Source organism: Caloenas nicobarica, chromosome 19 (assembly GCF_036013445.1).
Source record: "Caloenas nicobarica isolate bCalNic1 chromosome 19, bCalNic1.hap1, whole genome shotgun sequence".
Lineage (NCBI taxonomy): Eukaryota > Metazoa > Chordata > Aves > Columbiformes > Columbidae > Caloenas > Caloenas nicobarica.
In genome coordinates, this window is record NC_088263.1 from 10,151,744 (window position 1) to 10,263,857 (window position 112,114).

The 112,114-nt window shown below is 50.7% G+C and overlaps 6 protein-coding genes across 11 annotated transcripts; 3 read left to right on the top strand and 3 right to left on the bottom strand.

Annotated features, from left to right (window-relative positions):
- Positions 1–7,741: 7,741 nt before the first annotated feature.
- LOC135996492 (carboxyl-terminal PDZ ligand of neuronal nitric oxide synthase protein-like) lies at positions 7,742–34,044 on the top strand. Its single transcript, XM_065648545.1, has 11 exons — positions 7,742–7,902; positions 11,007–11,078; positions 26,578–26,670; positions 27,329–27,387; positions 28,823–28,931; positions 29,044–29,185; positions 29,578–29,738; positions 30,546–30,713; positions 31,103–31,268; positions 31,510–31,867; positions 32,284–34,044. Exons 1-11 carry the CDS (start codon positions 7,798–7,800, stop codon positions 32,771–32,773), a joined length of 1,923 nt encoding a protein of 640 aa, XP_065504617.1. The 5' UTR covers positions 7,742–7,797; the 3' UTR covers positions 32,774–34,044.
- Positions 34,045–49,124: 15,080 nt separating this feature from the next.
- On the bottom strand, positions 49,125–51,343 carry NDUFA8 (NADH:ubiquinone oxidoreductase subunit A8). The gene is made up of 4 exons (XM_065648653.1): positions 51,232–51,343; positions 50,979–51,142; positions 49,830–49,995; positions 49,125–49,372 (listed from the first exon to the last, which is right to left on the bottom strand). The coding sequence occupies exons 1-4, from the start codon at positions 51,280–51,282 to the stop codon at positions 49,235–49,237; spliced, it is 519 nt and encodes a 172-aa protein (XP_065504725.1). The 5' UTR covers positions 51,283–51,343; the 3' UTR covers positions 49,125–49,234.
- A 74-nt stretch (positions 51,344–51,417) lies between these two features.
- Positions 51,418–63,580, top strand: MORN5 (MORN repeat containing 5). Its single transcript, XM_065648766.1, has 5 exons — positions 51,418–51,494; positions 51,560–51,707; positions 52,018–52,129; positions 52,978–53,109; positions 63,486–63,580. The coding sequence occupies exons 1-5, from the start codon at positions 51,418–51,420 to the stop codon at positions 63,563–63,565; spliced, it is 549 nt and encodes a 182-aa protein (XP_065504838.1). The 3' UTR covers positions 63,566–63,580.
- A 615-nt stretch (positions 63,581–64,195) lies between these two features.
- Positions 64,196–81,802, bottom strand: LHX6 (LIM homeobox 6). Of its 4 annotated transcripts, none has more exons than XR_010607283.1 (11): positions 81,695–81,802; positions 81,037–81,177; positions 80,588–80,770; positions 80,393–80,514; positions 74,736–74,956; positions 72,028–72,128; positions 71,853–71,948; positions 70,437–70,611; positions 68,812–68,915; positions 67,177–67,868; positions 64,196–64,543 (listed from the first exon to the last, which is right to left on the bottom strand). XR_010607283.1 is itself a non-coding variant. In XM_065648687.1 (10 exons), the coding sequence occupies exons 1-10, from the start codon at positions 81,767–81,769 to the stop codon at positions 67,848–67,850; spliced, it is 1,164 nt and encodes a 387-aa protein (XP_065504759.1). In that variant the 5' UTR covers positions 81,770–81,802; the 3' UTR covers positions 64,196–67,847. The 4 variants fall into 4 exon arrangements, 2 of the variants coding, with proteins under 2 accessions (XP_065504759.1, XP_065504757.1); XR_010607282.1 differs by having other exon boundaries at positions 64,196–66,955; XM_065648687.1 differs by having other exon boundaries at positions 64,196–67,868; positions 81,037–81,102.
- Positions 81,803–83,796: 1,994 nt separating this feature from the next.
- RBM18 (RNA binding motif protein 18) lies at positions 83,797–95,424 on the bottom strand. The gene is made up of 6 exons (XM_065648684.1): positions 95,320–95,424; positions 95,133–95,249; positions 89,984–90,110; positions 88,834–88,920; positions 86,955–87,040; positions 83,797–85,701 (listed from the first exon to the last, which is right to left on the bottom strand). The coding sequence occupies exons 2-6, from the start codon at positions 95,243–95,245 to the stop codon at positions 85,542–85,544; spliced, it is 573 nt and encodes a 190-aa protein (XP_065504756.1). The 5' UTR covers positions 95,246–95,249; positions 95,320–95,424; the 3' UTR covers positions 83,797–85,541.
- Positions 95,402–109,218, top strand: MRRF (mitochondrial ribosome recycling factor). 3 transcript variants are annotated; one of them, XM_065648681.1, is made up of 7 exons: positions 95,403–95,455; positions 96,320–96,519; positions 96,969–97,124; positions 98,363–98,481; positions 100,854–100,945; positions 106,420–106,579; positions 108,091–109,215. In XM_065648681.1, exons 2-7 carry the CDS (start codon positions 96,345–96,347, stop codon positions 108,166–108,168), a joined length of 780 nt encoding a protein of 259 aa, XP_065504753.1. In that variant the 5' UTR covers positions 95,403–95,455; positions 96,320–96,344; the 3' UTR covers positions 108,169–109,215. The 3 variants fall into 3 exon arrangements, with proteins under 3 accessions (XP_065504755.1, XP_065504753.1, XP_065504754.1); XM_065648682.1 differs by having other exon boundaries at positions 95,449–95,660; XM_065648683.1 differs by lacking the exon at positions 96,969–97,124 and having other exon boundaries at positions 95,402–95,455; positions 108,091–109,218.
- Positions 109,219–112,114: the final 2,896 nt, after the last annotated feature.

A 112,114-nucleotide genomic window follows, 5' to 3' on the forward strand; every position in this document is an offset into this window, starting at 1 on the left:
TTCTGTGTGGGGGAGCCGCCGCTAGAGTCGTGCTCCTGCTATGGAGCGGGGCTGGAACGGGACATTGGAAGAAACCATTTAAATGAAAGCAACATTTAAATAAATGCAGCCAAAAGTTGGGACTTCCAGCTAGCTGCGAGTCAAAATAAAAAGCTTGTGTCAAGACTGAGCTCCTGGCTGTGGATCTCCTCAGACCAGGACGAGATACGAATGTATCTTTTACTCTGCTAGATCAGGCTTTAGGTACATCTGGCTAAATATCCCACTTTCACCCCACATGCTCCCTGGTATTTTATAGAAACCGCAACATGAGACACAAGGTGCCAGTAACTGCGACTCTGTACATGTGGACCAAGTCAGCGGGAGTTTATAAAGTAAGTTCAATCACCAAGACACTGTCTTATTTCAACAACAAACTAGAGCGTCACCTGCAATCCAAACACTACCCCTATTTATTCAGTGCATCACCTATCTTCCATTTACCCTTGCAGGCAACAAAGAAACTAATTAATTACAGTGTTGTGTCTTACAGTGTGAAGTGACCAGGAAGGCTGAGGTCTCCTATTTTACTGCCGGGAACCCAGATGAACATTTTTAACATATGTATTAGAGATTTATCCTCACCAATGTCAGCAGTGCTGAAGAAAGCCAGGGAAATAGTTAAGATGGGCCAAGACATTAAGAGGCTTTGGAGCATGGGAAATACCAAACAAAATGATTGCAAAGGAGAAATATTTTTATATCTAATTATTATATATCCATATTTCTTACAGGCTAATAAGGTACTAGTTGTTTCTCTACCAAAGAAGCTGTAATATATCAGATACCTGGCTTGCACTGTATTGTGTGGATAAAACCTTAATTTCATGTTGAGATAAATAGAGACGGTCTGTAGTGTGCAGCATGAAGTCAGACTGTACCCAGTATTCAGGTACTGCAAGGTAGGAGAGTAAAGTATAGGTTGAGTAGTAGTGAGGTAGCAATGTAATGCAGGAGAGTATGTCCCGCTGAATACCGCAAGCTGGATCTAGCAGCAGGAAAGAAAAATATGAAACTTTAGATCATCTGTCCTCTGGGAGAAGAGGGGAAATTTAAAGCTACTGTGCTCTTAAACACAAGTTTATTTCCTGAGACTCCTGGTCAGAGGGAGTTGTTGACAGGAACAAATTGTTACTATCTTGTGGTACCAAGTGAACAAGATGTGTACTCTGTTTAGGAGAACCATACATCTGTTAGACTGTGTTGGGAAAAATATCGATGATTTTTTTCCTGAATCACTTTGCAGTGTCACAGTGGCGATGGTGTTTGTAGGCAGGACGGAACAACGTGTGCTCTCCTACACAGGACGGAATTTGGCAGAGTATTGGTACACATGTACATTTATCAGCACACTATCACATCCCTTCAAGAGATTTCAGTTCCAGCCTCACAGTATTTTGGCCTTGTAAGAGCCTTGATCTGACTCCTAATGTAATGGCCTGGTACTTTCATTAGTTAAATTCAGGATATCGAATATTGCAGAGGTGCTAATCTGATTTGATGGGAACGGGGATGGACACTGTTTGATTGTACAGTACTTTACTCATCTCTTAGGCCAACAACTTCACTCTCATTTATCCTAAATTGTAACTTACTGGGTCATTATACCACAACATGGTTAACCCGATGTTTGTGTGTGCAAATACACACCTTCCCATGATGTGCATAAGAAACCACCAGATCCAAGGACGAGTCTGATGATAAAGCAATTTTACAGATGGAGACGACCAGTGGATAACGTACCAGAGCATCATTCCAGAGACCAGCCTGTTCCCTGACCTGGGCCAGCAGGTACCCTGCAGGAATTTGCAGGAATATTCTCACTGAACACCTAACTCCTGAGAATTACACTTTCCCAGGCAGTAAACTGAACAGTAGGACCGCCCATCATGATAATGTGCTGATCCAAGCAACTTACACTGGAGGTTAACTGTACTGCCAGCTCACGGTATACAGAATTCATGAGTCGGACATGTGAACACATCAAGCTTATGAGTTTAGTAAGTAACATTTTTCCTACATAATAAATTTGACTTCTTCTAGTAAGCTTTTGGTTACTGAGTCCGGATCAAAATTTCTAGCTTTTCTCTAGCATCGTAAGGACAATAAACGTATTATTTTCTATTATTTTCTTTTTAAAAAGCCAAGACAAGAAAAACATTAAGTAGCATCTAATTTGCAAAAAGAACATACAATCTTTTTTTTAATAAAACTGGCCACCTGGCAGTGGCGAATTAATAATTTGCAGAAATACTTAAATGTACTATTTTGAAAAAGAACACCTTCGTCAAACTAGAAAGAAAAAAAAAGTTATTAAGAACTATCCATCTGTGTCTGAAGTTAATAGCTCCTTTTGCAATGATGGTATCTTCTGTCAGTTGTACTGCCACGAATCAATAAGAAAGCAATGCTCATAGAAGTCAAAAGAAAACATATCTAGTAAACAGACTTCATCTGGAAGATGCCGGTGGTGGTGTTATGCTTCAGATCGGGTTTAAATCTGTACACAGCAGCCCATGCCTCCAGTGCTTATGTTAGACCACTGAAGATTTGTGGTTGACCTACATCTGCAAACAAAACATTCGCTGCATACTTGGGGTGGGGGGATTTGCATCACAGAGGATGATGAAAATATGCATAATTGCCCGTGACATTTTTCATTCCCGCATCCCGCTGCACAGAACTTTGGAAGCGGCCATGCATGAAAGCGGCTTGCAATGGGCAGATTGCCGGGCCGGGCCGCTGAGCGGAGCCTTCAAGACATTAAGCTTCTGTTTCTTCTTGAGCAACACAGATCTGGTATAATCATCTAACCACGCAGACTCTGTGCACGCAGAGGACACGCATGACACGGCTGAGGGGGCTGAAACAATGACAGCTCCACATGTCACAGCTGCGTTCACATCGTGTGGCAGCTTCAGACTCACTTAAAGATTTTGTTTGCGAGTTTTCCCTGTTTTCTTCAAATCCCCAATACAACAGAGGGTAACATCACACAGTTTCAGCCAACAGTACCTAATTTATCTATTCTTGTCTCTGTATTTCATCACACAGCAGCATTTATAGGACGTGGTTGGTGCCTGCAGGCTTACCAGGTTAAACAAAGATTTTAATTTATCACCTAGTGATCATGAGTGATAGAGAGTTATCTGATGTAAAGCAAACAAGAGGAACTGCAGGTCAAAACACATTTCTGAACTACTTCATCTTTATTTTTATAATTAACCTAGACAGAAAAGTTCAGATTTGGCAATGGTTGGGGTTTCTGACTTGTTCCCATTTTTTCTGTTAAACTAAAGCTCAGGATGAATTCATTTAAATGCCCTTGCAGTAGCTTTGTATGACAACGTTTCGTGGTTGTGAAGAACTCCTGACGTGCTGTTCCCCTTAAGTCTGCATCTTAATTTTTTCATCACTGTCTGAAGATGTCAAGAAAAGCCAACAGATTTTGCTGCGTAGTAATACTGCTTCATTTTGCTTTCTTGAGTAAAGAAAGCAACTGTAAGGAAAGCAGAATGTGTCTGAAATGTTTGAAATCCAACTGCAATACCCAATTTTCTGCCTCTGCTAGCAGAGCACGTTATTCCCATAATATGCTGTCCTCCCCTTCCCCACGTCAGCTCATCCTGCTCTGTAGGAGGAGGGAACAGAAGCTGGTTGTTAGTATTCTGCATAAAAACAACTCCCAAACTCTTAAATGACTCTTATATATAACTGAGATAAAATCCAATGTCATGGAACTTAGTGAAAGGTTTTATTGCTTTGACGCACATGCCAGGTGATTCACCTGTATTCATCTGTCCTCTAAAGCCATCAGTAAGTCAGTTCAGTCCCTTTGGTCTTAATTGATGAAACTTTAAGGCAGTAACCGCTGTTTCTCAGTAACTATGAATGGGGCATACTCAGCTTCATTCTGCCTCTTTCTTAAGTGTATACCAAAAAATGCTGCATTCAAGCAAATGCCCATCTCCTAAGGAATGGCAAGTGAACTGGGCTGCTAAACCAGAGAGGGATGTCTGCTGGCACACGGCAAGTCTGCCGGCATGACAGTACACTGGAGACTTCACTCTAAAAATTGCACCAGCACAAGTGTTAATACTGTTGATAAAGTTGTATGTCAAAATCAGATCTGCTAAGACAGTAAACATGCATGGATCTCTCAGATCTTACAAGTATGATACGGAAGTGATTTCCTGTAACGGAGATTCTGTCTGCCGTTACTGGATGTCTCTCTGGTTGTTCTTGCTATGTCACATCGTACTTATCATTTAAAATCTTTGCAGTTGTGCTGTGCAGAAATAAGTGCTTAAAATGGTTAGCAGAAGGGAGGAAAATTCTTTGACATCAAGACCAGGTCTCCTTCGGAAGGCGTGCAGTGCCTCTGCACCTCCTTTGTCTGAGTTGTGAAGGTGGGTTTGGAAGAAACCTGCCAGGATCAGGCGGGAGCAACAGCGACCTGCCCTGCAAACCAACTGACAAAACAATTAAAGAACACTCAGCATGTAATACTCACTACCCGATTTACACCATATTCAAGGTCTCTTCAAACAGTTACGCTATATAGGAAGAGGGATTGCCATGCAGAGTAAATGTCAACGTAGACAGAAATGCGTATCCACGTGAGAGAAAGAAATTTTTGTAGCCTGGGCCTGAAAAAGAAAGCTGATATAAACCTCTTCTCTGTAAAAACACTTGAAGCTACGAGCCAAGAAGCTGTCTGTGGTGCTTCACTCCTACTGTGTTCAGAGAAATGGGACTTTCTGTGTGTGCTTTGCACATCAAAGGAATAACTAGCTCAGTACCTCCATCTGATGCAAACACCCACTATGGAGTTTGGCGTCAGGAAGGCGTAATGCTAGTAGGGGTTTGTTTATACTAAATCCGTGACGATGTACTGTGTAACTGTTTAATTCCACATATTTGCCCAGTTTTATTATCCAGAAGAAAAGGCATACAGCTTTCTTACTTGCAATGGAGTCAAAGAATTTTCTTTGCCCAACGAACAAATTAGAAAGTTAACAGCTTTTTAAGTTCAGCAGCCTTCGAGCTCAATTCTCAAACACAGATCCAAACCATTAACCTTAGAAGAGCTAAGCCCTACAAAAAGTTCACAGAAGTTAATGAACATGGAATATTAAGCACCTCCATTCAATTGTGATCTAACACAGTCTGGCACTGCAAGCTTTATTAAATCACAGTTGCCTGATTTTTCCCGGGATTCCTATGAGATGTTTCTTTCCCCCACCCAGAGAATTTTATAATCTGCAGGATACTGGAGAGCACCAGAATGGAAATAAAAAGACCATTCTTGTTATTTCATCCTGTCTTTTCTATCAGATTAAAAAAATGTAACTATCCCAAGCGAAGTCCATATGCTCCCACTCACATAGGAATGCTCTTGTGGCAATGGGAGCATAACGAGGAGCAACTTTCAGCAGCTCAGCACCACGACAGGTCCCTGCATGCCCCAGTTAGAATGCAGTATTGCAGAATCCATGGAGAGACTCACCAGTAGTGGCTGTGTTAGGTTTTTTTCCCCTTACTGGTTGAGTTTTGCTGGCGTTAGCATCAAAGGAAGCACAAGCATAGGCTGACCAAGTGGCATCTTCTCCTCTTTGGGCTTAGGAGAACCAAAGACCTGAATCTTGCTCAATCAATCCAAGGACATTTGCACACAAAATCTAGGTTATTCATTCAGGTCAACAGCTATTTTTTAAATCAAGATTCGTACAAGATAAGTGCCATTAAATGTTCTAAGTACACGCTAGACAACAGCATAAAGATCACACAAAAATCACCAACAAAGAGCTAAACTGATGAATCTGCAGGTGAGATGTGTATCTAGAGCAGCATACTGGACAGCAACCAATTTATGTATTTACATACCTGAAACAAAACCCATTTTGAGTTATGCTGTATAAAAGAGGGATTAGCATAAACACGTGAATATTTACATGAGAGGGTAATGCAAGGTTTTAACTTGGAAGAAAAAAAAAGAAGCCTGTTTGAGAACAGAAAAACTTCGCAAAGACAGGAGGCTGACCACAGAACCCACCCAGTACAAGTGTCAGAATGAGCTGCTAATACCACAAAATACTTGAACATGTAGGCTAACAGTCAGTGAACCAATATTAATTCTTTGGGCTTTCTCTCCCTCTCTTAATTATAAGTTTCTGGATTTTTGGCTCTTGCCCATCTCCTGCTGTCTTACAAGTACTCAGAGATGCCATGAAACTCAGGAAGATTACGCTCCTGAGATGGAGACAGGGAGTTTGGCGCTGTCTGCCCGTGGCCAACATTTTATCTCTTGCTAATGTGAAAGCCACACAAAAGGTGCTATCCAACAATGTTCAAGCATCCAGTTGGGGAGTTTCGTATGACAAAAAGTTGTAACTGATTACTCAAAAATTAATTCCAGGGAATGCAGATGAGATCAGTTAGAGCACATATGAGCCTCCACCCCTTGGATTCTACACAGTTCACATTTCTGATCATTCCTGTGAAGGGCCAAGAGCGACTCTGGGCTAACAGTCAGAAGAGGAGTCTTGGGTCTCGCCATCCCTTACCTGTGCTGGTTCCTGCTGAGAGCACGTCGAGCAGCCCCGAGCGGCAGCGCAGGACTCACCGGGCGCGGCGGTGCCTTGTCACCGAGACAGAGCTGGAAGGGAAGAACACCCTGAGTGCACAGGTACAGCAGTAACATCCCGCGCCCACAGCAAAAATCCTGACACGGTATTCAGTCAGTCAGTAGGACATCAACTGTGCGGCAGGCTTGTGACAGAGGGCACATACTAACAGAGCTGTAAGTCACGTTAACATTGGACATACCTAAGGGTGTCAGCCTACCCTTCCAGTGCGGGAGCTGCAGTGATATCCTACATCATTGTGTACACTGGTTTTTTAGAATTCCTAACACAGGAAATGGAGCGGGTGCTGCTGACATGATACAGAGTGCCCTACACTATCCAAAAGAGCAAACAATTTGGTTAACGTGAGGCTCCGTCTGTAAGCCGCACGGCGCTGCCGCTCACAGCCAGGGCACCACCATGGAGTGCTGGGCCAGCTCCTCGCTGTACACCCACAGCTGAGAACAGGGATCTGGTATTTTTGTGCCCTCAGAGGTTATGACCCGATATCGCTCCTCTGTATTAAAACAGCGGCATCAGGCCCGGATGGCCCCAGACACGCAGAAAGACAAAACCTCCATAAGCCAAACTTCAACAAGGTGCTTCAGGCGATTATTGTCAAGCCGACAGAGAAGACTTTGCAAGGTGGAACCTCCCAGAGTCACGGAGCTCCGTTCCTTAGAGGGCCAAGGCCGACACGGACCGCGGCATTACCCGAGCGAAGGCGCCGCAGGGCCCGGAGCGCGGCTGAGCTCACGGCGGGCGCCCCACGAAAGCCCCCCTGCCCCGCCGGGCACGGCCCCGGTAAGGCGGCACCTTCCCGGCAGCGGCCGGGCCGGGGCTCCCGGCGGGGCGGCCGAGCCGGGGCGGCCGCGGGCAGGGCGGGCTCCGGGCGGGCTCCACCGCCCCCCGCATCACATGAGGGAACTTCGGGCCAATGGCGCCGCGGCGGGGCCGGGGCCCCGCTCTCACCCGCGGACGCTCATTCAAAACGCGGCCAGGCTCGGGTGCCGGCAGCCCCGAGCCCGTGTCCCCGCTCCGCGCCGCCCGCCCCGGGGCTCCGCGGGGCCGGGCGCTGCCGGCGGGGATGTCCGGCGGGGCCACGGCCTGAGGCGGCCGCCCGCCCGCCGCCATGCCGGTGAAGAACCGGTACAACCTGGTGGACGATGGCTGCGACTCCCGCGTCCCGCTGCACAACGAGGAGGCCTTCCAGCACGGCATCCACTTCCAGGCCAAGGTGAGCCCCGGCCGCGCTCCCCCGGCCCCGGCCGCTGGCGGGGACGCCCCCGGCTGGCAGAGCCGCTCGCCCCTGCCAGGCTCCGGGGGCTTCGGCAGAGGCCGAGGCGGCCCCGGCGGGTTCCCCCGCGGCGCTGGGCCCTCCCTGCCCCGCCTGTTGCAGACCGGCCCTGGGCACAGGGACCCGCGGGCTGGGGCTCCTGGGCCGAGCAGGTGCCAGCGGCGGGGCCGGCGCTGCCCGCGGGGCCGGGCCAGCCGCACCGCGGGGCCGCGGCCGGGCTCGCCGTGCCCCCTCCAGCCCTGCCCCCGCTGTGTTTCTTGGCTCTGGAAGTGCCCCTGGCCCACGCAACTGTGTGCCAGATCTAAGGAAGTCTAAAGAAAACACCGATAAATTACGAAAGCCTGACATTTGATCATCACAATCAAACAGGTTCTTGCTCTTTTCCTAGTATTTTTCTCAGCTGTTTAATCCTCAGAAGCCACCTTGTGCGCTTCATTTGAGAAATGACCTGGAAAGGCTCCTCCTGCCAGCGCGGGGGATGCTGCCTGTGCCAGGTGCTCGTCCTTGTCCTTGCTCGATCCGTGCCCGTCCTGTCCCCACCGGGCAGGACCCGGTCCCTGCCGCAGCAAGGTGACAGCTCTGGGTCCCCCTGCAGACCAGCAGACTGCTCCGTGCTGCTTAAAACCACATCAGTGCCATGTTCCTTCTGACCTGTTCCCTGCATGAAAACCTGGGCAGGCAAGGTCTTTGTTTAAATGCATGCAGCCTTCAGGCATCAGGAAAAAAAATACCGATATTGTCAGAAATTTCGTATTGATTACGATGAACGATCTGGCAGCGCAGCTTCACTCTCAGAAAGTGACTCCATTGGAATTGACATTCTGTAGAGAGTGCAGGGAATGGGTTTATAATTCAGCTGACAAGAAGAACTGCATTTTGCTGGAGCAACTCTAGGGTTCCCTTCCCCTCTTTGCAGGTGGCCTAACACAGATTAGAAATGGAATTCACGCCTGCTGTCTCCTGAGCTAGAAAGAAGGGGCATATATATTCAAATAAAGCTTTGAAATGCGAATTTTGTGCATTTTGGCTTTCCTGCTAAAAGATCCGTAAGATTTAAGCAGGATCTAGGATAGATTTGAATAGGCAGTTAATCATGTATTTTAAAAATATCTCTTCCTTAGGGGAGAAAAAGAATTAATCTTTTTTTAAATTAACATTTGCTGTCCTGCAGACTGTGCTGAGAAGAAAAATCCATATTTTGATTTTTAAAATATGAGAAAACTGTTACTGAGTGAAATGGGCTTCTTCAGATTGACAGCTTCAGGCATCCAGAACTATTCAGGGAGTGGATAAGGCTGTGGGATGTGTGGGTCTGAGATGGGCTTTGCATTACCTTAGTAACACGCTCGCTCGGCTCTGCTGTGAAGTCTGTCTCTTCCAATTAGGATGCTCATTGTGGGCTCATCACTCGGCTGCAACTCTGGCAACGATGGGGCTGGCACTGCCTGCCGGGTATCTCGCACCAGGCCATCTTACTGACCACATCCAGCCTCTAATTTCCGCATACCAAGCTGTCTTACTTGCCCTGTAATCTTCAGGGCCAAACTTCAGGACTGGGAGCTGCTGGTGGGAAGGTTTACGCAGAGCTCTGTGGGCTGGCAGGGCTCTGCACGAGCCCCCAGATCCTGCGGTGAGGCCAAAGTGGGGAGTTTGGGAGAATCTCTTCTGGTGCAACAGTCACCAGCTCTCCTCCTACCCCTGCTATTAATTTATCTTTGGTAGCGTGGCCTGTTCTCGTTGCATCGCTGTTGTTCACCAACAAAAGGCCAGCCGGCTGCACTGAATTACCTGTGACTGTACCGACAGCCATCGCGGAGCGGGAAGGAGATGTCTGCAAACCAAAGAGACTGCGGATCTGGAGCAACGTGGATATGCCCTCGTCACCAGGGCTGAGAGAAATCCTGGCTCTGTCGCTCCCTTCCCTGCTGCCCTCAAGCTCTCGTGGTCTGAGTGGTTTCACTCTCTTGTGGTTTACCATAGGCTACGGCTGAACTGAACTGCTCTTAAAAATGCCATTTTGCAAAGGCATTTACAGAAGCGTCAGAAAAGCCAGATGACCTTTCCGATTGCTTACAGTGTTTGTTTCAAGGCAGAGGAAAGAGCAGTAAATACTGAGCCAAGAGAACTCATCTCTGAAAGCCCTATTAAGTAGAAGTTTTTCCAAGATAATACCCATTGCAAGCTGCAAGCGCTACAGTAGAGAAATAAAACCAGAACTATGTCAGTAACAGTGACAGATGCTCCTGGGAAAGTATTTTGTCTCCATTGATATGTATATCACAACAACCCACAACTTGAAACCATACACTCAAACAGACAAGATTCATGCACAAAATGCTCTTGAGAGGGGAACTAAGCTTTGTGAGCTGCCCCGTGCTAACCTGTGCCCGCTGTGCAACGATGGGCTGTGTTTCGGCAAGGGAGCCAACAGACCCTGCTCAGAACCCACCAGCGCTGAGTCCAGCGGGCGCTGCAGCTCCTGTAAGCACAGTTAAAAACAGCTGCTGTAGGACATGGATTTGAGGGGGTTTACCAGGATTCTGCAGATAGCTGAGCTGGTCAAGCCATGTGGGGACAGTGGTGTCCAGAGGGAGGATAGTCCAGACTGAAAAGTCAGGCCAGAACCATGAGCCTTTTCCAGAAGAGCTAGCTGCCGCACAGCCTGGCAACTTTCCAACTCTTATGTGCTTTTAGTTACGAGTATTTTAAAAGCAGATGTAGTGAGGAATGACAAAGGATGGACAGTCCAATTTTCAGACCCAAGGGATTGTAACTTGATTAGCAATAGATGCCGCTCTGCAAAGCGCAGGTAAAGGCACGTCCAGAATCTGAATGAGGTCAGAAGCTCACACCCAGTGTTAGAAATCCATTAACTTCTCCCTGATTCTGATGATATTATCCACAACAGATATTCCTGTCATGTTATGGGTCAAGAGAGTCTAACCAAACAGGGACTAAATTAATGAGGTGCTGTTTGTTTTGAAGAAGCCTACACCATTAACTTGTACAGTACTTCACAGACATCTCACTGTTCTGTCTTTCAGTACATCGGTAGCTTGGACGTACCCAGGCCCAACAGCCGCGTGGAGATTGTGGCAGCCATGAGGAGGATTCGGGTAAGTCCAACAGAGCCGCAGCCCACATGGAGTGAAAGGCTGTGTTCACTGGAGTGACTTGGTTGCAGCGCACTGTTCTGCATTCCCCTCCTCCCTTCCTGTCCGGAGCTCCAATCTCAGCACTATCGGGATTGTAGCACATACAGCAATTCCCAAGACATATTAGCACAGACCCATCCTCTGCTCTTTCCAAAGGGATCAGTTGGCAACACTCAACCATAAAACCCTAGTCTCTGCTGAGCAGGTATAGAGATTGAACAAAAGATGGTTTTTTTGCCCTGTTTGGGATTTTTGTGTGTGTGTGAAAAATGAGATGTATGCAATCTGCTCCACAAAAGCATTCAAACTCATTGACAGTTCCAAATATATTATGTTACTGTATATTGAAATATCAGTGGCCTGGCAGCTGTTATGGATGTAAATCCCACCACATTAGACTTTGTGGATTCTGCTGCTCATGGAATAATTTGCTGGTTTCCCCAATCCTCCAATACAGTTTTACAGTTCCTGTTTCTCGTCATCAAGTCTGCACTTTTCCTTCTCCAGCCCTTTATTCCTCAGAACAGCTTCTGAATGATCACCAGATTTAGCCACGATTAGCAGGGTGGGTAGCTTACATCTGCTTCGTGTATAACCAGTTCAAGTGTATCTACCCCAAACGGCAGTGCAGCTGTTGTGCCTGGCTGAAGTTTTGAAGGGGTCTTAATTCTGAGGCTGTTCACATGCCTCGCGTCAGCTGAAGCAGGTTTGAGAATCTTCCATTTAAAGCTTTGAAGGGATTATCCTATTTTCCCCTTCCCCCCCACCAGTGTTTAACCATCTAATTTTCATTTAGAATGGCACTTTTTAAACTTAGCCTGTGACTGGCTGGGGAGTTACTGTGTTCATCTCCAGCCAGGCTCAGAAATGACATTCCCCTGCTTTTGCCTGCTCAGACTATTAGCAAAGCTCATGCTCGGAATACAGTGCAGCAGCAATCTAAATTGCCTGGTTATTTATGGAACAGGTGAATATCTAAAGGAAGCAAAGGCAATAGGTGAGGACTACCGGGGCAGTTTAGATGCTGGCATAACTATTGGTAATTTTTGATCTAAGTCAGTATCGGATTTGACACTGCACTTCTGCTGATCTGTGACAGGATAACACCCTTGCAAAGAAAAGCAGGCAGTACTTTAATATCAGTTTCTAGAAGGTGTTGCATTCCATTTTCACACCTGCTATTGCCATGATGGTGTCCAGCTCAGAGCCTTGACAGTGCAGTAACACACTTGGGTGCTATGTGAGGCGTGTAAGGAGCCCCTCCACATTTGTGGATGCCATCAGTTAATTTTATCACACAATATTTTTTAACTAGGCATCTTGTGTTCTATACCGGGTTTTTAATCTTAGAAACCCTTTCCAAAAAGGGAGGGCTTCCCTTTTCATGGGCGTATTGTACAGCAGGATCTTATTCAGACACTTCCTGGCTGCTGAGCGGAAGATGCTCCTCTATTGAAGATAGTTAATTGGCACTGATCCTTAATTAGAGCATAAAGAATGAACTGGGAGGTCTTTGAAGAGAATTCTAGTGCATAGAGTACACAACCTAAGAACTGAGGGAAGATGGGGGTTATTTATGTAGCGTTCATTTGCATGCAGAGGCCTTGTCTATACTGGAGTTTTTTCCCATGGACTCTCAGCAGCACCAGTTGCAACTGGGAGGAGATACTGGAAGAAGCTAGAAACTAGTATTTTGCGACCATCTGATTGTGAGTGGCAGTGCCTGTTTGCACTGCAGGAGCAAGGAAGGTCCTGCAGCTCTGCCAAGCGCTGGCAGGGGCACATTGTGCTGAGGCTTTTGGCCTTCGTGCACTCCAGTGTTCCACTGGAAGTCTCTACTGGAGCGGAAGAGAAAAATCACAAAGTACAAGCCCTCGCACAACATTTCCTACACTGCTCTGTGTGCCCTGCAACATGGGAGGAAGCAGCGTGAGCCATCGCTGGAGCAGTCGGTGACAGAGCGTCTGAGCACGGGGACAGCCCAAAGCGCGGGCAGGGCGTTACTCATGGCTTCTGCCACCCCAGGAGGGGACCAGGGAGGAGGAGGAGGAGTCACAGCCGTGTATTTTGCCAGGCTCTGACAGAGCTGGTTACTCTAGTTACTCATTAGTAAGTTGATACAAGCTCTGAAACTGCCTTCCTGCTACCCTGTCTGATTCTGGTCTCCAGTCTGTGATTAAAAGCACTTGCCCCAGGGAAAATACCTTGAGCTACCCAGCACTCAAAGTTGTCCTTAGAGTGTGGGGACAGGGGGAAGGTGGTAAGCATTCCAGTTGTGAATTCCAGTTGCCAATTCTTCTCCTTGGCACCTTCCCGTCCTGTGCTTTGTACTGGGCTCTTTTGCCAGTTGCGTATGAATTATACCAGCGAACCTGGGAGCAGCTCAGGGGTATTCTCGCGTTAGCAGAGCAGTCTGCTTGCAGATTTGGGACATGCAGAGCAGACAGACTATAGGACATTACTCCCAGAGAGCCTCAAATGACATTTTTTAACATTAGTCTGCTGAAATCACAATCTGCTCTTTTGCATTAGGTATTTAAGATGCATTCTCATAGTAAAGCTTAAATCCATATTCCTGACTGAATGGATGCTTGTAGAATTGCTAGCAATACTCCATTAGTCACACACTAGATTCCCATTTCATAACAGACTGGAAAACCTTGTCTCATCATGTTCTATGCTTCCGCTGGAAGAAATGCAAATGCTGTAGGTAGCACAGGGAAGCTGCTGTTCTAAGCTTCCTATCATACAGAGCTAGACATCTTTAAGTTTGCTAATCCTCCCGATGGATTATTAGCTGCATACAGCTGCCATGTTATTATATGATCATCAGAGTTCAAACTAATCCCTCTACCTCCTCTCGCCCTGGCAGGGAAGGTGATGAAATTAGTTTGCTACTTGACGTGCCTGTCAGAGCCCAGTGTACTCACTCAAGGTGCTGTTTATGGGAGTCCAGCTCCAGGCACCCAGCGTGGGCAGGTTCCTCCACCTCCCAGGGAGAAGCGACCTTCTGTGTCTGCCGTCTCCTGCTGCCCGAGGCCATCCAGGTCTGGGCGTCTGGCAGCGCCTGCTCGAGCCCCTGCGCTCAGGATCAGCGTTCTGGTGGGGCTGGCTTTCTGCTGAAGTAGATTCATCTGGAGCTTTCTCAGCACTCCAGGGAGCTTATGTACAATACAAGATTTTTCTTCCTGCAGAAGTGGCAGATAACATGGAGAATATGAAAGTCCTTCTCAAGGGCCCAAACAGCATCCTGATTCAGCAGGGTCACCGTTTCCCTAGACGGATTTTGGATTATTTAATCATTTCACAAGGGAACAGCCAACTGGTGCTGTGCCCATCCAAGCACCAGGATGAACAAACAGGAGGCAGGCATCCAGACTAATATGTTTCTTCTGTTACCTCCACATTTCTTAGGCTTAATTTAATTGAGAAGTTGTTTTCTCTAGAGGCCAGTGTGCCAGAGAAACAGAAGCATTTCTCAATCTTGACGCAGGATACATCAGAAATGTCCAAGTTCTTGGCATGAGAACTGGGTTCTCACTTCGGCCTCCCTCTTATCCCGATCATTCTTGCTGCCTCCATGCTCTGAAGCAGAGCCTCAACGCTTTGCAATTTCTCCACCTGGTATTCTAGTGAGAAAGCACAACCTAGCTACACTGTAAATCACATTGACTGCCAAATAGCAACCGGTAGTGTTGAAGTGTGACATGGCACCAGTTTAAATCAGGATGAATAAAAGTTACAATCCTACAGTGCACCTTAGGAAGGCGAGGTGGCAGGGACAGCCACACAGAACTGGCAGCTCCCAGTCTGAGAGCTGGGCTGGTTTCATATGACAGCTTACACATAAAGCTGTGCCAGGCTGTTAATTGCAAAAAAAAAAAAAATTGGAAAGATGAGAGGACTTCAGAGAGACAAGCTTCCCCAAGCCTGTACATTGCTCTTCCTCCTTCTCCCACATACCAAAAGCACAATGTACGTAACCCAAAGTATGCTCCAAGGAGCATCTTTTTCTAGGACACCTTCCCTGCTTCTCTGGAGATCCATGCAAGGGTTACCTATGCTGATACGTATTAAACCTCCAGGAGAGAGCAGTGGGTTTAGGTATCCAAACCAAGTATGCATGAGCATGTACAAACTTGCTCTGATACCTTTTGCAGAAAGTCTGGTGACAGTTTTGGCTCTTCTCCAAAGCAGAAAGGCTCATGCAGCTTCACACAGCCAGTACATGATCAGACTATAGTCAATCCTCCCTCAGCACAGCCTACAAGTCTACTGAAAAAAACTTGAGGAACTTGCACTAGTGACTTGGAAGGAGATTTGCAGGCGATCGCGGATGGCTTTGTGTCCTCTGTCTAGTCTCTGAATCTTTCTCTACTTCTGTCTCCCTGTCCAGCAGCCCACACACCTTTGCTTGCAACCTTACCTGCTATCTACTTCATTTAGGGAGAATACTAGTCAACACAACAAAGCTACAGGCACAGAGAAGAGCAGTCAGGAGCAGACAAGCAGGCTAAGAAAGCCGAGACTGCCACGAGGGCATCAAGAGCAGAGGGGATGACTTGGCTCAAGACATTGTCACCAAATGTCCCTTCTCTTCCCCAGGCAGGGCTGTGTCCCATTACCTGACCCACTGGCAGGGCTGCTCAGCCCCAGGAAACAACAGCTACTGCCAGGGTCCCATCCATGCCAGGCATCTGAGGCAGTTCAAGGTTTCTACCATACAAGATTAAGTTAATTGGTTTTACCTTTCCAGGCCCTGGCAAAATACAGCAAGTGTTTTCAGGATGGTAATTAAGTGTTAATTGCAGCTAAGTTTAGCCCTAATGCCTCATTAGTTTGTTTTCCTCTATTTGTTGCAGCTATAGCAGAGTCTTCTGTACAGGGATGGGGATCAGGCTGGGCTTCCTGAGCAGCAGAGGGTTCCTGCAGTGTGCTCCAAGGTCCCACCTGAGCCCAGGACACCTCCTGCCCAAGAGAGGGAGATCTGGTGTGAGACAGAGGCCCTTAAACCTGAATGCTCCAATTAATATCTAGGCAGCAGCTCTGCAGGGGTCTCTGGTGCGCACAGACACACGTTAGACTCTTTTCATGATGAGGGGGATTTTGCATCCCTTCTATTACTCCTTTGCTGGAGCCTTCACCGCCACAGCCCCCTTAACAGGTTCTTTGCCCTCTCCCATGCCAGAGGGCTAGTTAGTGGGTTTAACAAGGGCAAGCTGTACTGAAGCTACTACTATTCAGTGCCCTGCTCTGCCAAAAAGCATTTTACTGTTCCACACTGCAAACAGCTCCTGAGTTTGGTTCCAGCTGTCTGTTTGCTGGTCTTCAAGAAGATAACAGACCTGACAGAGATGCCCTTGGGAGGAAAAGCCACCTTACATTAGGAGATGGCAGCCACATCGCAGGTCTTACCTTTCTGCAGCATGGCCAGAGGTGAGGAAGGTGGCAATCCCTCTGGCAGAAGGTCAGCAAGAAAGCATTTCTCCAGCCAAAATGAGCAGCCTCAGATTAAGGCTGCAGGACCCCATTTTACAACCAGCCAAGCTACAGCCTCCCAACCCCTGCTCCTCTCCCGCAGAGTTTTATAGCCTCTCTGCTTTCCCAGTGTGCCCTGCAGCCCTGATTAGCCAAAACACCAGGTGGGCCAGCATGTCCCGGAGGTCCCTCACCATGAAGGCCCAAGGAAGGGGGAACGCTGGCTGATGCAGGTGCAGCTCCTTAGGCCTCTCTACATGTGTTCTCCAGTCCATGGTCACCTGGACAGGCTCAATTGCTTTTCATGCGCAGGCTGCTTTACTAGCCTTACAAAAATGTTAATTTTCGTGAAGAAATGCCTTTAAAAACACAGAAGCTGCTTTTCTAGAATAATTGAGTCTGCCATATTTCAGACTAAGCCAAGCTTGTTTTATCCAGTTTCTACTCTTCATATTACCATAACGCAAAGGGAAGAAGCTCTTATCGAGATGTTTTCGCGGTGGTGTCATGCACAGCGTTTCTAGGCAGCGTTGCGCATCTGTGGTGGAGAACTGACTACTCTGCTGTGTGTCTTGAGGGGGAGGAGAGGAATAAACACCTCTGAGCTTACACGAGAATCCAGCCTTCTGCTCAGGGATGTCTCCCCATGCCATAGAGCTGCCCCACTGACTTAGAATCTCTTGCAGGTTTCCACCCTGCTCATCTCCAACCTCAATCACCTCTGGACTTCTTGCCACAGAATAATGAATTAGTTCTCTCCTGCCACTTCACTTCTGAGCTGAAATGAGCGGGGACTGGTCTGGCTGTGAACACAGCCACCATGACAGAGGGTGGCTTAGAGCTTTTCCAGTAGCCACACGCGATGCCCTAGTTTTTGAGAAGTGACGGGTGATTGTAGATGCCTCAGTTCTTGTGCCCTGTTCAGACAGTGTGCTATGTGTGATTGATAACAGATGGATGGAGGGATCAGTCAGTGAAATGTGTCATCTCTAAGCAACGGCGACCTTTCAATGCCTTCCGCAGAGTGCTGAAAACTGGATGGCTTCTCCAAGGAGGGGGTGGAACTAGTGAGACAGATTGATATTGTTTTTGCGTAAGAGTCATGATGGATTGGAGTTTAGTTGAAGGCTAATAAAGGCAGCAGTTAAACAGAAGCTAAATTAAAATGTTAGTACTAAATAAAACAAGACAGCTTTTTGTCTGATGCTAAACCTTGGCAATGAGGCAGGAATCTTTACATTGTAAAAGAAAGTGGCTTTAGCAATATTATCATTATATTGCTGAAGCATTTGATTTCACTAGCTAAAATATCAGAAATATCAGTGTATGAAATCTCTGCAAAGCTTTTAACTAGTTTGAAATAAAGTAGCTTTTTCAACAATTATGTTACTAGTTGTAGAGTATTACAGAGATAAAATATAATGGCTTTCAAATTACATTCTGGTGTAGAACAATCAGCCATGACTGAAAGCTGCTTCTTTATTGGCACCTGAAAAAAATTAACTGGGATGGCAACCAGAGTGGTACTGAGCACGCTAGATTAGCCTGTTAACAAGGAGGTGCCTTGACACATTTCAGGAGCAGGAACAAATCAGAATGGTCCATGAAAATACAAACACTTCAACCAGTCCCATGGGTGAAGCTATCTACATGCAGGGAAAAATAAAAAAAAAAAAAATAAAAACACAGTAGCTGTGGTGTAACCTTATGCTTTGACCTCGGCATTTCTGGTTCTTAGGAGGGTCCGCACTGGGCATGGAAGGCTGGACCTAATGCCACAGCAGCAGGGGCCGGTGTAGGTGTTGTCTGGGTTTTGTCCAGTGCAAGGGCCCTTTGTACTTTATGGTGCCCTGAGGGAGCATGACCAAAAAGCAAAATTCTGCATAGTAAAATAAGGTTTGGTAACAATAGCTTGGTTCTACCCATGCTTTCTTCATTCTGCTTTTGTTCTGCACTAAATGAGGCCTGAAGGCAAACAGAATTGGTGCTGCTTAACATAATACTTTGACAAGCTACTTCATGTTTTGACCAAATAACTCTATGATAAATCTACAGAATAAAAGTCTTGAATGGGTCCCTGGAGGGACGGATACTTTGATGAGGGAGTAGGGATTTTTCAAAGGCATTCTGGAATGGCTTGCCTTCTTTCCTGCAGCACTGATTAGACACTCTCTAAATGGCCTTTCCCTGGGCCAGATGGGTTATTTGGACTAATTGGCAACCGCCTGGCTGTTTTCAGGACACCCGAGTCGCTTGTCCCTTCCTCCATCCTTCTGTCACCCCTGCTGCAGAGACCCTGCCGCATGTCAGGGCTGCAGGAGGGGGATCGGCCCCTCGCGGTGCGCAGAGCATCGTGACCCGAATCGCCCGCTGCTGCACAGCCAGCTCCAGCACACCCAGGAATCCCACCAACCCTCCGAGCTCCAGGGTTTTCTTACTAAAACCAAATTTTGTCACAGGAAGAAGAGCAGTGGGACGTGTTCAGACTAGATGCAGTGCGGTGGAGGACTAGGTGTTTACAGCTGGCTGCAGGATGGTGTAAGGCCCACGGTTCCTCTTCAGGAACATGGGTCCTTTGGTGGAACCAGCCCAGATGCTGCTGTCTGCCACCAGCACCTGCTGCCTCCTGAGCACCCGGTACCTACCGCAGGGCCACACGCCGTTCCTGAGGCTCTAAGGTTCAGTGATCCCAAGCCATCACAGACCGGTTCAGTCCTGCTGCAGCCTGTGCTCCTGCTGTTAATGATTATGGGGCCTAAACTTCCATTTTCTTATTTTCATGCCGTTGCCCCACGGGCAATGCTGGTCTCCCACACATCTTGCTTCCTTGCATCCAAGGTGGAGAACCACAGTAGGTCACACGTGCCTCTCCTGGGAGCAGGGGCTGGGTTGATTTAGTTACTGGTTTGAACACGTGGGCCTTCTCTCCTCTGCCTTCTCCATCTTACCCTCACCTGCCCGTACAGAGCCTCGGGAGCCCTGGCGCCTCCTCTCCCTCCCCACACACAGAGCCGCTCTCGCTGCCTTCGCCCCCGGTTTGCCGTCCCGCTCCGTGTGGACTACCTGCACTGAAATAGCATCATTACGTCAACGCGGAGGGAAGTGTAGCATTACTTAGAGGCCTGAAATCCTGGCACCTGCCTCTGTCAGAGCCTCAGCATGGCAGCAGGATTAGGATTTCTCGCCGTCGCTGTGCCCTCGTTCAGCACCCCCAGAGCCCCCCCCACACCCTGCAGCTCCCACGGCGTGGCAGGTCCTGCTGGCTCCCATGGCCTGGACTGGTCACCTGGACCAGGTGTTGTACACCCCAAAAAACAACTGTCACAAATGGTCCTGTGAAGAGACACAGAAGAACTAAAAATTGACTTTTAATTGTTATTCTCTCTCTGAGCAAGCAAAAAATAGCTCCCAGAGAGAAAGTGAAGCCATCCCATTAATCACCCCGTCCCATCTTCCCCTCCTGCTTCTCTGAGGGCATCAGCACCTCTCTTCCCTCTGCACAGCTGAGCCATAACACCAAGAAGTGAGCAAGGAGCATCTCCCTGCTGCCAGGCTCATGGGGAGGGGTGGGAAGGGACCAAATGTACAACAGGGGTTTTGGAGCGAGCAGCAGAAATCCTCAGTTGCTCCCTGTGCGTGTCTGTACGAGCAGTATCTGGTGGCCTGGCTGGGTAACTGACACTTAGCGGGGGACTGGCCGTAATCAGAACAACTGAATGAATGCAGCAGAAAATCAACATGCTTGCTTAGGGGATGAGAAATCAACACACGAAATACTTCATTACCTTCCCACAGCCACATAGGGGGTCTGAGGCTTTTTCATGGAGCTCTGAGCCTGCTACAGGGTCCTGGCTCCTGCTCTTCTGAGCTTTGTTCTGTGAACATTGATGAACAAGGTTTAAAAGAATTCAATCTCCTAAGCTGCCTCTTGTCCTACATACCAGACGGGAGGGCAACTAGGATATGAAACATCATTTATACAAAAACAGGACCTTCTCTGCAGGGCCTCTTGACACATGTTTATGGGGAAATACAGAATTACTTGAAGGTATCACAGTGTATAATTGCAGTTTCACTTCTAAGGGTTATTTCAGGTGAATCTGACCTGCTTCTAATGAAATTAGCACTTTTTGTCTGCAGTAACCTAGCAGCTCTTTGAGGTAGGGATCGTTTTCATGCTCATGTGCTCTCAGTGCCTGGTGCATGAGACTCCATTGGGGTGGGGTCCCAAGACACTACTTCATTAGTCAAACTAATTAATCATCCAAAGCACTGCAGACGGAAAAGGTAATTTGTTTTCTCCTGCAAAGTGAATAGAGGTGGGGAGGAAAATTCCCTGGGAGCTGGGGCTGGCCTGCCCTGAGGACACAAGGACTGAAGGGCTGTGTGTGGGAAAGCTCCCTCATAAACCTGGGGACAGCAGGGGGTTCCTGGAAGTGACAGTCACACAATGGTGCTTTTGTCAGAGAGGCACCAAAGGCCAGATGATGTCACCTTGCACTGGGCTTCAGCGCTGCTTGTGCCCCCGGGATGGAGCTCGGCAGTATCGCAGTATCTCTGTAACAGGGAGAACGCCTTGAAAAGGCTGCTTTTATCCCACCCTTCTTTAAAAGCAGGCAAAGAAGCCTTGTTCCAGAACAGTCTGCCTGTTCTCAGAGGTGGAAAAGACTAATTAAAGAGCCACTGCTCGTCTCCCCACCAGCTCCCATCACCTGCAGGAGCTCTGCTCTCCCCCATGGGTGTACCTCCAACTGCCCTTGACTCCACATCCTTCTGACTGGCTCAGAGGAGCACCTAGACTCCAGCCACCTCCTTTGCCTTCACCACCTCACCTTTAGAGAAGCGCCACTTCCTCTGTTCCTCAGGCCGCGCGGTACCTGTGGCTGAACTGGAGACCAACACTCCTCCACTGGAGCTCAGGAAGGGCTTAGCAGTCAGAGCTGAGCTTAAATGGAGCTCGTGGGTGGGAGTGTGGGTGGAGGCCTCAGGTGCGGCTGGTCAGGACCATTAGACATCCCAGCACCTCAGCCACAACTCCAGGGTTGTGGCACAAACCTGCAAATGACACCTGGCGTTGTTGGAGAAGGGTCTGAGTCCTGCCTGGCTCTGCAGGCAGCAGCACCGCTGCTAAAGCACAGAACTAGGAATAAATAAATAAAGCCTGTGTGATGAACTGGGGTCACATCTCCTTGCTGCCCCTCCAGGGACTCCCACAAACCCATCGGGGCTGTGATCGCTCCGTGGTCCCCTTCAGCTCGCTGTGTGGGGAATGGGCTGCGGTATCTGCAGAGAATTTGTTGGATGGTGGAAGGAGCTGATTTAAATGAGAAAAAAAGACCTTGGGTATGTTGCCAGCATTCTCCTTGCCTATTGTACTCCCCCTTCGGTTTCTGCTTTCCACTGAACAGTTTTATGTTTCCAAGGATCATAAATTCTCATTTTTCCACCGGCCAGGAGGTGCGCTCCTGGACTCCACTGCTTCCTGCATCGCTTTTGTGTCCGTGTTGCCCAGTTACTGCAGCACAGACCCAGACTATGCCCGGCCGCATTCGGCCCAGCCGCGTCCCCGGGAGCGCACGCCCCGCCGCCGGGCACCGCGAGTTCAGGGCATTCAGACAGGCACATGCTTCCCGAGACGAACAAAGGCAAGGCCATAACCCAGCGGTTTCCAGCCGGAGGCTGTGAGGCTGAGGCTGACCGGTGAAACGCTGCAGCCTGGCGGGGCTGTCACGGGAAGGTGGGACATGATGCAGAAGGGGCCGCGGTGGCTCAGGGGGGATTGGAGGCTGGACCGCAGCCCATGGTCCAAAGGGTGTGGGAATGACGCTGCTGGTTTGTCAGGTCCCGGGTGGCACACAGCGCTGGGCTGAGCTGTGCTGGCCGGGAGAACGGGGGAGCTTTCTGCAGCTTCAGTTCCAAGCAGCAGCACTCCAAGCATCCGTAATTCAAACAGCAGTCGAGATAATGCTGTGTCCTCGTGCTGCGCGGGTCAGCTCGGTTTGAAACTAATTACATTCCTGAACATGAAATACTTGGATTCATCGTGGCTTTAATTCCTAAAATGGCGCTCGTGGCGTTGGTGGGTGCGCGCTGGGCGGGAGGGCAGGGTGTCTCCCACGCGGGGGACACGGGCTGACGCTGCCCAGAGCCGCGCTGCGGGGGGCAGAGCCCAGCAGATCTCCACCTCCCCGTTGCCATGCCTGTGTGTGTCTGTTGGGTGAGGTTTGGAAAGGGGCAGGAGACGCTCCCTTTCTTGGGGCTGTTTCTGGACACCCAGGTCCCGCCGCTGGCTGGGCTGGTTGAGGGGAGGCAGACAGCAGGACAGTGGCTGGGGGCTGCCCGGAGAATTTACAGCTGTGGGAAGAAGTCATCCCTTTCCAAGCCTGGGGCATCTTCCTTTGGGCACGCAAGCAAGCATGTGGGAGCACTGATGTACTCCTGTTTCAAAAGCCCAGAGAGCCTCTGCCTTGATTTCCCATGACTCAACGTGGGCGGCGCAGCAGCGAGCGCCGTGCGACCTGCGGCAGGGACGAGCCCCGGCTCTGCCGCCTCGCTCGGGTCTGGCCCTTCTGCTCTTTCATAATGGGGAAGATGCATTTTTTGGAAACAGAGACTGCCTCTAAGACTTGCAAACTCTCTATTTTATGACAGTTTTCATTTGCATAATGAAGGCCCTGATACCTTCAGTAATTAATCACATTAAGAATTGCTTCCTTGAATAACTCTTTTCATGCAAGTTGTTCTTCATGCTGGAAACTGCATATGATTTCCAATGTGCATTAGCCCATCTCTTTCATCAGCAGATGGAAGCTGGTAACTGCATGTGTAATTTATATCTGCTTGGTGGAATTATCAAATGAAATATGCATTACGTGGCGCCATTAACATTTCTAGTCATACAGTCTTCAGCTCTTGGGTATGTTAATATTACATGGCAACAGTGTGGGGGACTGTATGAAAGGCAAGGACTTGAACATGGGGATTTAAAAGCAGAAATGGAAAGTATTCCAGGTCAGATACATCAGAAATAGAATTAATGAAGCTGCTAAATTAAATGAGATGCACTGCCCTTTTTGACCTGCATTTTTTAATAAAATGTCCCATATTGTCTCCATAGCTAAGAAAGCTGCCAGGCTTGTCTGCTGAGTCGCCACTTGTAAGGGCAGCTCCAGATCCTTTAACATCTGGAAAGCTTTCCCCACAGGATAGAACAAGCAGCAAGAGAATAACAATTGAATCTCAGAAGGCAGCAGAGAAGATGAGCACTGCTGTGTGGGTTTGGATTTGTCGGTAACCTTGACAAATTTGGAAAAGAAAAAAAATCACATCAATTCAATAGTAAGAAAAAAAAAATCGGTGACTAGACTTTGCTCTCTGATGACAGTGCCACCTTAGCCAGGAGCCTCGAGCTTTGTTCTATGTTGGTCTATGCATGAACATTTTTATAGGGGATAAAGTCTGCTATCTTGGAGTGCATTTTTTCGTGTGCTTTTTTGTCCTTATATAAATTGCAGTTAATTAAAATACTGATTTCTGCCTGACAGGAAGCAATTAAATGACTGAAGCTGTAGCCCATTTGCCTCTTACATGTGGAGATGGAGAGCGAGCCCAATCCAACCGGTGCGGCTGTCGCCCAGCCCTGCTCTCGGGGTCAGCGAGCTCTCGCCCAGCTGGTGTCCCGGCTCCTGCTGCTCGGGGGCTTTCACCCTATGGAAAGGATTTTGGGGCCCAATGAGTTTTAACTGGTTTCAGGCCAAGCTAACTCTGCCCGTGGGTTGGACCCGGCTCCTCTGCTGTGCTGAGCGTGTTGGCCATCGCGGGTGCTCTGATGAGGATGCGGCAGCAACTGGGACGAGCAAATGCACCGGCCGCTCCTCACTCACGATGCCGCGGCAAAGGGCAGAGCCTGAGGGTGCTGCCTGCAGACTGTGAGGGCCAGAACTGCTGCAGACACCGTGTGTGGGGTGTGTGTCGCTGGGGCAGGGGAGAAGCTCTGAGCTCTGCTCCCACCCGCCCCGCGTGCCCCATGGCAGCAGCACAGCGTGCTGGGAGCTCACCCCGGCTGTGCGGCACTGCTCGGAGCTGCGGCCCCGTGCCTGGCCCAAAGTCGGGCTGGGGTGGTGCGGTGTAGCTGGCTGGGGTTCCCTGGGCTTACGGAGACTTGCCATCACTCCTGGCAGCACCTGGAGATGTGCTGCCGCTGCTCCCGATTGTTGCTTTCTGTCCAAGAGAGAGAGAAAAGGCATCTCTGCAAAATCCAGACTTGGACTTTGCTTAAAGCCTTTGAGTAAAGAGCCTTTTTTGAATGTAATTGCACCCCTGTTGCTACAAGGGGAAAATACACTGCATTGCTCTCTCTTTCTTGGAAAGCTCAGCTAGTATTTTCCCAGCCATTTGTGTATAAAGAAAGATAAATAGCTCTTTAGCAGGCAGAACAATCTATCCCAGTTTTATTGACGTTCATGCAAGCAGACAAGGAGAAACAGTTTGGCGGTGCTGAGCGTAGGGGAGGGGGAAGCTCCAGGCCAGGCTGGGCTGGGGGAGCCGGGCACGGGCGGTGAAGCCCTCTGGGGTGCGGAGCCCCCTCCCGCCGGTCCCCGCGGCAGGATGCGCTCACCACCTCACCCGTCATTTCACTCCTCCCTATAAATAAAAAACGTGTATAGCACATTTAGCTCTGGCTTCACACGCAATGGTGCTATAGATAGATTTTTTTTAAAGAGCTTGTCTCAGAGTAATAATTCATGGGGAGATCAAAAGGCTATGGCTTAATCCAGGGTCTGTCTGATACCATAAACCTTGCAGAGTGCTAAGAATTCAATGAGCAGCATCAAAAGCCTGATGAACATGAAAGCCACCCAGTTTTCTGCCTGTGAGGCTGACGGGTCTTATGATGGGTGCCGAGGAGCTGGAAAGACGCGGATCTTCTGTGGAGGGCTTGGGTGCCACACACAGTCCTGCACCTTCAGGTGTCCCCGTGATGTCCCCTTTGGCGAGTCCCAGCTCCGTCACAGCACCACTGGCGTTATTAGACTATTAAAACAGGGAATTTGTAACCTCTGCTTTCCAGCTATGGTAACTGCACATGGAGTTAACCAGAAGGGTTTATTTTTTTAATAAGTACATGGTGGCTGTTACTGTAGCTGCACTGACAGTAGTGGATGTGCTGGTTTAGATAAATTGGGGATCCAGCCCAAGAAAACTGGATTTCAGAGAGGGACTATGAAAAATATGAGGTATCAAAATGCCGTATTTGGAAACTGAAAATCGTGCCTAAAGCAGGGCCAGTGGGCACCCGCGCTGTAAACACGGGTCTCCGGAGTAGAAGGGCTCTGCTATGCTTCTAGCTGTCAGCAAAAGCAACATTTGAAAGCCAGCAGTTTAATTTTTAACACAAATGGAAGTGAGTTCAGACTGCAGACACCTGCAGGTGAGGAGCTGGGTTTGTCTCCTGAGCCCACTGAGGTTAATGTGATTATGGAAATGACTGAGGTATAATTGCATTATTGCCACCCATCTGGCCCTCCCTGCAATTCATAAGTGATTTTATATTCCCCATGCACTGCAGTTCTGTCACGCAAGGGCACTGACGACGCCATAAATCACTGCCTGGTGTTTGCTGCAAGTGCCATCTCCCCGTCACGCTGCTGGTGCGGAGTCCCCCTGGACAGGGCATGGCCAGGGCAGCAGGAAAGTCCTTCCCGGATCCGAATTAACAGTGTCTGGATGTAGTCCAGAGGATCGAGCTCTGCTCGTCCTCTCCCAGGGGATGCTCCTGACAAAGCCGGGATCCTGCCTGGCATCCCAGCTACAGCAGAGAGTGTCCCAATATGGGTTTTCTTAGCAGGATAAAGCAAATTCCCACTTCCCTCAGCACCTGGGATTAAACACAAAACTGACATTTTCATGTAAAACACCAGCTAATACTGCACACTGTCCCCAGTCCTGCCTCTCTTCTAACCTGGGTTTTTCTTCCCACCAGTACGAATTCAAAGCCAAGAATATTAAGAAGAAGAAAGTGAGCATCATTGTGTCTGTCGACGGGGTGAAGGTGATTCTGCGCAAGAAGCAGAAGGTGAGATTTCTCCAGTCCTGCCTGGGTAGGAGCTCTGGGCAGTACCGCTGCTCAGGATAGCCACACTTCTAACCAAAACTGGCCTTTTCTTAAAAGCTGCTCATAATTTTTACAAGAGAACACTGCATTTTTCATCAAACTAATGACAAAACCTTGCTGACAAAAAGAGTGGGAAAATTGTACTGTGGGAAGAGGATATTTTTTTTTTCCCTATCAAAAAATGTCAAGCTTTCAAGAAATACAGTTTCTTTTTCTTGTTAATACTGGTAGGCCTTTTCCACGCTGCCTGGGCTGAGCACCCTCGGCTCGTCCCCAGGCTGTGCTGAGCCAGCGGCTGCACCCATGTCTCCTAAGCCCTCGCTCGGAGCTTTCTTCCCCGAAACGTGTTACTCTTCTGCATATTTGATGCTATAAATTAATCTTAGGGGCCATTTTCAGCCCTGAAGGCTGTGATCAGATGACCAGATATGATAAATGATCAAAGAAATCTATTTTTATCCAAGATACTGATGAAACAGCCATTGTTCGAATAGTCAAACTGTAGCCTGGATTTGGCCTGGGATAAACACACCATTTTCCAGGGTTCCTGCCCATCAGCATGGTGGGGTTTCATTTTGACTTGACTTGCTGTAATTTTGTTTCTGCCTTCTGCTAACAGAGAAAGGAGTGGGCCTGGGATGAGAGCAAGATGGTGGTGATGCACGATCCTGTGTACAGGTACGCGGGAGGGTGTTTACACCAGCCAGGGCAGACCAGCCCCGAGCAATGCGCATCCATCCTCCCAGATGCTGAGTTACCTCCACCAAGGCTGCCTTTCCAAAGGACCATGAAAAATTAGCAAGATTGTAAAATTACTGCTGATGGGAAATCCTTTTCCTATGTTTTTGAGAGCGAGACAGACTGATGTAGCTTTGAAGCGGCTCTGCTTTGAGCAGGGGTTAGACTAGATGACCCTCAGAGATGCCTTCAACCCAAATTACTCTCCAATTGTGGCTCTGAAGACAGGCTTCCCGCGGTTTCCCTTCAGAGCGTGGCTCACTTCTGAGGAAGGGCCTTACACTAAGGTGTAAGCACTTACAGGGAATTAACCTGTACAGGGCACAGTGAGATTGTACTGACTTTCCATGGGATCTCAAAGTATTTTGGAGACCACAAGCCCCACCCAGAGGTTACACTGCACGTAAACTTGGTGCCTCGGAGCCATCAGGGGTGGCTTCCTTAAGGCAACCCCAGCGATGGTGCCTGCAGACACAGTTAAGAGCACAGGTGGCTCCAGGCTGTTAGATCTGCCAAGGGAATAATTGTACCATGAGTGCAAAGCCCACAGCCCTAGGGCTGGGATCACCAATGGTTTTCTGCGTCAGAACCCTTGGTGAGGAGATAAGGAGCAGAGGACGTGCCAATGCACTATCTGCGCCTACATCTCACTTCTGGGGTTCTTTAGGGATCACTACAAGGTGCAGTACATCAGCAATAATTATTCCAATTGCGAGTGAAACACAAAAAGATTCCAATGACAGCAAAGAATACAAGAAAAAAAACCCCACACTTTTCATGAATCCCTGTGGTTTCTTCTCTATTCAGAGCTGAACTCAGTTGTCACATTTTTACCCAATTAAATCAAACATACAAAAAGGTCTTCTAAAAAGGTTTTGCAGCACAAGGAGGAGAAAGAGTCAGCCTGAAGAGGGGAGAGAGAAACCCTCCGAGCACACTCAGCACCCCTGGGAGAGGCAGCTGGGGACGCTCTGGTTTTTGTGCTGTGCCTCCCACTGCTGCTGAGCACAGCCCTGCGCCAGCGGGACCTTCGCGGTGCAGGCAGTTGTGCCACGCTGCAGCCCAGGCGGGGATTAATTGCTGAGGCTAAAAATAGCCACACCGTTTCCAATACTATAGATCTTTTAGCTTTCCCAGAGCATCTTTAGAAAGCTTTTGCCTGCTTCGGAAACCAGAAGGTTTTCCATCAAGGCAGAAACACTCTCTAAATCTGACACGTCCTGCCTTGAAAATTGCAGGAGGGGCTCTGCACTGGCACCACCTCGTTCCTCCGACCCTGGGTGCTGAGAGCCAACCCACCCTGAGGACATGGGAGCCTCCGAGGAGACAAAGACTCCACCAGGTGTTTAATTCCCTTTGCCTCTCTCCCACCTAGAATCTTCTATGTGTCTCACGACTCGCAAGACCTGAAAATATTTAGTTACATTGCAAGGGACGGTGCTAACAACTCCTTCAGGTGCAACGTCTTCAAATCGAAGAAGAAGGTAGGATGTTCCTGGGGCTACGGCTGGGACGGGGAGCAGAGGAAAGGCTCCAGTGCTCCCAGCAGCAGCGTGGCTGCTGCGGGGCTGAGCGCCACGGGGGTTTACTCTGCAGAGCCAGGCCATGCGGGTGGTGCGCACCGTGGGACAGGCCTTCGAGGTGTGCCACAAGCTGAGCCTGCAGCACGCCCTGCAGAACGCCGATGGGCAGGCGGACGGGGCCAGCGACAAGTCGGCCGAGGAGCAGCCGCTGGAAGGTGACACGCGGGCAGAGCCCCGCCTCCGCAGGGGCAGCGGGGGTGCTTTGGGGTGAGGAATGGGGTGGCATGTCCCTCATGGGCCAGATCTAGTGACAGCAAGAGCTTCAGGCTCCTTCAGATGGGGGGCACAGGGAATCCACCCCATCTGCCCACTCGTGCTGGGCACTGGGAAGGTGGAGGCTGAGCCCCGTTGTCCAGCAGGTCTGCAGGCACCAGCACCTCGGCTGGCCCACTCCCCTCCTGCCCTTCCGCGTGCCGACCCTTGAAGCCAGCCCTCGCTGTTGTCCCTGAGCTGCCACCCTGGCTGCCAGCCCTGCTCGGGGCCTCGGCTCCTTGCTGCGATCTTGCAGTGCAGGAGGCTTGAGTTTATTTATCCGTCTCCTTTGAAGTTCACCAGATAAAGAGCTCCAAGGTCACGGATGCAGACGAGGTTGGCATCGACTCTGACGGCATCTGTGTGTCCGAGAGGGGACCCGGAGAGCTGCCTGCTGCCCGGGGTGACCTTGGCATGCTGAAACCTGGGCAAGCCTCAAAGGATAAGAACTGTCAGGTAACAGGGGGTGTGGTGGGGGACAGTCCATGCTGCTGGGGCCCCTCTGCTCGGGGACACTGTATCACAGCTCAATGAGGAGGGTCTTTCATGGAGACCCCATTGCAGACTCCCCTCCCGGCTCCCTGCTCTCGCAGCCCGTGTGGCAGGGCAGGGTGGTCAGCACAGGGTTTACGCACAGCCAAGCTGTGTCCTAGCACTGGGGCAGGGGGAGAGGAGAGGAGAGGAGAGAGCCGGGAGTGAGGCCATGGCACATTCGCTGTAATGAATAGCTGCTCTGCAGAGCTTCTCCCTGAGCGCTTCCCAGCGGCCTGAATGGCATCGCTTCATCTCACACAATTGTCTCGCTTGCAGGGCCTGGCTGAAAACAGCTGCAGTGAAATGCACTCCATGGGATTCATTTCATGGCTGGGAAGGCAGTGCTCTCCAGCGCTGCTCCTCCTGGTGCTGGAGCTGCCCAGGCCGGGAGGGCAGGGGACAGGGAGGGCAGCGGTCACAGGCCAGCTCCCAGCAGGGCACACAGCAAGGGGACCCATCCTGAAACATCCCTGCTGCCAGGGCAGGGGACGCGCTGCCCGGCTCTGGGCTGTGTGCTGAGACCTGGCGCAGACAGTGCAGCCCCATCAGCTCCCTGGGAGCGCGAGCTGCGCCAAAAGCTCCTGTGCCGGAGATCACATTGGTGTGCAGCGCCTGACACCAAACCCAGGGCTGCCCCCCTCAAATGGGATCAGTGCCGTGGGAAACCAGGGTCTAAATCCCAGCCCGAGCTGGTCCATCCACTCACCCTGCCCGTTTCTTTGTGCCCAGGACACCGAGAGCTGCTCCCTCCACCCGGCCAGCTCCCAGCAGCTGCTCAGCCCCAGCAGCCCCTGCTCCTCGGCCTCCATCACCCCGCTGGCCTCCCAGCACTGCCTGCAGCTGCTCCAGCAGCAGCTCCTCCAGCAGCAGCAGCAGACGCAGGTGGCCGTGGCCCAGGTACGTGTCCTGCCCTCCCCTCAGCACCACCAGCCCTTCGGTCCCACACCAGCCTCCGGCCAGGCTGGGCTGGCAGCGGGACAGGTGCCCTGTGCTGGGTGGGAGCGATCCGGGGAGCTCATAGCATCGCTCACAGCCTCCCCCGGCACCCAGCTGGCCGCACACACAAGTCGGGGGGCCCCACTGAGCCATCCCCACCCTGTGCCTCTTCCCCCAAACCAGCATCAAAGCGGGGAGCCCGGTCACCCCCCGGCTGGGCACCTCCCCAGCCCCTTTCGTGTTACCGGAGGGGCCGCGGAACCCCCCGCACCGCCCGGCCCGGTGCCGCGGCGGGGCCGGCAGGGGGCGCTGGAGCGCCGCCGCTCCCGGTCCGCTCGTCCCGTCCGCAGGTGCAGCTGCTCAAGGACCAACTGGCAGCAGAAACGGCGGCGCGGATCGAAGCGCAGGCCCGGGTCCGGCAACTCCTCCTGACCAACCGGGACCTGCTGCAACACGTCTCCTTGCTGGTGCGGCAGCTGACGGTGCTGGAAGCCCGGGAGCAGCACCGGCAGCCAGGTGAGCATGGTGCCCCTGTGCCGGGGTGAAGCCGGGGGCGGCGGGTCCACTGCTCCCAGCACCATCCCTCTGGACCATCTCTGCACGCCCCGCGGTCCTGGGGAGCAGCTGGGATGCTCCCAGCACCATCCCAGCAGGTTTGGGGAGGGCTTCAGAGCATCTCTGCACCCTGATGGTCCTGGGGACCAGTTGGGCTGGAGGTCCCCAGCTCTTCACGTGCCTCTTGTCCCTCTCTCACCAGTTGACCGCTCTTTGCAAAACCTGTCCCTGGCTCAGTCCCTCTCCCTGAACCTGAAGAACCACTACAGCCTGGACGTTCACCTGCCGTCCACCTCCACGCCCGCCAGCATCCTGGGCAGCCCGGTGGCCCCCGGCTCGCTGCCAGCCCTGGGCCCTGGGGACTCCTACCTCAACCTCATCAGCCTGGAGAGGGGCGGCCACCGCTACGGCAGCAAGGAGGGGGACGAGTGCCTGGCCGTGCTGGAGGGGCAGGACGGGCTCAGCCGGCGCGTGGAGGGCTCTGAGGTCAGCGAGCTCGCCCTGCTCAATGGGAGCAGCCGGCAGAAGGTGGACGACACAGACAGAGGGGAGGAGGACAGGTAGGATGTGACACCTCTGTCTCCCGCTGACTGGAGTGGGAACACCCCAAGCAGATCCCCCACTTCCCCAGCAGCGCTCGCGCTGTGAAGGGCTGGTGGCAACAGGGGCTGGGGAGGAGGCGCTGTGCTCTGGGCACTGAGGGACAGGCAGCCCTGGGCTGGGTGGTGGCTCAGGGACATTGAGCTGGGACAAGGAACCCCTATGTCCACCCATGGGGTCACTGCCTCCCCTGTGCCTGTCCCCCTGCCACAAAACGGTCATGGCCACATCACCCCAGCTCCAATGTTTGCAGGCAACAGGTTGCACTGGTGGGATCCAGCAAAGGTCTCTTGGAGAGCCTGGGGCAGCCAGCCCAAGCTCCCTCATGCGGGTAAGTACGTGCCCATCACCTCCTCCCTCTGCTTTTCTTTCGCAGGCGGCAGCAGCCTATTCCCAAGCTCAATCCACCGCCACCCATCCTACGCAAGAGGTCGAGCAAGACCTCCCCAAGCCTGGAAGCAGAGGTGAAGCCCGAGAGTGCTGCCCACATGAGCTTGCCCAGCCCCAGTGTCTCCAGCCTCACCAGCATTGCTGCTAGCTCGCTCACCCTCTTGGACCTTGAGGCAAGGACTCCCGTGCGGAGCGCTGCCTCCGACACGGAGCCCATCCCTGCCAGGACCTGCCAGCACGCTCTGGGCAAGGACAGGGCTGGAGAGAGCGGGCAGATGTCCCCCCTGGCCAGCATCCGCGACCCTGCAGCCAGCGAGGCCCTGACCAAGGACTTGGCGGCCCTGGCCAGCCCCACAGAGAGCACGCTGCCCTTCTCCCCTGCAAATGACACCTGCTTGCACATCAGCTTCTCAGAAGATGAGCTGCTTGAACCAGAGCTGGATGCTGCTGTGGGGCCCAGGAGGGTCCCCCCTTAGTGGGACAGCAGTAGGTGGCAGCTGGCTGGCAGGCAGACCTAGCAGCTCTGACCACCCCACTCCAGTAGCCCATGCTGGGCTTGGGAGCCCCTGTGCCCAGGCTGGCAGGCAGGTCCCTTTGCTGTCCCCGTCCTGCACAGCAGCTCGCCCTGCCACACACAGAGCTGCCACACAGGATGTGACCAGACCAGCCCCTGCCTCCAGCCTGCACCAGCTCACACTGCCATCCCGCTGCCCTGTCCTCCCATCTGCTGCTTGTGCAGACCCTGCTCATGCAGCTGGGTGCTACACGGGGTCCCTGCCATTCCCCATGGGATGATCTGGGGCAGAGACATTGCCGGGAGTGGAGCAGCAGGAGCCCCAGGGTGGGGGCACAGCGTAGGGCTGTGGACACCTGTACGCAAGGCTGCTGTCACCAACACGGTTCATCGGTAGCAGTGTGAATAGGGCTGTGCAGCACAGCCAGTCTGTCACCACGCTGCCATGGGCTGGGTCTCTCCAGCCCAGCCCTGCTTTTGGGACAGCAGCCACACCACCGTGTCCCCACGCAGCGAAGCCACCACTGCCTCCCCGACAGGTGCCTTTTCCCACAGCCCAGCACCCACTGCACACACTGGCTGGGGCCACCACCCAGATACCACTAATTGGGTACAGGGCTGGCCCTGGGACCCCACTGCTGCAGTGGGTGACCCCCTGGAGGGTGCACCTCGTGTCTTGGGGTTGGGTGGGAGAGCCCTCCCGTGCCTCTGCAGACTGCTGGTGGCCACAGGCAGGAGCTGCCCCATTGCGCTGATCTTAGTGTGTAACAATGTGGTTTGGGTTTGGTCTGGGAAGTGTAAATGTCCTGGGATGAGTTCAGGTTTAAGGAAGAAGCCCAGCCCTGGGTGAAGGGCAAGGCAAAGCCCTGGCAGTGCCACATGTCCCCTTTAGCCCGGGCAGGTTTTGGGGAGGGGCCAGAGAAGGATGCTCGTCTACCTCGGTTGTTTGCAAGAGGGCATTGGGAAAGTGTTGGAGGGTCAAGATGGGCAAGTGTGGAGCAGAAATAGAGATTTGGAGCAGCCATGCTGCCTGTGCCTGGCGCAGTGCTGCTCCCGCAGGGGGTGGTGGGACATGGACCCCACGGCCAGCGCAGCGATGCCAGAGCTGACCAGAGGACCTGGGTATGGGCTGGTGGCATCACCACCGGTGAGCGGGGCTGGGGGCTTGTGAACCTGCGGCTGGGCTGTCCTGTAGCGCAGTAGAGACAGACTGGCCCGTCCGTAGGAATACAATACGCTGCAGTTTGGTAACTGACTTTTAAAGAAAAAAATAATAAAAGGAGTCCAATTTGCAGAGCAAGTGCTGTGGTCTGTGCCCCACAGGGGCCTGTGCGCAGGGAGCCCCAAGCTGTGCTGCTGTCCCTGGGCGCAGATTGGGGACCCCCGGGTGTTCCCAAAGAAGGATCCCTGCACCCTCCCTGTCCTACAGCCCCCGTTCAAACAGCCTCATCTGCTCCCCCCTGCAGTGCCAGGGACAGCAGGACGTCCTGTGTCCCCTCACGTGCTGCCACATAGGAGACACGCTCCTTTGTCAGGGACAGGACCCATTTCCAGTGCAAACCCCCAAGCCCTGCAGCACCCACACTGTGTCTACAGCACCGAACGCTGCTGTCTGGCACAACCTTGCCAGGACGGGCAGGGCCCTGCTCACTGCACACCCCTTTTGCCCTTTCTTGTTCCCATTTCTGCTCCCAAAATAAATCCTGGCCCCAGCACGCAGGATGGGAGCACCACGAGGGGAGGAGGCAGATCACAGGCACAGCCCGCTGCTGCAGGACCAGCCGGGGGTGCAGGGACCGCGGAGGTGCAGGGACCGCGGAGGTGCAGGGACCGCGGAGGTGCAGGGACCGCGGAGGTGCAGGGACCGCGGAGGTGCAGGGACCGCGGAGGGGCTGCCCACAGCCGGGAGGGACAAGAGACCCCCAACCTCTGCAGCAGCCTGGCCCCTCTGAGGTGAGGAAGGGAACCCACAGGTGATTCAGCACGGAGGCTCCAGGACAGATGGGGGCCCTGGGAGATTGTCCCCCCATGCAGGAGGGGGCACCCAGCCCAGCCCTGGGTTGGAGGGACCCAGGACCCCCATAGGGGTCTCAGGGCCCCTCTGTCCCCCCGCGGAGCAGGTGCAGCCTCCAGCCCCACGGAGCCGGCAGTGGGGAGCCCTTCCCCAGACCCACTGCAGACATCTGCCTGGGGGGGCTGCCCACGCCGGGGGGAGCACTTCCAGCCCAGCATCTTATTATGCTTCCTTCATGGGAAGAAACTTTTTCCTCTGCTGTCTGGTAAGCTGCTAGCAATCATCAGGCAGGCAGGTGGTAAAGATTCATATCCATCAAACAATGCCATTTAGTTTGTAACCTGTGACTAAATCTGGTGTTAGCTTTAATTTCAGAGTCTGCTTTAGGGCTCGCTTGTTAATCTCTATGCAAAGCAGATGAAATGAATATGCAGCATTTTGGATGTAATTGTACGGCTTCAATTCAGCACTATAATTTTCCAAACAGGATCTTGCAATCAAGCTTCTATTCATTAGTGTATAAACAATTTAGTTTCTCAGCTCTCCAGTATGCCAATCATCTCAATGGAGTGAGCATCCCCAACAAAAAGAGGAGGAAAGTTTCCTTTGTGTAACAGAGGTAAAAGTTGTTCTGTACTTCAGACAATTCCCGCCTGGCAGATCCAGGCTGTTCCGGCAGAGGCGGCCGGTTCCCGGTGCCTCACGACACTGACCGGCTGCAAACAGCATCCCGGGGGGAGATACCCCAGGGAGACATACCCCGGTGGCCCTGGTGACCTCCCAGCCAAGGCAGCCCCAGGCCCCACAATTCTGTATGTGAAACCCCAACAGACGAGCGTGAACCCCGCAGGATCAGGTGGACGGGAAAGGTGCAGCCACGCAGCCCCTCGGCACTGCCCGGTGATGCCCGAGAGCAGCCCACGGCACTAGGGAGGGGACGGCCGCCCCAGCCAAAGCCCCTGCGTGTCCCCATCTCAAGGACAGGGCACTGGGGGACCCCCCACCATGCCTGAGGCTGACAGCAGCTCCACACAAGGGACACAGCCTGGCTGGCACGGAGGTGAGCGTGGGCAGGTTTTGGGTGCTCTCCTCGGTGGCGACCCCGGGGTGCCGCACACAACCGAGCGCATCGGGCACCTGGCGCATCCGCATCCCTCCGCGCCCACCGCTGCTCCTCGGCAGCAACGAGGGACCGGCCGGGAGCCTTGACAAAGGGAAGCGCCGTCGGCGGAGCTGCTCAGCACGGTCTCCATTTCCAAATGAATATCGACAGCGCTAATTACAGGCCGCCATGCAGACAGCTTATTAGCTCGTCACAAAAAGACGGTATTGAACTCCGAGCCCGCGGTATTCACAGAGCACAGCAAGACGCTCCCCAGACAGCACAGCGACCCAGGCAGCCGAACCACCTCCAGCAAAACTAATTACTTCCTGATTGTCTATGGCCACCCACTGGGTATAATAGTATAGACTAAATTTGGCATATACATAACTAAGCACTCGGCACCAATTTGGCATACAATAATCATCCTCTGTGTTGCATAATTAAAATCTGATCACTTGGAATAATTATTTCATATTCCTGGGATCGGGTGAGGATTGCATAATGCGACATGGCAGGAGCACGGGCCTGGGAGCCGCTTGCACACCCTGAGAAGGATGTTACAGCTCCGGGCACAGCAAGAGCCCTGCTCAGCACCAGCCGCCTCCAGCGGGTACCGATGTCCCCGCGGGAAGGTGCTGCGGTGCCCCAGTGTTGTCGGTCGGCACCGGCTGCGAAGGAGCTGGAATCACCGTAACTCTGCCCATTGTGGCAATGAGACGGGGCTGAGCGTGGCCCCTGCGAGCCCGCCCAGCAGGGGAGGATGCTGCCCCTCAGGACAGCCTGTCCCCATGTCCCCAAGCAAACACTCTCCATATTGACCTTTCCAGGCGGGCTGCTCCCCGCTGCCCAGCCGGGATGCTGCTGCCCGACCCCATTGTGCTCACGCGTCTGCTAAAGGCGTTTGGAAAGACACGGCAATAAAAAAATAAAAATCAAGTGGAACGTGTGTGTCTAATCCATTAACTTCCTTTTGCGGCTCCCCGGGGACCCGACAAGGAGGAGAAAGAATACGTGGATATTGCACGCGCCCTGGCACCTTGTCCCTGGGCCAGCCCTGCCGCTGGCTGCTGCCACGGGCTCATAAATCACGGCGGGCGACAGCGTTTCACAGCTCGCTTCCCAGCCAGGATACGGCCATTCCTGCTGATTACACGGCCAGCGCGCGGGGGAAGCTACATCTCCCACTTCCAGGAAGGGAGGATCCGCAAGGAAAACGCATTGATAAAAAGAAGAACGAAATCAGCTTTGTTCACGTTGCGAATCTCCCATTGTTCCTGCTGCGGCCATCAGCCCTCACTGGAGAAAGTATTTCCTCAGCGATAAATCTCCTGGGCTCCTCGCAGCCCTCGCCTTGGCACCGGATCCTCCTCGGGTTGTTTTGAAAGAAAAAGCAGCTTTTGCCACAGCTGCCCTGTGAGATGTGCTGGGCAATTTGTGGTGTGATTTTGGGGGATGAGGGGCATCCCTGGGGTGGAGTGACGGGAGCTGGTGCCCGTCCTGGGGGTGTCCAGCCCGTGTCCCCAGCCAGAGCCACACCAGGGACCTGCATTGCTGCTGCCAAAAGCTCTGCTCTGTTCCCGTCCCACAGAGCCCGTGTCCTCCCCAGCACGGGCTGGGGAAAGCAAGTCTGACCGCGGCCGCACTAATCCCAGTGCCAAAACACGGAGCTTGCAGTGGCCAAGCACATGAAATACGGGAGTCAGGCTGACAGTCGTACAAGAAAAATAGATCAAGTTTCCAAGAAAACAGAGCCGAGCTGATCTGATTTTCATCAGCATCTTCAGCCGCCTCTCAGGAAGCCCCAGCCCGCTCCTCATTCCTGCTCTCCGCTTTACAAACCACTTAATTCCTTGTTGCTTTGGAAACCCTCACAAAGACCCTCTGCATCCCCCAAAATAACGAGCAACAGATGCTGCTTTGACCTCAGCAACTTCCTGGAAACATACATTTGTCAAAATAAAAATAAAAAGATTAATGTGAGGAAGGCTCTTAAATTATAAGGAAATAGCAGACAGAGAGCCCGGCCATTGGTAACGGCCGAGAAACCCGGGGCTGAACAGGGAGCGGGTGCAGGACCGGGGGTCCCCACGCCCCGGGCTGTCCCCGCACCCCCGCTGCCCCCAGCCCCGCGTGGGGACAGCGTGGGCTGAGCAGGCACCGCGGGGTCCCTGCCCACCCTCACTCTCTGTGTCTGGAGAGGCTTCAGTTCAGGAGCAGCAATCCACGGTCTTGCTTCAAGTCAGGTTTGCAAAATAGTTTGAGAATAAACACAAAAACGAATGCTTTCAGCATGAAACCTGTCTCTGAGCAACGCCCATCAGCAGAAGGACCACGGTCTGGCAACACCATCCGTAGCACAAGTTACACCGGGTGTGGGCTCAGTTCTCATCCCTCCCACAGTCCTCAGTTTGCAGGAGTAACTGGTCCCTTCCACAGAGTTTTAAGTCCCCTTTGCACATCCTGCTGGTGGAAGATGTGCAGACAACAGGTAACGAGGAACTTGTTGGTTTTGAGCGCTTGAACACGAGCAGGTTTCGACCTCCCCCTCTGACTGCGGCCAGCCAGCATGTCCTCGAGGACAGGGCTCACGCGTGAGACAAGCGTCTGCCAACAGCACACAATGCCACCAACAGACACAGGCTCATGACAGCCCCGCTGGTGAGTGACACAGTGAGTGACACAGTGAGTGACACAGTGAGTGACACAGTGAGTGACACAGTGAGTGACACAGTGAGTGACACAGTGAGTGACACAGCCCGACCCACGGCACAACCCACCCCCTGCAGCCCCAAACCCGCAGCACTCACCAGAGCCCCAGGCAGGGAAGGAGGATCCACAGGCTCCATGCAGGTGAAACCCCTTTTCCCTCCCAGCTTTATAGGATCAGCCAGAAACGAGCTGCCGGCCTGGTGGGAGGTGGACTGGGTGGTCCTGGGCTTTGGGGCACCTGGAGCGAGAGGGTCCTGGGCACACTGGGCATCCCCATCCCCACCCATGTCCTGGTTGCACCCGGCTTTCTGCTGTTGTGGGACAAAACGTGACTGTGGGACCTGAGGGCCATCCCTCCCATGAGGGTGTTTTCTCCCTGGGGACCCCCACGACCCAGCTGGGGGTGCACCCATCCTGGCGAGAGGCTGCAGTGCCCCGTGGCTGCAGGACGCGGCGGTGGCAGCGGGGCAGGCACAGCCCGGCTGCTCCCCCGCCAGCGCCGCGGGGTGCACGGGGTGCTGCTGTGCCGGGAATGCACATCCTGACCCGGGCTGGGCCGGGGGCTCTGCCTTCCCCAGCACCAGCCAGGATTCCTGCCGTAGCCATGGCAACGGCCATATACATTTACATATTCTTCCCGTTAATCATGGGGACATCCAGAGCAACTGTCTTCTCTGGGGAGTTGTTTCCACCCTGCCAAAGGAGGGCTGCAGCATTGCCCACCTCGTACCCATGGCCACTCCCCGATGCAGAGCAAGTCCTCTGTGTCCCCCCGTGCGGGGAAAGCCCCCCAGGGCCCTGCCCGCCCCCGGTGCCCGGCCTGGGCACTGAGTTTCCGAGCCGAAGGAGCTGCGGGGTGACCGTTCCCAGCGTGGAGGAGACCCTGTGCCCAGCAGCTCATGGGGGACAGGGTGGGGGCCCCACTCAGCCACTTCACTCTCAAAAATAACCTCGGGGACCAAATGAAAGCTGGCAGGACCCAGAGGGTGCAGAAGTGCCTCCCAAGCTGGAGCAAAGCTCAGCAGCCCTGCCTGCTACCGGCTGGAGCGTGGCGCTGGAGCCCATGTGCATGGCAGAGGGGAAAGAGCCCAAAAAATGACTTTCCATCACACTAATGAGAGCCAAGAAATTGCCGGTGAGCTTGTTGGTGCCGGCAGGTGCGTGTGGGCTCTGCCAGCTCCCAACAGCAGTGCCAGAGGCCTCCTGTGCCAAGGGATAATGAGCACCATGCCGGAGCGCGGGCACAGCCAGCCTCGCTGGCTCCGATCGCGGCTGCATGTGCCGAGGGTGCTGGCTGAGCCCCTGCTGCCTTCTGCATTGCTTACCCAGAAAGTTTCGCCTCGCGGGTTACAGCTGGCAGCACCTCTGCGCTGCCAGGAGCCAAGAGGTTGAGTCCCGAGCCAGGACGGGGAGCTCCTTTGGCGAGGTACAGGGAGGAGGAAAGCCACGAGAGTGGGTCATTCTCACTGCTTGCTCCCTTGCGCGGTGCATCGCACAGAGCTGTGTCTGCAGCCACGAGCATGGCTGGGGAGCAGAGCTGGATCCCGCGGCAAGGTGCAGGGCGCTGAGCACTGCTCAGGGACACCGTCCCTTCTGCTGCCTCCTGCCCTGGCTCGCGGGTGCTCGAGGGGCAGCACGGCGGCACGCTGCGAGCGCGGCATCGCCTGCAGCACAGCCTCGGTTCCCAAAGACACACAAACGCTGTGGCTCCCCGTGCTGTCAGGCACGGCAAATCCCTCCGGCCATGAGCCACCGCGCTCGCACCGAGGCAGCTCAGGGCTTTCGGTGCTCCGCTCGGCCCGCGGGCTCTGCAGGGGCTACAGCATCGCAGCCCCGGCAGTCCCGTGCAGCAGGAGCTGCTGTCACCGCCGGCAGCCCCCGGGGACACTCGCTGGCTGCTGCCCTCGCCCCGAGCTCGCGGCGCGCACCGCTCACATTTTCCATGTGGAGGGCTGGGAGCAGCCCTGCCCCAGCCCCACGCTGCCAGGATTTAAGACCCACCAGTTTCCTCTGCCCTTTCCATTGAACCAACCTGCAGAAGGTTTTATAAACTTGAGGAAACACAAGTCAAAGCAGAAGGAGCGCAAAGCCGCACCAAAGCATGACCTCGGCAACCTCCCCTCTTTGTCCAGCCCGAGACCTCATCATTATCTGTCAGCATTTGCTGAGTCTCCTCCTTCGAGGGACGCGCCAGGCCCATCCGGAGGAGCGGGGCCTCGCCACAGCCTGCGCCCCCATAATGGCTCTGTTATCTCTGCCATTTCCAGCTCCGCTTCCCTCGGCCGGCGGGGGGGTGATGCCTTCCTGGGCTGGCGTCCCAGGGAGCAGCACCCCAGCCCCCGCCTGCCGGACCCCGCGGGGGACAGGTCCGTCCTGCTGGTCCACGGGGGCTGGGACCACGGGATGCGGCTGTCCCTGCGCTCGGCAGGGCAGCGGGTGCGATGAGGGTTTGATGCAGCAGCTCAAGGCTCAGCTCTTTGCCAGCTAACGCTGTCCCATGGCTGCTACTCCCATCCCATCTCATCCCATCCCATCCCAGATAGAAGGGAGGCAGAGCCCAACAGAACAAGGGCCGAGAGAAGATGGAGCACAGTTTGCTGCCTGAAGCACTAACCTGCCTGTCTGACACGATGGCAGCAACAGGCAGGGAGTGTTTAGTGCAAAGGAAGGAAATGGAAGAATTAAATCCACAGAACTTCCCCGCTTTTGTTCTCCCTCCCGCCTCCGCTCTCCTCGGCCGCTCACTCTTCTCGCTGGATATGTATGGCTTGATACTACCCGAGCAAGCTGGAATCAGGGTATATCAGCTGAAAGCAATTTACTTTGAAATCCAGCTGCCAGATTTTCCTTCATTTGTTTACTTTTAAATGCTTTTTTAAAAGCCAAAGTACACAAGGCAGCCAAATTGCTGACATGTGTGCCGGCCGGTACCCCGCAAATGTTGCATTCTTTCATGTCCTCCTGGGCTCAAATCCACTCATGTTTATTTAAAATACGTAGAACACTTCAGCACTATTAAGGACCATGTTTTATAGTAAATGGAAAAAGATTTCTTTGCAGGCCAAGGGGAGAGGAAAAGAATCACTTCAATTCAGTTTTGTTCCGACAGCACTCTGCCTGCCACGCCAGGGCCCGGTCACCCACGTCCCACCGGCTCGGCCCAGCGCCAGCACCCAGTAGCTCTGGTTGCTCCTCGGGAGCTGCTGGTGCTCTGGAAATGTTGGAGACAGGTGGACATGGGGGTCCAGCAGCACCTGTGGGGCTTGGCTTTTCTCCCCTTAGATCCACGGGGCAGTTGGCTTGTGACGACTGAAAGAAACCGCAGGACGGGGCTTGAAGTTATGGAGGTTCTTGGTGGCTTTGGAGTCTCGTGGGTGTCACGCCGCCACCTCCACCCGCCAGCTCTCAGCTTAGCCCAGAACCCCCTCTCACTGGCTTCCCACTTCTGTACCTTCACTCCTCCCAGCTTCTATATAAGCACGCAGAATTTCACACCTATGAACTGTGGATGCTAAAGCCATCGGTGTGACACCAACCCGGGCCACCCCAGCTGCAGGTCCTGGGCAGGAGCAAATCACCAGGAGACGAGAGGGCAGCACAGGTGCAGGTTTGCTGGAACACCGAGATGGAGCAGAGAATCTGCACACCGCGGAGAATGAGACACCAGGGACTTATTACAGATGAGATGTAATGACACATCCTCTCAAAAATATGATAAAGATGCCGGAATGGATAGCAACTACATATTTTAAGGACAATAGCAGCTAAATGGGATTACATATGGAAGCAGATATTCAAACGCAGATTTTAAATTTATTGTTAAAATAGGCATTTTTAGAGGGATTGAGGGTGGAAGGGACATTTCCAGGTAATGCTGCCTGTCATCAAACCATCCCTCTGCAGCTGACACGAGCTGAGCTCCACGGGGTAACATAGGGATGCGCATCAGAAAGTGAAAATGTCAACAAACAGCAAATAAATCCTGCTGGCTTTTGTCACTGCTCAAGCTTAAAGAAATGCAGAAAGGCAACATACAGAGAAAGGAGCAAGGAAGGGACTTACATTTTTCATCAAACGATCTGCTGTCAGCAACACAGAGATGGGCAGTGGCTTTGTGAAAATGTCAGCACGCCTCCGACAGACCTCCTTCCTCAAAGAAAAGGCCACTGATGGCCCCAGAATCGGTCTGGTTTGTTTCCTAGCAAAAAGCACAAGAAAGCAGGAACCCCCACTTATTGACTGTGAATCATTTAGAGTGCAGCACCTTCGCTGTTTTATTGTAATTAGCCAGACTAGTAAATCTTCAAAAGGATTCCTCCAGCGGAGTCCCAGGCTCACATTATGTCATGCCCTGAGCACAACATCCCACGACTGGTTTCACTCATGGTTAGAAGAAACAAAGGCTCCAAGCAAGTGATGATGGGCAGCAGAGCGGGGTTTGCAAGGACAAGCACTGCCGCTACATGTGTTTTGGGGACTTTTGCTGCTGTAACCCCTGCCTTGCTCTTTGTTCCCTGTCCGCAGCCATTTCCACACACCACATGTGGTGTTCAGAACTGGGAAATACCCTGTCCGGGCTGCTCCGAGTGACACTTCTCACCTCCCATCTCTCGGGCAGCGGGATCTCCATTCGCCCTCCCTGCTGCCATGCTTAGAGGGCAGAATGGGCAGAGTCTGTGGAGGAAAGCGTTTCAATCAGCGGGGAGCTGCTGGTGTGAGCGGGGAGGGGAGGGCGATGGCTCCAACGCTTCTCTCTTGGCTGCAGCTCCCCTGAGCCGTGGGTCTGTGCCCGCCCTGGCCATGCAGAGCTTCCCCCAAGCCTCCTCCAGGGCATTCTACAAGGACAAAGACGAGTAAACAAGCAGAGAGTGCTCAGTTGGGTGGAACCAGCCCATGGCACGGAGGAGCCGGGCAGAGAGGGAAGTGACATGGTGACGTGCCCCAAGGCCACACAATGAGATAGTGCCGGGCAGGAAAGGGAAGCCGGGCTGCCTGTCCCCCAGCGCGGGCTCTGCCCTCCCGTCTTACTCCTTTCTTTCCCCTCTGCAACACGCTGGTGCAAAAGACAGAAAACAAACACACGAAAGCCTATAACAATAAAGAGCCCAATAACTGATAGTACGACTCCAGCAGCTGTAGGGAGCCAAGAGCTTCTTGGAGGGGGTTGGATGGAAGCTGAGTTTCCCTCCCTGCTTGTATTGTATTTCTTTCCTCTGCCAAAATGTGCTTCCTGAGTCTTGGGCAGAGCTCTGTGCCGCTGACCCTCACCTTCCTCTGTTTAGCCTGGCCGCGGGCTGGCCACGAGCACCGGGGCCGTGCCGGGGGACAGGCAGAGCCTCCCGCCGCGCACATGGCCGGGGTCAGCGCCGCCGTCAGCGCCTTCCTGAGAACCAGAGCCAAGTCGGGCCACACCTGAGCATCCCGCAGGAGCACCGGGCAGCGCTCAGGGGCAGGGCGGGTGGGCTGGGGGGAACAATGGTTACGATCGAGGTGATTCACGTTTAAGGGCTCCGTCCCGTCTTTTTCTCCCAGACAGGGCTCCGTCCCGTCTTTTTCTCCCAGACAAAGATGGGTCAGGTTCCACTCTCTGCACAGCTGTAAATGGGAGGCAGCGAGAACAAAGCAGAGGTCAGACGGTGCTCCAATCAAAGGGGTAATTCTGACTCCATTAAAATTCTCGCTCCCATTTGCATGGAAGCAGAAGGCTGTGTTACTACTTATAAAAAGCTGAACCACCCTCAGAGTGACTCATAGCCCTTAACAGAGCTGCCATGCTGATTTTACAAATATTAGAGCAGTGCCTCGGAGTCAGTGTTTTGTACGGTTTAACCTATCAACTTGGGAGCAGACCCATAGCTCTTTTATAAAGCTCCCCTTCCCCGTATTTTATTTCCATTCTTGGTGGCAGAATTGGAGCCAAAGCCGAGCTTAACAAAGCAACAGGCATGGCCGTTCTTCCCAGCCCTCATTTCCCCTGGTGAGAAAGAAGAAATTAATTTAAACCCTATCAAAACAGCAAAAGCTTTTCACCATTTTGTGCTGCAGAACACAGCGTGAACGAAACACTCACTTGAACCATCTGCATTTGCCAGCCCAGCCACGAGCACAGGAACACGCAGGTTGGAATCCTTTTGTTCAGGCATCTGCAAGAGACAAATGCAGACAAACGTGATCTGAGCTATTTCACAGACAGCAAGGGCAGCAGCAACAGCGAGATGCTTGGGACGCAGGTGAGATAGAAGAGCTTTTACCTTATTAAATGCTCTCGTTTCTTTTCATTGAGCCCTTATTCCTGGATTCTGTCAGGTACAGCAAAGCTCTTCACGTCCCAGCGTTTTCTGCCCCTGTGGCAGCTCTGGGCAGCCGGGCAGGTCCGGACACGGCTCCTTGTCACCCACTCTCGCCAAGGACATCGCGCACAGCAGGAACCCGCGCGTGCCTTAGGCTGGCCGGAGCGTTTGCAACACATGTAGGGGAGTGGAGAAACTTTCATTGAAGCAGAAAGAAACCAAACCCAGGAACAGTCCCTGCACCGCCGGGTGAACTGTGCTGCTGCCCTTGGGCTCTGGGAGCCACCCCCTTTCAGCAGCCGCTTGTGCTCGCTGCGCTGAGTTACTGCCTTAACACCCAAAATAACGCTACAGGCTTTCTGCTTCTACTTTGCCGTTCTGTGTTTTCTCAGATCTTCTCCCTTTGTCAAAGTACTATTTGTACCACACTCGACTGTGCAGAAGCCATCTTGGAACAGACTCAGATCAAGTCCCCAGCTAGAAGGGCTCACATGAAAAACCACGAAACTATTAACAGAAGGGCAAGGTTGCATTATTGAGACCATTCAATAAGGTCATGTCTATTCCTAATAAAAAGAAAGAACATGTTTTTACACAAAGTTAAATGTTGCAATTAACCTGCCTGCCATGTTTGCCCATCACACTGTGAGCACTGGCCCTGCAGTTTCAGATCGCTCCTGTTCTCTGCCGCACCAGGGACTCCCCCTTTCTGGGTTCAGAGAAGCAAATATCATCTGCGCCGGGATTTCCCAACCACCTCCAGCTACTTTGGCTCTGCCTTAACTTCCTTGAGTCACATCAAATGCGAATGAGGTGATCAGGTTTTCAAAACATTTGTCTTCCTCTTCTCGCTTCATACTGAATTCAGGAGTTTTCAGACGTAGGAAAACTCAAGTTGAGACACCGTTCTAGTGAATTTGGTAGCGGAGACAAAACACCTCATCAAGTTTCTCTTTGCAATACCGAAGTAGCCTCAGGACTTTCATGATGGCAAAATCTTCGCAGAGACACACAAAATTAGCTTAATGCAGCCACAAGAGGGAGTCTTAAATCTGCTGTTTATATACGTGTGGGTTCTGGTTTCAAACCGCTCCTGGTCCAAGAGCACACAGCAAAGCTTTCAAAAGGATTTTGCAAAGTTATCCTGAGCTCCAAATTTCTTCTCTGGCTTTATAGGAGTATCCTTGTTCTGAAGGTAAAGTTTCTTTAAAATTATGAATCCTTGGTATAAAGATGCAGGTTTTTCTTATGGGGGGGCTAGGGTATTACCTTATTTATCCATTCTAGAACCATGTTGCAATTGAAGGCAGAGGGAGAGGAGTGCACGAATGGTTTTTGCCTCAGCCAATCTCAGCTTGCAACTGCTTGAAAGGCTAGTTCCACCTGAAATGACTTCTGGAAGTCTCTTTTTCGGCTTGGATGAGAATATGGCTAATGACACGTAACAGAATTATAAAACTGGCAAGAGAGCTAAATAAAACCAATTGCTTCCCCCGACTCGCTCGGATGCGGTGGCTGCGAGCAGAGCGGGAGTCGCTGTGGGTCTCCAGGCCTTTTGGCTGACCGTGGACCTTCTCCAGCCGTCACCTCGGGTGCTGAGCAGAACCCTTGAGAGCAGGACGTGCCAAACTGCCAGATGTGTGGGAGGAAGGCTTGCTCTTCAGGAGGATGCTGTCCTGCTGGTGCCACACGGCTCTGCTGCACCAGAAACGCACACTCCCACCTGACCTAGATTAGAAACCGCTCTGGGATTTTACTCTTCCCATCCATAACGTGAAAGAACAGAGCAGGTTCTGCCTAATCTAACCCATGCTGTGGGAAGTTATAATGACACTGGCTTAAAATTTTGTTAATTCAACACATGTGATTAGAAGCTCTGGCAGAGCTAAGAGCCTACAACATAACAAATAACACTTCTCACATCGCCAGTAAAATATCTGCGTTGAATCTGTACGTGTCTGCTCTCCATCTGCCAAAAAAATGTCAAGATACATTCCTCAAAAATACTTTTATGGTCTTTACTCAGTCTTGACATTCACTTGTTCTAAGGTTTCCAAGAAAACATTACAGCTCCAAAGGGGGCACCTACATTTGAGTAAAGCCACAGGATTTTGAACAGAAATAGCTACACACAGGCACTGTCCAAAGCACCAGGAAACAGATCTCTGGCAACACTTTCACAGAGATTCAGCCAAGAGATAAAGACAAGAGGATAATGACAGAAGTGCTGACGGCACAGCTGAATTCTACTTGACTTCATCACTTCATTGTCCTCCTCTCCTTTTCTTTTCTGTACATTCACCAGTCCACTCCTGCCTGAAACTGAAGTGGGAATCCAGGCGAGCAGATGGTTAATTTTGACTTTTAAACATGGCCAACGCATCGTTACTGGATCAACCACCTCTGACCCAAGAGGTAGTAGATTTCAGCTGTCACGAAGCAGACAAACAATCTTAAAGCTTTGAGGCTGCAGCATAAATCACAATTTTTTTCCCCTCTTACAGTACTAGCCAACTTAAGGGTGGGGTTCATAAAAGGCTGTTTAAAAAAAAATTGCTCCCCTATTTATGCACGTCATTCTCTTCAGAAGCAATTTAATGGGGAAAATACTCTTTAATTATGATTAGGGGCTGACTACTGGAATGCCCATGTCTGTTTATTCAAAAGCAGATGTTCAGCAGTGCAATGTTTCATACATTATGCTGACAATAGTAAGTTATTAGCAAAACATAGCAAGTCATATCTAAAAAGTCTTTCTGCGAGGTTGCCTAACTATTGGAGTAGGTCAGCAACAAAAGATCAGATGTGACACGCGTTAACTTCCCAGAACAATTTATCCTCTACTCGGCCAAACCTCATTTCACTCAGCTGAATGTAATTAGACCTCGAGCTTGTCCTAATTTCAATCTCTGCAGCAAAGAGGCTATTTTTCTTCAGCGATATGTGGCTGCTCTGAAATGCTGGCAGTGACCTGAAGGAGAGGCTGCAAAGGTGCGCACCATCTCACAGATTTAGACATGGAGCTGGCAAGACCACACAATACATACATTAAAATGCAAACACGTATGTCACAGCACCTGCTTTGACTCTCAGTCAACACACCCAGGCAGAAAGCAGCGAGAACCCGTGAGCCACATGGTGCGGGAGCTATTTTTAGATAAACGTTATACAATTAGCCCTCTAGCTCCACGGATCAGAAACACATGCTGCAGCTCCAAACCCATTACAGTTTAATCCTACCCCAAACAAGGAGATGGTAAATCTTCAGATCCTAATAACTGCTAGGCTACTCAAGGAGCAAAGCACGACTCAAGTCTTCACAAGATCAACTGCACATGGCTTAGTGAAAACAAGTTCATTAATTTTTTTTTCTGGCCTTTGTAATAAGGCTCTTGCTATTGGGTGGAAGTGGAAGAAAGTCTAGATCTACTTCCTATGCAACATACAACCTTTAGATATTGCAGAAAACATAAAGTTGATTTACTCCTCTATCAAAAAGAATACCATAGTGAAACAATGAGAAGGATCTGCCCCAAACTCCTCAGGTCAGGTCCTTGAGACAGAAGACAAGCCACCTTCTTACACTGCTTAATGGGACACGAAGATCCTTTAGGGGATCATTTTTCCTTGAAGGTATTGAAAACGTAGTGTGATTATTCTGATGAAGTAGCTTGTGTTCTTCCAATATTTTTTTTTTTAATGGAAGCAATTAACCTACTTGCATGAGGAACGAGCAGCTGGTAGAACAAGAACCTGTGTGTCAGAATCAGTACTGACCTGGTACCCAGCAAATGCCACAGACTCAGACTAAAACCTTGTTCCGAGACGGATTTTAGGTTACGCCTATACAAAAGGAGTCCCTTGGAAAAAAACACACAATTATCAGTTACAAGACTAAGAGTAAACATTAACAATGTGTTTGTTCTGAAAGTTTCCTTGATCCAAGTGACAGTGTTCTCACCTAGTAAATAAAGTCCCACGCCAGTTTGTGATTGTTTGAAGCAGTCGTCAATGACTCAGGCTACAATTATACAAATCTTGGACAAGCCTGGAAGTTACTATCAAGCACCTGACATTAGTGTTAAGATTGTCCTGGGGCTGTATGACTGCAAAGAGCACTGTGCAAAACAGGGTAATACATTTTCTTTGGTTGCTATGATGTGTGAGTATGTTCAAAGAAGTCTACTAAGCCATATAGGAGTTTGAGGTTCTTTAATCATTAAAGTCATACCCAATGCATACTGGACAATTTACATTTGCAAGCAATAAATCTTTGCACTTCAGTTACAGCACAGTCTGCCCACTTTACCAGGACCAGAAAAAGAGCCGACTGCCAAACAGAGATGGCTTCAGCTCTCCTTCAATGGGTGGGTTTGGCTCTGGTCTAGGCCTAGAGTGATAGGCATTCTCAGGAAAAGGACGGTCTGTCTTCACTTTTGTAACCTGAAAAGAAAAAAGAAGTGATACGACTCACAGCATTTAATAGAAAAGCTAGATTGAGTCAGAACTTCAAGGAAGAACTACCAATGAGTACCAAACGACGCTAAGGACACATTATTGATCTCATGAAAGCTCCTGTCTCCAGAGTACTTCTTAAAAAAGGGGCAGGGAGGGACATTTCTCTTTTAACCACACAGTAGTTCCACATGTGTGTGAACTTCACTGCTACAGGAAAGGTCTCTGTGCTAGGAAAAGCAAAAAAGAGGCATTGCCTAAGAAAAACACAAGTCTTTTGGAGAATGCCGACAAAGTCTTGACTTCTAGTAAAGTCCACAAGTGTCCCGTGTTGAGTTCATGAATCACCTTCTGGCTGGGAGAAGTTTGCAACCTGGTCTGGACGAAATGTCCAGAAGAAGGGAGAGAAGAATCTGACTTTCCCATCAGGAAGGTGTGAAGTTACCTTAGAGAGGTCTCCCAGGTCAGGTCTCACCCAACCCAACTTCTCCAGCACACAGTTATCGAACACCGCCTGCTGCTTTCGGCACCGACGGAGCTCCTGCAAGTTGGTATAGTCAATGCACGTCCAGTACTCGGTAAATGGCTCCGCACAGTGCGTCTTAATCTTCCTGTAACAGATCACAGAAAGAAAGTTGCTAGCAAGTGTTATAATTGTAATGATTCTCTCTCATTCATTCAAACCTCAACTTGTGATAAAGTGGTTTTTGTAGTTTTAAGGTCCTGGGAACATTTAAAGCCTTCAGAGAAGTCAGTATTTGAAGTATCATAAACAGAACTTGATACCGATACCAGTAAAATATGTATCGCAGTAGCTACATGTACGGATAGTAATAACCAATGTGTGGAAGGTCTTCTTGCTAGGTTGATGCGCATAGCTCCTCCCTTTGAGATCCTTGTTTTGCAAAATAATTTAGTGTACATTATACAATGTCCTAATGCTTCCAAATTAATTTGACCTGTCAAGCTCAAGAAAATGTGTTTAGAACACACGTTTCTGACTGATAGCTACTATAGTAGAAGTGGACATGCTTTGAGCTAATTAAACTAAACCTTTTACTTAATAACATGATACTGGCACACACCTTGGGTCTACAGTTTTGGTCAGAAGAGGCAAACGGTGCATTTAATCAAGGTTTCACAGTAACGTGAAACAGCGAGGGCAGATGGGGCAAAGCTTGGCTGGGTTTCCTGGAATTCATAACACAGTCGCCAGGCGGAGAAGCAGCAAAACCTTCCACCACCCCCTGCACTCCCCTGCCAACCCAACCAAAACCCAGGGCAACTCCCCTGGAGCAGACGCCACAGAGATGCACACGAAAGGACACATTCACGTATAAATAAATAAAACAAAATACACACGGCCTCCATCCCCAAGAGTTAGAAAAGCAATAATAAAGAGTTTGAAGGTCGTGATGGCTGCATTTTAAATTAAACCGAGTTGCTGCCAGCGCTGGAATACCAAAGCCCGGCAAGGGCACCGTGCACCGTGCACCGGCACAGCCCGAAGCGGCCCGGACACAGCCCGAGGCGGGCCCGGCAGAGCCGCTCCGGGGCTGGGGGGCAGCGGGGTCCGCGCCGGGGTCCCGCTCACCTGAAGAAGTCGAGGGCGCACTGGTTGACCTGCCGGCCCTCCCGCAGGCACCTCCGCGGGTCCTTCTCCTCCCAGCGGCACAGCATGAACTCCTTGTTGGGCCGGTCGCACTGCGCGCCGTAGTGGTGTGCGGCGGCCTTGAGCACGGCCGAGCTGACCGTCACCTGCAGCGGGGGCACAGCGGCAATGGGGGCGGCCCGGCCCGGCGCTGCCCCGCGGGGGAAGGGCCCGGGGGCGGCGGGCGCTCACTCACCTCCTGCACATCGAGCTCCTCCAGCGACGGCACCCGCAGCGAGCCGGGCATGGCGGCGCCGCTCTCCTTGAGCGTCCCCCAGCGCCCGCCGCACCGCGCATGCGCCGCCGCAGCGGGGCGGGCAGCGCGCATGGGCGGGGGGGCGGGGGGCGGAGCTTCGTGTCCCCGCGGCGCCCCGGCGTTGCCATGGAGACGCGGCCGCGCCGTCGGGCCGCCATGGAGCTGGCGGGCGGGCGCTACCGCGGCGGCACCGTGCGCGGCAGGTGGGCCCGGCGGGGAGCGGCGCTGCCGCCCGCCCGGCCCCTCCCGACCGCTCTGTCTGTTGCAGGATGGAGGGCCAGGGCTCCTACACGCTGCCGACGGGCACCGAGTACCGGGGCGAGCTGAAGGACGGGATGTTTCACGGCGAGGGAGAGCTGCTGTTCCCCGACGGCGGCACTTACCGGGCGCTCTGGCACCGCGGGGTGCCCACGCAGGTACCCCGGGCTGGGGGGGCCTCCACCACCGGGGAGCGGCCTCGCCGGGAGGCCCCGCTGCGGGGGAGGTTTTGAGGTGAAATAAGCGGATTTCTGAGCCAAGCCGGTTTTTTGTCCCCTCGGCACACCTCGTCCCCAGACGCTGCTCGGGGCCGCGCATCCCGCAGATGCGGTTCCCAGCGCTGCGCAGACCCGAGCTGTGCTCACCGTGCGCAGCCAACGCGCGGTTTTGGCAGCGGGAACACTGGCCCTGCTCGTGCTCGACCCATCCATCATGTTTATTAACTCTGTGCTTGAACATGTTTTGCAGGGGAAATACACTTTTGCAGATGGTCTCAAATACGAAGATAAAAAATGGCATTACTGCGACGGCTACGACAGAAGATTTTACACAGAAATCTGTTTTGGTCTTAAAGCAGCAGGTACTGAATTGCGTTTGCGATCCTAAGAATCTGGAAGGAATTAAACTAACAACTTTGCTTAAGAAAGATTAATTTGGCTACATGAGTAACATGGAGCAGAAATGCTCTGGCTAATTTCAGGCCCCGGCCGTCGGACGCTGCCAGAAGAATGCTGACACCACCTTCCAGCAGCGCCGAGCGGCCGCGCGGGCTCTGTTATCCGCAGCTTTCGACATCCTCATTAACCCTTTTGTACATCTCACCTTCACTGCATTAGCAGTGTGCTTTTAGTACAGAAAACTTGAGCAAAAGCAATTCATTTACACCCAGAAGATCAAATAAAGTTTGAATGCGTCGGTTTCATGTAGCCTTTTAGTAGATACCAATATAAACATTTGTGTCCAGTCTATATTTCTGCTAAAGACCTTTGTAATATTGTTATTTGCCTGTAGTCAAAAGGTGAAAAGATTTATGAAGAACAAGTGACTAAAATACATAATGCAATACATAAAATATTCTTCTTTATAGAGAGAATATTTTGGCGGTGACGTGTAGCTGTGCTGTGAGGCCAGCAAGTCTCCTGGCCCCGTTTTGGAGTTTGGGGGCAGCTGTGTAATGTTCGCTCAGTGGGCTGAATCACAGGACTGTGAATGAGGAAATCAAAGTGATATCTTTTTATCACACACTTTTTGTGTATGGATTTTTCCATTTTCACTTTGTCTATCTTCAAAACTGGCAAAAAGTTTTATAAAATTTATTGTAAGGTAACCACATTGTTTTTATAGCAAATGCAGTGGAAATGTAATATTTGTTAGTTATCTTGATCGAAGGCACAAATGCAAAAGAAATGCTGTTGTTGTTTTCTTTAGGCATTTCTCAGCTTACAAACCTGGATCCTCCCAGAAAAATCCCACAAGGATGTTACGACTGTGGTGATGGATTCTATAATCCTGAAACCAGAGTTGTTGTTGACTACAAACTCAGGTTTTTGAGAAACGCAGGTATGATTAACTTCTTCTGAAAGGTAAACTAAGATGAGTTCATTTGTCATATTATGTTCTGGGATGTGTGAGATTAAAGGTAAAACATTAAAAAGTCCACGATTTGGTTCTGTTATCCCTGACTTAAAATATTTTTTACTTATTTATTTTTATCAGTGATTTCTGTATCCCCAGAGTTGTATAAATCATATTTTGCAAAATTACAATGAAGTATTCCCAAGCAGATACGAATAAACATATTTTATTACTGTTTGGTATGTTAATCTCAGGAAAATGTTCAGTCTTTCCCATTATGATCTCAGGCAAGGGAGTGGTTGTAAGGTGCGCATCACCGGTCCTGAAAGGATCTGTGTTGTGAACCAGCGAAGTGCTTGAGCTTGTGCTTATCTCTAAATGTTAGAATAGACCATTTTATTGAAATGAGTCTTAGGGCTATGTATGGATCAATACTCAAATTAATAAGCCTTAGGGCAAATTAGTTCTCATCAAGGCAAAAGAGAAACTTTTCAAATTAAAAACACACAGAAGCGAGATAACTCAAAAAGCGTAATCTGACTTGAAAAAACTCTTTGTGTTCCGGCTATTTAACCTTTGCGTTTATCACCTTTTTAGTGTGGATTTTTAAAAAAATATTTCTGAAAGCGAGCATCCGCCCGCTCCACTTTTTTTTTTTTTTTTTTCCTCCTTAATGTCCAAATTTCAAGATTTGGTGATTCTAGAAGACGGAACATTTCCATTTCAGTTTGACACAGTTTAACAGTTTTGTTGCTCAGAAACTCCATTTTTTCAGTGAATTTACTATTTGTTGAAAAAAATTCTGCTCAGCTCTACTTTCAGGAGCTTTCATATGTATGCACTGTGATATTGGAGGAGGGAAGTGAAGGGGGGGTTAAATGAATTGGAGATACCATCTGCTATAAAATATACCCTATGATACATGGCCTGGTTTATAAACGTTGAATAAAAACTGATCTAGATTATTACAAATGGCATTGATCCAAAATACTGGAATGCAGTGGGCCTACTGATGAGGAAGATAAGCAACATGCTTTCCAAAAACACAGGAACCTACACAGATTAGTACAGGAGGGAACGCCTTGGAATTCAATTTATTGTTTTTTAATCTGTTCTTTGAACTCATTGTCCTTTATGACATTTATCTCAAACCCTACAAATTATGTCAATCAATATTTGCTAAGCAGAGCAGCGTGCAGCCCGGCGGAGCTCTCGGAGAGGTGCTTTGCGTGGCTGTTCCGTTGAGAGCCCTGTACACAAAGTTAAACTTGTTGATGTGAGTGTGAAGAAGGAATGTGTCATGTGGGCCAGACCCTTCCTCTCGAGAACGCGAACACAATTGAAAAACCCGGCACTTGCTCAACATCAGAGGAACTCCTACCGCCCCAGGAGAGATGATTCAGGACACAAGGCCACCGCAGTAAAGAAAAAAAAAAAAAAAAGAAAAGAAAAAAACCCAGCTGTAAGCAGAAGAAACTGAGGAAGAGGCTGGGATGACAGGGAACAGATCCAGAATTGCTCCATTATAGGTTGGGCAGGAAGGAGCAGGAAAACCTCCAGGCTTCCAGCCAAGCCTTGAAAGCATCAAAAGCAGATGGTAGGAAGCATTCAGGAAGTTCTTACAACAGCTTGACAGGTTTACCAAAATGACACGATCTTCCTCAGGTCTGGCAGCAGGCGTTCAGAACGCTCCGGTTCTCACCTTTCACCCCGGGACGGAGCAATTTCTGATTGTTTCTCGTTTGTTTGGGAAGGAGGGCGAGGAAGCGCACGGCCTTGGCGCTGGCTTGCGGCCAAACGGGCAGCGTGCAGGTACCACTCCACAAAATAAGAAAAGAGACGCCACTTGAAACTACTGAGTTTGCACCCCCCGCTTCTTTGTCAAGATGAGCGTGTGTAGAGGACCGGAGAGGCTGCTGGTGAATTTGGCAAGCCTTGCGCTTCGCGAGCGTGGAGGTCTGATACTCATTTACTGAAAGAGCTCTTACTGCTAAAGCAGTGCAAAGGCCCATCGTGAAAACATAATCAGGCCCAGGGAATTAAATGACAGCAACGGTTTTGTTAAGCGTTTTTATCTAGCAAAGTTTTCCAAATTCTCATTACAGTCTTGCAGTTATTACTCCAACCCTAAACCTCTGTTTCCTCGGGGATGCTCAAATTTCTCTTGATTCTCCATGTGTTCTTCAGTCTTTTCTTTTTTCCAGTATTGTGAAGTACGCAAAATTGGACACATAAATACGAATAAGAATGCTCATTTGTAAGAAGATAGGTTGTTTATTTTGAATAGATGCTAGGACTAGACTCCTGTTTCACTAGGACTATTACATTTTTTTTTCTTTTCAGAAATAGGACTCCTGGCACCTTTGTAACAGTGTTTGGTCAAAAGAAAGATGGCAAGATTTCCCAGTTTGTCAGTGAAAAGTAGAAAATATATTATGTTATTTTTAATGCAAAGCATTAGGTACAAGGAGAGCGGTGACATTCAGATTTTAGGACCCCCAAACCTCAAAGAAGCCTATAGCTTTCAAAGAGAAAATACAATCAGTAATAGGAATTTTCTTCTACTGGCATGGAAGAGATTACAGGAGATTGCCTGGGTCACCTCTCTTTTGATGAAAGGCAAAGACACTTGCGATGAAAATCACTCTGTTTCTCTTCTGGTTCTCCCCAGGATGGGTTAAATCATATAAAAGACACAAAGCCTGCCTTTACCCTGAGAGCTCAGGCAGGTAACCGAATTAACACGTGTGTTATTAAGAGCAGGATTAGGCCTGGAAAACCAGGACAAGTGTCTTATTAGGAGGAGAGTTTTTGGTGTTGCTGCAATCCCAAGCCAGCCTGCAATCAGCTTGGGATTTCTACAAGCCTGAAAGTCTTGTCAAAAGCAGCAGGAAAAATCCTGCTGCTTCAGGAATCATTATGGTCTGAAAAGGTCAAGATTCAAGAACATTATTTTATTCTAGTTTAGAAAAGTCTGGAGTTAGAACGTCTGACGTCCCTTCATTGCGAGGCTGACCCAACTCCGCAGGCAAGGGTGCGAAGCCATTTTAATTCTAAGCTTTAGTAATCACAGACTGTAGTACAGTTTCCTCACATTGTTACCTTGGGATGAAGGTTCTTATACTTGGTCTGAAAGAATTTAGAAGCAAAATTTTTTTGAAAGTGCACAGCAACATATTCATCCATTCTGGGTTTACCCAAGTGTGCAAATCCATGAGATAAATCTCCTACATTTAGATGTTTTTATCTTACAACTCAGATCTGACTTGCACCAAGTGCTTTTTGGGAAATGTAGACTTGTCTGAAAAATGTAGTTGAGAAACAGAGCCATAACCACTCAATAATTGCACGGGGTAATATTTCTGTACCTACCCTCATGTACCCCAAATACATGCAGATGTTTGCGTGCTCTTTCTCATAAACTACTGGAGAACTGGGTGTGGGATGAAGACCTGGCAATTTTTCAGGCCTGGAGTATTTCTGGAAAGAAGACAGCAAGTTTAACTTCAAGTCAACTGTGGTGCAGGAAGAAAGATTGACTGCTCTTGGGGCTCGTGCGTGGAGCTTTATTCCCTGTTCTTCTTTGAAATTGCCCGTTCTGCTGATGGAGGGAGTGGATGAACAGTCTGATTCCAGGCTGGTCCCTACTCATTGCCTAAGAATGTAAGAGTTGTTTTGGCAGATGCCCTTAGCAATGGAGAGGAGAGCCCCAGCAACAGACTTACAGAGGGAATATAGTATTTTTGTTCGAATGAATTTAGCTTCCCATAGATTTAAATGTCTACTTATAACGCAGGACCATTTAGTCTTTTGTACATTTGTTTCTTTTTTATTTGACTTAAGATACTGAATTTAGATGAGGTTTAGTTCCTACATATTGAAACTCTTAAAAGCTCTTCAAATAATTGTTCTTTGGATACTTGTTAAGCTAAAGAAATCAGTTTTGATCGGCAGTAAAAGTTCATGCTATTTTAAGTGCAATGCTATAGCTATTTTCTGTTGTATATTTAATCATTTTGAATTATATGTCATGTAAAAGATTTTAGCTCTGGGGCATTTGCCAGATGGCTGATTCTGCATTTCACACAACAAAAGAAATAATGTTTGTGTAAAGCTCTTAAAAATAGTTGGTAATCAGTATATTCTACAACGAATAGGATCCAGACCTGTTTGGAAAAATCCCCCAGCTTTTGCAGAAATTAATTTAGAGGATTTGGTCTCTACCTCTGGGCTCTGAACAAAACAAATTGTGTCTATTGTTTGCTGATTTTTTAACATTTAACAAGTTAACTGAATTGTAAATTTTACTCATTTTTATGTTAAATGCTGTTTCTTGCAATCCATTGATCTTTTTCTCTTTACTTTGGCTGACAAACTTATTTCTGAAAACAGGGTTTTGTAGAACAGAGAGCCAATACTACTCTCCATTTACAAAAGTAGAGCATACAAATGTGAGTAGCCATTTGCTGTTCTTGAAACAGCTGAAGTGCTTGTCCTTTTTACTGCTAACTCCTCTCTCTGGCCTCTTTGATTCATATTCCTCCAAAATACCATTGCAAAACATATTTTCTCTCTCTACCATGGCACTCAGCTTGTTTTCTTTGCCCACAAAGCTCTACGCAAGTCTGTACAACTTCAATTTTTGATCTTGTCTCCTCTGTCTCCCACATACTTTTTTCTCTTGTGTCTAGTCCCAGGACATTGGGGGTTTTTGCCCACATTCATACAATTCCAGTTTTCTGGTACTTGCTTTCCAGATTCATTGCTTCTACAATAGTCAGAAGATTTGAAAAATATTACATTAAGGGAAAGGTTAGAAATTGCATCATAGCTCTTTCATCTGGATCTCCAAGCGTCGCTCATCTATCTCTTCCTGTTTTTTAGTTGGAGAGCTTTTGTCTTGAGGTGAGAGTTTTGGACCTAAATAATCTTCAGTGTTTAACAAATAAATTAGTCGAGGAGCCAGATCTTAGCAGAAGGAGAGGCAGAACGTTAGCAAGTGTCCGACCGGGACTGCTGAGGGGGAAGGCAAATAACGAGTGTGGAAGTGGAGATGGCAGAAGGAAGTGGAGTCTACTTAAAGATCCCAGACTCCTACAAGAAGTAGCTTCATGTCTTTTCTTACTCTACCCCAAACACTTTTTAAAATGTTGGACCAATTCTCCTACCCATCATATGCTCTCTTTATATATTTTTATATAGAAATGAATCAATATTATTTATATTCAAGACTATAGCCAACAATGGTAATATCAATATATGCATCATGATATAAGTTACTACAGTAATTTCGGTAGCTATAGCTTTTGCAGATATGTTGTTCCTTGTGGCTTCCTGGTCTTAAAATACCTATGGTTTTGAAAACTGTGAAAGTTTCGATTCCAAATAGTGGCATGCCAAGAATAACAACTTTGTTTATGTGCTGGCCATCCTATTGTGAATCCATTAAATAGGTTACACACAAGTCTTATAGGCACTTATATTCAACTATACGGTTCATGTGAAAACAAATTTTTAGAAGAGATGGAAAGTTCATTTGGAGGCCATTTTGGAATTACAGTAATTAGAAGTAAATGGAAGGGTGAGAATTTGTGGGTGGAAGCAAAGGTTAATTGAAAATGTATTTTCCATTTTCTTGCCAGCCCTGATGTTGGTGGGGTCAGGTGCAGTAAGGAATGTGGTGCTGGGGACACGAGAGGGCGGTGGAAATGAGAGGGGTGTGCCAGGCAGGATCCATGGCCGAGATGCTATCACATGTGAGGGGAATTGTGCAGTGGAAGAACGCGATAAACTGCACTGCGGGTGATGGGAGGAGGCCGGCACGCAAAATAATTAAATGACACCGTTGTTTACAATGGTCTGCGTGTGCTTGGCCCTCTGCAAACAGAGAGGAAACTCCGCTCTCGGTCAAGGATTGTCTGTTGTAAACACAGGCTCCTACAAGCCATGGCAGACACCTAGGGATGCGGAGTCCTGAGGAGTCTCTCATGGCTGAGGTTTCCACAAGCAACACAGAAATGCAATAGCTCGAAGCAAATAATTCTAAACTTTGCAATATGCATTTAATATAGGAAGATTAAATGCACCTAAATTACAGTATATTTTCATGTCGTCCCTTGGAAGCACACTGAAGCAAGCCCACCCTGAATTTTCAGCTGTTTCTAATCCCGGCTGAGAGATAAATCTGCAGTGTGTAGTTGGGAAAGTCTCTTCTGCCACTACTTCTAGACTGAGCATTGAAATTTAGACAAGTGGTTTTGCTTTGCAGAGATGTTGAGCAGAAATGCACTGATTTAAGTGGGCTGCAGTCTGAGCTTGCTGTGGAACACACCTAACAGCATTTTTGACAGATCCCTGTTTGGACGTGGAGTTTGGAGCTTCCCCTAAAGCCGCTCAAACCAAGGAAGAAACTTGCAAAGCCATAGTTGTTGAGAAGAACAGATTTTGAAATGGGCTACTTACAGGAACATAGGACAACCAACACATTTAGTTGGGTCTTATTTGCCTAAAAAGCCTCTATCCGAACTGACCTGTTGACTGTGCAGCCAGTGTCCACCAGCAGATCAGAGAGACTTGCAGCCCTGGTTAATCATCTACCGTGGGCAGGCGCTGCTTCTGGGCTCGGTTGTGCAGGTGGCCACCAGGGCTGGCTCCGATTGCCTCTGCCTGCTTAACGAAAACAGCCTGAATTAATTACAAAAATTAAAAAGAAGCTATCCTGGTTTGGGCTGGCTGAGGATCTGGCCCACAATATTCAAAATATGTTTTGTGGGTGCTAGAAAACTGTTCTTATTTTTGACTGAGACAGAAGAAAATAATTCAAAAGAATCAGTCAATACTTACATGTATTCTAACAGCTCATACATTAAAATCTCTCACTATCTCTGTTTCAAGATTTCAATGATATGTCATGATAACAATATTTCATTAACTTTGGAAGAAATAACTTGTTAACCTTTACTAACTGAATAGGGATACAGCAGATTGCAATAAAATTTTCAGACAAAGCTTTTTTCCTTTGCCTTCAGATATCAGCATGGTTAGTCCTCAGCAAAGTCTGTTCCATGAATGCATGTTTTACTGAGGAAAATCTAAAAAAATGGATAAACTTTTAAAGATAAACATGCTGACACAAAATTCAGCACACAACATGAAGAACCCCACACCACCTAATTGTGCACAGGGTGATAATTTACCACTGATTAAAGAGTTTGGGGTTGGTTTTTTTTTTCAAATCTTTTTTAAAAGGAAAATTACTCCTGAAGGTGAAGATGTGCTTAGACAATCATATTAACATATTCAAACAATTGCAATTTGCAAAATAGTAATTACAACTCACTATCCGGTAGCATTAATCAAACTTCAAGGTTTAATTCCATTTTAAATATTGATGAAATGTGATTCTCCAATCTAACCCTGGTGTTGCAGGGTTATGGAAGCAGCCAGTGACAGAAAGAGAGGAACGTGTAGTTAACAAGCAGCTGCCACAAAGAGGGATCGGCATCTGTGATTTAAATTGTTAGCTGCACAGTCAGGTAGAGTGTAAAAAGGGTAGTCAAGAGGCTGTTAAGTCCATTGCTGCCAATTACTAACAATCAGGGAGGAGCTTTAAGACTTGTTCAGTACAATAAACCCAGTTTGTCTTGTTTCAGGGGTTACTACTGAAGAGGTTGCAGCTGCACTGATTCAAATAGCCCTAAAACTACAGTAATTATCAACCAGTCTTCTTTAGTGTAGCAAAAGTATGTTTTACCATAGCTTAACTCTTTACATTCTAATATTTCCCTGCCTCTTCTCGCATAGCTAGCCCTGGAGCCATTCTCATCTCTGGGTTGGTTCTGGATCAGTTCTTCCGTTTCCCCTTGCCTGGCACAAGGAGCAGTAGTGCGGTACGCCTGCCTCGGACGGCAGTTCTACAGATTTGCTTTAGGATATTTTTTGGAATAGTGAGTCATTACATCCATTTTTCCTTTTCCTATAGAAAGTTGAAATTCATATAGCTCATTCAGCTTTTACATCTGATTAAACCATATGCACGTTAAGCAGTGCTTACGAACATGTATTTAATTTGCACGGGATCAGATCACTGCGTGAACCAAGACATTTTGGGATAGGTCCAGGGAGCTAAAATCCTTAGAGCAACCTGCCTTGTGTGCTTTCCTCGGAGAGCAGGAAAACACGCAGTACAGCAGGAAACAATCTGGGCAAACCAAGTTCGCCTTTCTTAGCGCTCCTCCCCGCGATGCTCAGCTGAGCGGGCGCTGTGGATTCTCCCTGGCAAGGCAGGCTGGTGATTTCTGGTACTCAGGTGAGCCATATATATCCGTACCCAAACACCGGCTAGAGTGCTGATGTACAGCATGTGTAAGTTTTGTTTATTCCTTCACCACGGCAGAAATAGACAAAGTTTCATTTTCTTGCAATTATTACAAGCTCAGATAAACTATTTTTCTTTTTCAGTTAAGGCGCTTCCAGCTAAAATCACAGAGATAGCGAGGCTGGACAATATCTGTTCTAGCCGAGGCTCACGTGATCACATCATTACTGCGCCAGAACACCTAGTGCATAGAACAAAAGCCAGCACATTGATTATGGCTTTGATGTTGTTTTTAAGAAAGCTTAAGGACCACATTTGCATTCCTGCTGCAGCCCTCAGTGGAATCGCTGCCTCTGTCAGAATTGCCTGGTCTTGAAGCAAGATTCAGCACGCATCTTTTTAATTTCCCTTTTAGCTTATTTTTCAGCATTTACTTTCTGCTAGCTCATACCCAAATAAGAAATGTGCCATTCCAGACGAGGGATGATGCCTCGGCACGGGCGGTGGCCAGGATGCCACCAGAGCTGCCGGCCAGCAGCACCTTGGGACAAGCCAAGGCCAGCGCTCAACTCACTGCGACAGGAATGAGCAAAAAGGGAGCGTAGCGTGAAAAAAAATTTAAAAAATTTTAAAAGGAAAGACAAAGCGGATGATTCAAAACCCCCTGCAGCCAATAAGAGTAACCCCCAAGCTTGGAGACTTGTGCATCAGACCTAATTTGTCGCACACCCTTCTCTGGACTTTCACTTCTCAGATCAACACAACTTCGTGCCCAGGACCTTCCTACATTTTGCATTTCAGATGCTATTATGTCGCTTTCCCTTAAAGGTACGAGTCCACAGTCAAAAGATTCCCATGAAAATGGGACTCCTTACAAGCAACAACGTGCTGCTTTCTACCTAGGCAGGGAGCTCAGCTGAGCAGGGCAGCTGTGTAAATACAATAAATGGGATTATGTGCTATGCCAAGCAATGGTCCCAGCACCGGGATTACAGCCCCCTCGGCTCCATCCTGCCCACAATCATCTATTCTTTCAGGTAATAAGGGCTGCTAAAAACCCCTTAAAATTTAAATGGAGGCAGGTTAGAAATACACATCACAGGCAGCTGATGTGAATTTGCTAAGACAGTGGTAAACACAAGCAGCAGCTCTACTACATTTCATTTATAGAAAAATAAATACAGGTATTGTTGTAAGTAATACTTTGATTTTTTTTCCAAGGCTCTTTGAAGTTTGTTTTTCCTGGTCTGCACAGATCTCTTTTCCTCTACAAAAACACAAAAGAAAAGGCTGCAGAACAGTTTTTGGAGACAAGACTGTTTAAATCCCTGGAATTAAGAAGCCACATCTTAACATTTGCCAAGTTATTTTTTTCCAGTCATACACAAAATTTCTATTCAAACTTTGCTGGACAATTGTTTTTTCCTACATTGTCTTTGATTTTTTTTCTTTCCACACTGTCATTATGCTCTGAGAATAAATATGAAAGACATGAATGCTAACAAGGGACACAAAAGATGCTCTAAAACATGTCTATCAGCCACTATATCTGCTTATCGATACCTGTCATAACACACATTTCAAAAACAGCACTGAAAAAAAAGCTGGAAGACAAGAACCCAGGCTTTGCCTATGGATTTTGCTTTACCTTCACTTTTCATAAACCGACAAGCAGTGCAGACACGGAATTTTAAAAATGTATCTTCATTTCTGATAGTTTCAACATCTCTCCTGCACATCTGCCAGAAAGTCAAAAAATAAAATATATAGTTGTAAATCTCATCGTTTCACCCAAGCTAATATTATCAAACAGACGAATAATCAGTCTCATTGCCATAGATCCAGCATCTCCTGCCTTGTCAAATTCCAACAGAACAGCACACAGTCCTTTAAAGAAAAAAAAAAAAATGTATTCTAAGAGATGCCAATGGCTAAAAATGGATTTATTTCTCAAAGGAAAAATTGCTTGTTTGAGCTGGACCCCAGTGATGCAAAAAGCAGGTTGAACATGGTGATATTTGGCATTTCTTTCTCTCTCTTTTAGATGATGATGAGCATGAATGGATCATTCGGACCTGCCGGAAAGCGGGGTATAAAACAACTGAACATAAACCGAAACCATGAAAACAGTTTTTGCTAGACGATAATATTCCAAAGCAGGTAATCTGATTCACAAAAGATCTAGTTTGTCCTTCTGGATCTGTCTCACCCTTTCCCTCTACAAGAATATAACCTTTTTGTCATCTTTGTCAGCACAAACAAAAATGGAAATAATAATTTAATCAGTCATGCTGGGAAAAAGCCATGGAAAACAGCAGACTGTACGCACAATAATATTCCTGAGAGGTGTGTAGTGTAGTACATACACACGTTATTAAGCCTGAAAACAATTTGTTAAAAAGAGTGCCTCAGATTCAGTGTTGAAGTCATTCAAATCCATCTTAATCAACATTATTTTCCCAGATTTTAGTTAGCTGTCCTGGTGAATTCCTTTCCTCTCTTTTTGCTCAGTACTTTGATATTGATTGATCATTGTAATAATGTACACCAGAGGTATTCTTTAATGACTGGTTTGCTAACTAGGAAATTATATCCATTTACTACGAACGTTTGTTGAACTCTCCTGAAGCCAGAGTTTAACAAAATAATAAAAGAGGAAAACTGGGTGGGTTGCTGCTTGATTAGTAAGCCAGAAAGTATTTAAAAATAAAATAAAATGGAATTACATCATTTTCTGGATGTAAGTGCCAGCACTTCTACTTGCATTAACTTTATTTATTACACAAATAAGACATTTACAAAGCACAACATTAAAAGTATGTAACAAAACAGACATTGGTTTTACAAAAAAGTGCTTACAATTTAGTTTTACTTTTTTTAAAATAAATATTAGTGTTGACTGTCCACTCATTCAGAGAAATTTTTTTTAACCATTGTAGCCAAGACATGCAGAATTGCAACATGCTACAACAAATGATTGGCAGATGAAATCAAACCGCTGTGTCGATAGTTGGCATCTTGCAGATACATCGCTGCTAGCGCAGGGTTGGTTCCCACTCCTGTCCCAACGAGCACGTTGTGTCAGCACCTTTAGCTCGGGCACTGGGGTTAACCAGCATGAGCCGAAAAAAACAAAATCAGTAATAAAACTGTAAACCATTCCACTTTCAGACCCTCGCCATATTTAGTTACCTTGTTAAACTTGGGTGAAAAGCCTTTCACTGGCTGTCTTCATTGGCTTTTGTCTGCAAAAAGTTTTGTAAATAGCAACTGCAAAAGTTGAGTACACAGAGCCTGCATTGCTGCTCCAGAACCCATTTGGCAATTACTGAATAAACTAAGAAAGTGAGAATGATTTTAATTTTATTTTTTTTTTTTAATCTACAGACAGGAGATGAATGCAAATGACCTGAGATAAGGTTTGGTTCAGTGGCAACAGTCAGTGTGAAATACGTTGTGAAACAATGTACTGAATAAATTAGAGGATTTCTTACATTCTTGGTACAGTTGAGTATTTTCCATACACATAATTAGCTCTAAAACTGCACAAGCTGAATTGCTTCCAGTTTTTGCAAACAATTTGGGCTTAATATAAACAGAGCCTGATTTCTGAATTAGCAAAGCTGCTCCTGGCTACTCATGGGGGGACGTGCCCCCGGCAGAGCCGGTGCCCCCGGAGCAGCACCGCACCCTCGGCCCCGCGCTCCGGCCCTGCCGGCGGCGTCCGTTACAAAAACCTCGAGGTACAGTACATTTCACAAGTGGGCTTTTTTTGACCAGTAACTGAGTTCATATTTAGCAGGTACATATTTAAGAGTTTCCCTTTCATCGCACTGCCGAGACAGAAGAGAAATGCAACCAACCGTTTTCTCCCTCAACCAAACAGTTGTGGAAATCTCAAGTACTGTGGGATGTCAGGTCGAGCTAGAGCCTGAAGTCTCTCCTTCAGTCTTCAATGAAATAGCTACGCACTCATTTATGGCACTAATTCCACAACTAAATGGTCATTAGCGTGTGCGAGCACAAATGGAGAAGAGCGCTGGGCCCCAGTGACCCTGCTGACCGCCAGCAGTGTCCAAAGGCTATTGCGTGTGGACACCACAACCCACTGCAACCTCATGGTCACAAATGCTCCAACAGCCAACGAAGGGAACGCCCGTCCTGCTCTCATGGCTACAGACACGAAGAAAAGTGACCGCGACGGGTTCAACTGGTGGCTGTCCCCTCCCCGAGGGGACACTTGGGCAGCGGTGGTTCCAGCCAGGGCAGGCGGGCAGGGGCGCCTCGTCACTGGCTCACACTGCAAATGGGTATTTGCACATCAGGAGGTAACAATAATACCTTGCAAACTTAATTTCTTCTCGACTTTCAAATGTTATTTTAAATTTGGGATAGAGCTGCTGACTGCTGGCTGCAATGAGGCAGAATACTGACCCAACCAGCCGAGGTATTACCATCATTCTCTCTCTCTCTCTGTATTTTTTTTTTATATATATACACACACAGAGGTATGTGTGTATATACATATATATTTGTTCTGACAAGTATCAACGCATGCTTGCATTCAGTTACTTCTCAGACCACGAGGTCTTGGTGGCCACCTGGGCAGACTCATGCTGTTCCCTGCGCAGCCGGAGTGGCGAGCGTGCCTCACCGTCACCGGGGCCACGTGTCCAGCCGCTGGTGTCACACAGAGCTCGGGGACACGGGCAGGAGAAGGTTTGCCATGTGTGCAACACAGACTGGCCAAACCAGCGGGGTGGCCGCCCACCCGGCCGATGCTGCGGAGTGATCCAGGATCTCCCAGAGAGAAAACCACGCGTAGCTACAGTTCCAATTAAAAACAAGTTGTGCGACGGATGGCTCCGTGTCTTCTGTTCCCCAGGCACAGTTCGGTCACGTTACGTGCTAATGGTGGCTCGGAGTGGCCTTTCACATTGCTGGAAGCACAGCCTCACAGACACCGGGCAGCAAGACAGACCCGTGTGCTTGCACAGAGAGGTCTCCTTACAGACCCGCTCTTGGCCAAGCACAAACTGAGAAGGGCTGGCAAAGCTTACTTGTTTACTTTTTGTTATTCCCGTCAATGAAGGATCATTTCGGGAGTTTTTCCCGGATTTGGGGCCGAGTGCTTCCTTTGCTGCAGCAGCCGTCCCCCCGCGCTGCGCCTGCGGTGGGGGCTTGGTGGGAGCAACACGGGCCCCCGGCGAGGGACAGCACCGGGACTCCGAGCAACACAGCAATGTGCCATCACCTTGCTGTCCGCTCCGCTAGCCGCTGTTCCTGCTGGCCTTACTGCGGTTTTCACCTTTTTAACTGGTCTCTGGTTTCTACCCCACCGTTTCCACTGACTGCACTTGGGTCCACACCAGGGCAGAACATTTCTACACGTTTATGGTCAGCTTCCATTGAGGATTTCCCAGTCCCAGAGTATGGAGTGTCTAAGAGTTTTGTGTAGGTACATTCTGAAATCACTCATTTGTGATCCAATGTGACTCCAAGGAAATAAAGTAGCTTGTTAATAAAGAACAAGAATAAAAAAATTTTTTAAAAAAGATTTGGCAGACGGCTGTGAGAGGAGAGAGATACTCAGTGCTCTAAGAACAAGTCGGCAATCAAAAATTTCAGGGTGCTAAACTTGGCTCTGCCACCAACCCCCACGGTTCCTCTCAGTTTAGGACATCTCAGTTTCCCCTCCTATAAAATGGGGGGAAAAAATACTAAGATTTACTTACCTTGGAGTAAATCAAAGGACATGTGATTCTAAAGCACTTCGAGGAGGAAGAAAAACTGCCTATTTCCAGCTGGCATCATGTTTTCCACTTAGTGGAGTCTCAGCTACCCACGAGTTTGGCTCAGGAAGGTCTGTGTATATATCAAGTTGCTGAGCCAAAAAAGCCCATTTCAGATTTCACACGTGCAAGTGGAAATAAGGAGGGATGTCCGGGAACCGACAGCGCTTCACTGGTGCAAAAAGAGAATCAGGCCAAACCACGTAAATTCCTCCTTCCTTCATATTCAGAGGTGATCATCGACCCCCCTGAGACTCGGCATGTTCTGGTTTGTTCATATTCCCATGGGTTTGGGAGCAAGGTTTGCAAGCACAGCAGAGTCACTAGTTTTGACTGTGTCTGGCATTGCCCTGGAGAGACTCACGGCCATTCTACAAGTCCACAAGAAACAAGTGAAAAATGTAACTCTGCACTCAACACACACATACACAGAGTGTCGCTGGAGAAATTAGAGTGGATGTGAGGTGCTGGTCAATGGAAAGAACTGAGAACGCTGGATCGGAGCTTGTCCCGCGTGACCGACAGCCGTTGCCTCGGGCTGGACGCTGCGTTTCAGCGGCTGAGGGGCAGCGGTGCTGGTAGCGCCAGGGGCAGGTGAGGAAGAGTTTGCGCAGTCAGTACTGAAAGAGGATGACCTGGTGGGAAAAAACGGGAACGGAGCGTTAGCTGCTTGCAGAGACAGACGCTGACACCAGTGTTTATTTGCTCTGTGATACAGCAGCTACCAAGAAAGATAAAAGCCATTGCTAATGGTCCTTACTCTACCCGCTAATCCCCACAGCCTTCCCTCAAACCGCTCTACCTCGCTGCTCTGCAAATACCAGTAAGAGGTGCCAAAGGCTCGGTGTTTCCTCAAAAGGAAGCCACTTATATTGGGATCCTAAACAAAGTCTTCTGAGCCTTAAGCATGTTTCAGAAGTCTTGCCCCCAAATAAGCTGTGTGTTAGAACAGACAGATACTCTAAGTGGTGAACAGAAAAATATCAATATGCAATATTGTTTCCTGGCCAGACATTGTGAAATAACATTCCTATCTCAGATACTGTAACAGCCAGTTGTTATTTTTTTAAGCAATACTGGAATGCCCAAGAAATTAATCTTTCTTATTAACTCATGGAAAACTGGAAAGTCAGTGTATGCTAAAGGTCCCCCCTGTTCTGTTGTTAACAGCTGGTCACTGTTCACACCAACAAGGTGTGCAGACGGCTGAGGAACACAGCAGGACAACAGAGCAGAACGGAGCAGAATGGAGCAGAACGGAGCTCATCGCACACAGGAAGGGAGAAACTAGAGAGGAGAGTTGAGGCAGGAGGATGTCAACAGCCCTCAGTGAACGCAGGCTCAGCATCCCAGCACATCACAACGGGGGTATTTAGTGAAGAACAAAGTGATACCGTTTTGACCAGCAGTTGGTACATCAATCTACAGCCACCAAAATTAAGAAAAGACACATGAGCGGGTAGCAGCTACCAGAGATGAAGGGGAAGCAGTGATGCTGAGAGGAGACAGCAGTGGCAATGATGTTACACAGAACAGTTGAGGTTTGGCCCTGAAGGCTGAAACAGAGACTCCATTTACCTTCTCACCCCTATTAGACAGTGGTCCTTCCATGTCTGCTTTGAGGTGCACTGGCGGAGCAGTGTAGGGAAGTCTACAGTGCACTTGTCCACACTGTACCTGACCTGTGGATGAGAACAGGCGTCAGCCTCTGGTACTGCAAACAACACCCCACATTTTCCTACGGCCCATGACGGGGGGGAGAAGCCTCACAAGGGTCATGGAACCAAAACCTCCATCCAGGCAGGACCAAAGCTGCCCACCACCTGCAAACGAGTCACCAGCACTTGGCAACTGTTAGAGAAAGCAACTCTGAACTTGTCGACAGGAAGGAGACCGCTTGAGCACCGAGCTCAACAAGGCACATTCACACTTTTTCTCCTTGACAAAGAAAACACAGGAGGGCCAAGGACCAGGCAGGTAAAATCCCAGCAGTGACTTTCCTGGGGATGACATATGGAGGGAAAGAGGCTGCAGCAGCCCCCCGCTTCCCCTCCATCTCCCTTCTGGGGCTTCCCCATAAATGGCCCTTCAGAAAATCCCAAAGACAAAGTTCATCTGACCAGGAGGAGGAGGAGCAGCACACGCACCAGCCGTGAACCCACAGTACAAGGGCATTTTTGACAGTGCTTTGTGCCACGGTGCTACCGCCTGCTCCTGGGGAGCACCCCACTGCTGTTCCCAAGCACCTCACTGCTGTCCCCAAGCACCTCACTGCTGTCCCCAAGCACCTCACTGCTATCCCCAAGCACCCCGCTGCTGTCCCCAAACACCCCGCTGCTGTCCCCAAACACCCCGCTGCTGTCCCCAAGTACCTCACTGCTGTCCCCAAACACCGCACTGCTGTCCCCAAGCACCTCACTGCTGTTCCCGAGCACCCCGCTGCTGTTCCCGAGCACCCCGCTGCTGTCCCCAAGCACCGCACTGCTGTCCCCAAGCACCCCGCTGCTGTCCCCAAGCACTGCACTGCTGTCCCCAAGCACCCCGCTGCTGTCCCCAAGCACTCTGCTGCTGTCCCCAAACACCCCGCTGCTGTCCCCAAGCACTGCACTGCTGTCCCCAAGCACCCCGCTGCTGTCCCCAAGCACTCTGCTGCTGTCCCCAAACACTCTGGTGCTGTCCCCAAGCACCCCACTGCTGTCCCCGAGCACCCCACTGCTGTCCCCGAGCACCCCGCTGCTGTCCCCAAACACCCCGCTGCTGTCCCCAAACACTCTGGTGCTGTCCCCAAGCACTCTGGTGCTGTCCTCAAGCACCCCACTGCTGTCCCCACGCACCCTGCTGCTGTCCCCGAGCACCCCACTGCTGTCCCCAAACACCCCACTGCTGTCCCCAAACACCCCGCTGCTGTCCCCAAACACCCCGCTGCTGTCCCCAAACACCCCGCTGCTGTCCCCGAGCACCCCACTGCTGTCCCCAAACACCCCGCTGCTGTCCCCAAGCACTCTGCTGCTGTCCCCAAGCACCCCGCTGCTGTCCCCGAGCACCCCGCTGCTGTCCCCAAACACCCCGCTGCTGTCCCCGAGCACCCCACTGCTGTCCCCAAACACCCCGCTGCTGTCCCCAAACACCCCGCTGCTGTCCCCGAGCACCTCACTGCTGTCCTCGAGCAGCCCGCTGCCGGAGCCCTGCAAGCCGGCACTTACTTTCAATGTATCCGTGCAGCGTTACCATCCGGGCCCGCTCCGGGCTGCTGAAGGGCGAGTAGTGAATGTCATCCGAGAGCGAGGAGGGGATGCGGGACGGGGGGGCTCCCGAGGGTGGCACCGTGTGCTGGGGGGTGTGTTTTTTATGGCGGGCTCTGCAGTTTTGAAACCAAACCTGAAACAAAAGCAGCAAACCCTGTGTCAGGGGAGAGACAGTTCAACTGAAGCGTGGTTCTAAACCCTACAATGGGTCTCTCTTCCAAGTGTTTTTTTAAAAAGGAATCAAATGGAGAGGGTACTGTGGGATACAGCCCTGCTCCATCTGAGCAGCAGGTATGAGCCCTCTTACCATATCTCACTGCCTCTAATTAGAGAAATGGTTAGGGGTTAAAACATGCACAGAGGGGGGTTCTATGCTAATATGGTGATTTCTTTCTTATGCTTTAATTTTTGAAAGATAGCCGAGAGTAAAAATCTTCTCCAAGGCTGAGAAGATCAGCTCTCCGAGTCTCTCCGAGACTGTGCATGCTGGACCACAGAAAAGGAAACAGTCGTAAGTATTTGACAAATTGTTTCCTGTTGAAAGTGCCTTTAAAAAATATCCACATAAAAAATAGCCAGTGTACAGACTGCTTGATCTTTAGCTAAATGAAGAATCTTAATAACTGAGGCTCGAGCCAGATTTTCACACACGAAATTTAAATGTTTAATTGGCAAAACAATCCTGGATTGAAGTTCCAAATTTATTTTAATTGCTCGTGTTTTCATTGTATGCAGAAAGTATGTCAGCAGAACATTAAAATGAAGAGTATAAATGCCACCAGGGAGCAAAGCTGGGCTGTCTGCAGGGGCGGCGAGCCGGGACCTGCAGAGGGGACATTTCTCTCGGTCCCTACGGCACCGCTCTCCCTCCTGAGGAGCACAAGTGCAGGGACTTTCATGCCACCGCTTCTCCTGGGGCTGCAAAACCCATTTTCCTTAAACTTCTCAATGCCAGTGCTTCCCAAAGCTGCCGGCTTTGCCCGCTCCCTGCAGGAAGCACCCACGCTGCTGTCAGGGCTGAGCTCCAGGCAACACATTAAGGGCGGCTTCTCCACCCGGCAATTCATTGCCACTGGCTGGGGCTGTATGGCTTGGGTTTTTTTTTTCATTGCATCATAAGAGAGAAAAACAAATAGAAAACCCAAAAACGAGACAGAGAAAGGACAGTGCTGGCATTGCTGCAGGACCCGGTGAAGCCAACACACTGGTGAGGCAGCATGAAGCTGCCGGAGACGGCAGGTGCTGGGGTGGATGTGCGGGAGTGAGGGGCTGCGGGGACATGAGTCCCATCTGGCATCAGCTTTTTGGGGCTCCTCCTCTGCCCCCTCTTCAGCCAACAGTGCCTCACCCTGCCCGATCCCGGCTGCCCCTCACCTGAATGACTCTCCGACTCAGCCCCGTCATGTCCGCCAGCTTCTGAAGCGTTTGTGCGTCGGGGTTGTTGTCCTGAGCAAACTGTGCCTGCATGACCTGGTGGGGAGAGGAGAGAGGGGTGAGGATGAGGCCGGGGAGCCACAGCCCCTCCAGCCCCCCGGCCCAGCCCCGCTACCTGCAGCTGCTCGGCGGTGAAGGAGGTGCGGGCTCTCTTGGCCGGCTTGGGCTGGCTGTCCTGCTCCGAGGGCACAGCCCCCTCCAGCGTGATCCCGTTGCCTGCAAGAAAGAAGCCCCGCGCACCACGGGTCAGGAACTCCTCTGCCCACGTGCTGCCCCCACTACAACAGCTGCTTGGCCAGGGGAACACACACCTGACACCGTGGGGCACCCTCAGCATCCCGTGCTGCGAGCAGCAGCACAAAGAGCAGAGCCAGCACCACCGCTCGGGAGCTGCCCCGGGCTGCTGAACCACTCCAGGAGACACCACCGGCCCGAGGAATTTACCATTGAATTAAGAAAAATGCAGCAAGTTGATGGAAGATGCGGGGAATGAGGGGTGGGGAAACGGCAGCAGGAAGATGGGTTTTGAGGCGATATCCCTCTGGCCCTGATTCATGGCCACGACTTGGCCGTGTCCTCCAGCAAGTGGCTCAGAAGGGGATGCTGCCTCTGCTGGGCTCACCAACATCCATCATTCTGCCCCGTGCTGCTCCCCGTGACCCCACCTTCCCCTGCAGGCGCTGCCTCCATCAATTGTTTCATTTGCTCAGGGCGTTTCAATGGGGTCTTTGCTCCTTTCCCTGGCCCCAAATCCTCCCAGCACCCCAGCCTTCTCCTCCTGAGTCCCAAAGCAGCAGCAGGAGCAGCACTGTCTCCACAGACTTGGGGTGCTGGTGACCCCCCGCAGCGTGGTGCCCAGGCTCTGAGCAGCTACCGCACTGAAGGAGGGTGTGCCGGGAGGAGACTGTCCACCCGCTCCCCAAACACGGCACCGGGGTGAGCCCCGTCGTGCTCGCAGAGCTCTGGACCCTGCTGCAGACTGCTGGAGACAGGGTCCCTCGTTCCTCACTGGGGTCCCTGCTGCAGCCCGTGTCGTGCCCAGCCACTCTCGGCAGTGGGGTGAAGCACCAAGGAGTGATGGATGAGGGAGGATGCCTGAGCGGGGCCGGTGCTTGTCCCACTCCCAGGATGTGCCTGCACAACCCGATGCTCACTCTGCAAGCTGGACTGGGCTGTGATTGTCTTGGCTTGAGTTGAAGGACTTTCTCATATAGTTTGACTTGTTCTTTTAGGATGATGAATGGGACTCTGACTTCAGCAACATCTGTTTATTTTTCTTGTATGTAAAACCTCATGTGCAGAAGAAATTGCTGGGTAATTACTGGAGGGGGGAAGCGTGGCCATCCAACTCTGCAGCAACTGCTGCTCTCCAAAGTGATTCCACCCCCTTCTCAAAACCAGGGGACACCTGGACACAGGTACCCATGCAGGACGCTCACCATGTGCCCCAGCACTGCCCTGACACGGTGGGGTTCAGCCCACACCAGCGGGACGCTACAAGCAGCCACAAACCCACCTGCCCAGCCCTCAGCTGGGGTAACAACTCTGTGGGATGCCCCAGTGTCAGAGCCTGCCATCCTCACAGCAGCCTGCTCCCCCAGGCCACACAGCTCCCCCTCCATCCCTGCTCCCCACCGCCTCGCTCGCGCCTCCACGGCAGCCGACCACATGGGCCGACATACTGCAAGCCGCATCCCGAGCTGGGACCCTCCCAGCCCGACCGGGCACTCTGTTTTCATCCTCTTACTCAAACACTGTAAACAGAAACACTGATTATTTTCATGTCAGGTTGTTAATGGTTTCCACACGCTGCACAGGGCAGGACACGGTGTTTGCCTCCCCGTGCCCACCAAGGGCTAGCGAGGGGCAAGCTGGGCTGGAGCTGTGCTCCCAGCCAGGGGTGATGCCCCAGCACAGCCCCGGGAGGGTCCTGGGTGCAAGGGCCTGTGGGATGGTGGCCCCGGGTCCTTCCCTTGGTGACTCTGTGGCCGCACAGCATCCCTGGACAGCCTCCCCATGCCAAATGCAGCACCCATGTGATAAAAGCAAACAGCCTCGCAGCCACCGTGGCCATCGGTCCCCACAGGCACAAGCGCAGGAGAGGGACGGACCCCGGCACGGCTGACCACCCGCGGCACCGAGCCCAGGAGCCTGCCTGCTCCCCCAGCTGCCGTCGCTGCCTTGTCACCCAGAACAGCCCTGCCTGGCCTCCCTGTGCACCGCGGCAGATCAACACCACTGACTCCTTCCTCTGAGCGTCACTCTGGCCGCAGCCACGAAGGAGGATGGGGCTGAGGTGTCAAGGGGGTGGGGGCTGTGGCTCTGCGTGACCTCGATGTCACCAACTTGACTGGAAAAGCAGAGGCTGGCCGGCTGCTCTTGGCATGCCATGGCGGGGACAGCAGTGTCAGCATGGTCCAGCTGGGAGCGGCACGTCCGCAGGCGGGCAAGGAAGATGGAAAATGATGGGGAGGTTTTGTCAGGTCTCCAGCTTTCCCACCTTCTAGATTCATGACTCACAGCCTCCAAATCCCAGCGGCTCCCTCACTCGCTGCACACAGCACACTGGGCTGTGCAGGACCAGGGGCTTGTCCTTGGCATTGGCCGTGGCACATGGGTGTCCCATGAGCCACAGGCACTGCTGGCACTGTGGCCACCCCCAGGAGCCCTCTGCCAGCCCAGGGTCTTGCGCTCAGCTCCCCCATAGCCACCCATCACCCCCTTTTGGCAATGACGGGACCCAGCACCCCACGATGGGGGCCAGCACGGGGGACAGGGATGACCCGCGGTGAGGCCACGACCGCGGCGCTGGGGCTGCATTACCGTTTTCTGCCGCTCGCTTGAGGTTCTCAATCATGGTGTCGTAGTGAATCCGGCACAGCACCTTCTCCTCCACCAAGCCGAACTCCTCGCCAGTGGAGAGCTGCCGCTTGCAGGAGAAGCAGGCGAAGCAGGCGAGGTGGTAGGCGTTGCCCCGCGCTCGCCGCACCCAGTCGCTGGCGTAGATCTGCCTGCCGCAGCGGGCACACTTGGTACCGAACCGGCTGTGGGGGAGAAGAGACGGGGTGAGGGCAGGCAGGGTGACACCGGGGTGCGGGTGCTGCTGCTGGCCCTACCCCTCGCCCCATCCAGCCCAAACCCCACAACACCGATGCAAGGCAGGGGCTGCAGTGATGCCGCCCTGCCGGTGCCGTTCCCCACGGCAGGGCACGGGCAGCGGTACAGGCAGGAGCGGGGCGTGTGGGCTCGCTGCGGGCCCAGACGTGGCCAAGGGGCTAAGGTGACACAGCGCCATGAGTCAGCTTCCAGGCCCGTGGGCTTTGTATTTTGATAACAGCCCGTGAGAGACTTGGATGGAAACTGTGTCAGAGCTGGTTCTCTCCCTTTGCCATAAATCAAAACACGTGTTTTCTCCTCACACGTACAGGCGCATGCATCTGCCTTTTCCTCCTACAAGGAGTCTCCTTGCTGCGAGAGGATGATGGTTGCGCTTAAATGAGTTATGCTGGGAAGTACCTCAGCGCAATGAAGAGACAACAAAATGGCCAGGATTCCCACACCAGGCACTAGGTGTTTGCACGCACTTCTGAAAAACCTCATTTCTGCCAGGACGCAGCAGATGTGACCCCCCGGCCCTGCACCCCCAGACCGGCACCTGCCAGGAGGTGCTGCCAGCGCAGGCAGGGTCAGGCACGGCCTTGGTTTGGCTTCTGCATTTCATATCACTGCTGCTTAAAAGAATAACTGCAATGAGCAGCAGCAGCAAGAGCAGCAGGGGAGAAGCAAACATCTCCTCTGTCACCGCAGCGCCGGTGCTGGCTCCGACACAGCCCTGATCGCAGCCGCCGCGCTTCCCCGTGCACCCACCGCCTCAGGCTCCCCGGGGGCTCCCCACGGCCCCCGCCGCAGCCGGGGAGCGGAGCCGTTGCCACCCCTGCCCCAGCAGCTCCAGCATCTCTCAGCACAGGCACAACACACCAAGAAGAGACCACAGCAAGCAGCAGGAGACACCCCGCACCGCAATCCCTCAGCTTCAGCTGGGCAGAGCAGCCCTGGCAGGTGGGACAGCCCGGGGCAGCCCAGCACAATCAGCAGACGCGGCCCCTGCCCGGCCCTGCACCGCAGAGCTGCCGCCCGCCGCGCGCTCAGCGAGATGCAGAAAGACCGTCCTGTGCTGGAATTACTAATTGCAAAACTATTTGAGAGGAAAAGAAAGGTTTAAATTTTTCAGCTTGACCATAGCTGACCAAAAGGAAAGAAAAAGAAAAAAAAAAGAGGGCTGCCTGAGAGAGGACATTTCTGTGCTGAAATTATACAGAGACTTAGCTAAGAGACTTCACTAATTTACTTCAGATGGGAACATTGTAAACTGACTTTGTGCCAGCTAGTTTATATAAACGCACAAACAAAAGAACTGTATTAATTTTTTATTTAGAAGTAAAGATCATTCCTGTAAATTGAATTACTTTGAACAATGTGCTATGTAAACAGTCATACTCACTGAACAGTATCAAACGAGGGGCAGGCGTACCCGAGCTAATAGCACGTGGTAATCACTGCTCCCCGCTCAAATCACATGTCCCCATCACACACCAGCTGGGATCTGGGGGAGACACCCAACTGGCCCCAGACCCACAGCACAGTGTCCCCCCAGGGCCAGGCGGGCCCCCCAGGTTGGTAGCAGATCCTGGGGAGGGGGCAGGGGCTGCCGGGGGAGCAGGCACTCACGGGAACACAGCAGCCAGCGCAGGCGGGGGCTGATGCTGCTGTCGCCGCGGAGCCACCACACGAGCAGCACCCGGAGAGAGGCTGGGGCTCAGCAGCCAGACCTGGGCACGGGGCTGCACGGGCTGTGGCACCGGCAGCTGCTGATGCTGCGCCCACGGCTTTTGGCCAACACCTGCCTCTGGTATCAACCACAGCGATCGGGTTTTACAGAAACCAGGCTGAGCTGGGGCTCAGCACGAGCACCCGCTGTCACCCAACAGGGACAGTCACCGCATGGACCACCACTGCCAGCGACACAGGAACAAGGAGAGAAATGCCTGTGAGTTGGCTGCCCTGACCTGCCACCACTGGAAATAACGGCTCAAAAATAAAATAGACTTTAGTTCACCAAGCTTGCAGGATAGCAATAGCCCAAAGAACCCTGTCCACTGGAGGTGTCAGAGCACCAGGTGAGGGGCTCCCGCGGCTCCTGCCACCCGCCTGGCAGGGGTGGCGATGGGGACAGGGCCGCACTGCAGCAGGAGACTCCGAGCCAGAGGCTTTGCCCAAGCCCAGCACTGAGCAAAGGCTGAAGCATCACCAACATCTGCTGGAGCCATCAGCTCATGCCCCACACGCGTGGTTTGTGGTTGGGTGAGCAGACGCTGCCGGCTCTTTGCAACCGTTAGTGCCGAGAGATGGAAACTGCCAACAACATTACCAGGAAAGACTCATCCCAGAAAGACTCATTCCACCTCCCTCAGGGGTGGCTGCAACATCTGGGGCACAAGGAAGAGCAGTGGTGGGAGGAGGTCTTGGTGTGTCCAGGCTCTCACATGCCACTTGTACCCAGGTCCCGTAGCTCCTCGAGCCTTGCTGTCTATCCCTGCCCACAGGGACAGGGCAAGGGACACAGCTCCAAATGTCTCCATTCCCTCCTGGGCCTGCTCTGTAGGAAGCCACTTGCACAGCCTCCAAAGTCAACTGCGGCTTCCAGACATCATTCCAAATCGCACAGCAGACCAGCAGTGAGTGGCCACAATGACTCCATGGCCACGCTGAGCCACGGCGATGCTCGAGCAGGAGCATCATCCCAGTGGGCTGCAATGGCAAAGGGCAACAGAGGCCACGTGGGCCACAGCCAGGCTGCAGGCGCTGGCCCACCCACCACACAGCTCTTTTGCTGTCCTGGGCCCCAGGGATGCTCACTGCGGCCAGCAAACCCATGCTGATGTGCCCAAGGACTGCCCAGCGAGGCAGGGAGCCGCGAGGCCACAGCAGGGTGCTGCGGCAATCACACCCAGATCATGCCGGGCCTCTCTGCAGCCGCAGCCGTGGGAGCTTGGCCGTAAGCAGCCCTCGCATCGCCCAGGAACACAATGTTCTGCTCAATGAGCTCCAATTTTAATTTGGTTCTCCTTGAAGCGCTGAAGCCCTGGATGCCAAATGCAATTATTTGACAAGACACAGGAAACAGCAGCGTTTGCTTAAAAACGCACACGAGGCTGCGGAGCTGCGGCAGCGCCAGCACTTACACAGCCCCTCACGTGAATGGGGAAGGTCGGACAGCCCAGGCCAAAACACGCTCATCGGCGGGCAGCGGGGCAGTGCCCATGGACAGCCCCAGGCCTGACAGCCCCCCAGCCCTGGCAGCCTGCGAACAGCCCCAGATCCTGAGGAATTAGCGCTGGTGCAATAAAAGCCACCATGTGCTCCATGCAGAGTGCAGCCTGCTGCCCCTTCCCATCTGCCTTGGCTCCAAAGATCCGCACGTGTTAGGATGGGTTTTCTGCTTTGCTTAAAAAAAAGAAAAAAAAAAAAAAAAAGAAAGACACACTTCATCTGCAGCAAATAATAAACACCAAAAAGAAAAAAAAATCTCAACAGTCAGATTTGTCCTCTGCCAAGTGCTGGGTCCCCGCTGCCCCGGGCTCATCAGACTGCGGGCCAGGATGCTCCCGGGGCCCGGACGGGCGCAGGACAGGAACGGGGGCGGGCGAGCGGCCCCCCAGCCGGGTTTGCCAGGGGCTGCCGGGGGCTTCTGCCCCGACCCGCCCCGGCCCGCGGCTCCCGGCCTCAGACCCGCACCGACGGCTGCGGCTGCGCGGCTCAACCCGGCGGGCTCCGCCGCGGCTGCCCCGGAGACGGCGGGAGAGACCCCCGCCCGCCGCACCGCGTGGGGACCGGCCGGGGCCGGTCCGAGGGTCGCAGCGAGTTCCCGGAGCTGGGGGGAGCGGGGCGGCCCCGAGCGCTGCCGCTCCCGCCGCGCGGCGTGTCACCCAAAGGTAACCAAAAAAATAAGAAGAATCCAACCCATATTTTTCAACACAAAGGCAAGTGCGAAGTACGATCCGGGAGCCCCCCCGCCCCCAAACCTGCTGCCCAGGAATCGGACGCGTCCTGCGGCCACTTCAGCGATTTTCGTTTTAGTTTTCCTTTGGCATCCCTGGTCGCCGGCGGGCAAAGACCCCACGCCGGGATTTCTAGCTAAACGGGTTCATATTTAAGAGCTGTTATTCACTGTGTTTGCTCGAAGGCAATTTAGAGATCCAGTCGCTACTTTAAAGCCGTCTTTATAAAGGTCCACTCTTAAATTAAAAAAAAAATATAACGAAGTCGGAACGGTTATTAATTAAAGAAAAACGCTTGAAAGTGCCTCGAAGCAGCACAACGGCACCGCGGACTTCCCAAAACCTTTCTGCTGAAACTGAATGAAATTTCGGTGAAATCACTAAACAAATAGCAGTTTCAAAAATAATCACAATAATAACCGGGCAGGACGCGGAGCGGGGACCAGGAGCCCGAGGAGCCGCGCACCCCGCGGCGGCATCGAGCCCAGCGGGGACGGCGGCTGAGCCGCGAGAATTTGGAGAACCTCACAAGAACAACCGCTAGAGAAATATCAAAGGATTCTCCCCCCTGCCCGCCCTGCCCACGGCACCTTTGTCCGCGCAGGCAGCCCTGACCCGCTCCCCGCGGCCGGACGGTGCTGCCGAGCCCCCCGCGCCCCTCGCCGGGGTCATTCTCATTTCCTGCCCGCGATTCCCCTTCCACCGGGGACAAACAGTATTCCCGCATCCTGAGGAGATGGGGAAAGTCAGAGCGGGAAGGCTCTGATGTTCAGTTTAAACCTCAGTGAGAAGATCAGGATCCTCCATCCCTTCCTGTCTTTCTTTCGGAGGAAAATTCGTGGTTTAAGGTTTATAACTAAAAGGCTGTCGAAGCCAGAAACGGCCTTCCTGCAGGACACGCTCCCCCGGGGGATCCAGGTCCAGACCGAACCCGACGGCACCCCGCGAGCCCCGGCCCGGCCGCAGGGGCTTGCGCTGCCTGGAATTTGTTTCGGTTCTTTAACACACTCCCGCCACGGACGCTTCGGCGTTTGTGATGCTACATCGCAGACAGAGGTTTCTGAAAGCCGTTCGGAACCGCACACCGTTGGGTACATATTTACCCTCCTGCCAGAAGCCGGCGCGACGTCGTTCAACCAGCAATTCCCCAGGCGAGGGGACAATTCCCGCCGCGCAAGCCCCGCGGGGCCGAGGGGCGCCGGGAATCGGGGCGGCCCGCACAGCCCGGCCCGGGGATCACGAACCCCTCCGGGGCTGGTGCAGCTGCACCCCAAATCCGCTTCCTCCCCATGCCCCGAGGGGACACTTCGCCGCCGAGCTGCTCTGGGGAGCCCGGCGACTTTTTCGAACCTTCTCCCCACCGGCACCGGAGCAGCCCCGGCACCGGCCCTCAGCAGCTGCCCCCCAGCCCGTCTCCCCTACCTGAAGTAGTCCATCTTGCAGAAGATCTCCTTGTTCTTGATGTAGCAGCTGTGCTGCTGCCGCAGCGAGGTGCGGCACACGGAGCACTCCAGACAGCGGACGTGCCAGATGAGGTTGTTCACCTGCGGCAGGGAAGGCGTTGAGACCCGGGGCCGCCCGGAGCCCCTCGCCGCCCCCGCCGCCGCGGCCGCTCACCTTGAGCAGGTACCGGTCGAGGATCTCCAGCCCGCAGCTGGAGCAGACGTTCTTTCCGGCCGACGGCGTGGAGGAGGAGGAGGATGGCGGGGAGCAGACAGACGGGGTGGAGGGTGTGCTGGGCGCTGAGCGGGCGTCATCCTTCTCCAGGGCGCCGGGCAGCGGCTCCCCGTCGGGCTGCGACTGCGGGCAGAGCCGCCGCGGGGCCGTCAGCCGGGGCCCCGCCGCCCTCCGCAGCCCCGGCCCGGAGCGTCCCGGTGTGTCCCCGCATCCTCCGGCTCGATGATTCCCGACGGGTCCCTACAGTCCCCGGTACACGCCGCCGTTACCCGTAGCCCCGGCCCGAACCGTCCCGACGGGTCTCCGCAGCCCCCGGAATCCCCGGCCCGGTGCGCCCCACAAACCCCGGTGCGTCCCGGCGGGTTCCCGCAGCCCCCGGCCCCGCTTACCATGGCGCGGGTGTGCGGGTCGAGGCAGCGGACGCTCCCCTTGGGCAGCGGCTCCGGCGGCATCACCTTGCGGGAGAGAGCGGGAGAGGGAGGCTGCGGCTCCATGCGCCGGGCGAGCGCGGGGCACCCTATATAAACCGCCTCAAAACAATAAATAAGAACTTTCTAGTGGCCATTTAAATCCTTTGCAACAAAAGCTGCGTCTCTTTAATGAAGCAATTTGAATGTGGATTGAATTCTCTCCCTGCCTGCACTTAACCCGGGCCTCTTGAAGTAATCGCTCGGTTCCCATGCGAGCCAAAGCGCTGAAAAAAACCCACAAACTACCTGCAATTAGAAATTGCCGTAAATGCCCGAGATAAGAGGTACCCAGAGTGTCAATTCCGCCTGTCAATCAGGGAATCCATCAGGCCACCCAAAGAATTGCAAATTTGATTTTTTTAATGGTAGTAATTAAAAATCGAAATTCTTCCCCCTCTCCCTACGCCGAGCACAAAACGCCCCAGAAAACGCCGGGATGGAAAATCCTCCCCTCGGGCGCGGGAGGCAGCGAGCGGCCCCGGCCCGGCTCCGGTACCGGCCCCGCGCCCGCCGCGGGGTTCCCGGCCCCGCTTCTCGCCCCGCTCCCGGCCCCGACGGCAGCAGCGGCGGCGCTCACCTTGCCCACCTCGGCGCCGGCCCGGGCGCGGCGGCCCGGGCCTCGGGGCTGCCCGCCCTCATGGCTCCGGTGCATGGGGCGGGCGCGCCCCGCTCCGCCCGCCGCCGCGCTCCGTGCCCGCGGGCGGCGCGTCCCGCGGCCGCAGCAGGAAGGGCGGGGAACCGCGCCGGCCCCGCTCCCCAGCCGGGGGCGGCCGCGGGCCGGGCAGGAAGCGGCGCCCCCCCGCCGCGCCCCGGGGGCCGCCCGCCCCGCCGGGCCCCGCTACCTGCGGCGGCAGCGGCACCGGCGCCGCCCGCGGGCGCGGCGAGGGGAGCGGGGTCCCGGTCCGGTCCTTCCCCAGCCGCAGAGTCGCCGCCCGCCCCGACGGGGCGCACGGGCCGGGTCGGCCCCGGGGCAGCACCGCCCCGCACCGCCGGGACCGGCCGCGGCCCCGGAGCTCCCCGCTGTCCGCGGGGCGGGATCGGCAGCGGGGATCGCACCCACCGCCGCGGTGTCTGGCCGCCCGCCTCTGCCCGGGCTTCATTAGTAACCTGATAATTCCCCAGCAAAGCCCCGGCAGCGGTTCCACCGCGGAGTAATTGCAGGACGGTAACGTGAGCTGATGGCGGCCGGGGATGGATCCTCGCCGTTATTGATTTTGACAGCTAAATTGTTAACCGAGAGGGAAATCAGATGAAAGCCATTTTAGAATAAATACAAGACATTAGGTTTAAACATCGAGGTTGCAAAAAAGCCCAAGCGACCCCTAGGAAACTCAGCCTAAGCCCCACCAGCTCACACTGTCTCTGCAGAGGCAGAGCAGAGGGGGCACACAGACAAGTGCAGAGGAGCAATGGTGGGAGAGGACAATTTAAACCACTCATCCACAATGACAGGGTCTGAATTAGCTCTGACTGCTCCAAAAGAAACATGTAGTTTTCACAGACACAGCCATGGAAGCTGCCTGCCCTCTGCACAGCACTGGTCAGAACAGGGCAATGTTTGCATCCAAGAGCAATGCAGGGCTGTAACAGCATGGAACATCACACCACAGTCATGATGACAGCTTTCCCTACTCTCATAGTTACAGACCAGGTGCTCTGGGCCCCACAGGCATCTGCCCTCCCTGCCTGCTGGGAGAAGGTGGATCTCCAGTGCGTGAGTTACATGGCCCATGCAGTGCTTGTGGAACGCAAAGCAGAGCAGTTGCTGGATATTAGCACCAACTTCATGCTCCCTTTTACCCCCACATCCTCCCTCCCACCAGCGCTGAAGCTCCTTCACAGCAGCAACAAGGGGGGTATGTGTGAACCAGCAACCCTGCCAGAATCCTGAAATTTGGGGCTGGGCGTGTTCTGTGTTCCCATGGGTATGATTTCGTACCTGTCCCGAGTGAGGGAGTCTCATCAAAGGCAGGAAGATTGTTGAAATACTGAGGGAAAAACCCACATTGTGGTCACGGTGAACTTCGTCCTTGGTACCTCACCTTGCTCCCAGGGATTTGCTGGACATACCTAAGAGGATAGGACTGTGTGCCAGCAGTGAGAAACAGCCCCACACTCCTCCTTTGGGAGCTGGTGCCAAGCCCAGCTCCTTCCCCCTGCCAACCTCCATACTCAGCTCCAGCAGCATCCTCCACCGCAGCGATGCCGTGCTTCCTGCTGCCTATTTGTGACGGTCAATACGCAAAGCCCCAGAACTGACGCTCACGAAAAAAAAAATGATATGGAGCATTTACCTCCTTGCAGCTCCAGGGTTAGAACCTCTGTGGTTTTGCTGCCGAGGAGGTGCGGGGCCTTGGGGAAGCTGCAGCGTTCCTGGGGAGCGTGGGCAGCACCAGCAGGAATGACACAAACACCCACCTGCAATAAAGCTCCCCCAGGTCTGAGTCTGGCCGAACAGACAAGGCACTTCTGTCAGGGACTGTGTAGTGCAAAAAAAAAAATAAATTTTTTTTTTAAAAAAAAAGACTACTATTGTACCCAGCTTTGTATCAGTGGACTTCAGCTGATGCCAAGGATCTACCACTCTCACTTCCTACTTGCCACCCTCACTTTCCTGGAGGAAAACATGCATTTTAAGTGTTTATTACAGTTATTATTACAGTTCTAAATAATTTCAACAAATTGTATTTAAATACAAATAAATATCAAAGTATGTTTCTGATGGGAACACAACCACATACCAAATTTGAGTCTAGGTATTTTCTAAATTTCTAATAGAAACAGAATTGATTGCTGTTCTAAATAATGCAGATACAGATCTGGAAGACTACACACACTAGACCACACAAGAACAAAATACAGGCTGTTCACAGAGAAATATAAATGGGTGTTATTGACATTCATAGGCATACAAACTCGCAATGATAATACTTGTGTCTTTACTCAGGGAAACAAAAACTAGAAAGCAAATATCTAACAGCACAAGACCTACTTTTGAGCAATTCAGGCTTTTAACGATCCATCACGCGCACACAGCTCCATTCCCGACACTCGGTTCAGGAGCAGGAGGGCTCTGCTGGAGGTGGGTGTGTCACTGCAGGAATACAAACCTGTGCTGTGCCAGTGAGCAACACCTGCACACAGAAACCAGGGGCTGGCTAACAATTATTTTCCTCCTCTTGTTTGAGACCACTGTTAACTAGCTTGGGGAAGCAACCCAGGAGTGAATACGAGGTAAAGATTCACCACTGACAGGACTAGAGAGAGCAGACAGCAGCAGAAGCCAGACCGGTGTCTGCTGGACCCAAGCACACACGTTCTCCAACACCACCTTGCACACGCAGCCACTGCACATCCTAAAGAGAAAACGCTGCCAGACATGGACTTTTTGCCCCCCTCAGATTTCTACTTTGCAGATAACTTTTGACAGGGGCAGAAAGGCTGCAGGTGAAATGGTTTAAGCAAAATTCCACCCATCGGACTTGTGAATTAAGCACCTGGGGCAGGTAATCCTCAGCACAAACACTTGTGCCACGTTATACCAAGAGGCAACCGACCACCTTCACCAGGCAGTAAAACCAGCAGCTGGACAGGCTGGTGGGCGAACCCCGAGGTCACGTGCGTGGCAGATGTCTGCGAGGCTGCAGGGTTATTCTCACGCTGTCACATCTGGTTTATGAAGAGCTACCACCAAAGGGATTACTGAATGCAAACATCAGAAGCACCACTGCTGCGCAGAAGCTTACAGCACAGCACAGACCTCCGTGGTGGGTAAAAACACTAATTCCTACATTGAGATACATACCTACAGCGTAAACGACACTAGGAATACCTGGCCTGTGTCATGTCTTATCTTAAGGTTACCATATCATAAACTAATACCTGAAATTTTGCAAATCAAAATGCAAAATAAATTTTCTTTGGTGCATATAAAATATTGCATGCACAGTTACTAAAAGTGTTGCAAAATCTATTTAAAATCAGTTTTATTGAGACAAAAAAGTTTTCCCGTGGTGACTACAGAATGTTCATCAAAACCGAGTGCTTCCCCTCCCGTTAAAAAACACAAATCGGAATATTTTTTGTTCCAAAACACTTTAAAAAGTAATCAGTTAAATGGAGTATTTTTGGATGTGCTTTACTCCATACACTAGTTACTGTTTCTAATCTTGCTAATGAATGCACACTAACAAGAGGTTGTCTGCATGTTCATCAGAGGCTTTGAAGGGAACCTACTTCTCTGAACAGCGTTCAGCTGCGCGGGCAGCGAGGAGCGCTCGGCAGCTCACCCGAGGTGTCACAGACACCCTGCCACGCACAGCGCTCAGCTGGCGCATCCTTCGCACTCGACAAAGTACAAAAGCATTGGAGGACTCCAGGAACACAAAGCAGTGTTTCTTGCTACTATTATCCATTCATAAGCATCATCTTCTAGACTTCCAGGCAGCTCTGGAATAAGGAGTAGTCCTTTTCTTATCCGACGGTTTGAAGTAAGAATAAACAGGCGCTGCTGGGTATTCGGCATCTGGATTTTCTGCCATCATTTTCAGCTTGGCTTCAATGGCCTTTATTTTTGCACTGACACTGGAAAGAGGAAAAGCAGAAGGGAAATTGAGTTTGATCTGAGCATGGCATCAGACTACAGCAATCCAGAGGTTTTGTTGACGTGCGAATACTGAGTCACACGAGGAGGGGCTGGGCAGCCCCCGCTGCTGCATTCGCAAGCCGCGTGAAGACAGGAGGCAGGAATCTGCTGCTTAAAGCCCACACTGCTTCATATCAATCCTCAGCACAGATTTGCTGAGACAAGGTCCTCCAAGATAAATCACAGCACCACAAAATAACGGTCCTTGCACCTACTCAGCACTTTCTTGAGGACACTGAGCGAGACAAGTACACAACAAGGCTTCCTACTCCATGTAAAATGATGTCATTTGAAGAGGTCTGAGCATGTGCAGCAGAGTGCAGCTCAGACGAGGCTGCTGGAAACAGCAGAGAAATGAAAGCCAGACTTCCTCCCAGCTACAAGACTGCTCGGGATGGGAAAACCCCAGACTCTAATTAGGTCGGGAAGAAACATTATTTCAGCATTAGCAGGGTTTATCCCAAAGGGAGAAGCTATCCCAGGTTACACCCCAAATTCCGAGGACTTTTGTTATTAATTGTTCTCCACTGGGTACAGACAGAGGAACATTCCCTTCTCTGCTGTGGCTTCTTGCAGCATCCAGCCTCACTAGAACAACTCCTCTGTGCCACTGACATAGCTGACAACCTGCATGACTCAAGTCTCTGCTCGTTACTTCCTTGTGTGTTACTTCTGAATTCCAAGTTCATTTTATCTGTAGGCAAACTCATTATCCCCTGTCCTGGTTCCTTTCAGGGTTCCACTGACAGAACACAGAGGAGAAAAAAAAAAAGTAGTACTATCTCTGATTTTGTTTTAATTTTTTACCACTATAATAGAAATTCTTGCTCACAAGGATTTTGCTTAATCAAATTACTACAGTAAAATACCTCTCACTAAAATTCATATGCAATGTGCAAAGCACATTCTCTCCAAATAAGCTGGAATGTTACACATTCCCAGTTCCTCTCCTTACCTCTTCTCCTTCCTACTGCCCCAGCAGCTTCACATGTTAGAAAATGAACTTCAAGTCTGAAGCATCCCACATCAAATGAGTTACTTTGCAGCATGCTGCCCTTCTAAAACCAGCTTGCTGTCACGTTAGATTTTTAGCACAAACATAATGCCAACAACTCCAGATCTCACTGAATTTGAAGAGTCAGTTCCTGCCACTTGCGCAGTTTGGTCACCTCTCAGCCACCCCATCTCCTACCTGAGGTTTGACTGGGGCGGCTCCGTGCTGGACGACGGCTCCAGACTGATTGGAAGGATCTTCTCATTTTTATTGTGATCGTATCTCTGTGAACAAGAGAGCAAGGATCGAAGTCAGCTGGAATTACGAACAGAGGAACATTTGCCCACAGATACACTTTAAAGTTGGATTAACATAACCTCATATTTTGTGCAGTTTTTGCTAAGAATTATTTTAGTGGCCAAGCACTGAAACAAATCCCAACCTCAGTATTCGTTTAGTACCAGCATGGACTGTTGATTCTGATACTGAACACTTACATGCACTGTACTATGGATTCTTAAACCTTATCCTGTCTTACCACATCTTGTCGCCCTCTATATAAAGCATAAAGCAAAGATGGTAAATTTTAAGGTAACTACTGTACTGTATTGCTATGCTCTTTACCCAGACATTGTGCAGTCAGAAGGTAACCCAAGCACACGACTGCACAGAATCGTACAGCGCTAGGAGAAAATCTAAAAAAAGAAAAAAGACCAGTTAGGAACCATCTCCTTTCTGTAGAAGGCAGCTTGTGAGTCTGTCATCTCTGCAGGCAACGGGCCTCCTGAACTCTCTGCAGTGTTCTGCTTCCTTACTTTGCTTGGCACAAAGTCAGGTTTGTTTTTCAGCAGAGCTGCTCAAACCGACAGTGTCTGGTAAGCCTTGGCCACTCATCTTAAAACTACTTAGCACGGTGCTGGTATTGTCTAAAACAAACACTTGTTACAATAAGCCGAAGTTTTGTGTTCTTAAATCTTTCCATTCACAATTAGACAAAGCCGTGCAAACTGAAGTAGTTATTTGCGTTGTTCCCCGTACCCTGGACAGCCAGCGCAGAGCTGCCCACTGCACTCCCAGCTGAAACTCCTCGTACGGCCCAATCGCTGCCCAGGCATCCGGAACATGTGCTGCTCTGGGAGCTACAGAGCTGACGAAAATGGAGACTGGATGTGCACCAGCCTGGATGTGCTGACAAGCGCCTGGAGCTCCTGAAGCCAATAATTAAAACAACATGGTCTCCTTTAATGAAGAAACCCATTTGGGCTTTTTTAGCATCCAAAACAGATGCACTTGTGTACTTGATAAGAGAGAGGGTAGAAAGCTGCTTGTGGGATAAACACCACATGCTAAAAGCAAACTAGTCAAAGGGAAACAGGAACAAGTGGCTCCCCCCACCTCTCCCCAAATCCATTTATCTGCAAAGAAAGTTATTCAAAATAAATTGCTTTATCAAATACTAGACAGTAAATAACTGCAGGAGAAATAAGACAATAATTTTAAAAAATTAAAACAAGGACATTCCAAGAAGGTACTGCCTAAGTAAATATTAAAAACTTGATGTTTTATGCAGCAAACCAAGCAATAAAAGGATATTTAGCTTAAATGTGAAATATGTTGCTTTAAAGTCAGAAGTAATTAGGGCTGTTGCCACATAAGTGCTTTCAGAAGTAGAACAATGCACTCGGTAACTGGGGATTTCCATGCATCTCCTATCCAAAAAGGGGTGAAATCACAAAGGGAAGGATTCAGACTTTCAGCCAATCACTCACTAACTTCGGGAAAAGTTGAAACATGGACATTTATAGAAGTAATTTGTTCCCACCTCTCTGATCAGAAACTCCCTTACAAAGAACATCAGATTAAATGGCCTATTATTACTCACAGCTCATCCAGCACAGTTTAAGTAGATAAGAGAAGTGGTAGATCCTTAATATCCTTTCTATAAGACTTATTTCCTAGAACTGACTGAAATTATCTTGCCAGGCTAAGACAGCCTTGATAAGAATTGTTACTTTAATATTAAAGTTTTTCAATTTTGCAAATTAAAAGCAATTCTTTCTTACAATGAGCAGCTCACCTTGACTTGTGCATGTGCCCACCGCACCACCAGTTTCTTGGAAAGGGCCAGCTTCCCATTGAGACACTGGATCGCCTTTTCTGCTTCCTGCACAGGAAGACAGTTCAATAAACAAACCGAGTCTTTAGTCAAAACCGACTCAGACATAAAGAGCCTTTTTTTCTTTGTTAGGCAGCCTTCTGTAAGTACAGCCAACTGACAAAGAAAGTTTATCCCACTGTATCCCATGCTACAGGAGTTTCTCTAGAACACACTGTGACTCATTACAGTGATGACCCGTGTCTCATTAACACTGGTCTATGCCTACTCCAGATCCTGCTCATGCGCACCAGGGACATCATCCGCTCGGTCCTGTTCTAGACTCAGCAGTGGAATCCCAGTTTGGGGACTCTCCCATAAAACTTCATTCACAGCAGTTGAAGATTTATGTTGCAATGCTGTTCCACCTTCCCATTAGTAATTTTCTAGAGCTAACATGCTGTGTCAGGGCTCTTCGGACATCCTTACTGGCAATTGCACAGCAAAAAGATGAGGTCACGCAAACACAAGCAACCTCCAAACATGCTGTTATTCCTAACTTTTGAACAATTTTAGCAGAATTATGACAAAATAATGACAACTCTGATGTTGCAGGTGAGCATGACTTGAAATTTCTGCTTTGAAACAAGAGCTAAAACCCCAACTGTGCAGCCAGGGGCAGTTCACTCCAGGATGCTGCTGATGTGTCATGTTGTACATTTGGCAGCATCACACAAGTTGGTGCTTGTATATTCATGAAGAAAAAAAAAAAAAACCAACCAAAACAGGAGGACTTGAGAGCAGTTCTGGATTTCAGGCTGTCTGGCGGGCTGATCCGAGGCTCTATGCAGATCACAGCATCTCTACGGTACAACTCCATGAGCTCACAACAAAAGTGGACCAAAGAACTGGCCCTCTCCAATTAGCATTCAGGAAAAGTCAGCACAAGAGAAAGGAAATCACTATTGGTACTTCCAGGAACAGTCACAGAGTGGAGCTGTTAGAGCCAGTGGGTTTGTGTAGACAAGGTATTTAATTTATCCCTTCCTGTTTTAGCTTTATATTAACATTAAAAAAATATCAGGAAAGAAGCCAGTCATTTAAATGAGAATTTTAGATAAAAGTAACATACCTGTTTGGTTTCAAAGTTCACAAAACAGTAACCCCTCGGCTGCCCCTCCAGAGCACCAGACTTGTGAAAGAGAAAGTCAAATTGCTTTACTTTGCCAAACTTCTGAAGGAGTTTGAGAAGGTGGTATCTGAATGGGAGAGAAGACATTTATGAAACCTTCCACCACTCTCAAAATGAGGAGACAGAGGAATCCCCGACACACACACACGTATCAGAGACAGTCACACAAGCTGTTCAGTTGTGTCACACGTGTATTCCCAAACACCCATCGAGCTGGGTGCCCTGTACAGTGACCCTTCAGCGTCCATAGCTTTGAGCCACATTGTCAGTGACTGCTCAAAAACCGCAAGGAACAAAGTTTGCCTCCCAGCGGTGCCAGCTGAAGGGCATGAAGAAGATCTATTCATAGTTGGCTTCTGGGCAACCATGCAGTGGTTTGCTAGGAGTCTGGGAGGGCTTTGCCTCCTGCCTCCCTAAATCACACCTACTTTCAAGCGTAAACCTTGGTCCCCCCATAACACAGAAAAGCAATCACGTTCCCACTCACCTGGCAGAGCTGGGGAAGCAGCAGAAAAAGCTGCAACCAGGAATTGACAGTAGGCCAAAGAGGCACCAGACAGACCCCAGTATCATCCAGGCCAGATCTGCCAGTGTTTTTGGCTCAGACAGTTTTCAGGGACAGACACATGAAAGTCAGAGACCTATTTAGCCACTTATCTTCCTGCCATCCAGTTGGGAGTGTGCTGGTTTTGATGAAACTGGGAAAAGCCAGAGTAAATCTGTGTGCTCAGTATCTAGCGCACTGAGCAACTATAAATACAGAGCACATTTGCTGTACAAATCACATCTAATTCTAAAAGTTCTTTGCAGCTTTTCTGGTTCCCCAGATCAAAGCGTTTAACACCACCAGCTGACCCAGAAGGCAAATGACACCTGTTACTACTTCACTGTCTGATCCCAGCTCTAGAGTTTAAGGATTGTCTAAGGGTTTAATAAAGGTGTCTTAGTCTGGACTCATCTTCTTCTGATCAGTTGTACAGCATTTGTTAGCAAGCCACATAGTCTAAGCCTAATTTTCTGCTTGCAAGATGACATTCAGCACTCGGCACGCATGTAGAGCACCAGGTGCTGGATGAGACCTTGCACGTCCAGACATCAACGGTCAGCAGTGGCCCAAGATGGCCAAACGTACCAGGCAGCTTTAGGGACAGCCCAAATAGGAAGGGTAGAGAACATTTTTCCTAATAAAGCCCGATAGGATGTTTGAGAAGGGCCACAGCCCTTTGTTAAGCTTCAGGAGCCAGGCAAGAAAGTTCCAGGAATGTGAGTCATCTCACAGGATGGTCACGGTGGACACTCAGGATGTGCACTTTTAAAGAGGTGAAGGTGCAGCAAGTGTTCAGACGAGCAGCACAGAAAGGCCAAGTTATCTCCCATGGGAACAAACACATTGTAATTGATTATGGAAGGCTTCCTACAGCCTTCGGAATACAGACTGTGTCTTCCAAGAGGCCTAGGAACCCTCAGGCTGTGCTCAGAAGGCAAGGGAGACAGAAAAGCAAGAGCAAAGGAAAAAGAAAAAGGAGCTGGTTACACAGTAGATAAGTTTCACTGCTGTACACCAAGCTATGAACAAGCAGGCACAGACATAAAGGTAAAAACACTAACTTTGGAGCCATGTGATGCATATAAAACCCCACATGTTGAACTTTCAGAGCCTCCAAAATATATGAATGCACCTCAGGTTTGTTTCTGTAAATGTATTGTTACAAAAAGCACTTGCAAGTTCAGCAGTATGAAAATAAAGTCCTTGCCACAACTAGAATGCTGTTCCCCATCAGCAAATTACAGAGGCAGTAGAAGGGCAACAAGGACTCATCTCATTCTGTTCAGCAACAACAAAAGCCCTGAGCTCCCCTTCTAAAAGGAACCCTTTGTAGTTTGGCATTTTGTTTTTTTTTTTTTTTCCTCTGAGAACCTCTGTATGTAAGTAATACTCTTAGCAGCAAAGTTGCAGTTGTTCCTTTAAAACAAGTTTCATTAAGAGTTTAGATGCAACCTATGTAATCTATTTTATTCAGAAACTTTAGATCACAGATGATGCAAACACTATTTTCCAACCACGAATGCAGTTTTTACAACTGCAGGTCACCTGCTCTCCATGGAATAGCTTGGGACTGAAGTCTTGTGTAACTAGAAGTTTCAGGCTGTATGATTCATTATTGTTAATATAGTGAGGGCATTAACAGTAACTTGACAAGTAGTTCTCCAAGCCAAGAGGACTGCAGTCCTGAAGGAAGATCTGTGAAGGAAGATCTGTCACGGAAAACCTTAAAAAAAAAAAAAGTGGTAACATGTAAAAAAGCTTTACTATGGCAACAACTTGGGTTGTCCAGAGCTTGGAAGTTATTCACACAGATGTGGCCCCGCTGTGCTGTACAGATCACCGCAGCCAACCGCAATTTCCACTTCCCGTCATCTGATGTGAATGCGAGACAAACCAGCAGCTCCCCCATTTCCTTTTCCTCCGCTCTTCCTCCTGGCACCCCGAGCGCTATTCAAACGCAGGCACGGCTTCCTCTGAACAATGCCGTCCCAAGGATACCGCAAAGGTACCGGGCCACATGCAAAACCTATTATTGCAAAGAATTTTGCCCCACTGGGAGTCAGTAGGAGTCTGTAACAACAACTTATGCACACATTGTTTTCTGGGTGAGACTCATCAAGATGGGATCCCAGACAAGCAGCAGAACAGCCAAGGAAGTTCAACACCCGCTCTTTCATATCTATGGAAAATGAATGGTCATTCAAGGGCTACTGGAAACTAGAGAATACATATGTGTAATTGTAGAGCTGGAAATGAAATTTTTGCCTGTCCAGAATGTTGAGAAGTCTCAGAAGGCTTTCCAAACAGAAGTGGGCAGAGGAGGCAGTCCTGCTCCACTTGCCACACAGGAGATGTAGCTGAAGTATAAGGAGACAGTGTCCTACATCATGAAAGTTTGATGTGCTTGTGCTCAAATGTGTACATTACCTATTAACTCTCTTGTGCTCGATTGCAGCTATAGGTTGCTCTCTAAACAGAAGTCTTGGATTAAATCAAGACTTTCTGAACTCATTTCTGCTTGAGAAAGTCACAACCAGTTATTAACCCTGCTAACAACTCAATCAACTTTACTCCATCTTAAACAAATCTAGCATCTTTAAAAAAAAAAAACAGATAAAAGCAGCAAATGAAGAAACAGCTGTTTAGTTTTCAGGCACATGTCTTTAGTCATGTGATTACTAAACTATCAACAGGGATAATTCAAATGAGCAACTCGGAGCAGAGATGTAAGCCCTTATGATAAGAAAGTAAGGGTCAAGATGGTTTATATACACTCACTGACCTGACACAGAACCTCACTTTCTCTCTACAATGAGAAGGTGTCAAAAGGAAATTCCTCTTTTTTTATTCACAAGAAAACAGAGATTACAACATAGTTTGCGGGAGAAAATTGCCATTTTTTAAAGCAAGACACAGCGTTATAAGGCCTGAAATACACAAGCACTGTCATTCATCACTGGGCAAACTTTAAACATTTAGTAGCATAGAAGTGCTCTGGGTTTGATAATGCTGGAGAACGAAGTCCCTTGGCCACAGCTGTGATGCTGCTCCAGACACAGTCCCAGCAGCGAGGGCACCCAGGCGGCCATGCCCACCCCAGATGCCCAGTTCACACAGCTGCAATAGGTTATTCAAAAAGGAACAGCCCACCTGTGCAAGAAGCCAACTGAAACCCACAAAACTCATTTCACCCAGCCTACGAAAATAGTAAATTTTGACATACAAAGCTATTACTTCTCTGGCCTAGATTTAGAAGAACAACCTGGACTGAAACGGTCTTTAAAAACACCACTAACAATCACCCCAGGGAAGTGAAGGATCTAATGCACTTACAGACACCTGCTATTCTTCCCCTCACACTAACCCAGTTTCCTGAATCTTTAAGGACCCAGGAAACAACATGTTCAAGAACTGCTATATCTAATTTTATGTGGTCAGTGAATGTGGACAAACCAGAGTAACATAACTGTGGGATAAAAATGGTAATTAATGCAGAAACCACCCAAAGCTGAATGGCTGAAAAGCACAATGCACTAGTGATTCCATTTAGAGGCTATTAGAAAACGGCTCTGTTAAGATGAACCACATTTAGAATAAAAACCGAGCACCTGCACACACACAAAGAGAAGCAGGAAGAAAAAAGTATTCCATGACAGGCATACACAATAGTTAATCAAAAATGCTTGTTTCTTAGAAGTGTATAAACCCCAAATGGTTTTGGTTTGGGTTGTGGGTGGGGTTTTTGTTTGGTTTGGTTCTGGTGGGTTTTTTGGTTGTGTGTTTTTTTGGTTTTTGTTTATACATAACCTAACGGTTTTTCAACACATGATCCAGATATTGGGCAGCAAGTCACTATTCCTTGACCACGTGGCTGTTCAGATATTATGTTTGCTCAGAAGATAATTACGTGTAGTCTGCAGAAAACACAAAATGCACACACATGTGTTTGATTTGTGCACTTATCCACCACAGGCAGCCAGTCCCACCGTGCCCTACCTTTTTACCACTCAGTTACTCAAGTGAGTAACTCATCTCTGTTCAACGTACATTCCACTGCTGACACGAGCAAAATAAGGAAATAAGGCTCTTGGTCATCCTGGAATTCTCCAGCCTACAATTCTAACACTTCCTTAGTTTAGAAAACAAAGACCTTTACAACCCCTGGGCTTCCAGCCGAGCAGCAGCTCATTGAAATGCTGCGGGCCGTGCTTTAAGCACCTGTTTCTGGGCCTCTTGGTCCGTGGGGCCAGCGCAGCCCTGGAGACACCCCCAAACACGCACCCCCCCCAAACTGTGACCTGTCCCACAGAGGGGACGGGAGGTGGGACCAGAGGGGCCGCCAGCGGTGGGGGTCACACCGGGGCGGGGAGATGCGGCACCGCCCGGGTGCTGCGGCTGGTGCGCGGGACACACGGCCCCGGTACCGGGGAACGGGGGGGCGGGGGGAGGCTGGGCCGCGGAGGGGGCACCGGGAGGGCCGGGGGGCACCGGGAGGGCCGAGTAGCAGTGGGCCCGGGGCAGCGGCGCCGCTCGGTCACTCACTCGGTGATCTTGGGGTCGAGGTTGCCGATCCAGAGGCGGTGCCCGTCCTGCAGGGAGCCCTCGGAGAGGATGGACGCGTTCTCTAGCGGCAGCGTCTGGCGCGCCGGCTCCATGGCTCTGCGGAGGGCAGCAGTGAGAGCGGGGCCGGGACGGGGGGGGCAGGGGGGCCGGCCGGGGCCGCACTCACCATGACACCGGGGACCGCGCGGGCCGCGGCCGCTCCGTCCTCACGCAGGCCTCGCCCCGCCCTTGGCGCTGTTTTGTGACGTATCGCCAGGGCGCGGCCCGATGACGTCGACAGGCGCGTGCGGCGCTGCGCGGCGGTGAGCGGGGCGGCGGGCACCGGCCCTCCCCCTCCTCCCCCTCCCCTCCCTCCCCTCGCCGCCCCCGGTCCCGTCCCCGGCCCGGCCCGGCGGGCGGAGCGGCCCGACCCTCCGCGGGGCACCGGGGGCGCGGGCGGGGCGGGGCCGGCGCGTCCTGAGGAGAGCGGGCCGGGGGGCGGGGCCTTTGTGCCGGGGGCGTGGTCAGGTAGGGGGCGGGGCAGCGCGCGGGGCGGGGCTGTAGTGGGCGGGGCCTGTGCGCACGTGCGGCGGGGCCGGGCCCCGGGGGGCGCAGGGACGCGGCGGGCGCAGGGACCCCGCGGGGTCCCCGCCGGGCCGGGGAGCAAGGGGACAGTCGTGCCCCCGGAGCAGCGGAGCGGGAGGCCGGTCCCTTCCGTAGCCGCTGGCCGCAAGCAGCTTCCCGGCTCCCGCCGGACATCGCGCCCTTGTCTGAACGGACCCGCTTTCCCGTCCGTGTTTGTGCAGCTCTGAGCACAGCAGAGCTGCAGAAACGCCTCAGAGCCCCGGACAGCCCAGTGTGAAATACATCCGGTGAACGTGGAGGGGCTGGGGGCCCAAAACCTCGTGTAACAGTTTCTCCTGGGCTGATGTGCAAATCCCAGGTGCTTTGATGAGCTGTTCCTGCTTTGCCAGCATGGCTTTTGCGTCCCAGGCCCCTCTGTGCAAAGGCCACACAGATCCCGCAGCACGAGCTGGCTGCCACCAAGCCCCTTCCACCAAATTCAGCCCTTGGTCTTTGCAGAGCGCTCAGACCTGCTCCTCACGCCGCTGAACCGTCACTTGCACCGAGAGGGACACTGCTGCTTTTTAGCACACAGTAGGCCACCTACTTTTTCTCTTTTCCAGGTGAATTAGAGAAGAGCTGTAAGCGATGGCGATGGCACTAAGATGCTTCCGTCACCTGCCCTCCCTGCTGCATCGCTCTCGGTTGGCAGCGCTGCGGGGGCCACCGCGGGCCCCCCCGGGCTGCCCGGCCCTACTCCCATCTGGCTGCAGCCACTGCGGCCATCGGATGCTGCCGAGCAGACAGCTGGCTACCAAAAAAGGTAACGGCAGCAGCCTTTTTCCTAGTGTTTGCAACCCCACAGTATGTTGCCAGAATTTCTTTTCTTATCCCTTTTATCTCCTGTACCAGTATTGGTCTAACTCAGGCAGGACGCAGCTCTGGAGAAGCTGGTTTGACGGTGTTGCAGTGTGCAGGAAAGCTCAGCTCTTCCCCAGGGAGAGGAACCATGTGGAGCTGCTGCTGTGCAGGGGCTGGGGTGGCAATTGTCACAGTCTGGGCTGGAGTCAGTGCCCACAGCTTGACCTACAAATGTATTTTGGCTTATGTGCTCAAGTGCTGGGCAATTTACTCATTAAAAGATACGGTTAATCCAGTTCAACTTAGACTCAATTCTGAAGCCAACAGTGGGTTTGATGTCTTCTTTCTACTTTCTAATGCAACAACTAACTGTTGTCAGAAGCAGAAATTAATTTTATTTGTGATCTGCAGCTAAAGGTAAAGGGCAGTCTCAAGCCAGAGTGAATATCAGTGCGGCCCTAGTTGAGGATATTATCAATTTGGAGGAAACCAGTGAAGACATGCAGGCAGTGGTAGAAGCTCTGAAAGAAGATTTCAGCAGAAATCTCAGTGTTAGAACCTCACCAGGTTGGTAACTTTCTCATGTGATGCTCTATTGCCTGTAAATAAGGACACCAGTCCCAGTAACGGAGAACTCTGAATTTTTCAAAACTGATTTTATTTTTATTGAGTTATTCACTGTGCACACAATTACTACAACTTTGACGTCCCCAACTAAAGGCTTTTTTCACCCTGAGCTTGACCAGGAAGAATCCATTTTTGTTAATAGCTTCCTGGAAATAGCTTTTGTAAGTGGGAGATGTCAAAAGTGTCTAACTGAACTGTTTGCAGATGTGATGAAGAAGCAGGTTGTCAGCTAATGGTGCAGTAGGGCAGGAAAAATCCAATTGCCATTAAATTAGCCTTTTGGAAATTGCCATCAGGCTGGTGTCTGGTATATACAAACTTTTTTTGCTGTGCGTCTTTGTGGTTAATGACCTTTATGAGCCTTCTTCACTTAGTGAATTTTGTGTCTTAGGAAGAAATGTGAATATATTTGCCTAAGCTACAGTTACTATAACACTCTGAACATACGGATTTATGAGTAGTATCAAGTTTCAGGGATAAAATTTAACATTAAACAATGACCAAACTTGAATCATTCACCACCCCAGCTCTGGCAGGGGCACTTCAGTCTTTAATGGAGTTGGAAAGCCTAGCTCGGTCTCTTAACTATTTATTTTAACCATAGATATTTTTTTAATTGCACTGATAAAGTACCTCGTCCCATGTGCCTTTTGGCCTGTTAACATTTTGCAGCAGAAACTAGAGAGCAGATTAAGAGTAGCTCAGGGAGAAACCGAATACCTTAAATTAGTCAGTGTACTACACCTCCTCTTGGGACCTGGAAAAAAAGATGAGGGGTTTAAGAGAACACTGCTAAGTTAAAGACAATAGTTGTCTGGATTTTTATAACAACATTTTGGTTTTCATTAAGTTCTAAGAATTAAAAAATAGCTATTTCCTTTCAATTCATAACAATCTTGCTTGTTTTCCTATTCTAGTAACAAAAACAAACGAGTTTTGTTTTCGCGTTTTTGTGCTTTAGAGTAGCACTGAAATATTTAGCTTGCAAGTACCACAGGGGATGCATGAACACAAACAGCACCTGAAGGCTGAATAAACATGTGTTGTTTTTTTTTTCTTTTGTAACATCTATATTTTGCATACCAGAGGTAAAGTGGGACACTGCATATGTGTTATTCTTCAGCATCGCTGTGAGCTGCTGGCACATACTGAAACTCCCTGTGTTTGGTTGTTTTGAGGGGCCCTCGATCACATCATCGTGGTGACAAAAGACGGGAAGTTTCCGCTGAACCAGCTGGGGCAGATCTCACAGAAGTCACCACAGCTCCTTATAGTGAACATGGCCAGTTTTCCAGAGGTAAGGACACGCTGCCGAAGGCATTGTGAGGGGAGATAATTATAATGGGTCATTTCAGTTCCTTATGAAGACGTGGCCATGCACAGAACCAGACGTGGTTGGAATAGTCTGGATTTGTGCCGGGACATCATTAAACTCCTGTAAAACTTATTTATCACCGGGGCTGGTAACCCCCCTGAGCGCTCATGGAGGAAGCTGCTGACGTAGCCTACAAACTTCTGCAAAGCCACCCTGGTAGGACTAAGCCAGGCTTGTGCTAAGTGCTGTCACGGGGCCTGACTTCAGCTCTGCTGAGGTTTGCAAGCTCCTCCCTTGGCAGCACCTGCAGGTCAGAACCCGAATTAGATGCTTAGACCTATCCCATGGGAGAGCCAACTTCCCTTAATTTTCTGCAGGGGTCCTAGTTAGACTTGGCCCTAAATGAGGCAGCAAATCCAAACCCCACCTTAGGATCAAACGCTAGCGGTGCCCTGCAGCAGGCTCAGCCTGGAGCAGTAGGGAGCGCAGGGTTAGCTGCTCATCCCACTCCAGGGCTGGAGGGTTGCCAGAGCTTATCTCTATTTATTTTGCAAAGGCTTTCCCCAATTAATTAAGTCAGCAAAGTCTCAGGAGGTCAGTGTAAGGCACTTGATGCCTGAGTGTTTCTTAAAGTGTACCCAGCGTGTATCATGGTGTGAAGGGTGACGGCCCCTCATCAGCGAGTGCCCCAAGGTCCCTCGGAGTGCCAGAGCTGAGAGGGACGGGGACATCACTCCATGACATACCCCACGTCCACGCAGGAGCTCAGACTGAGAAATGGGCACATGAGAAATGAAATAACCACAGTATATATACCATTGCCTACATTTGCTTTCTAAGCCAAAGGACCATTTTTCATTTGAACTAGAGCTAAAACTGTTTCTCTCAATGTAGTTGTTTTATACCATAAGTGTTCCACGGATAGACTGAACTCTTTAAAACCATCACACACACACGTTCACTTGATATCATTATTGACAGCATACAGCCAGTGCCTCATGGCATTGGAAAGCAAATAAAAATGCCTGAAGGGTCTGGGAAAGAAAATAATCATAGAAAAGGACTTGCTGGGTCAAATTCTGTTTGGCCAAGAGTTACAAAAACAAATAGGACTATATATTTTAAGCATGGCTATTTATATCATGGGCTGCAAAAGGCTGGGGCAATATTGCAATATTTGCCCCTTCCTCTATATCCTCCAATATGTCTGTTAAACAGCACAGCTTTTACTGAGCATTTCCTTCCTACAGAACAAGCACCGTCCATAGAATAACACGTTTACATTCCTAACATGCTGAGGTCATCTTGGTTACATTTTCTCTGCCCCTGTTGTGCTCTGGAAGACAGCAGTTATGTCTTACAAAACACAAAACAGTCATTTTGTTCAGTGATGTCACATGTTGGGGACCTAAACAACTATGCAGAGCTTTATTTTGTGCCTCAGTTGACAAAAGCTGAACTTCATAAATACAGTCTAGTGCAGCAGCCTGGAGCTAAAGGTAACGATGGGAAAGGGCATCAGAAATAGCAACGCACCTTGTAGGAAATGCCGCGTGAGTGCCACAAGAGCACAGACTTGCTTGGTCTTGTTATTGTCAGCGTCGAGAACGAAGCGACCTGGCGGAACGCTGCGGAGCTCCCGGCAAAACTCCAGTTTAACCATGAATCCTGACATTCTGTAGAGGTGCACCAGCGCCCTGGGATGGGGAAGGAAGCCGTTTAATCACTTCGCAGTTACAGGCAAACCTGCGCACCCCACCTTTTAAGCAGAGCAGAGTGTCCGCCAGCGGTGATGGAGTTTCGAGAAGTTAATCCTAAGCAGTAAGCTGTAAAATAAACATAGAGCTGGGCACAGGCTCTATTTCTCAGCCAACTGCTACTGCCCAGCTGTAACGTGGTTAGGTTGTAGCGCTGAAGTGGTTAAGTTAAATAACATTTCTAAATTGGCACTGTGTGATTTCTAGTGGGAAACATTCAACTGGAATTTTTAAATGCTCAGAATCTTTCATCTCCTTCACCACAGTCGGGCTATGCCTTGGGAATTTATTGCGGTTTCACTCTGCATTGCCTCAAACCATTCAAATAGTTTCAAAGAAGGAAAACAGTTTTCTTTTGTTGTTGCTTCCCTTCCCCACTCCCCCTCTTTGTGCCCCCTACCCCGATACCGAGCGCGGCCGTAGTTTCCCACTCGCTTTGATCAAAGCTCTCCGCACCAATGTAACTTCCTGATCTTACTGGTAACAGAAGTAAATGTTTCCATGTTCCATGGAGATGGATTGCCAACTATTGACAGAGTTCTGGCATATGGCAATGATTATTTCCTAATTCCCTTTACCTTTTGATCTGTTTTACAGAGCACAGCTGCAGCTACGAAGGCTATAAGGGAGAGTGGCATGAACCTGAACCCAGAAGCAGATGGGACAATAATTCGGGTGCCAGTTCCTAAGTGAGTATTGATGGCAGCCTAAGTTCATCACCATGCAAGGTAACGCAGTAGGTTGCAGTCAGTGTCCTTCAGAGGGTGAACACACGCAATTACTGTAATGCTGTGATCCAGCTGTTTTCCAAATAGCTATATTGCAGGTTAGCAAAAAAAAATCTGAGCCTCTAACAGCGTCTGGTGGAAGCTCTTCCAAGTGCGTGAGCTGTAAGTCACCACATTTTGGCATCTGGTGGTTGGTCTTATTGTTCTTTATCTTCCCCGTGCGGAGGAGAGTTGGTCCTAGCTGGCTGCAGCACTCTGCATGAGACAGGGAAAGGCTTTTGGAGCTGTATTGCCGTAATTCAGAGGCTGATCCTTTGCTGCCTTGCTGTAGATTCCTTGAGTTAAACCAGCGCAGAGCAGCAGTAACGAGCCAGTAGTATTAGGGGTGAATAGCACCTTGTTGCAGAGAACACTATGAGGAAGCAATGAAGGAAAAAGGGAGGAAATAAATAGCTTTGGCTAAAAAATCCACTCTTCTTGTGTCATACTTGTTGTGTAACTGAGGCTGCATGGAAACTTTGTTGTGGGGCTGACAGAGAAGCCGGCTGCTGCTGGCCGAGGCTGGAGCATCGCTGCCCTCACCCATCATGAGTGTCTCCCAGCCCTCGGGTAAGGCAGGAGGTGCCACCACGTGAGTGCTAAATAGAGAGCGGGTGCAGCTGTGTGCGTGTTCGGTCCCTGGGACCGGGCTGGACCTTCCGTGGAGTGGGACCCACCAGCAGGTCCCCTGGGACTGTCCCCGCAGCTCAGGAGTGCAGACACAGCCTGCTGCAGGGGCAGGGGTTCTGCTTGGCCCAGCTTTGCGCGATACAAAGAAAATTCACCAGTTCCCGCGGGTGCTCAGACCCTGCAGCGATGGAACCGTCTAAATACCCCGGGCAGATGCGGATGCACATGATCTCACACCTTGGGGTTACCTGGCACTGGGGTGCTGCAAACAGCTCCCACAAAGGGTAAAGAACAACTCCCACGAGGGGTGAGGATGGCTCTGTATTGCCTGTGCACACACCTTGCACGTGTGCTGCGTTTTATGGGCAGGTGACTTCCAGCAAAGATGAGCCAAGTATTTCTCGCGCTTTAGATCTACTTTAAAAATTCTATGGAATTTCATCTAGCAGTTTGATCAGAGAAGTCTAATTGCAGCTTTCCGTTGCTGTCGGTGAGAGGGAATGACATTATCATTCTATTTGCTGATTTTCTTTTCCCTGTGCTCCCTGCCCTTCCCCCATTCCTCAGGGAGGAGGAGGAGGAGGGCACCATTATCTTCATAATTGCTGAGGCTCCCGGGTTGCTGCACAGTGGTTTGATTGTTAATGGGCACTTGGGTCATCCTTGAATATGAATTGCAGGGGAGGAAACTACGAAACTGCAAATCCCAATCTTAAAAAAAATATATACTGTTTTTTAAACAAATGTATATGGTCTATCACTATCTTTTTCGGTGCTGCAGAGTGAAAATGGGTCTTCTTTCCCCAGGGAAGATCTGCCTCATGTGCCCCCTCGTTCCTCTGCTCTGCACGGGTTGCTGCTCCTTTCTCCTCGGCTGGTTGGCAACCCAGGGAGTCCTAAATAAAGGAGATTTTTGGCCTGGGACACGTGCCCTGCAGATCTGCTGCACAGGCACCTCCCGTCCTGTTTGCTCACCCGCTCCTTAGTAACACAACAGGGTCTTTCAGAGTTTCATCCACTTGTCAAAAAGACAAGACGACAGTTTCAACCTTTTAAAACCTCCTAATGCAAAGAGGGGTGGAAATAATCAGATTCTGCTAGAGGCCTCTCTTTAGTACACCTGAATGACTTTTTCTGATTTTCTAAGGTTTTCATTTTCCAAATTCTAAAGATGTTTATGAAGGAAGATAGAACAGACAGATGCAGTGAAATTGCCAAAATTACGGCAGGTGTGCAAAATAAGCAAACAAATCAGAAACGAAGAGACAATACAGTTTCTGCAGAAACTGATTCTTTTCACGCGGGAGACACAGTAAAAGCAAACTCAAACCTGAATTGTCCTTGCCTGTTATTAGAAACACTTCTTAGTCTGACCTGTCAGCTGGACACATATGCATCGTATTTTGACTTATGCAGGTCCAGTGCTTAAGAGTGTTTCAACTGAGCATTTTAAAACAGAGTTTACATTTCAGTATTTATTCTGATAGTTTAGTTCTTGCATTGCAGTTTTAACAGAAAAAATACACTGCTTTAGTTCGTGTTTACTTCTGCTTCCTGCTAGGATCCCCTCTGCTCCCCAAGGCATTCGCTTGTTTGTGTTGCTAGCTCTGCATAGGCAATATTTATTTGTATAAAAAGTATTCTCTGAGGGTTTAGAAAGAAAAAAAAAAAGAAAAGAAAGAAAACCAGCCATGGGAACATTTGTATTGGTTGATCTCTTGGCCGAATTTGACCTGACCTTGTGTCTTTTATGGTATTGCCTCATTTTTAGATTCATCTTTTTTGGACCCATTGTGTTACACTGGATATTGTTTGTAAATCAGTAATATTTTTACACATGCTTTACTGAAAGCCAGATGACTCATTTGAAAGTTTAATGACTCATTGTGAGCTTTTTTTCCTTTGCCCTTTAAGAAATATGCACAGATACCTACTATGGGGAAAAGGGACTAAAAAAATTAATTTGAAAAAACCCAAAGCTGTTTCTGAGCTCATCATCAGAAGTCTCTTGCCTGCTTTTTGTTGAGCAATAGATGTTGCACCCTGTGTTTATCTGCAATCATGCATGCCGAGTATCTAGTTAAGCCTACTTTCCTTTAACTGATCCCTCTCCTTCACAGGAAATTCCTAGCGTTTGAGATACAGAAACTATTCTTACCCATAGAAACATCTTGCGCTGGAGACGAGACGTGGCCGGTGTCGCGCTGGCTGCGCGGGGAGAGCAGCATCCGAGAGCTGCGCCACTTAAACCGCTGGGTGCTGGGGGAGCAGAAAGAGAGGAGATGTCACCCATGGGACCGTGGGTGTTTCTGAACTCACCAGGCTCCGTCCCGCTCCCGGCAGGGCAGGAGCGTCCCTGGGGAACCGCAGGACTTGAGCTGCTGCTCCTCGGGCTGCGGGGCAGAGGAGAAGGGACTGCAGGCGGCTCCTTGTCCTTGTTCCCCAACTCTGGCACCCCTTCCCCAGGTTCACACAGTTTTTGGCTTTAAAGGTAGGGCCAATGGTTACTAGACAGAAAAGCAAACATATCTAAGAACAGTTTAAAAGTCCCAGATCTGGGGGCAGGATTAAGCAACTGTCCTTAGAAACCATGAGCCTGGCTCGTGTTGATGGATTTCTTAACCAGAAACAGCATCTGCTTGAAAAAGCGTCCGTTTCTGGCATTGTTGGTAGCATTGCTGAGAATTTACACACAGTCTGGCTGGAACATAAAACCCACTGAGAAACTCCACGGCGCTGTGCAGTGATAAAAAGAAATTGGTGTTAATAAAGACAGACAAGGAGGCATGAAAGCTGTGACCCCGTGCCAAGAAGCATAGGAAATCTGGCAGCGCTGCATAAACAAAAACATTTCCTTAAAGGCTCGGCAGCCCCAAGCAGGCGAGTGATACCCTCGGCACAATTCGCAAAGGCCGAGTGGGGCGGCGAGAGGCTGACGGGGAGCTCGGGCTCCCATGGCGGGGGCGGCCCCGCTGCGGACCCAGCAGGAGACGGGCGAGACCTGCAGCTCCCTCCTCCGAGCTGAGCAGCCGGGATTGACTCCCAGCCCCCCCAAAAGCTGCCTGAGAATCTCACCTCACCCAGACCTCTGGTTGCGAGCCGGCTCAGCTGGTTGTGCGTGTGCCGCGGGACCTCGGACTTGAGCAGCCCTAAAGGCATCACTGGTGGGATGCGGAGGAAACCACAAGTCACCCCGCTGACTTCTCACGAGGCGTCCGGGCCAGGCTTGAGCCTGCACTGGCCAGGAGCTCCTTGCCACGTGTGCCATTCACTGGCCACCTCCCCGGCTGTCCCTCGGCGGGGAGCAGGACGGGCTGGGGGGGACGAGCCGCTGCCTGTGGTTACCCCCAGAGGAGGGACACTGGGTCGCTGCTCTCTAGGTCTGTCAGCTTTTCTAGCAATCCTGTGCTTACTAATCCGTTCTGAGAAGCCTGTTCCCCCTTGCGCGGTGCATAAAGATCGCTGGCGAGAGGCCGGTGTCTCTGCAGACATCGACGAGCACTCGGCTGCCGGGGGAAGGGACCAGCACGCGTGCGGCTCGGGGGGCCAGGGGTCCAATCCTGCCCTGACAGCCTCCCCGTAACACACACCCTCACCCCACATTTCCTGAGCTCTGCAGGAAGAGTCCTGGCCTCAGTGTTTTGGTGACCCAGGCTGCTGCAGCCAATTTCTAAATACTCCTGTGAAATGTTTATTTTGCAATATCTTCTGCGAGCAGACGGGCGCTCTCTTGCTAGCAAGTCTCAGTGAGCGCACCGGGGTTTTTAATTCTCAAGGCGGTCTGGAAACTTCAATAGCCATGAAAATAATTAAAATATTATTGTTAAGCCCTAGCAGTTGATGTTGACAGTGATCAGCTGTAGGTGCTGGAGCGTTACCAGAGCTGAGGTGACACGTCAGCCATTCCTGTGCCTTATTCAGATGGCCAGACTCCCTCATCACCTGCGGTTTTCAGTTTGGGATGGAAAGTTGAGGGTTTTCCTGTGGCACAACAGCAGTAACCAGCCCTGCGTTGGGGGAAGGTGGAGCTGAAGTTCTCCTGGGCCAGGTTACCCGTGGCTGGCGTGTCTCATCCTCTTGTCAAACCAGGAGTTCACATCATGTTGGTGGAAAAGCTTTATGATGAGCTGGAATAAGGTTGAGTGAAACGTAAGCTCTGTGGCTTCCGGGTATAGAATTGAGGCTCTCGAGTTGCAGGGAGATGACACGGAGTTCCAGGCAGGGACGGAGGTTGCCCCCTGGCTTTGCGGAATTGCACTTTTCAGCTGCATCTCTCAGGTCTGGAGCTGGATTTTCCCTCTTTTCCCACAGATGCTTTGGCAGCAGAAAAAGGGAAAGACTAAACATTGTAGCATGACTTTCAGGCACTGTGGTGACAACTATAGAACAAATAAGATTCAGGCCAAGTCCCTCAGCTTAGGGCTGTGCTGGGAACTTTCCATTCCAGGCTCAAGACTGGTTTAACTGGGGCGCACTGCCCTGACGATGCTGCGCAGAGGTGACCGATTTGCTCAGGTGGACCAAAACAGGATAAAACACATCCTGAGCTGTTCCCCTGCCCCGGTGACACAGCATCCTTGCAGAGCAAAATATCTTAACACAGGCGGCTTTGGGTGTCCCTGCGCAGCCTGGCTCGGTGGCAGCTCTGCCTAGACCAGTCAGGGAGGATCACTGCATTTACCCCGAGTCGATTGCAGAAAATAAATCTGGCTGTGCTGCACATGACACTGTTTGCTTTTGGTGTATTTCTTTCCCCTCACTTCCAGGGTAACGAGGGAGCACAGGGAGAGCCTGGCCAAGCTGGCCAAGCAGTCCACCAACAAGTCCAAAGAGGCTCTGAGAAAGGTGCGAAGCAAAAGTGTCAACCAGGTCAAGAAGTTCAAGAACAAAGTGTCTGAAGATACGATCTGGCTGCTAGAGAAGCAGGTAATTTTTTTTTTCCTTCTGCCATATCATGATGTTTCCCAGCTCAGTGCTGTGTTTGTCCCAGCCCCTGCTGACAGATTTCCAGTGCTGAGGACCCGGCTGGGGAACGGGTAGCCCTGGGCTGAGTTTTTGGAGTTGGCAATGGCTGCTGTATTTGCCTTTTCTTTGTGGGATTTGGGGGTTCAATCTCAAAGCTGAATTTATGATATGAACCATTGTAAACTGACACAGGAAAAAACAAATGTTCCCCAAAAGCTTTCATACTACAAGGGACTGTTGCACAAACCAGCTGAACTTGGGGAATCAAATCGACCCACGTCCGTAGCTTTACCACCATCTACACAGGGCCTGGCCACTGCAAAACAGCTGGTGTTAATGAGGATTGCTCCAGTTTGTTATTAATGAAAAGGCTAGCAAGATTATCTCTGTTAGAAGTTTTTTGGCTCCAATTCAGGAAAATACTTAAGCACACGCTTAATTCCCTAAGAGCAGATGTCACTAAAGTCAATTACTTGGGCATAAACTCAGGCGCAAGCCTAAGTGTTTTGCTGAGTTGATGCCTGTGAAGGCAGGCCATTACTTTTTAGCTGTTTGTTTATTAACAGCTAAAGTTAGATACATTGCAAATGCTTCAGGACAGTTCTCTTTGTGCTCACAAAAATAAACATTGATATACAGAGCATTTGTGCAAGCAGGAAAAATGGCCATGCTATTGTAACTGAATCCTGTTGGGAAGCAGTTCTCCCAGAGCAGACAGATGTTTTTCTGCATTTGTAGAGGTAGCGTCTCAAGTCTCATGTTTGCTTGTACCCAAAATTTTTCAGCTTGAGGAAGGGTCATCATCATATACCTTGGAAGCAAATGCATCTTAAATTGGTCCTGTAAAACTAGTACCCAAGACCCCTCAATGTGCTCCAGCCTCTGTCTGCACTTGCTCAAATAAGTGCCCGCACATTTTGGTCCTGTTTACATGCTCGTCATGTCCATCTGGTGCTACCAGGAGACATGATCCCTGCGCAGGGCTTTAGCAATCACCATTCATTTCTTTTTACAAGAAGTAAACAGATCTGTCACTTGATGTGTGAGTTCTTAGCGTGTACTAAGGCTGTGCTCCTACTGTTACCTAGTTGGTTCTAATAGCGGAAAGGTTGCAGGAGGTGAGGAGATCAGCCCTCTCTTCTCTGGTGCCAACACCAGCAGGTCTTTAACTCTGCCTTCCCTTGAAGTCATTCTGTTAAATAAGGACCTGACCAAGCTCAGCCAGGAGTTTGTGCCATGTCTGTTCTCAGAGCCTTTGACCTGTCCCTGCTCTCACTGTGCAGATGCAACACGGGCACAGAATCACTGAGGGCTGGTGGGAGCCCCCAGGAAGAGGCCGTTCTTGCCCCAGCACTATTTTGGGTTTTATTAAGACCTCAGGCTTTGTTTCAGGAGGTGATCCAGTCACTGCTTTCCCTTTAAGCTCTGGCATCACCTGGCGTATGGCTCAGACTTGTGTTATGTTGCTGCAGATCCAGCAAATGGCAGACAGCGCTGCAGCAGAGATGGACAAGCTGCTGGCAGCGAAGACCAAGGAGCTGCTTGGATAAACGTCTTCCCGACGGACACACTCCCTCCTCGAGCAAGGACAGACTGCCACCCACTCCTGCCCTATGGCAGCAGCCTCAGCTTTGGCTGCTCCAGTTCCCCACTTTGGACTGTGCTGGAGGGAGGGGGGAACTTTCCTCGCTGTTCTTCATCCGGGTGGCAACAGAACTGGGTGAACTACAATTAAAAATAGACTAGCAGGAAGGAGGGCTGGAGGCTGCTGGAGGGGCTCACGGACACTGAGACACTGCAGGGGCGGCTGCCCCACTCACCTCACACCAGCGCGTTCGCATCCCGGCGAGGGAAACCTGCGCTGTCCTGCTGTGAACCTCGGCGTTTATTTTTGCTTAAAATAAAATCAGAATGAGATGTGGAGGAGCAGCCTTGGGACAGCCCATTCCTGGTTGGCACGTCCCCTCGGGTTCCTGTGTCCCAGAGGAGCCCGTGGCCAGCAGAGCTGCCGGCAGCCTGGCCAGCGGGAAGGACCGAGGGAGCTCAGCACCAACTGGTGCCGGCGGGCAGGGCAGACGGGCTCCGCGGTTCCCTGGGCTTCAGGGATAGAGAACCGAAACCTGTGCTGTCAGCGTGGCTGGTTTAGCCTGAACCGAGACCAAAAGCCAACACAGGAACTTTCCAAACCCAGCATCTGCCCTCCTTGACCGGCTACAGAAGGCTCGTGCAAGCCACTGGTACCACATTTTAGGGTGGAGGAGGTAGAAGCAGAACGGAGTCCTGAGCACATCGCACAGCTCAGCTCCTCACCACCAGCAGGTACTTCCCAGCGCCTCCCGGGCCATGGCCAGAGGGAAGGTGGTGACCAGCACCGCAGCCCCGCGCCCGCAGCATCTGCATTCAGAGAGCACCGAGTGCTCTGCAGTCCTTAAATAAACAACTCCCAAAAAGTTAGTTTGTGTGCAGTGGGGAGAGGGAGAAGGATGAAGGATTTGCTCTGCTAGGGCCCCACATGTCAACAATTTCTCTGCTTTGTGTATTTTGGCCAAAGTGCTTGCCATGATAAATGAATAAAGGAAAATGGCGAGCCCAGGGCAGTTACATGGCTCAGTAAATTGCTTTCAGCTGATTACGGCATTTCTTTTGACATTTATCAACTAGGCTTTTTTTGCTGTTGTTGCAGCCTCGGCATCCCAGCAACAGCCTGGGCTGGAAGGGTTTCCCTGGTACCTGCCCGGGAGCAGCTGAGCTGGGGGTTTCTCTGGGCCAGGGCAGGTGGAGAAGCTGCTGCCAGCACAGGGTTGGGCTCAGGCTTAGGCTTGGGCTTGGGCTCAGGCAGGGCTGGCGCCGCGTATGGGGCCTCACTCGCCTCTTCCCATTCTCCCAGTCCTGGAGGCAACGGGGCAGTGAGGGGTGGGCTGGGGGGGCAGAAGAATTCCTCAAGCACCACTGGTCCATACCCTGTAGCATCTCCTGTGAATTAAAACCTACTACTAAAACCACACCAGCTGCCTGTCCGTAATGCAGCCCTGCCCTGTGCCATTAGGAGACAAAGCCAGGTGCAAAAATAGTTTTTAAATCTGAAGAAAGGCAGAGACGCATTCTCTGAGCAACCACAGCTGATGGCCACGTGGCAGGGAAGGGTCTGGGGGATCCATTTCCCTGCACCCTCAGACTGCAGCAGCACCCACCACACACAGTTGGGCGCATGGCACAACAATGGTCCACGAGGCCACCTCCACCTGCCACGGCCACCACACAGGCACCTGCAAACACCCAGGAGAAGAGAGGATGGACACTCACCGTGCTGACTGTGACCAGCTGGCACATGGGGAGGCTCCAGATGGGACCCGCTCTCCTTTTTGCTGCTCAAATCATCTGCTGTTCTAGTGTTCCTCAGCAGGAGCTGCAGCACAAGACATGCCAGGTCCAAATGTTCCTCCACCAGCAGGAACTTCTGCCTTGGCACCAGCACCCAGAACTGATCAGGAGCTGCAGCTGATGCTGCTGGCGGGTGGGGAAGGAGCTCCAGCTGCACCAAATATCCAGGAGGGAAGGGAACTGTGGGCCAGAAAATGGTTGGGCTGGTTGTAACATGGATCTGGTGTCAGTGAGGCTGCTTTGGCCACCAAATGGTTTGGCCTCGGCAGCAAACGCTACTTGGTGATGCAGGGCAGGGGGTTAGGGGGGCCATGGCTGGACCACTGGAGCTGTGCCCTGGGTCCCGCGCCGGCTCCGTGGAGCCCTCTCCCAACCCCACACGTGGATTTGGGGCCCCATCAGGTTCCCACCTGGTGGGTGCTGCCATGGCCCGGGGGCTCGGTGGTCCCCGGGGGGGTCACACTCCTGGCAAACCTGGTACCCCCGTGCACATCCCTGCTCATCGCACCCCGGGCAGAGACCCGCACCCTCCTGGGGCGCCCGGACGGACACGGACACGCTCGGCTCTGCCGGGATGCTCCAGTTTGCTCTGAGCCGCTGAACTGGGGCAGCCGCACCAAGGGGTTGGGGCAGGGACTGGGGCAGGCGCTGCCCCCCCAGGCTGAGCCCCCGGCCACCGGGGAACACAGAGGAGAAAGGAAGGAAAAACTCTGAGGAAGCTGGAAGCTCTCGACATAGTTAAAAACCAACATTGCTCTTCAAAATAGATGTGATTGCGCTCCTTGTGAGTCATCGAGCAGAGACACCGAGATTGCTTTGTCCCAGGGACGAGCCCGGGCGCTGATTGTGTGCCGCCCGGATTTGTATAAAACAGACCATGGATGGCATGTCAGAGTTTACAGCTCGCATACATTTTCAACAGTGAGCTTTGCAAAATGTATCAATGTAATCTCTGCCTCCTATATTCCGTGTTGATTAGACACGATTTCTGGCTGGATTTTCAGAAAGCTCAAGAGCTTTTTTAATCACTACAGAAGCTCATTATTGCTTTCCAGTGACTCTTATGTCCTTCACTTCTCCTTTCAGATTAGAGTCTATAGTCAGATGAATATTGGATGATTTCATTACATACAAATGCAATCAACAGTTTTGCATAAATTTCTCCTCTTTTCTTGAGTTTCAATTGACCTCAGCACCCGTGGAGGCAGGCGCAATACACATGTAAATGAGCTGGCGTTGCTGCAAAGACATGGATGCGGAGAAACAAGATAAACTGTCAGATAATATTCGGGATTTTTAAGAGATCAAAAAATACTTCCTTTTTCAGCCCAGCCGTAAAAATGGCACCTTCGGCTGCCGGGGAATTTGCGGTTGTTTTGCTCAGTGTCTGGCTGTGGACAAAGGGCAGGAGCGGCGGAGGGTTTGGCGGCTGAGCCCCTGCCCGCGGCAGGTACCGCCATCCGCAGCTGTGGTGTGGCTATCTCAACCGGGGGATGCCGAGTTCGGACCCTCCTGGACCCCCCGCCACCCCTTGGGTGGCTCCGAGCATCCCCCCGGTTGTGGGGCACCTGCGGGGTGTACCGGAGGCTGCCGTCCGCACACCGCACAGCCAGGGCATGGGGAACCACGCCGTCAAAATATATTTAAACTAACACTCCATGCGAACAATCAGGGCCAATTTCAACTAACTATAATTAAACATAAAGGACCTCTTGGCAGGGAAGTCGGGGAAAACTGTCAGGAGTTACTTTGGATGCGAAGCCCTTGCCTTTAAAAGAATAATTTTTGTGCTAATGCGAGCAATCCAGCACTCCCACACTCACCTTCGGGGGCCAGTGAGGAAAGAAACTCTCGGGTTTCTTTTGATACCTTTATGTGCTAATCTTCTTAACAGATTTTTAATTAATGGGAACAGAGCACTTCGCAGCCGTGAAATCTATTGGCGTAATTGCCTGGTGGATTAGTCCCATTAGCCACACAAATTACCTGTCTCCAGGCCGCCAGCCCCACCAGGGAGCTCCCCGTGCTGGACACACCAAGCAGCCCCATTCTGAAGCAATTTTGATAAAATAAACTCTCTAATCAGGTAAATAATTCCATAAGGGAAATTGCTGC

What these genes read in the sequence shown, in the direction of transcription:
- LOC135996492 (XM_065648545.1), top strand. Translation starts at nt 7,798, where the DNA reads ATGCCGGTGAAGAACCGGTACAACCTGGTGGACGATGGCTGCGACTCC. An exon ending in TCTTCAAATCGAAGAAGAAG is followed by an intron (nt 28,932 to 29,043) that starts GTAGGATGTTCC and finishes TTTACTCTGCAG; the next exon opens with AGCCAGGCCATGCGGGTGGT. An exon ending in CAAAGGATAAGAACTGTCAG is followed by an intron (nt 29,739 to 30,545) that starts GTAACAGGGGGT and finishes CTTTGTGCCCAG; the next exon opens with GACACCGAGAGCTGCTCCCT.
- NDUFA8 (XM_065648653.1), bottom strand. Translation starts at nt 51,282, where the DNA reads ATGCCCGGCTCGCTGCGGGTGCCGTCGCTGGAGGAGCTCGATGTGCAG. An exon ending in TGCGCCCTCGACTTCTTCAG is followed by an intron (nt 49,996 to 50,978) that starts GTGAGCGGGACC and finishes GATCTGTTACAG; the next exon opens with GAAGATTAAGACGCACTGTG. An exon ending in ACCTGGGAGACCTCTCTAAG is followed by an intron (nt 49,373 to 49,829) that starts GTAACTTCACAC and finishes TTTTCTTTTCAG; the next exon opens with GTTACAAAAGTGAAGACAGA.
- MORN5 (XM_065648766.1), top strand. Translation starts at nt 51,418, where the DNA reads ATGGAGACGCGGCCGCGCCGTCGGGCCGCCATGGAGCTGGCGGGCGGG. An exon ending in GGCGGCACCGTGCGCGGCAG is followed by an intron (nt 51,495 to 51,559) that starts GTGGGCCCGGCG and finishes TGTCTGTTGCAG; the next exon opens with GATGGAGGGCCAGGGCTCCT. An exon ending in ACCGCGGGGTGCCCACGCAG is followed by an intron (nt 51,708 to 52,017) that starts GTACCCCGGGCT and finishes CATGTTTTGCAG; the next exon opens with GGGAAATACACTTTTGCAGA.
- LHX6 (XM_065648685.1), bottom strand. Translation starts at nt 81,769, where the DNA reads ATGCACCGGAGCCATGAGGGCGGGCAGCCCCGAGGCCCGGGCCGCCGC. An exon ending in TCGACCGGTACCTGCTCAAG is followed by an intron (nt 80,515 to 80,587) that starts GTGAGCGGCCGC and finishes TCCCTGCCGCAG; the next exon opens with GTGAACAACCTCATCTGGCA. An exon ending in GCTGCACGGATACATTGAAA is followed by an intron (nt 68,916 to 70,436) that starts GTAAGTGCCGGC and finishes TCTCATCCACAG; the next exon opens with GTCAGGTACAGTGTGGACAA.
- RBM18 (XM_065648684.1), bottom strand. Translation starts at nt 95,245, where the DNA reads ATGGAGCCGGCGCGCCAGACGCTGCCGCTAGAGAACGCGTCCATCCTC. An exon ending in GGGCACATGCACAAGTCAAG is followed by an intron (nt 87,041 to 88,833) that starts GTGAGCTGCTCA and finishes TCTTGTTCACAG; the next exon opens with AGATACGATCACAATAAAAA. An exon ending in CCGCCCCAGTCAAACCTCAG is followed by an intron (nt 85,702 to 86,954) that starts GTAGGAGATGGG and finishes TCCTCTTTCCAG; the next exon opens with TGTCAGTGCAAAAATAAAGG.
- MRRF (XM_065648681.1), top strand. Translation starts at nt 96,345, where the DNA reads ATGGCGATGGCACTAAGATGCTTCCGTCACCTGCCCTCCCTGCTGCAT. An exon ending in CAGTGTTAGAACCTCACCAG is followed by an intron (nt 97,125 to 98,362) that starts GTTGGTAACTTT and finishes GGTTGTTTTGAG; the next exon opens with GGGCCCTCGATCACATCATC. An exon ending in TCTGGCTGCTAGAGAAGCAG is followed by an intron (nt 106,580 to 108,090) that starts GTAATTTTTTTT and finishes ATGTTGCTGCAG; the next exon opens with ATCCAGCAAATGGCAGACAG.